At 48.0% G+C, this 142,176-nt stretch overlaps 4 protein-coding genes and 2 long non-coding RNA genes across 21 annotated transcripts in view; 2 read left to right on the plus strand and 4 right to left on the minus strand.

Moving 5' to 3' along the window:
* Positions 1-6,239: 6,239 nt before the first annotated feature.
* On the minus strand, positions 6,240-7,787 carry LOC123599856. The gene is made up of 3 exons (XR_006713322.1): positions 7,700-7,787; positions 7,448-7,516; positions 6,240-6,764 (listed from the first exon to the last, which is right to left on the minus strand). It is a non-coding gene; the product is annotated as an uncharacterized LOC123599856 (long non-coding RNA).
* A 12,129-nt stretch (positions 7,788-19,916) lies between these two features.
* Positions 19,917-36,266, plus strand: PPIE (peptidylprolyl isomerase E). 4 transcript variants are annotated; one of them, XM_045482292.1, is made up of 10 exons: positions 19,917-19,986; positions 20,915-21,013; positions 22,539-22,582; positions 23,033-23,059; positions 24,203-24,284; positions 24,809-24,909; positions 27,444-27,567; positions 31,718-31,903; positions 32,860-33,002; positions 33,184-36,266. In XM_045482292.1, the coding sequence occupies exons 1-10, from the start codon at positions 19,956-19,958 to the stop codon at positions 33,250-33,252; spliced, it is 906 nt and encodes a 301-aa protein (XP_045338248.1). In that variant the 5' UTR covers positions 19,917-19,955; the 3' UTR covers positions 33,253-36,266. The 4 variants fall into 4 exon arrangements, with proteins under 4 accessions (XP_045338248.1, XP_045338249.1, XP_045338250.1 ...); XM_045482293.1 differs by having other exon boundaries at positions 19,923-19,978; XM_045482294.1 differs by lacking the exon at positions 19,917-19,986 and adding an exon at positions 20,679-20,751.
* A 3,065-nt stretch (positions 36,267-39,331) lies between these two features.
* On the minus strand, positions 39,332-68,936 carry BMP8B (bone morphogenetic protein 8b). The gene is made up of 7 exons (XM_045482297.1): positions 68,329-68,936; positions 51,497-51,686; positions 50,926-51,074; positions 44,374-44,568; positions 43,529-43,608; positions 42,860-42,970; positions 39,332-39,572 (listed from the first exon to the last, which is right to left on the minus strand). The coding sequence occupies exons 1-7, from the start codon at positions 68,660-68,662 to the stop codon at positions 39,423-39,425; spliced, it is 1,209 nt and encodes a 402-aa protein (XP_045338253.1). The 5' UTR covers positions 68,663-68,936; the 3' UTR covers positions 39,332-39,422.
* On the plus strand, positions 39,493-45,620 carry LOC123599860. Its single transcript, XR_006713324.1, has 2 exons — positions 39,493-39,598; positions 44,852-45,620. It is a non-coding gene; the product is annotated as an uncharacterized LOC123599860 (long non-coding RNA).
* On the minus strand, positions 46,698-48,362 carry LOC123599857 (succinyl-CoA:3-ketoacid coenzyme A transferase 2, mitochondrial-like). Its single transcript, XM_045482291.1, is given in 2 exon segments — positions 46,698-47,331; positions 47,334-48,362. Coding segments are annotated over 2 exon segments (1,377 nt in total). The 5' UTR covers positions 48,259-48,362; the 3' UTR covers positions 46,698-46,879.
* A 28,548-nt stretch (positions 68,937-97,484) lies between the features above and the next one.
* The window catches only part of TRIT1 (tRNA isopentenyltransferase 1), a 63,266-nt gene continuing 18,574 nt past the window's right edge, over positions 97,485-142,176 (minus strand). For 2 of the 13 annotated variants that reach the window (XM_045482298.1, XM_045482301.1), the window contains exons 2-13: positions 134,853-134,993; positions 130,369-130,467; positions 129,506-129,651; positions 126,736-126,878; positions 126,016-126,150; positions 124,883-124,994; positions 124,401-124,513; positions 124,076-124,153; positions 121,174-121,283; positions 120,720-120,837; positions 118,069-118,265; positions 117,170-117,458 (exon numbers count right to left, since the gene is read on the minus strand). In XM_045482298.1, the coding sequence (XP_045338254.1) occupies positions 118,096-118,265; positions 120,720-120,837; positions 121,174-121,283; positions 124,076-124,153; positions 124,401-124,513; positions 124,883-124,994; positions 126,016-126,150; positions 126,736-126,878; positions 129,506-129,651; positions 130,369-130,467; positions 134,853-134,993 (1,365 nt within the window). In that variant the 3' untranslated portion in view covers positions 117,170-117,458; positions 118,069-118,095. The other 11 variants (XR_006713326.1, XR_006713327.1, XR_006713325.1 and 8 more) reach the window with 11 other exon arrangements.

The raw sequence follows: 142,176 nt of genomic DNA on the forward strand, positions 1-142,176 counted from the left end.
TAAGCACCTTGACCTCCTTCGTTTTTTTTTTTTTAATGTTTATTTTTGAGAGAGAGAGAGAGAGAGAGAGAGAGAGAGGAGAGACAGAGTGCAAGCAGGAGAGGGACAGAGAGAGGGAGACACAGAATCCGAAGCAGGCTCCAGGCTCTGAGCTGTCAGCACAGAGCCGGACGCAGGGCTCGATCTCATAAGCTGTTGGTTGCCCAACTAACTGAGCCACCCAGGCGCCCCAACCTTGATCTCCTTCTATTCCCACATCCCAGAAGTCTCCTACTTATGTCTCCCGTTGGCCAAACCCAACTGGAAGCCAGAGGGCAAAAAAGCCCCACTGATGCAGTCCCCACAGCAGCCTCCTGGAGCGGCACACAGAGGGCAGAGAGTGGAGGCAAGCAGAAAACAAACCTAACAGGAATAGATGATGCCTATACCTATATCTCTCTGTATACACACATTATGTATTTGTATGTAAAGTATCTATATATCTATCCGAGTGCTTAGGCTTTCAAGTTAGACAGCTCTTGGACAAGTCACTTCACCCCTCTGCAGTTCAGTTTCCTAGTCTGTAAGTGGGAATAATAAAAAGAACTACTTGTTGTGTGAGGGTCCAGTGAAGATAGAGTCTTTACTGAAGTGCCTGTCATTCACATAAACATATGAACCATGGCTGTGAAAGTGCTGTATTTGTTGGAGCAAAGGCTAAGCTGCTGTAACAAATACACCCCAACATACAATAACTCAAAGAGAAGTTTATTTCTTGTTTACATAGAGTCTAGGGCCGCTGTCAGGTGGATGGGTGGCTCTCCTTCTTGCAGGGATTTGGGACTGGGGCTCCATCTACCGTGTGGTTCCACCATTCCCTGGGACCTCCAGCCAGTGGAAAGGGAAAGAGAGAGTGGAGGAAGCAGACGGTGAGGGTGCCCAGAGAGTTCTAATTGGAGGAGGCCACTACCCCCACCTAGGCTGGAGGGACAGAAGGGAAAATGAAGTCAGCCAGAGCCCATGCTCACTGCACCTGCTGCTGCCATCACCAGAGCCAACACTGCTGCTGCCCTGAAGGAAGCCAGGAACTCACCCTCTTGGCTGATGCTACAGTCTGGAAGTCTGAAGTCACTTGCTGTTGCTGTTGGACACTGAAAGCACAGCAACCAACGTGTGGTTACTCGTGCAGGGAATGGCGGTTATGACCCACAGGAAGAAGCCTACTCCAACTCACTATGGGCAGTCACATGAGAACCTATTTTTTCCTTTCTCCCTCCACCCGAAAGCCCACACCAGAGAAGCAATCACAAGGAAGGGGGTGAGTGCCTAAGAGCTCCCTAACTGCCTCCGGCCGCTGGAGCCTTAAGTCTGCCCTTCACGGGGTGGGGCTGAGAAAGAGCTTTGAGTCAAATGTGAAACGGAAACTTTAATTGAAATTCAAGAACCAAAAGCGATTGAGATGATGGGCTCAGGATTGGGGTAGGGATGAGTGAGAGGGTGAGAGGAATCAACTCCCTTGGTCCGGTGCTGATCTTCTTAGTGACCTCCTTCTCCTGTCTGCCATTGCCAATCCCTGGCACAGCTCCTTCCTTACCCTGGCTCTGGTTTGCTTAGCCACTGAGCCCAGGGAATGCCTGGTCCTTTGGCAACCTGCATACACACACCCCAGCAGTCCTGGCCAGCTCTTAAGACTTCCAAGGGCCTTTGGGAGTACAGGAGCAGATCACGGCATTCACGGGCCAGCCTGGCCATTAGAGGAGGTAGACCCACCATAGAGGCCCCATAGCCTCCGTCTGTACTCGTGGAAGACATTTGGCTCAAGTTAGACCAGTGAGATGTTGCCCCCCCGGAATCTGGAATTTTAAATGGAGAGGCACAGAAACCTCAGTGTCTTTACAGCAGAAGCACATTGATCGAAGCGCTCTGGGAGAAAAGTCCTCTGGTTTCCTGCGGGGGGCGCTCTGGGTCTGCCCTTCTGTGAATCGCCTTGGTTGTTCAACCCTGTCTTGGAATCCATGCGCTACTCCATGACCCTTCTAATGTTCATCCCATGCTCTCCTCACTCACCCTCCCTCCCCCCCACCCACACATACACCTTTTTAAGTTAGCCAGAGCTGGTTTCTATGGCTTTCAGCCAAATGGCTCAACTAATAAAAGGCAATTTAAGGTCAGAGACGGGAGGTGCAGTGAGAGGCAGATGCCAGCAGAGGGCACTGTGTGCTCACTTAGGCCCCAAAGGTTCTGGAGGCCTTTGAAGGGAAGATGGGTGGAGGAGCCAGGCAGTGGGGGGAAGGCTCTTCCTTGCAGTATTTTATCCTAGCAAGTGTAGGGAGGACACACAAGGAGACGATGATGAGATGGAAAGTCGGGACCTTTGCTGCAATTGTATCTATGTCATTCATCTCACTGTGTGACCTTGGACAAGTCATGTAACTAACCTCTTTGGTTTCCCCATTTGTAAAACTGGGATAAGACTTGAACCTGCTTGATGAGGTTGTTGTGAGGATTAAATAGAACAATCCCTCTTCAGTGCTTAGAACATTGTCTGGCCTATACACTGTTAATACATTTTAGCTATTATTGTTACTCTCATCTCACCGAGCACATAATCAAAGGGCCAGAGATAGAGCCAGAAAATGACAAGGGGCACACAAAAAAAGGCTACTGGACAGTAGCCACAGACTTCAGATGATTCCAGAGAACGGGAATGTTATCAGGAGGTCCTCAGTGCAGAGGAAGAGGAAGAGAAGGGATGGAAGGACAATTCTGAGGGCAAAGGTTGATGGAATGATCTGAAAAAGGGAAATAGGGACACTTACCCCTTTGAGGTGAGAGGAAAGGAAATCAGGAGAAACACTGGAAAAACTGGGGACAGATGTGGAAGTCAAGAGGCTTCCTCCCCTTACACAGGCCTCTAGTCTTTGGGAAGCATGCCATGCACTTAGTTGGGGTGGTGGGGGTGGCTGAGGAGGCTCAGCTTTCTCCACCCTCACAAGCCTGGGCCTTTTTTGTCATGTGAGTCCTACTTTGTCTTCTTTTAGTTTTTACCATTCATCCATTGATCACATATCTATTGGATGCCTATTAAGTACTAAGCTCTGGAAATATAAAAGAGTCTCTATTAGTCTGGGTTCTCAACAGAACCAAAAGAAGATAATAAGTAGATAGATAGATAGATAGATAAGAAGAAGAAATGGCTTATGCAGCTATGAATGCTGAGAAATCCCAAGATCTGCAGTCAGCCAGCTGGGGATTCAGGAGAGCCTATGTTCTACGGTCTGGTCTTTGTCTACATCTGAAGACAGGAGACCAGTGTCCTAACTCAGAGATAGTCAGGCAGAGAGAGCAAATTTTCCCTCAGCTTTTTGTTCTATGTAGGCCTGAATGGATTGGATGCTGCCCACCCACATTGGGGAGGGCAGTCTGCTTTACTGAGGCCACTGATCCAAATGCTAATCTCCCTCAGAAACACCCTCACAGGCACACCCAGAATAATGTCTGGGCACCTCATCGTCCAGTCAAGCTGACGTGTGAAATTAACCATCGTAAAGACCAACATGGCAACTCCTTTCATGCAGTTTATGGTCAGACAGGAGCACCAGACACAACAAGTAAAACAATGACTGAGACAAATGAACAGGGTCTGTGATCAAATAAGCGGGTCCCAAATGGAATGCAGATTGGAGGTTCGGGGGAGCATCTCCAAGAAGATGCCATGTTGAGGATTGGAAGTGGACAGCCAGGGGAAAGAAGAGGAAGAATATTCTGGTGAGGGAGTGAGGCTCAGGGAAGTGTGAGCTCAGAGAAGACCTTTGTGGCAGAAAAAGAAATGAGTTTGCTGAGAGAAGTGAGTTCACTGGATTTTATCCTAAGTACCATCAGACTGTTTTGTAGCTGGGGATGGGCTACACATCCCGAATTCCATTGTTCAGGGTTACTCAGGCTTTTAGCTAGAGACTGGGGCAGGGGCGGGGGGGGGGGGCCTGCAAGTAGATGTGGGAGAACGGGAGTGGTAGAGGGCTGGAATCTGGGCTAGAGAGCCAGCAGCCTGATGGAGAGGGATGACAGGTAAAACTTGGGACAAGGGTCTGCAGACCTGCTCCCATGGCCTTCCATACCAATAACATGGAAGGTAACTGGGAGCTTGACTCCCCGTTCTGGATATTGGGAGCCTCTTGGGTGCTGGGTGGGAAGGTGCCTTTGTATCAGGGTACTTGGTGGGGGCGGGGGGGGGGACCCTAACGGTAGCCAACCCACTGAGAGGGAAGCACTAAATGTATTCCTCTCCTCCTGGCAGACAATGGCTAGCTAGATTGAATTCTGGGGTCAATTCCAGATCTGAGTTCTAGCTTCTGCTCTTGGGTGATTATGTAGGAAGAGAAAGAGCAGGGCTCAAGACAAATCTGATTTGAATCTCAACTCTGCCCTGTACTCCCTGCTGGGACTTCTCCTTCACTGATGCTTGGTGTCCTCCTCTCTGAAGTAGGATTAATAATGGTCCCGGGCTCATAGGATTTGTTGTCAGCATTAAACAGAGGCAATGCATGAAAAAATACATCTCTCAGTGTCAGGCACATAGCAGGGATTCAACAAATGGAAGCTGCTTCCCTGTGCCTTAGAGAAAGCTCCAGTTTCCAGCTGAGATTAGAGGTGCCCCATCTGGGACCAGGTTGTATGACCTGGGAGGCTCTGCAGCCTAATTCACCCCCTATCTGCAGACAGAGCCTGGTTCCATGGGGTGGAGAATCTGGCTCCAGATCTGGAAAATGGGGAGGTAGCAGTGGAGGGTGGGGGAGAGCAGAAAAAGGCAGAGTTCGAAGTGATCCGGAAAATATCACACTGTCTCAAAATTGGAAACTCTGGGGTGACTCATGGGAATCGGCATTTTCTGTACACTGAAGTTCGCGGACTACTGACTTGTCTATCTTATCTATTTTCGGTTCTGAAAGACTCAGGCCAAAGGAGGAGAAGCAAAAAGCAGAAGAGTGTGTGCGCTTGGGTGAGGAGCACTGGATGGGAAAGAAAGGCCCCCTGCAATAAATTAGATGTACAAAGGGTGAGATCCCAGGTTTTGACTGCAATGGGAAATGTTTTTCCCCTTCGTTTAAAAAGAACAAACAAAACACTTTTGTCATTTGAATTCTGAAAGGAAAGTTTGCAAGTGGGGAGAGATTTCTAAGTAAATCGCCCAGTTCTGCCCCACCTACAGCCCCCATGATGGCAGGCACTGTGCTACACAGGGCTGCTGAGCAGGTGTGCACCCTTATAACTGGGACAGCTGATGAAATGTTGCCAACTGAATGCACTAGTTGGCCAAAGGTACACGGTAACTGCACTAAATAGTAAATTATTTATAAACATAAGTTATAATACAGATTCGTTAGTTCATTGGGTACCATCATGAACATCGGTCAATGGTCCTCCTAAAATAGTCACTTCTGAGAAACCCCCGTGGCTCTCTCTGCTACTTCGCCCACGTCTCTGCAGACAGCACACGCTGCGTTGCTCATTCTTTATGAAGCGCTCTGTGCTCTAGAGGAATCATCAGTTTATCTTTATCCTCAAATTACTCACATGTTAGAGCTTCTAAATAGTTTACCCTTTCCGCTGGCTTTCTTGTTGGTGCATTATACTTGTATAACTAGTAAGTGGGCAGGGTTTTAACATTTTCTTAGAAGATCCAGAACTTACAGAAAAAAAAATTTTTTTTTATTTTAATTTTTATTTATTTTGAGAGAGAGACAGCACAAGAAGGGGAGGGGCAGAAAGAGGGAAGGAGAGAGAGAATCTTAAGTAGGCTCTGCACTACCAACACAGAGCGTGATGCAGGACTTGAACTCACAAACTGAGATCATGACCTGAGCCAAAATCAAGAGTCAGGCATTTAACCGACCAAGCCACCCAGGCACCCCACAGAAAAATTTTAAAGATAAACATCCAGAAGAAAGGGACAGTGGTGTTTGGGTAAATGTTTCTTTTATTTATTTATTTTTTAATGCTTATTTACTTATTTTTGAGAGAGAGAGAGAGAGAGAGAGAGCAGGGGAGGCACAGAGAGAGAGAGGGAGACAGAGGATCCAAAGAGGGCTCTGTGCTGACAACAGAAAGCCTGATGTGGAGCTCGAACTCATGAACCATGAGATCATGACCTGAGCTGAAGTCAGATGCTTAACTGACTGAGCCACCCAGGCGCCCCAAGGGTAAATGTTTCTTTTAAATATCAGAAAGAAAAGTCTTCTGAATCTGGGGGAGAAATTTTTTTAAAGATATTAATAATTACTAGTAATATAAATGTTGAATTAAAAAGTACCCCAATTTTATTAGAAGTTAAAGGCGCCCACCTTTTGTGGCACTTGTACCATTCAGAATGGCAAGCATGTTCGGCCAGAGTTCATGGTTTGTATCAGTCAGGGTTGGAACAAATAAGCAGAAACAGTATGAATAATATAGAAAAAGGAATTCATCAAGGGATTAGAGTTCATGCAACTGTAGGGTTTCCTTAAGGTTAAGGGGGGTGGCTTCTCTCTGTTCCTCAATATCTGGGAAAATCTGACACTGAGGGCTAACATCATCTGGAACCATCTTCACACATACATCAGGTGCTTGATCCTGGTGTCAGTGGGGACCTCAGCTGGGGCTGTTGTTGTGTAGACATGAGACTGAGATCTGGCTAATGAAATATGAGTGGAAGTGATACTATCTCTTCTAGGCCTGGCCCATACAAACTTCCTGTATGATCCTTTCTCTTTTCCATCTGTCAGCTGAATGCACAGGACTTCAAAGACCTAGAAGAAGGTAAACCCAAAGGTGAAAGAAGTCTGGGATTCTGAGGGACTGTGTAAAGCAAAACCCTCAAAGCCCTGAACCGGACTGTGACATGAATGAGAGATTACTTCCTATTAAGCCATCTACAGTTAGGAGCTGTGTGTTACAGCAGCTAACATTCATTACCCTGACTAATAACCATCCCTGTTCATTTACTAGTTACAGACAACCAGAGGCTTTCATCTGGTGAATCTGGTGAACTGTAAACATCTCTAGTGGTTGAGGTCGGCATCCCCACTATTTCAAGAGCCCTTGGCACGGTCACCGTGTCAAGGGATGGTCTCGTAACTCCTATCAGCTAGCACGTGTTTGAAGGAATTTTGATGATCTCATATGCCTCTTTCTGACAATGGTCACAACTCATGAGTTTGTTTTGTTGGCGCTTTGTTAGGGAAAAGGGCAATCTCCATTGTCTTCCGTCGCTAAGTTTATAAAAGAGCTGATATCTGGATCCATCCCTTTTGCGCCCATGAACATGGAGAAGTGTTCACCTCCCATCTAAAGGCAGTCCAGGGTACAAATGTCTTCCCCTTTACCGAATCCAACAGTAATTCTATGGTGTTACCCCTCTTAATCCCCTCAATAAGGCAGTTGAACAAACCCCTCCTTGAAACACTTTCTTCATTTGCCTCCTATAACACACCTTTCCTATAACTTGCTGGCTTCACCACGGCTCCTTCTGCAGGCTCTTCAGTGGCATACTAATAGGCATCTGAAATCAAACAAGCCCAATTAGAAACTCTTGATTAACCCCTCCAGATCCAGGGCGCCCACACGCATCCACATGTCAATCCATAGCACCACTCTGCACCTAGTGGTCAGGCTGGTCACCCAGGAATCATGCTTTTTGCCTCCGTCTCACACCCCCAAACTCTAATCAATCAACAAATCCTACCAACTCCAGTTTCAAGAGATATACACCAGGATCAATCGACTTCTCACCGTTTCTGCTTTTACTATTCTACTTCCAACCACCGTCATCTTTTGCCTGGAAGACAGAGAAGCCTTGGAATTGGTTTACCTCCTCCACCCTTCTTTCCACATTGTTTATTCTCCACAAAGAAACCAGAAAGATCTTTAGAAGCAAAAACCATCCTTTCAATTCCTTAAACATACTAAATTCTTTCCTACCTCAGGGCCTTTGCACTTGTGGGTCTCTTTTCCAGGAACATCCTTCTCATTGAATGGCTATTTCTTATGCTTCAGGTCCAAAACTGCATGTCATATCCCCAGAGAGCACTTATCACCCTGTATGAATTAAGTTCTCCCTCTTGCTGTGCTCTGTCACAGCACCCTGTTTATTTTTCTGTAGGACTCGTAACTATATTTCTATTTACATGTTTATACTGCTGAATCGTCAACCTTCATGAGGTGATAATCTCCATAAGGGCATGTGCTATGGACTGAATTGTGTCCCCTCCCACCAAAATTCATAAGTTGCTCTAACCCCCAATGTATTTGGAGATATATAGTCTTTAGGAGGTAATTAAGATTAAATGAAGGATGGGGTGCAAATCTAATAGGATTGATGGCGTTAGAAGGGAAAGATCTCTCTCTGTCAATCTCTGTCTCTCTCAGGACATCTGGATGGCTCAGTGGGCTAAACGTCCGACTTCGGCTCAGGTCATGATCTCATGCCTTGTAAGTTCAAGCTCTGCATTGGGGTCTGTGCTGCCAGCTTTCTCCCCGCTTCCTCCACACCAAGCATACCTACAGAGAAAAGGCCATGGAAGGACATAGTGAGAAGGTGACTGTCTACAAGCCAGGAAGAGGGCCATTGCTGGGAACTGAATCGGCTGGACCTTTAATCTTAGATTTCCAGGCTCCAGAACTGTGAGAAAATACATTTCTGTTGAAGCCACCCAGTCTGTGGTGTTTTGTTATGGCGGCCCCAGCTGAATAGGACAGGAGGGTTAAAGAACCTGTTTGTTTCCATTTTTTTATCGCTTACACTGAGCTTAGTGACTGGTACATGGTAGGCACGGGAAAATTATTTCCTGAATAAATGAATGGACTCCACACAAGCTACTTGTACGACTGCTTCAGCTATATATACCACCCTTGTGCCGATCCTCAAACTCCCTAAATATTAGGCCCATGTTACAGGAATTTAAAGAACAGCTTTTCCTTTCCCCTGCCCCTTTACTGATTACTGGAAACATCACTGATAGCTTACTGCCCACTTCCCCCTCGTTAAGACACTCTACCCAGAACTTAACTAATCAAGACTGGCCCACAAGATGAAACCCGCGTGCCTCCCCTGGACTAACTGTAACCAGCTCTGGTGAGAAAATGAGGCCCGTCCACTTGGCCCTCGCTCAGGGCTGGGTTAATGGGTAACCAGGTTTGGGGTTTTCCAGGCTCGTTCCTGTTTTCTGTGGAAACGGTGATCTGCAGTGTGAGGACCCAGTGCGGAGAACAGCCTGGAAGAGGTGTGGGTATTACCCACCTGACCCGGGTGGGACCGGCGTGGGGAGCTACAGCAGGCTCCAGGACACGGCCCACGGTGAGGTGCTGAGGGGAGCACACAGGCCCGAGTCCCAGGCGGAGCGCTGCCGGCCTCCCTGTGTGGTCGCGGGCCAGGCGGCTCCAAGCCTGAGCCTTGGGCTCAAATGTGCGTCTGAGCCCAAGCCCCCGAAGTCCAGATGTGGACACCCAATGACCAAACCTCTAAGAGGCATCCAAAACTAACATGTCTTAAAACCAAACCTCTGAGTCTCAGCCCCCTCCCTGACACACTCCTCCCCAAATCCTCAGGGTCTCAGGAAAGGACAGCTCTGCCCTTCTAGCTGCTCTGTCTGAAAGCCCCGAGGTTGAGGTTGTCCTTGACACCTAATTCCCTCACAGTCCACACCCAGCAAATCCTGTGAGCTCAGCTCTGCCTTCAAAATACATCCAGGGGCGCCTGGGTGGCTCAGCCGGTTAGGTGTCCAACTCTTGGTTTCCCCTCGGGTCATGATCTCATGGTCCGTGAGTTCGAGCCCCACATCAAGCTCTGGGCTGGCAGCCCGGAGCCTACTTGGGATTCTCTGTCTCTACCCACCCCGTGCCCCTCCCCTACTCACGCTGTCTCTGTCTCTCTCAAATAACTAAACTTAAAACAAACAAACAAACATCCAGAATCTGTCCACTTCTCACCACCAGCGCTTGTGTCATCCAATTCAAGCCATCAGCGTGTCCTGTCTCTCCTCCGCATCCCTGCAGTGGCCTCATCACAGGCCCCCTGTGCCTTTGCCCCACAGCCCATTCTCCTCACAGCAACCCCAGCAGCTTTGAACATGCAAGTCTTTTGCTCAGCACCCTCTGCTGACTTCCTCGCCCACGAAAGCCCACAGCCCTCCCCACGGCCACACGGCCTCACATCGTCAGCTCCCCACCCCACGCCTCACCCCAGGCCCATTGCACAGAACTCTCCCTGTCACCGCCCTCTTGTGCTACCCTGGCCTGCATTGGTCTGATTATTTCAGAGAAACAGAACCAATAGGATGCACATTATGTATTTGGAGAGAGATTCGTTTTAAGGAATTGGCTCCGATCGCATGGGGGCAGGAAGTCTGAAATCTACAGGGCAGGCCAGCAGGATGGAAATTCAGGCAAGAGTTGATGTAGTCTGGAGTCCGAAGGCTGGAGACTCGCGCAGAATTTCTGTGTTACAGTGTGGGGGCAGAACGGCCTTCTCCCTCAGGAGGACCTCAGTCTTTGTTCTTAAGGCCTCCACTGATTGCATGAGGCCCACCCACATCACAGAGGGTAACCTGCTTTACTCAAAGTCCGCCGACTGAACTAGCGATCACAGCCAGAAAGTGCCTTCACAGCAACAGCGAGAAGGTGTTTGACCAAAGAACTGGGCACCACGGCCTAGCCAAGTTGACACATAAAATTAACATCACGGCGACTCTGCTGTTCTTTGAAGGCGGGCACCTTCCTGTCTCGGGACCTTCACCCTCACTCTTCTCTCTGCCCGAATGCTCTGCTCCAGGATATCCACCATGGCTCCTGGATATCCAGAAGTTCCTCCCTCCTTTTCTATGGGTTTTGCTGGATGTCATTTAGTGACACCTCCTCTGACAGCCCAGTGCTCCCAGGCTCCTGTGCTGGCTTCCCTGTATGGAGGTCTCAGGTGAGGCTTGTCTCTAAGGCATAGCTTTCTACTAGCACAATCTCACTGTGAACAATTTTGTTGCTCTGGACTAGAAACTCCTTAATAAAAGGACCTTATCCAACTGACAGTGGCCAGTGCTGTGGCTGTAATCTCTCTGCTTCAAACCCCACCCCTCTTCTATACTGGGCTTTGTGAGTCTGGAGCTGGGACTCTGAGGCCCACGTTCTGCTTTGCTAGCTGGCTCCCTGTTGGGGTCTGCCAACGAGGCCACTACAGACTGCCCTAAGGGGACCTGGGGTTTGTTTAATCAGATGAGGTGGGACGTGCACACACAGAAATGACTGTCATGAAGGAGGATGCTTAGTCACGGTCCCTAGAAACAGGAAGACAAGGCACACCATGCAGGGCCATGTGGGGGAAGCACCAGGGTGGGTCAGGAGGGAGAGGGAGTAAGGGGAAAATGTGGGAGGAGTATTGATTGATTGCAGTTTTCATTGGAAGGGATGGGCAAGGCAGGGTAAGTGGGTCTAGAATTGGCTAGTGTGAATAATTTCAGTGGGCTCTGGGGTATTGGGGCTGTCCTTAGTTGTCTGGTACCTGGCCCTGGGGCAATTAGAGCGGGTAGATAGTGAATAGTGGCCCGGAGTGTGAGAGCCCACTAGAGGACGTGGTTGGCGTTCAAGGCTCCAGACTCATGGTTGGTTTGCATATGAAAGGCATGGTCTAGGGCAAATTGTGTGCTATCTCTAAAGGCCGGTAAGCTAGCCTGGAGAGGGGCAGTCCCTCCAGAGTCAGTAAGGCCCCAAGACACCAAAGCATCAAATAAAAGAAAATAAAAAGGCATGATTAATACAGGCATATCTCATTTTATTGTACTTCACTTTGTTGTGCTTCACAGATATTGTGGGTTTTTGTTTTTGTTTTGTTTGTTTTTTATTTTACAAATGTGGCAATGCTGCATCAACAAAATCTGTTTGCCCCATTTTTCCAACAGCATTTGCTCACTTCGCATCTCTGTGTCATATTTGGGTCATTCTCACAATATCTCAAAATTTTCATTATTATATTTGTGATGTATTTGTGATATATTACTATTATATTTGTGGTGGCGATCTGTGATCAGTGATTATGACTCCCTGAAAGGTAAATGATGGTTAGCATATTTTAGCAATGAGGTTTTTTTTTTTTTTTTTTCAGTTTATTTTGAGAGACAGAGAGAGAGAGCATGCACACACACAAGCAGGGGAGGGGCAGAGAGAGAGGAGAGAGAGTGAGAATCCCAAGCAGGCTCCAAACTGTTAGTGCGGAGTCTGATGTGGAGCTTGAGCCCGTGAACTGTGAGATCATGACCTGAGCCAAAGTCAAGAGCTGGACGCTTAACCCACTGAGTCACCCAGGTGCCCCAGCAATTAAGTAGTTTTTAATTAAGGCATATACTTTGCTTTTAGACTACAGTACAGTGTAAACTAATTGTTTAAAAAAATTTTTTTTAATGTTTATTTATTTTTGATAGAGCAGGAGCAGGGGAGGGGCAGAGAGAAGGGGAGACAGAGGATCTGAAACAGGTTCCACGCTGTCAGTGCAAAGCCCTATGCGGGCCTTGAACCTACAAACTGTGAGATCATGACCTGAGCTGAGGTAGGACACAACCTACTGAGCCACTCTGGTGCCCCTAAACTAACTTTTATATACACTGGGAAGCCAAAATTCCTTTCACTCGTTTTATTATGCTATTTGCTTTATTGCAGTGGTCTGGAACCGAGTCAGCACCGGGTCCAAGGTGTGCCTGTACAGGGAGGGAGTGTGCAAGGATGGGGGTGGAAGAAGAAACTCCCCTGCATTGTTGCCCTGTGAACTTCCCGTGGGCTCTCCTGATGGCTTCCACTCTCTGTATCACTCCAGCAACGCTTTGACTCCCTGGTAACAGCAGGGCCTCCCCGCAGCAGCAGCTGAGTACAGTTTACAATTTCCTGTCACTTGCAGAGCCAGCCCCATTGTGCTGTCTCAGAGATACCAGCACCAGGGAGTCAGTGCCCTGTCCCCAAGAGGTCTGGGTCTCAGCCCCATGGAACCCTCTTCCGGATTCAGAGACACCAGCATCCTCCAAGTAGCGCCCAACCTTTTGAGGCCTGCGTTCCAGCTCTGCTGTGCTTTCCTCCAAACTTCCATGAGGTTCGATTACTCACACCTCTTCTCTGAGCTCCTTCAGCCCTGGGGGTGGTAGCTGCTTCCTGCAATTGCTACCTCTCGGTACCCTGATGGTTTTTTAACTGTTCCTTTAGTGACTTCATTAACAACTTTATACTTAGTTAGCCATGATTTATATTCAGTTCTCTCTGTTCAAATAATTGGTGGGTTCTGTCTCCGGATTGGACTCTGGCTGACTGAGAAAATGTGCCAGGAGGGGACTTTTTTTTTTTTTTTTTTTTTTTGGCATTACTTTGGTTATGTTTTTGGATAGAATTCAGTGCTAACCTTACCCACAGACAATGGCATGATAGCAGTCTGTGGCATGCGAAGACTTCACAATTCAACAAACTATGACCCACAGTCAACTGACTGACTATTGACTATTGACTATAGTCAAATGACTGTTGAAAGTGCCAGTGGGGCACCTGGGTGGCTCCGTTGGTTAAGTGTTTGACTCTGGCTCAGGTCATGATCTCACAGTTCATGAGTTCAAGCCCAGCTTGGGCTCTGCGCTGACAGTGTGGAGCCTGCTTGGGATCCTCTCTCTGCCCCTCCCTCACCCACTCTCTCTCTCTCTCTCTCTCTCTCAATAAACAAACTTTAAAAAAAGAGAAAATACCAGGGGACAAAGTGGCTGTTTCACTTGGTCATTACAGCAGTAATGACAACCACAAGGACCATGGTATAGGAAGAATATTTTTTTTATGTTTATTCTTGAGAGAGAGAGACAGACAGATCATGAGCTGGGGAGGGGCAGAGAGAGAGAGACAGATCATGAGCTGGGGAGGGGAAGAGAGAAAGAGACAGATCATGAGCTGGGGAGGGGCAGAGAGAGAGAGAGACAGATCATGAGCTGGGGAGGGGCAGAGAGAGAGAGACAGATCATGAGCTGGGGAGGGGCAGAGAGAGAGGGAGAGACAGAATCTGAAGCAAGCTCCAGGCTCCAAGCTGTCAGCACAGAGCCTGACACCAGGCTCGAACTCATGAGCTGTGAGGTCATGGCCCAAGCCTAAGTCAGACTCCCAACTAACTGAGTCACCTGGGCGTTGCAGAAGAATTCTTTTGAATGCACCAGAGTGCTTATAGAAAGAAGATGATGAGCTCACATGAATCTTCAGCTGGAATTATGACTGCATTTAAGGAGTAATTAACATATCTTAAAAATGGATGTGTGAATGTCTCAAAAATGGATACAACCATTACTGCAACTTTGCATCTCCTCATTTGGGGGAGAAGATTAGATGTCTCCATTTGTATGAAGGACAGTTTTATTTTGTTAGGTAGAAATTGTTTTCATTGTCTTATGAGAAGCTCAAATACATGAAGATGTGTGTGTAGGGATGCTGAATAGCCAAAGGGAGGGATGGCGCCATTCATTAAGCTGTTGTCTATTAACTCCAACTCACCCTTCCATACTCTGCCCTGCGATGCTGGGGCAGGGACCCTGCCAACCACATCTCTGCTTTGTCGAAAGCAGGCTCCCTATGGGCTTTGTCAGTAGGTGATACGAGGGATAGCAAGGTTGAAGGAAGAAGGAATTGGCTTCTTCTCCTGCGTGGCCCAACCTTTATTATCCAGCAAACTTCTTCACCACAGCCACAGCAGATCCCGTGGGGCTTGTGAATCCAGTTTTTGGTTTTCCCAACATTTGGACACTAGCCTTATTGTGTTTCACTCAGAAACCCCAACCACAGCTGACCAGTACCCCTACTCAGAGATCTGAGTTTCAGCTCTGCCCGGCCTCTCCACTAAGCTTGAGTTTTAAACCTTCCTTTTGCTCTCCTAGCCCCGATGGTGGTATTGCTTCCAATAATTGCTTCCTCCCAGATACCTTCTTCTGTTCGTGTCCTGTCAGCTAAACGGTTAATAACTTCATACCTCGGTGACAGTCCTTTAGATGAAATTCTCTCTGTTCAAAGACTATGGTTTCTGTATCCTGATCAGGCCCTTCCCAATACACATACCTTAGAATGTAGCACTGAAAAAAAATTTGTTGACTAGCAATAACACTTATTGGGTTCTTACGACCCCAGGCTTTGTTCTAAGTGCTCTACAGGCATTATCTCATTTCATCATCAAAGTAATCTTATAGATAGGAACTATTAGCCCTAATAAAAGGAAAAATCAATACTGATACGTAGTGAGTATTAAATGTAATGTACTGCCAGGTAAAGCAGGGAAATTTGATCCAATACGGAAGTTAGGCCATGGGAGGGGCACCTGGGTGGTTCAGTTGGTGAAACGTCCAACTCTTAATTTTGGCTCAGGTCATGGTCTCACAGTTGGTAGGACCCAGCCCTGTGTCGGGCTCTGCACTGACAGTGTGGAGCCTGCTTGGGATTCTCTCTTCCCCTCTCTCTCCGCCCCTCCCCTGCTCGAGTGCTCTCTCTCTCTCTCTCTCTCTCTCAAAACAAACAAACAAACAAACAAACAAACAAACAAACAAACAAAAGAAGTTAGGCCATGTGAGATTGTATCTTCAGATGAAGTGTTAGCAAACAACTCAGGAAGCAGGAAAGGTTTACTTTGAGGTAGACAATGTACAAGGGCTGAACAGGCCCTGTGAAAACTGACTCCATTCAAAGGCAAAGGTGAGCTTCTAAGGGCAACAGCCCCAGTTTCAGAAGGAAAAGTGATTGGTTGGTTCAAGTAAGTCTTTAGCTTGTCAGCACAAGATTGTTTGTTGTGGAATGGACCTGAGCCCCCCTTCCATTTGTGACTTGTTGGAACTTTACTGACCCAAAAAGTCATCGGGTTGAGTCCAAATAGGACAGTTGAGACACAGATCACACGTATGGCAGGCTCATCACCAGGCTCTTCGTTTTGCTGATTCTGATTACGTCTCCCAGAAGCAGTTGCTTTGAGCCCTGACCAATGCCTTCTTGCCTTTTACTAGCAATTTAGTCTCAGAGACATGCAGCAGGTAAGCCTATCTGCAGACGCTCAAGACTTAGCAAACATTTCCTTATCATCTCATTTCTACCACGAGGAACCCGAGCTACAGAGCAGTTAAGTAGCCTCCCCTTGGTCACGCAGCTAGTCAGTGAGAGAGCCAGACATTGGTAGGTAAGTCGGTGGCTTATTTTTCACAGGAATCAATTTCCTGATGCCATTTTCCCCTGCAGGTGCTCATGTGGACCAAGCCTTCCTGGTCAGGCAGGTTGACCTCAGAATTGATACATTTAACCACTTTGTTCTACTGCTTCTAAGGAGGAGAGAGAGGGAAAGAGTGGGAGAGAGGAAGAAAGAAACCAAGAATATAGTATTGTTAAGAGCATGGACTCTAGTGCTAAATAGATCTACGTTAAAATCCCAGATTTGACTTACACCACTTACAACTTTCATGAACTAATTTACTTAGCTTTTTTAAGGCTCGGTTTTCTCATCTATAAAATGGGAAAAACAATACATACCTAAAATGGCACTCAGTTTAATCTCTTTTAGATAATTTTTTTAAGCATACCAATTTATGATCCATGACTGCCCCCTAGAGGTAAAATTAAAAATTTGCACTCTATAATTATGCTAAATACAATTCCTGGAAAGCTCTTTTCTTCCCAAACTGTCCAGCAAAAAAGCCAGTAGTGTCTGCAAATCAAATGGTCCAATAACCACTGGTTTGTGGTGTCTCTGATCTCATTGAATTGCAATATCAGGCTTCTCCAAATGTAATCAGCAAGGCTTGTTGGGGCGCCTGGGGGGCTCAGCCGGTTAAGCGTCTGACTCTAGGTTTAGGCTCAAGTCATGATCTTAGTTTCATGAGTTCAAACCCCGTGTCTGGCTCTGTGCCGGCAGCGTGGAGCCTGCTTGGGATTCTGTTTCTCCCTTCTCTCTGCCCCTCCCCTGCTCACGCTGCCTCTGTCTCTCTCAAAATAAATACATAAACAAAACAAAACGGAAGCACCAAAGCTTGGCCAAGTTGGGTACTGCAGGGCACCAAGGCACCAGAGAAGTGTGACTCCCACGAAAAGTCAGTTACTCACTATCAACAGTGACTACAGCACACACAAGACACGAGGCAAACCCAGATATCTTTACAAATGAGTTTCCCACATTTCAAAGAAAAGGAAATTATCCCCACCATACACAAACTACTTCGAATAACAATAAAAGGAAGGAAGGAAAGGAGGAAAGGAGGGAGGGGGGAAGGGAGGGAGGAAGAAAGGAAAAGATACCTGGATGGCTCATTGTATTAAGTGGCAACTCTTGGTTTTGGCTCAGGTCATCATCAAGTGGTTCGTTAGTTTGAGCCCATCTCATGGTTCGTGAGTTGGTCTCCATCCTAACAGTGCAGAGCCTGCTTGGGATTTTCTCTCTCTCTCTGCCCTTCCCACACATGCTCACTCACACTCTCTTTCAAAATAAATAAACTGAAAAAGAAAGAAAGAAAGAAAGAAAGAAAAGAAAGAAAGAAAGAAAGAAAGAGAAGAAAGCTGACCAATTCATTTTATTAGGTTAAACTAAGTCCACAATCCTTTATCTTAAATTCTTTGGGGCTGGGGAGCTTAGAAAGATAGTGTAATATGTAAGTTGTGTATAACACCCCAGCAAAGTCTGAACCAGCTCCCACAATCAAATATGTTAATATTTTTGCGGTATAACATACTAAGCGGGGTAAATAAATGCTATAAATCGGCTTGCATCAATTCAGATCCGGCTTTGCTGCCAACTGAGTTTGCTGAAAAAGTGCTCTCCCAAAAAAGACACCTATTGTTAGTTCTCAGAACTCTTTGAATTTTAGAATTGCAGGTAAAGATCATGGGCCTACTAAGGAACGGATGCCAAACAAACCTGGGATGCTAGTATGAGGAAAGAAAATTTAGCCCAAACTTGTTAATATATTTGCAAAACTCCTGAAGTAAAATGCTAGCATATAGAATCCAGCAGTGTATAAAACAAACAAGCATATAGCATGAGTCTTTTCTCTCACATTCCTTGACATCTACTTTCAAAATATATCCAGAATCCCACCACTTTTCACCGCCTCCACGGCTATTCCCCCTGGTCCACGCCACCATCTCTCAACTGCATTTCTGTAACAGCCTGCTACCTGACCTCACTCGCCACAGAAGCCAGAACGGTGCCAGTGAAACACATCAGGTCTTGTCACTCCTCCAAGCAAACCGGGGGTGTCTTCCCACTTTATTCAGGATGAAAGTCAAGATTCTTACAATCACCTCCAAAGCGCTACGTGATCTCACCTCCCGGTGGTCTTTCTGGCCTCACCTCCTGCTGCTCTCCCTCAGCTCACACCACTTGAGCCAAAATGGCCTTGGAGTTCCTTGAACGGGAGGGGAGATGTGAGAGCAAGCCCCACGCTAAACACCACGGGTTCCCACTGCTCTTACCTGAAATTCACCAGTTTTTCACAAATAAACACTTCTCAATTTGTTATGTAGCTGAGGCACAGGGGTGCAAGACCAACTGTGCCAGGTATTAGAGACAAAGATCAAATATATACACATATATGTGTGTGTGTGTGTGTGTATGTGTGTATATACATATAGTTTTTTTTTTTACATTTATTTATTTTTTGGGAGACATAGACAGAGCACAAGTTGGGGAGGGGCAGAGAGAGAAGGAGACGCAGAATCCGAAGCAGGCTCCAGGCTCTGAGCTGTCAGCACAGAGCCCGACATGGGGCTCGAACTCACAAACTGCAAGATCATGACCTGAGCCGAAGCCGGATGCTCAACCGACTGAGCCACCCAGGAGCCCCTATATAGGTTTTTTTTTTTTTCTAATTATACCACACCCACTTAAAGGATGCCTGGTCAGATTCTTCTTGAGAGTGACCTTGTTGGTCTGGAATAGTGACAGGTACCTGAGGAGATCCCATAATCAGATCTCACAGCCTCATTCCTACGATCACCTCCCTGGTTTGGCCTGAGACTGGTGAGGCCAATGGGCACTGGCCTTGGTGTCAAAGTGGGAGAGACAGACACACCTGACCACAGTTACAGGGTGTGGTCCAGTTGGCTTCTGGATTTGGCAGCTATGGCTTCTGTCTAAAGGGGCAGGGTGGGTGTGAAGCTTAACAGGGACTGGTGGATGCCTCCAGATGGAGGAAAGACAGAACCAGAAGAGCAGAGGCAGAGGCGGGGGAAAAGGGCATGTAGTAAGGGCCAGAATTGGTATGGAGGTTGGTGTTGACTTACGTCCAAGGCCCCTTGTCAAGGGCTCTAGGAGCCTTGTTAACTATCGGCAGCAGGGTTTAAGAAGGAGCTCTGGAGAGTTTAGATTTATTTTGAAGAAAGATCACCCTAGGAAAAAGCTGGAGGATGGAGTGGAGGTAAAAAGCCACCAACTCTGGGGCACCTGGGTGGTTCAATCGGTTAAGCAGTGGACTTCGGCTCAGGTCATGATCTCACCGTTAGTGAGTTCCAGCCCTGAGAGCCCCCCGCCCCAACTGTGGACTCTGTGCTGGTGGCAGGGAGCCTGCTTGGGATTCTCTCTCTCTCTCTCTCTCTCTCTCTCTCAATAAATAAATAAATAAACAAACAAACAAATAAATAAATAAATATTAAACAAAGATTTTTTAAAAATGGGTTTGTGTCGTGTCTGTAGCAGGTTGTCCAAGGGCACGCAGGCGAGGGTGGCCCATCGTTTACTGGCGGTTTTTTATTCGCGGAGCCGGAGGATTCCGCCCAGCTCGGTTTTCCCCAGTACCTAACACCTACCACGCCGGGGCGCTGCAGCTCACTCACGGCAGGGCACCTCCCACCGCCCCGGACGCCTGACTGACAGCCAGGGGCGAGGTCTGTGAGCGCCTAGAGGCGGGGGCGGGCCCGGAGGGGCGGGGCCTTGCGGAAGGGGGCGGGCTGAACTCCGGCTTCCGGTCGGTGCGCGCGGGAGCAAGATGGCCACCACCAAGCGCGTGCTGTACGTGGGTGAGCAGGTCCAGAGTTAGGTGGAATCGGGGCGAACCCGCAGGGAGTGGGTCCTGGCGTAGGGCAGGATGCGTCTACGAACGCGGAGGGCAGCGAGCAGCTGTCTAGGCGGGATCGATGGCGGTACTGCTTTGCTTCAGGGAGTTAGCCCGAGACGTAACTGTCTTTCCCGCTCCCTTCCGGGATGGCTGAGCTCTAACAGGAACCCCTTCACCCACTGGACCCGGAGGATTGGTAGAGGAATATTATGGGGCTCCAGATCCTCGCGCTCATTCATTTTATAGACACTCACTGCAGCTCTGGCTCAGTCCCGGCCCCTGCCCTAAAGGAAGGGGTTCCCTGACTAACCGGTAGCAGTGAGAATAACCTCAGTAGCAAAGTTTGATGAGCGCTTTGTAGCCCAAGTAGGGGCAGTTGTGTTTACCGAAAGGGAGCAGCAAGAGCAAAACCCCGAAGATGTGAAAGAGACTTATACGTGGGACAAAGGGGTCATCTTGGGAGAAACCCAGGGAATTGAGGAAGCAAAGGGAAAGTTGGCGGGGCTCAGGTTATCAAGAGTCTTTTGTGTACGCTGCTAAGGAGTTTGTGTTTTATCCTGAGGACAGTGGGAAATCTTTGAAGGAGTTTAAGCAGTGAAGTAATGGGTTAAAATCTGAATGATCCCAGGATCGCTCCAGTTGGCTGTGTGGAGGAGAGGGAGGGCAGTTAAGAAGCTATTGCAGTAATCCTGGCGCTAAGATGGGCGTCTGTGAGAAGGGTAAAGAGGTGTGTTTCCTTAAGTATGGATGAGGGAGCAAATGAGAAGGTTGCTTATGTACCCAAAGGACTGGATGGACCCTCTCCTTGGCTGTCGCATGCTAACTGGGCTGCAGGGACTTCTCAAGAGAATGGAAGACAGTGGTTCAGAAGGCACTTGGCTTCTTTGCAGGTGGGCTGGCAGAGGAGGTGGACGACAAAGTTCTTCATGCTGCTTTTATCCCATTTGGAGACATCACAGATATTCAGATTCCTCTGGATTATGAAACAGGTGAGTCCTTTTCATGCCTTTCATGTTCAGAATACTAAGAGGAAAAAATTCTAAATATGGTTGACATGTAGAAAAGTTCAAGAGGGTGCCTCAGTAGGGCAGCATAATAGTGATCTTGATGGAGAAGGAATGTTCTGAGTCTTGTGGTTGTAAGCTGTAACATAACTTGCAGAGTCCCATCTGTTGAGTGTGAGATAACAAAATTTTCAAAATTTTCAATAGCCCAGTAGGAAGATAGATTTTGAGCTGCAGGGTGATCAGACTTCTTTCAAACTACCTGCTGGGTACCCTACCACCCCTGCTCCTTTCTTGACAGCTGACTGTTAATCAGGGCACCAGGGAAGCTCAGCCCCAACTGAGGGACTTTGGCCCCTGCTTCCCTGGGGGAGTTTTCCTTCAATTGCTATCACAGGTACAGTGCAGTTTTTCTACTTTCCCTTTCTTGTCTTTTTTAAGATTGGAGTTTTAGGCCTAGATCAGTCATCGACCCTGCACGATTATTAGCAAGGTCTTTAAACACTCTGGGTCTGGGATCTTTATCTGTAAAAATCAATATGGGCATACTTTGGAGATATTGCAGGTTTGGTTCCAGACCACTACAATCAAACCAGTATCGCAGTAAGATGTGTCAAGTTAATTTTTTGCTTTTCCATATAAAAGTTACATTAATCTATACTATAGTTATTAAGTGTGCAATAACATGTCTAAAAAAGCAATGTACCACCTTAATTAAAACATACTTTATTGCTGAAAAATGCTAGCCATAACATGAACTTTCAGAGAGTTGTAATCACTAATCACAGATCACTATAACAAATATAATAATGATGAAAAAGCTTGAAATACTGTGAGAATTACCAAAATGCGACACAGACACAAAATGAGCAAATACTGTTGGGAAACTGGTGCTGACAGAATTGCTTGGTGCAGGGTTCCCTTCTCAGTTTGTAAAAGATTGTATCTATGAGACACAGCAAAGCAAAGTGTAATAAAACCAGGTATACCTGTAAGGTTATAGTGGTTCTCTAAAGTTAGTTGGTTTAATTAAGTTAGCACTGTTGTGCTTGGCCTTTTAAGTTAGGTCAACATTTTTCTGAGGGTAAAGAGTGAGCATGCTAATCCAGGTTTTAAGATTCATGCTTTATGCACAGTTGGTGCTCAAAATGTGTATTTGGGACCAATAATTGATAAGTTAAATAACTTAATTTTTCTACTTGCCTTGTATGCAGAATTTAAGGCTTTAATTTGGCTTTGGTAAGAATTGAATGCCTTAAAGATTAAAAGCACAGTTCATTCTTTAGCCATGTTTTCTAAAAGACAGAGTTCAGTATTACTGGAAATATTGTTCAAACCGGGAAGAATCAAAGAAGGAGATTCTTTCTTACAAAATAGTGATTGGGTAGAATTTCCAATGTCAGGATATGGCATGTGATTGACTTCCCTGTCCTTGTGACCATATTTCTTCCCATTGCCCCCAGTGCTAATAACTTGTTTTTGTTTTCCCTTTTTTTTTTTTTCCTTTCAGAAAAGCACCGAGGATTTGCTTTTGTTGAATTTGAGTTGGCAGAGGTGAGAAAATTCTGTGTTACTTCTGTTTATTAGTCTTTGTTTTGTGTTAATGTTGTTACTGATTACAAAGGGAACCAGTCTCCATTTGGTTAGGTGTCTAGGCCTCTTGCTGAGGCTTCCATAGAGACATGAAGTGCTGCTTAATGGAAAGCTTCCCATCTGTTAATAATATTTAGAGAGTTAACAACACAGACCTGCCCTTCTTGCTCTGCACAGCTCCTGCAGCCCTGCTCACTGAGCATTCCTGTCTGGCCACACTGGTGATCATTTCTTAGGTCTTCCTCTAGATGGCAAATTGCTGAAGTGCTCTTTGTTAGACACACATACAACCAAGGCAGGAGGTATAAGATGTGACTTTTTCCTATTTTGTTTTAATTTTGTTTTTCTGCTGCCAAGTATGCGTTTAGACACCATAGGAAGCTAAACTTGTACCTTGTCTTTTCTCGGCAGGATGCCGCGGCAGCTATTGACAACATGGTATGGCTGAGAATCTTCATTCCTAACTGAAGTTGCTTTTTGGTGGTACAGAGAGTCCTTATGCCTAGATTGGTTTGCCTAACCTCCAAAGTTACAGGGTTGCACGGGGAAGTAAAAATTGTCATCGTGTGCAAATATTCGCTGTGAACTGATCACTTGTAAGATTGGTCCTTACTCAAACGGCCTTCCCCATTTACCAGTGATATAAATTCTAATCATCCCTATTGGCCAGTCTCTCACTGACTGCCCCATGTCTAGGATAATCGCAAACACTATGTAAGTTGGTTGCACGGTGAAATCACACGTTTTGCAAGAGAGGCAGAATTTCATGAAACATCGGACCAGTGACAAGTAAGAAGAGAAGTTCAGTAAGGGTAATGGCAGGGTGTGTTACTGCTGTGGAAGATTTGAATACTCTGGAGAAGACTTTGGGAATAATGATGAATCTCTAGAGTATTTGTGGCGTTTTTGTGATTTTCATATCAGATATGACGTGCAATGATGTCATATACTGTTGACAGAATTTTGTTGGAAAACCACTGCAAACTCATCAGCACCCGTTACATCTTTGCTCTACAAATTAGTACATAGTTAAACCTGAAATTTATAAGAAATTTATTTCCTTTACTTTTAGTTTCACCACAACAAAGTCCTGGTCCTTTTTTTTTTTTTTTTTTACCCCCCTTCTCTTTTTACTCTGAATTTGTCTTCACTGCTCTAAATGGATTTATGATAAGTGACCTTTCCCAGTACTAGTTATCTTTGGATGATAAAGTTCTCCTTTACTCCTGTTCTGGTACCCATTCACAGAACATATTCCTTAGCCCTCAGAGATCATTTCTCACCATTTCAAAGCAGATCTTGACTTTTGAAGGTGAACCCAAGTACTTGGAAACTGCAATTACCCGTGTAATTCCAGAGCATTCTGGAGTTACTTTCAGGAGCACCCCCGGGGTGGGGTGGGGGAGGGAATTGCAGCCCCTGGGCTGCTGTGTGGTAGGCACACAGCTTGTTGTTAGCGGTCAGGGATTCAGGGAGAATAAAGTATGAGCATGTCTCAGATTATTAGAAGCAAATGCAAAGCTGTCTGACTCTCTTTTAACCTGACAAGAGTTTAAGCAGCTGGATTTTCGATCTTTTCAGAATGAATCTGAGCTCTTTGGACGGACAATTCGTGTCAATTTGGCAAAACCAATGAGGATCAAGGAAGGCTCTTCCAGACCAGGTGAGCGGGGACAACCACAGATTCCACATCACATCCTCCAGTGTGGCCTTAGTCACATTTTTATTCCTGTTTACTTGGAAGTAGGCACTGAATGCCGCTCCAGATGGATAGTAGAGGATGGTTCACGTTGGCAAAGGGCATGCGCCGCCTTTGTGGGGAGTGAAAAGAGTTTGAGCTTCTCAGAGTGATTGTCTGTATTATAAGAGAAACCCTGCCCGATCTCTTCTCTTCCCCAGTTTCTCGGCACTTTGCTCATCAAGGCTGGAACTGGCAAGGCTGTGCCTTCACCCTTGATGTAGTTTTTTTTTTTACTTAATTCTTGTTGTTGTTTTTTTTTACTTAGCCTTGTACGAGCTGGACTTCAGGGCGGACATTATCGTTGGGAACTTTCCTTACCCTTGGGAGTTCCTCAGCAGAAGTGTCTGGCTCAGAGGGCCATGGAGTATGTTCCACTTTGCCGACCAAAACAGCAGTTGGCCGTTAGCTTGAATTTCTTAGCATTTGTTCGATTCTTCTCCTTTCAGTGTGGTCAGATGATGACTGGTTGAAGAAGTTCTCTGGGAAGACTCTCGAGGAGAATAAAGAGGAAGAAGGGTCAGAGCCTCCCAAAGTGGAGACCCAGGAGGTGAGAGTGAAGGCGTGCACTTCTATAGGAAACTTTTTTTTTTTAAGTTTTTATGGAAATTTGCAAATATATACACAAAAGCAGAGAGAATGAAAAGCAGACTCTTAGTGTTGTGATGAAGGTGGTATTGAGTGAGTGAGTGAGAGGCTCTAGTTCTTTTAGCCTTGTGCCCTGTGTCATATTGAGCTGCTCCGGTCTGCCTGGTCCCGTGTTGGGATTGTCTACTGACGAGGAGGAAGCCTGAGGTGAGGAAAGTGAACGAGTGGTCCTCTTCACCCCTCCTGCCCAGTCCCTCCTTCACTGAAGTGCTTTGCAGAGGCTCACTGTCTCCCTGTCGCTGCCCTGATTCAGAGGAGGCAGGCCAGAGTGGTGCCACCTTTCCTCAGTCTGTACACAGGTTCGAGGCTCTCCCTTCCCAGGAGGAGCCTGCCAGCACTCCCTCCTGACTCTGAGCATCCCTCCCTGGCTGGCTCCCCGGGCTTCCCCTTTCTTTCTTGTGACTGTTGTTCTCTGGATTTCATTCTTGGCTCATGGTGTCTGTCTCCCTTTCTCCATCTCCCCTCCTCTCCTTGGTTGAAATTTTTTGTTTTTAATGTTTATTTTTTGAAAGAGAGAGAGAGACAGAGCACAAGCGGGGGAGGAGCAGAGAGAGGGGGAGACACAGAATCCGAAGCAGGCTCCAGGCTCTCAGCTGTCAACACAGAGCCCAACGCAGGGCTCGAACTCATAGATCACGAGATCATGACCTGAGCTAAAGGCAGACGCTAAACTGACTGAGCCCCCCGGGCACCCCAGCAGTCACTGATTTTTTTTTGCAGCCTCTCCCATGCTGTTACCTTTCCTGGCGTCTGTTTCTAGTGTCCAGCTTTCAGATCTTTTGGCTGCAAGTCTCACAGGCAGCTTAGAGTTGCCCAGCACGAGTGCCCTCCTCTCTCTAATCTTGCTCTCCATCTGTGTCAATCCAGCCACACACACACCGACCCAAGCCAGAAATTTGGTTGCAAAGCAGAGCACACACATGGCCTTCACAGTCCAAGGAGTAACCTTAGACCCCCCTCTTTAGAACGGCCAGCACATCATCAAATGCTGCCAAGTGTTCTCAGACTTTCCTGAGTCCCCCTCCTTGGTTTGTCCCATTGCCCCAGTTAGCCTCTCGTGCGGATAATTGCAGAAGCTCCCTAACTAGTCTTCTGGCTGCTGACCTCTCTCTAGTCCTTCATTGAGACAGACGGAATGACCTGTTTAAAGCACAGACTGAGTTGGAATCTGTGACTCCCTCTCTGCCGCTCCCCCGCTCATGCTCTGCCTCTCAAGAAAGAAATAAACATTAAAAAAAAAATTTAAAAAATCAATAAATAAAGCACAGACTGAGCCCCTGATTCCTGCTAAGAATTCTTCAGTGGCTCCCACTGCCTGTCCCGAGGAAGAAAGTTGGGGTGTGCTCCCCAGTTCCTGTCCTCCCACCTCACCATCTGTCTCCCTTCCACTCTCCCGCTCCGGTCCCCACTTCAAGCTCAGGAAAACCAGTCTCTGTTTCGCTGTACATCTTTGCTTTTGTGCAGGCTACTCCGGTGTTTCTTGCCTGTCCCTTTCTAGGCAGTAATTCTGTGAGTGTAGGGGCCTTGTATTAAGTATCTTATTAATCAAAAAGTGAGGTAGGTGAATGTGGTTAAGAGCGCGGGATCGGGGATGGGGTGGGGTGGGATGATTTAGGCCTGAATTCCGGCTTCACCATTTAACCACTTCTCTGACCTTGGGCAAGTTACTGAACTTCATTGTACCTCAGTTTCCCCACCTCTAAAATGGGGATAAATAGCAGTACTGATTGTAAAGACTTGATGAGCTAGTATATGTATCCTTCAGAGAATAGTACCCTGTACTTGGCAAGTGCTGTGTGAATGTTTGCCGCTGTTGTTGCTAGTGGCAAATAATAGTAATAGTATCCTCAGTGCCAGCGGGCGACCTCAGCACACTGCTTGACTTTTCTCTTTGGAACACGTGTGATCCCAGCAAATGGCTCCTTATCCTCTTCTTAGCCTTGTCTCCTTGGGGTGTAAATCAAGGCCCCTGCCTCCCCCATTGTCTTCTGAGCACACCAGAGGGCTGCCCTCCCGGCTTCCATTGTAGCCAGCCTGTGGGTGCGCAGGACTGAGCATAGAAGGGAGGAGGTGGCGTCTTATTTAATTGGAGTGAGGTGGGTTTGAACGTGTTGAGAGCTACCTTCTGTGGGCCAGAAAAGTGTTCCGTGACCGCAGGGCAGGGTGAAGCGAGCTGGCACGTCTGAGGGTAAGTGTGATGAGGGAATGAGCTTGCGAGGTGGGGCTCAGGTTAGCTGGTGCTGAAGTGTCCTGTCACTGGGTGTCCGGCTGGGGGCTGCAGCCGTGGCCTTCCCTTTCACCGCCCAGGGCCTTCCCTGCCAGCATCTTGCTGCAGCCCGCTCGTGGCTGTTGGGTTCTTGGTGCATATTTGGAATACTTGCTCTCCTACTTGGGGGTTAGAGTTCTCCCCAACTTAATGATTTCTCCTGCACCCAGGGAGAGCCTGCTGCGAAAAAGGCCCGATCAAATCCTCAGGTGTACATGGACATCAAGATTGGGAACAAGCCAGCCGGTCGCATCCAGATGCTCCTGCGTTCAGACGTTGTCCCCATGACGGCAGGTGAGTGGGACTTCGGGCAGGATGCCGGTGGCTGAGCAGTGGCCTTCCCAAGGTCCTCACTGCCACAGTTCTTGTGCCCTTGATGCTGTCTCTGACCTGAGTTGACTTGAGGCATCTCAGATCCTGGGATCTAGGAACAAAAGAGTCGAAGCAGGCACTTTTGAAGCTTTATAGGTGCTGGTTTACTATTTTTTAACAATAATTGTTTTGTTTTGTTTTGTTTTTAACACAAGTAAACATGTATCCATGCTCAAAACAAAACAAAAAACAAGTACCATACACACATACTGCAACAATACTGAAGGCAGTAAGTTGAAAACTTAAATCTTTTTCCCTCTCTCCACATCCAGTTTTACTCTCCGGAACTAACTACTGTTAACGAACAGTTTCTTGAGTTTCTCGTGTAAATATTGACTTCTATTTATTCTTTTTTTACATCTAGTTTCATTATGTAGGCGTCAGTTTCACAAAGTTTGTCATGAAAAACCTCACTCCCCTGGTACTATGCCCCTGCCCTGGGCACCTCCCCCCACCCCCCCCAACACCATCTGCTGCTCCCCAGAGGCAGCCAGTTTCAACTCTTAGCTGGTTCTTTTGGTTTTTGTATTAGTAGATGAGAGATTTTTTTTTTTTTAATGTTTTTATTTATTTTTGAGACAGAGAAAGACAGAGCGTGAGCAGGGGAGGGGCAGAGAGAGGAGAGGGAGACACAGAATTTGAAGCAGGCTCCAGGCTCTGAGATGTCCGCACAGAGCCCGACGCGGGGCTTGAACTCACGGACTGGAGATCATGACCTGAGCCAAAGTCGGACGCTTACCCGGCTGAGCTACCCAGGTGTCCCAGTAGATGAGAGATTTATATTGCTGCTCCCTGGTTTTTTCATTTTAGACATCTGTTGGCTCTTCCACTTCAGGAGATAAGGAATCAGCTTTTTAAATCCCTTTCCCTGCCCCGTTATCTTCCTGACATATCTAGTTGCCATAAGCTTGGTTAAGTTGGAGGTTATTTTAACTATTTAACATCATACTATAGTAATTGCCATTCACACACAGCATTTTGTTTTCTTGGGATGTGTAATTGTCTTGTTTTCACACAAGCTCAGTCTATGCATTTATTCCTGATGCTCTCCCAAATTCTGCTGCCTGCGTAAATATCTCCTCATGTTCACACACACCAGATATTCTGTCAGTTTCCCTCTCCTGTAGAAGTCCTCCTTAGAGCCTTCTAACTCTCTTTAGCCTGGACCATTGCTTTCCCAGCCTGCTGCACAGCTAGTGTCACAGGGTCTCCTGTGTTCTCTGCTGTCTTTTTTGGTGTATTCCCTCATTTTAGTGGAAGACATGCTTCTGTAGCATCTGCAGGAAAGAGCTTGGGAGGTAAGTTTTTTGAGACTGAAATCTAAACATAAGTACCTTCTCACTTGATTGATAGGGTACAGAATTCTAGAGGAGTCTAAGGTCATTCTGATTCTTGGTCCTTTATATAAAGCCCTTTCTTTCTCTCTGGTGCTGAGCTTTCCAATACAGTAGCCACTAGGCACATGTCACTGTTTAAATTAAATAAAATTAAAATTAATTTCCTCAGTTACACTAGTCAAGTGCTTTTCTTTTTCTTTTTTCTTTCTTTTTTTTAATATTTGTTTTAATATTTGTTAATTTTTTTAAATATTTGTTAATATTTTTTTAATATTTGTTTATTTCTGAGAGAGAGGGAGACAGTGTGAGCTGAGGAGGTGGGCAGAGAGAGAGGGAGACACAGAATCAGAAGCAGGCTCCAGGCTGTCAGCACAGAGCCTGACGCGGGGCTTGAACCCACAAACCGTGAGATCTGAGCTGAAGTCAGACGCTTAACCAACTGAGCCACCCAGGTGCCCTCCAAGTGCTTTTTTTTTTTTTTTAATTGTTTTTTTAATGTTTATTTGTTCTTGAGAAAGAGAGACAGAGTATGAGCGAGGGAGGAGCAGAGAGAGCGGAGATACAGAATCCAAAGCAGGCTCCAGGTTCTGAGCTGTCAGCACAGAGCCCAACACGGGGCTCGAACTCACAAAACGAGAGATCATGACCTGAGCCAAAGTCAGATGCTTAACCGACTGAGCCACCCGAGTGCCCCTACACTAGCCAAGTGCTTAAGAGCTGTTAGATAGCCCTGGCCTAGAGGCCCTTAGGGTGTCTGTGCTGTGTTCTGAAACCATGTGCCTTTGGATAGATCTTACATCCATCATGCTGGATATTCAGTGGGGGACCTACTATATTAGTTTTCTATTGCTTTTGTCACTGATTACCACAAACTTAGTGGCTTTCAGCAACACAAATTTATTATCTCCCATCTGGAGGCCAGGTCACTCCCTTACTGGAAGCCCTACAGGAGTATGTTTCCAGGGGCATTCAGGTTGTCAGCAGAATTCAGTTTCCTGCATGTGCAGGACTGAGGTATTCCATCCTTGCTGCTGTCAACTGAAAGCTATTCCCAGTTTCTGAAAGCTCGCCACTTCCCTTCCTCTATCTTCAGAGCCAACAGTGGTGATCCAGTCCCTCTCACATTTTGAATCTCTTAGCCAGGAAAAGTTCCCCTGTTACAGGTTCATGATTCTGTTAGGCCCCTCTGGATAATTGGGGCTGCTTTCCCCACTCGAGGTCCATCCATAACCCTAATCACATCTGCAAAGGCTCTGTTGCTATATCATGTTCTCAGGTTCCAGGGACTGGTATGGATGTCTTTAGAGAGATGTTTCTCCTGTGTACCACACCCACAGGACAGTGTTTTATCCTCTGGTTGGGGAAATTTCTTTCAATTACTTCTTCACTTTTGTCCCCTCTGATTTCTCTCTTCTCTCTTTCAGGAACCTTCCTAACTGTCTTTTGTTTTTGTTTTTGTTTTTTAATGGCGTTCTGTGCTTATTTCACAGAGGTGATAATTCATCTTTCTGGGGACATTACTAAAGTTTTGTCTTCCTGTGGCTTATGTTTCAAGTCCCTTTTTCCTGAGTTGTTATGTGTTGCTTTCTTTTTGGTCTGTTTGTTTTGGTCTTTGCTTTTCACGTTAGATGCCTTCCTCATCTTTAAGAATGGGGCCCTAACAATCTGCCCGGAAACTTCCTAGGCATCAGTAAGGCTTGCTGGCTGAGGCTTTTCACCTGTGGGATGAGTCGGTTGGGGTCTTTCTCTGTCAGACCCCGGATGTTTGTTCCCTGACTTCTGTTCTCTTTGACAGCACAGAGTCCTCTGAGAAGAGTCTAGTCTCCTGCTAGAGGCTCTTACATCCAGCTGTTTGCCATCTTGGTCGGGAGAGACGGGGGCAGTATGTAAACTTTCACTTAATCTCCATTTGTCATTACAGTACCTCTGCCCTCGGCTACATGTAGTATAGCCAGTCCAGAGACCCTCTGCCTTAACCTACCAGAGAGAGTAGACCTCCAGCCAGCGACTGGGAAGGAAGTGGTTAGCAACTTTCTTAAACAGGCTTTCAGCCAGCTTTCCTGTTTTCAGAACCACCTTTACCCTGTACCTGAGCTTTTGGCATTTCTGCAACATAAAGCGAGTTGCTTCTTGGCTCTTCTGACTTAAGATCTAGCTTTCCCTTTTTTTTTTTTTTCTTTTTTCCTTTTTTTGAATGTTTCAAATTTTTATTTAAATTCTAGTTAATTAACATATAATATTAGTTTCAGGAGAACTTAGGGATTCATCGCTTAGGGTTTGCCTCACTCTTTTTTTTTTCCCCTTCCCCTGTGTTCATCTGTTTTGTTTATTTTTCTTTTCTTTTTTTTTTGAGAGAGAGAACGTGCAAGCAGGGGAGAGGGGCAGACAGAGAGGGAGAGAGAGAGAATCTTAAGCAGGCCCCATGCTCAGCATCATGGTTTTCCCAATGCCGCCCACCAGCTCCCGACCCCGCATTCCAATCCTGAGACAGGAGAAGGTGGTGCGGAGCTCCCCGGCCACCGTGCCCACTGCACAGCCCATCACAAAGCACATCTTCGTGTGGTCAAAGCAGCTCGGCTGGGACTGTCTATAGGGCTCTATGGCCACCGGCATTTCATTCTTGGCTTCGGTCACTCACTTCTGCGTCTCACGTGGAATGCAAGGCGAGGTGTGCCCAAAGCCTGAGGAACTGCTCTAGTTTTTAACCTCAGCATCTTTTCCTTTCTCCCCACCAGAGAATTTCCGATGCCTGTGCACCCATGAGAAGGGCTTTGGCTTTAAGGGAAGTAGCTTTCACCGCATCATCCCCCAGTTCATGTGCCAGGGCGGCGATTTCACGAACCACAATGGCACTGGGGGCAAGTCCATCTACGGGAAGAAATTCGATGATGAGAACTTTATCCTCAAACACACGGGACCAGGTGGGACCCGATCGGGGCGTGGTGGCGTGTGGGGCCAGGCCAGTGGCTTTGTGGGTGGAGCAGCGGGCTGTGGTTCGGGCGGAGGGCTCAGGTCTGCAGGCGAACTGGTCGATGATCCAGCACCTGCATGTGGCCTGGCTGGTGTCGGGGAAGCGGCTTCCATTCACACACTGCCCATCCTCCCTGTCCGCACTCCCTGGGGCCCACCATGTGAGCTCTCTTAGTCCCTGAGCCCGGCTGCCCCGTCTCTGTTAGGTGTTCCTCTCTCTCTTAGTGGTTGGTCCCCCAGCAACTGGAGAAAAACTACTATACTGAATGGTCATCTTGAAACTTACGACCACACTTCTTCAGGGGCCCTTGGCAGCGTTACTAGAGTCCCCTAGTTACTAATGCTCAGTCCCAGTCAGAGGTGACGGTTCCTCCCTTCGCTCCCGAAACCTCCATGTCACCCTCCAAGCATGACCTCTTGCGTCTCCTGACACGGGCCCGCTCTGCCTTCCCTCAGGGCAGGGCACGAGCTGTGGTCCGGACCCCATCCTTGCTCCCCTACCTGGGAACCTGGCTCCTGTGGTTGTCCCTCTGCTGCCTTGTGTAACCCACACCCTCTGCCCTGCTGGATCAGCCCGTCTGTGTAAAAGCATATGGTATCTGTGTTTCAAAAATTCCTTTGACTTGTGTCCCTGTTAGCTATCTTCCATGCTTCTCAATCCCCTTGAGTAAGACTTCTTGAAAAAGTTGTGTAGACTCCCTGCCTTTTGTTCTATGCCCCTTCAGCCAGACTTCTAGCCCCAGCTTTACTGAAACCACCCTTCCCACGATGCCAAGAGCATCCATCTTGCCAGTAGCCAGCTCGTGCCACCTCCCGGCAGCATTTACACTGCGCCATCTACAGACATCCCTCCGACGGCCAGGAGCCAGGGGAAAAGGAGCTCACGTGCTTGTTCTCTCTCCCCCAGGCCTGCTCTCCATGGCCAACTCCGGCCCAAACACCAACGGCTCCCAGTTCTTCCTGACGTGTGACAAGACGGATTGGCTGGATGGCAAGCACGTGGTGTTCGGGGAGGTCACAGAAGGCCTGGATGTCTTGCGGCAGATTGAGGTGGGTGGCTTCCCCGGGCCCTGGGTGCATAGCCCTGTGGGAGAGCTGGAGAGAGGCCACGGCTGCTCCCAGGGAGGGCTGCTGCTGTTCAGGCAGGGGTGGGCAGATGGGGAGGGTATCCCTAAGCCAGTCCTTACTCTCCACCCTCCCGTGTTTCTCCCCCTCTTCTGTCCCCACAAAGGCCCAGGGCAGCAAGGATGGGAAGCCAAAGCAGAAGGTAATCATTGCCGACTGTGGGGAGTACGTGTGAGTCCACAAAGTCTCGGCACTGCCCCTGCATATCCAGGAGCTGTCAGCCTGGGAACCAGCACCTGAGGGTGTCTGTCCCCTTTGTGGCAAGCAGGGGTTTGTGTCGTGGCCCTTCTTGGACTCAGCTCGGAGCAACTCTTCTGCAGGTACGGCCTGGGCTCCCTCTGGCTCTTTCCCAGGTGTGGCCGTGGGCCTGGGAGCCGGCACAGGGGCCGCCTTCCCCACTGTGGACAGGCTGTGCGTGGTCTTTTCCGGCCTTTGCTGCCACGGCTTCTCCTTGGCCCGCCAGTGTGGCTCCTGGACGTTTCTTGTAGTAAAATAAATCCTAGTTCCTGTACTGCCGAGTCCAGCTAGTTCCTAGCAGTTGTCAGAGATTATGTCTGTGGCTAAGCTGTCCTGCTGAATTAGGCTGGCAAAGGGATGGGGCATAGCTTTTCTCTACTCTCTTGGATAGTTCCCTGAGATGCCAAGTAATAGGTCTTCAAGCCAGGTTCCCTTGTCAGATCATTGTCAGGACGGTGGAAATCAAAGATAGTGGAAAAATTCCTGTCTTCTGCTGCCTGTGCTCCTAAACTCATGCTGGCTAGTCTTGTAGGCAGCAAGCGTAGTTACAGCTCTCAGCGATTCATGTGTTTATTTCTTCATATTCACTCTACAGATACTAAGTAAGCTCTGTGCCCAGCGTAGGGCTTGAACTCACAACCCAGAGGTCAGGAGCCACATGCTCTACTGACTAAGCCAGCCAGGTGCTCCCATTCTACAGAATTTTTCACACAATATTTTATAACTCAAAATGCCTTCTCTGTGCCACGTACTATGCTTATTTGTCTGGAGACAGGATGTCACCCAGCTACCTGGGTCTAACCAACCTGTTGCCTTTTTTGTGAATAAAGTTATTGGAACACAGCCACATCCATCTGGTTACATATTCTCTATGGCTGCTTCCTTATCACAGTGACAGAGCTGAGTAGTTGGCGACAGATACTATATGGTCCCCATGTTAAAGCTCTCCAGAGAAACAGAACCAATAGGATGTGTGTAGACATGTGTATATATAGAGAGAGATTTATTTTAAGGACTTGGCTCCGTGATCGTGGGGCTTGCAAGTCAGAACTCTGCCGGGCAGGCAAGCAGGCTGGGACCCAGGGAAGAGTTGATGTTGCAGGTCAAGTCTGAAGGGCTGTCTAGAGGCAGAATTCTTCCTCCCTCTGGCAAGCTCAGTCTTTTCTCTCTTAAAGGCCTTCGACTGATTGGAGGAGGCCCACCCACATTTTGGAGAGTAATGTGCTCTACTTCCAGCCTGTTGCTTTAAATGTTAATCACATCTGAAAAGTACCTTCACAGCAGCATCTGGACTGGTGTTTGACCAAAAACTGGCCGTGGTGGCCCAGCCAGGTTGACACACAAAACTAACCAACACAGCCTCAAAGCCTAAAATATTTATGACATGAACCTTTGCAGAAAGTTTGCTGATGGCTGAAACAAATGGTCTCACTCCATGCTGAGCTCACAGTCTGGTCCTCCTAATGCAGCCACTGCTTGGAGCTCAAGCTTCTCTCTGCGTGCTCAGCCAGGTGGCTTTCAAGCATCCCTCACCTGCTGAAGGCCTGAGCAGGGACGAGCCCTGTGGCCACTAGGCACCTCTCTGGTTGGGTTGCTAGGACCATTCAGAATCCATGGGGCTGGGCTTTTTGATGTTAAGATCTGGACGAGCCTGGTGCCTCCTGGCCCCGGTGACCCCAGGATAGCTCCTGTAAGGGATGTTGGCTGAGCTCCTACTTGGGGTTTCTGTCTTCCTTGTGGCTAGGATGTACCACATGGTTACCCTTGACCCTACAGAGCTCCCAAGAGAGACCTTCCCTCAAAGCACAGGCCCCCACTCTGAGGGCAGACTATGGCCATCACAGGTCAGCCACCAGGAAAGGATGTGTATAAAAGGGTATAGCACAGCCACCTCCCAAGAGGGGACTGACTCCTATGATGACCTTGTTGCTTTCTCTTGTTCCTTGGTAGCACCCACTGGGTGCCAGTGCCCCTCCCAGTGTGCTACGGACCATCTGCAGGTGTTATCCCTGTATCCACAGCAGAACCCTATACAGAGGTAAACCAAGGCCTGGGTGACATGGCTACAAAGTCCCAGAACATGGTAGAGCAGGATAGGAAGCTCGGCCTGCCTCCCCCTAGTCAAGTGGGGTCCTGGGAGGTTTATTGGGCTCTAGCCTCGGCCTATGGCAGGGGGCCCAAGGCCCTCAGGGAGACGCATAGTCCCTATAGTTGGCCTGGACCCTTTGGGGAGACCTAAGGAAACAGGGTTCTTCCCTGCCAGACAGGAGGTGCCCCAGAGGCTGGGGAGCAGTGGCCTGGCTACCTGATCAGCTCCTCACAGCATACTACCAAACCTGTTACTTGGGAAGGCTCTGGTCCTTCGGAAGTGTACCCAAGGGTGTCTGAGGTAACTTCCTGGTCTGCATGTGCATTGCCTCAGCCCCAGCACCTCAAACAGGGCTGGGTTTTGCCAGTGCACGGACTCCTTCAGGTTGTGGCCCCAGGGTTGGTCCCGTGGCTGCTGGAGTTTCCTCTTTGACAGCACCTCAGCCCTCAGATGTGGCTGGCCGTGATGTCACAGTCCCACAAGCCTGCAGCAACACTCCAGGAAGGGATTTGGGACCTACTTTTTAGTTGTGAACACAGTCTTGTAGGCTGCGGGTGTTAAAAACCAAGAAAGCCATGTTTTCAAAAAATATTAACAGGAAAATTTCTACTACATAATAAAGTGGGAAAAGCATATTTCAAAGCAATTTATATGATATGGTGTGATCCCAATTTTGTAAAAATACCTATCTATAACATGTAAACATCTAAACATGTGTATCCTAAGGAAAAAGCCTAGAAACAAATTCACTAAAATACTGTGTTTATGAATCATACAACTGTGACAATTTCAGATTTTTTTTTCCAATTTGTCCTCCAAAACTGCATTATTTTTGTAATAAATGAAAAACCTGTTTTTTAAAAGGTGGGTTGAGTGCTTTGTACCTTTAAGCAGGCTGGTGGGATCCCCTTGCCCCTGGGAACATGGGAAAAAGGTTCACAGCCTTGGCCGTAACCAGGCACTTTCCTCAGGCCTTGAAAGCAAGTGGGAACACAAAGCCCTCCCTCCAGAGACTGCAGGGTGTAGATTTTCAGGAGAAAGCACAGCTCTGAAACAAGTACACCATCACCTGCAGAACACATTCTGGACAAGCACAGAAAGGGCTCAGCAGATCCTTTTGTAAGGTCAACAGGTACCAGTTGCTAAGTGTTTTTATGGCAGACATTGTCCTAAATGTGTATGTACAAATCTGATCTTTCCAATAGCCTTGGAAGGAAAGAACCAATATCCTACCCTACCATAGAAAAGGACGCAAGATTCACATCCATTTGGCTCCAAAATGCCGTACTCTTGCTATGCTGCCTCTGTTCCTTTGGGAATTTTCCAGGACAGGTTACCTCCCCACCTGAGAAAACCATGAACACAGATGTTGTAATAACTTGGCCTCCAGGCCAGCATTGCACTGCCAAAGCCGAGACTGCTCTGCATGTGTCCTCAGCCTTTTCCCACATGCCCTCCCTTCTGGCAACAGTCCTTGATTCCTCGTTGTCAGTGGGCCTGACCAACCACCCACATGTATCCTTCGGGTCCTGTGCAACCAGATAAACCAGCCATGACCTGAGCAAGAGAAAGGGAAATGGTGGCATCTGTGCTGTGTATCTGCCAGCCTGGGCCACCCCCTGCAGCTGCCATGGTTGGCCCAGCAAACGGATAACTGGAAATCTAACACATGCGATAAATGCATGCAGTATCATGCAATAAACAGGGCATAAAATGCAGGAGCGTTGTGTCCATTCACAATGGTTTCACTGCTCAGGGCTTTCTCCATTTGATCTCATTTGCCTGAATGGCAGAAGTTGCTGGAAGTCTGACCTAGGAAGGCAGGCAGAGGCTTCCTGTTTTTCAGTTGTGCATGAAAAAGGAAGATTACAACCTCCAGTCATTCCTGCTGTGCCCAGCCTGACAGGTGAGGTATATATATCCCTGTCTATAAATCTTTGGGTGATTTGACAGACATTCCTGGTGTACCCCTAATTGTGTTGGGCTATTGGCTGGGCACAAAAGATACGAGGGTGAAGTAAAGAATTGATAAAATAATTGGCTAATTTTAAACTTACATTTGCCTAAAAGGTCATCTTTGATGTTAGGAAGATGGAAGTGTTAGATAAGGACTAGAATGGCAAACAGTTCTATATTTTATACCAGCTCTGATCTGTGACCACCACCTGAGCCCCCAGTTCAAGGTTGTGAGGCAGCATCTGGGCTCAGCGTGAGAAAGGGTTGGCAGACAAGATTTCCAGCAGAAGGCCCTTTGGAGACCAGAAAGCCGAATGCCTTCATGTACACATGGGAAAATGAGACCCAGAGGAGGAAACCATCTACCCGGTCAGCTCTCTTAACATCTAGGCCAGAGTTTAGATCCTTAACTGATGGGGAACTTTCCACCTTGCAGACAGTCTGGACCTGCTCTCTATCCCAGGGTCTCTTTCTCTGTATTTGCTCCACAGTCCTTTCCAGGTCCCCGTGGAGGGGCTGCTGTCCTGCAGCAGGGCCCCTGGCCTCCACACCTGCTGCCAGGCCTGATGTCCGGGGCCCCTCCTCAGGGTGCAGAGTGATGGCAGAGATGCGCGTCTTTGGGCACAGGGGTGGTTCCGCCTCAGCTGGGCTGTGCCTGTGGGTTGGGCGGGCCCAGGATCTGCTTTTAATGACAGTATTTCAGGGCTCGGGCAGCTGGACTCTGTCTGCTCCAGCAGGTAAATTACAGGCTTAGCAAGTCAGAAATCAAATAAACACTCCAACTGCCTGTGGCGGCTGCTCCAAGGAGAACAGTGGTTTCCGGGAACCTTCACCCAGGTCAGCCTAATTACTGCCTGTCACTCCCGTGGGACAGGGACCTTTTCTTTTGTCCACAGGCCTAGAGAGACAGGACGGCACTCCTGGGCACACAGGGTGATGCAGATTATGGTGACCAGCCTGATTTTGACAATTGGACATAAGCAGGTGCTGAGAAAACCCTGCCCTTGCCCCACACCTGGCCCCAGGCTGCCCAGTGTCCCAGATGCACTGCAGTGGGTGAAATGGATTGCTCCTTATGGCAGAAGATGGCAAACAGTGGAGTTCTAATACCAATCGTTTTGAAATTCTATCCAGATTTGGAAGCAAAAAAAAATCAAGATTGATTATTGATGTTTGCCATGCCAAAGGGAAAGGGTAGTCATGTCATCTGTTCTCAGCATCGTCATCCTGAGCCACCCAATTTCTCTACCATGCTAGGCTCAATAAAAAGAGAACTTTTCCATGGAGCTGAGCTCAGCATGGTGACAGACAGATAGGTGAATGAAACGTCCCCAGTTTTTTGTTTCTACAAAGGCCAAAATCCATGCACCGCAGCTCTTCCCTGGGTAGCAGAGGCAGATCAACGCAGTAAGATCGGGAGAGACAAATGCCATTGGCCTGAGCCCTATGTCATGTGGTTCATTCAGCTCTTGAATTGGCACACGTGCCTACCTGTGGCTAGCACAGCTTGATGATTCAGATCCACAACTACACAGCAATGAGGGCAAGTCCACACTCTAACAAAAGTGCCCAGAAATACCTGGGAGGGGCAGGGAACCGGAGGTAGACTAGACTGTCTACACACATCCAAGCCCTGTAATGGATAGTAAAGAGCCCGAGGTAGCCATTTTGGGTTCTAGGTGCCCCTCAGTTCACCCCAAATCACCACAAGCCTGGACCAGCAATGGACATGGATAGGTCCTCAGGACTTTTGTGTCAACCCCCAAATGCTGGTCAGCACGTGCTTCTCGGGGAGGAGGCTGGGAGAGAACCTGCTCAGTGACTCAGACCACCAGGCCTGGAGGCCAAAAGATTTTCACAAACCTCAGGCAGGGAAGGGGCAGAGAGGCCTGGAGAATATCCAGCCCTGGCAGGAAGAAAAGAAGGGCATAGATATGTTGATCTCTGGGGGCCCATCCCTCCATTCCCCCCCACCCCCTGAGGTCGGGCTGGGTGTGAGAGTTTTCTGCATCTGGAGAGGGGCCTGATCCAGGCGGGAGGCTCTGCAGCGGCGGGGCCGGGCCTCAGTGGCAGCCACAGGCCCTGACCACCATGTTGCGGTGCTTGCGCAGGATGACATTGTTGCTGCTGTCATAGTAGAGCACGGAGGTGGCGCTCAGCTTCGTGGGGGCGCAGCACGCCTTGGGGACCGCGTCCGGCTTCATCAGGTGCACCTGGCCAGGGGAGGGATGGCAGTCAGGTGTGAGTACCGCGGCCTTCTCCCACGACTCCCAGGTCCCACTGACCCCAGAGTCTCCAGCTGCTCACCCTCCCCGGCTCCATCCTCCGAAGCCCGGGCTGGCGCTAACCTGTAGATGTTCCCCACCCCACCCCCCTTCACCCCTTCCCCGCGCCAGCTGGCTCCCTCCCTCCACATTCACTCCCCTCAGAGGCCACGACCCGCTCACTGGTCTCCAGCACATGGCGTGCCCGGTGCCCAATCCTCTGCCGCACCACCCCTCTGGGGTCCCCTCCGCTCCTCCCATGTGCTCCTGTAACGTCCCTGATCATATCTTGTCCCCATTAGCTGTTTGCCATCTGTCTCCCCTCCCAGCTGTGAGCCAGTGAACGATCACAGAACAGGAGAGACCTAGAATCCTAGGTCCATCCTCGTGTTCAGTGCTGTTACTCCTCAAGGCACTTGCCACCCCTGATAACAACTTCTAAGGCAACTACTGTTCTGGGCCGACCAAGACGGAGGGCGCAGAGGCCCTGCATGGTGCCCAGAGTTGCATGGCTCTCAGGTGTGGCGGAACTTGGACGGGGCGTGCTGACCTGCTGCCCTCTGAACAGCCTTACTGCCAGGAGAGAGCCTGCCTGAGGAACGGCCCATTTTCAGCTTCCTAAAAATATTTCTCCCAAGCCCTGGCAGGACGAGCCGCAGTTTACACGGAATTCCTGGTCAGGGCCCCCCACTTGCAGGCCCGAAGGCGGCCCGAGGCTGTGGGGAGGCAGGAGAGAAGAGGACACCTGCTCCATCCCTGTGTCGTGCAGCCCAGGGCCCCCCACCCTCTCGGACGCAGCCAAGCAGGACCCGGATGAAGCTGTCTGGTGGGGGAATCTGTCTGGCCCCCACTCCCCTGTGCCCAGCTCTGAGCCAGCCTGCCGGGAGGACACCAGCTGGCTCAGGGCCCAACAGCCTCTCAGGGGCCCAGGGGGAGGCCAAGGCCGCTGTGGGGATGTCCAGCCAGACAGGACCTGGGTGCCACTGCTCCCAACTTCCCCACCTCCAAATGCGGTGGCCCGGCTTGGCCTTCATGGGCCCACGTGAAAAACTAGGCTACACTGCCTGCCTGCCCCAGCCATGGGCTCTGAATGACTGGGAACAGGGGAGGGTCTTGCCCAGGTCGGGGTGCTGGAGAGAAGTTGGGCACCGCAGGGGTACGGCCTTTCTGAGACCTCCCCCACGCCCCGGACGAGAGCTTTGTCAGATGAGTGACAGAAAGAAGGTCTTTTATTCCATCTGGCACCAAACAGGATGACTTGAGGAAGCTAATGTGCCATTCCACCCAGCTCATTTTTGAGCCACCGGGAGACCAAATCCAAGTGTCTGTCACTTACTGGCTGTGCATCTTTGGGTACAAATCGCGCATCTGTGGGCCTCGTTTTCTCCTCTGCCAAATGGGTAGAATGGTACTTTTCTCATTTCCAACACAAGTGTATCTAGGACATGTGCCTTGTGCCAGCTCTGCCAGCATGGGGCACAGAAATGTCCCAGACATGGTCTCTGCTTTCACAGACTCAGTGGGGAGGGAAAGGGAGACGGGGGATATTCCAGCAGACAACCAGGACCCACCGGAGCGGCACAACAAAGCAGGCCTTCAGCACTGGGAGCATGAGTGTGGTGACGACCCCTGGCATGGAAGGGCCACAGACATGAGGCGTGCGAGGGGAGCAGGGGGTGGCTGGGCCCAGGGCAGGGGAGGAGGCCCTGCAAGTGGAGGGCACAGCAGGTGCAAAGGCAGGAAGGTGAGAAACAGCCTATACAGGGAGATGAGGGTACTAGAACATGTGGGGACACTGGCGAGGTCGGCAGGGTGGCTCACGAGGGTTTCTGCGTCCCAGGCCAAGGGTTCAACCTTCCTCCTGGGAATGGTAGGAAGCGAGACCAAGTTTCTCAACTGAGAACGAGGTGCTAGGTTGTGCTTTAGTGGGATCCCCAGCTGCTGTGTGGAGAAGGGCTAAGAGGATGAGCCTAGAGGGAAATGCTTCCTTCTCTTGCCTTCACGACACCCCAAGTCCCCCATCACTGCCCGGCCTCCCCATGGAGGAGGCCAGTCCTCACCTCCACTCCTGCATCTGCCGTCTCCCCAGAGAAGCTCACCTGTTCTCAGGACTGGAGGGACGGCCCCATGCCACTCTGACATCCAGAGCTTCAGCCCGGCCCCTCCTCAGACCTGCAGGTCCCGCTTCCCTCCCGGGCCCACCTCTGACCTCACTTTCCCGGCCCCTCATGCCTCCCTGCAGCCCAAGCCCACCCAGCTATCCTGACTTGGGAGCTGCACACCCTTGTGGGCCAGGAGAACCATGTGTGTCTCATCACAACCAAGCTTTCCCAGGAAAGCAGTCCCTGAGGGCAGCAACTCCCACTTGATGTGAGAAAGGCAGTGTGACCACAGGGTCAAAGCCGCTGTTAGTGATGTTTACTCTCACTCAGGGGCATTACTTAACCTCTTACTAGATTAACATAGGGGCAGGGACACCAGGAAGTAGGCTTCTAGGTAAACGTTCTAGAAAGAAATCTCAATCTTATTATCAACAAACTTTTAAAACGCTTAGCAATAAACAGCAGCAACAATGCTCCTCACAGAAACTATTATTCAGCATTTAAAGGTACCCCAGACAGGATCAAAAGCATTTACTTCCTGTGGGAGACACAAAGAACTAAGGGACCAGGAAAAAGACAATGGGGAGGTGAACAGAAGGGGGGGGCAAAGCCCAGCCCGTCACCCAGGTCACACCTGTAACGCTCTCCTCATACACTGTGCAGCAGGTGGCTGAATGCACATGCCTGTCACTCACCCCACAGGCATCTGTGTGACAGGAGGCCGAGGATGCCAGGGGACACGGTGATGTGTGTTTAGAGCACACAGGTACACAGGTGGGATGCACATGTTATGTGTGTGTTGTGGTGTGATGTGTGACCAGAAGCAAGCATGTCTTGTAAACCTGGGTGCCCACGTATGTACGTGAATGCCTTACACGTGCATGTGCAGGGCACGGATCTGGGTGTGCACAAGCAGTCAGGGTAAGTCAGGTGTGTGTGGGTTCAGATGCCTAGGGGTCTACATGTGAACGTGGCCACATAGGGACCAGTTCCTGTACAGACATGGGAAGTTAACTGCGTGTGCCTACAGTGAAGGGTGGGGAGAGCTCCCTGAGACCCGAGCAGGCGCTTCCATCCACCTGGCTGCACGAGCCCTCTCCCCGTGGGTGGGGACAGGATGGACGTGGTACTGACCAGGGACTGCAGGATGGCGTGGTTGGTGGCGTTCATGCACGAGTCCAGCGGGAAGGAGCACTCCCCCTCACAGTAATAGGCTGAGTAGCCTTGGGGAGCAATGACCCAATCCTGGGGGGGAAAGAGGAGAAAGTGAGTGCCGTCCAGATGCCCCCCCACACTGAGCCCCTGAATCCAGCACACGGCACAAGACGACACAGGGCTGCCCCTTACCCACCTGCAGCCCCAGCCCCATCAGCCAAGCCTAGGGTCCCTGCAGGCAGGCTCCCCCAAGAGGCCTGTCATCCACCGGGAGGCCCTCGGCAGGCAGGGCTGGGCACAGCTCTGTCCCCATCACGTGCACTGGGCATCATCCTCCCCACCCACCCACTGCCTGCATCTTCTAGAGCTGCTGTCCCAGCAGACGTGCACACGCACTGCCCTCCCAGCCTCGGTTTCCCTGTTGCAGCCCTGACATGTTCTGGCTGAGGATTCAGACTATCCCCATTTCCATGGTTTTCACCAAAAAGCACCTTCTCACTATAAAAGAAAGACATATTCCCTTCAGAAAACACTGAAGAACCTAATGCATGAGAAAACTAAAGTCACCCATAATTCTAGCTGTCCCTGGAGATACACCTATCATCTCCGGGTGGGGACCGTCATGTAAGAAGGAGAGTCAGAAATTACCAGCCAGCCGAGGTCCTGGAAGCTGACGTAGAGCTCGTGCCGCCGGCAAACCTGCCGGCCGTCAGTGCCGTGAACGTCATCTGCAGGGACAGAAGCCAGGTCTGTTCTGGGGTTCCTGCTCTGGGCAGCTTCCACAGGGAGCTCCCAGGGCGGGGGACACCCCACCGGGCACACTTGGTGAATAAATGAATGCAGTGAAACAGACGCATTTGATCTCATTAAGCCCATCCTGCAGCTCTGCTGGTGTCACGACCCAGCTCGAGAAACTTCGATGGCTCCAGGTGGGTCCGATAGCTACAGAGGAACCCTGCACTCACCCCAGCCTCCCCTGAGTTCCAACCTGTGGGCCCTCCCGATGCTTCAGTAAACAGCCCAGGGGACCCTGGGCCATCAGTGGCTCCTTTTCTGTAGTGACCTCATCCCACCTCTCCTGCCGCCCCCATTCCACGGGATCGAGTGGCTCACGGAGGCCAAAGGGCGAACTCCCCGTGGAGGAGAGGAGGGCAGGAGGGCAGGAGGGCAGGGCAGGCCCACTCCTGATCCTGAGGGGCTCAGTCTGCGGGGGACACCTCCGCATAAACAGTTGTGCATCCTGCAGGGTCCCCAGGGGCTGTGCTGCCCAGAGGATGGGGCACCTGATTCTGATGGAGACTTCTGGAAAAAGCCCTGGGAGCCAGGGGAGGGCAGAGAAAGCACTTCTGGGTGGCAGGGACGGAGAGGGCAGAGGCTGGTCCACAGAACAGTGCTGGAGGGTGACCCCCGGCCTGAACCTACTGAGGACCCAGAGGGTTCTGTCCCCTCCAGGTGGCTCCCGGGCCCCACCCCAGGCACCTCCCGGACCTCACCAAAGATCCCCGGGAGTTTGTTCGGGTGTGGCAGCTCGTTGGTTTTCTTGGGAGGCCTCCTCTTCAGGGGCCTCGCTGCCCGAGGGGCTCGGACAGGACCAGGGCTCGCCCTGAAAAAAGTGACCAGGAAAGGCTGTTTGGAGCCCGGCGCCCGTCGCCCCAGCAGGCCAGCCAGGCCAGGATCCACGCTGTGCCCTGAGACGGAGAGAGGAGAGAGGGCAATCACTCGCGGGCAGGGGCCGTGCACATGGGACAGCGGGGACCCTCCTGCCAGGGCCTGCTCGGGCCCAGGAGCACGGAGGCAGAGGGCCTCAGTTTGCTCCTCTGGAAACAGGAGTCCCAGGTCCGAGGGAGATGGAGGGAGGGGGGCCTCGCGAACACAGGGTCATTACTTGCGATAACGGTGAACAATGCCATCTGTGAAGCACTTTATAGGTTTCGAGTTAGTTCACACGCGTGACCTTATGTGTCTCCACAGTCCCCCTGGACCTCATGCTTCGCTGAGAAACGTCAGAGCCACTCTCCCGGGGGCTCGCAGAACCACGGTTCCCATGTCCATCTGAGCGCTCCGAGGCCCGAGTTCTCCCTTCCACCCCATACGTTCTGGGGGTGTGGATGGATTTATGACCCAGCAGATTGGAGCAGCCACCAGCACGTAGCCAGGGCTTGCTCTGCCCAGCACTGCCAAGAGCAGGGCACTAACTGTGCCCTGACATCCACAAACGAGACCCCGGGTTCAGTGGGGCAGAGACATCTGGCCAAAGTCCTGGAGCCGCGGTTCAGTCAGATCCCAAGTTCTTACCCACTGAAGGTCTTACTCCCAGGTTTGTGGGTTAAAAAAGAGAGAAAAGGCTGTGGGCTGGACATGATGGGGACCTCCGGCTAGGAAGAGGGACACCTCTGAAAATGGGATTTGACCCCACAGCTGCTTAGAGATGAGGATGCCCTGAGAAACACACTCACGATCCCTGGAAATGTCGACTCCACCAATGAAACCAACTTCCTGTACCTCTTTGTATTTCCAAATGACCTCTTGATTTCTTAACTGTCAAAGTAACACAAGGGCAACTGTAAGGTAACCTCTGGGGAAGAAATACCACTCAGAAACCTCTGCCCACCCCAACACATCGTTTTCATCTTTCTGGAATATTTTCATGTCACCTGAACTTTTACACAATGGTCATCTTAACAAAGAAGTCTGTATGTTTTCCAACTTTTTCACATAAACATGTTCACTGCTGTTAAAATGTCTCCACTATGAACGTTTCAAATGCATAAAATTCCCTTGAGAAAATGTACCATAATATTTAGAGATTAGCTTAACTTTAGACATTTAGGTTATTTCCCGGCTTTCATTAAAAGACGAGAAAGGGGTAGATCTCTTCATTCTCATTTCCTGTAGAATTTTCCTTTTTCTTTGTTTGAATGTTTCTATTTTTCAGAGAGAGAGGAAACATGAGTGGGGGAGGGGCAGAGAGAGAGGGGAACAGAGGCTCTGCAGTGGGCTCTGTGCTGGACAGCAGCGAGCCAGTCGTAGGGCTCGAACTTACAAACTGAAACTGAGATCATGACCGGAGCAGGAGTCGGATGCTCAACCAACTCAGCCACCTAAGAGCCCCTCCCACGGTATTTTCTTAAACTAAACGACAGGAGGTGATTACTGACTTTTATGCTCCTTAGAACACAGTGCCAACTGCTCTACTTCCTGTACATCACCTCAGTGTTGCCACCCTGACACACACACACACACACACACGCACGCACAGGCACATGTACGTACGTACGTATGGAAACACACGTGCACTTCTCATACGGGATACAGACACACACAAACACGATGCTACGTGTCTGTTCCATTAGCGGGTGTCCTGATTCACTGTGAAACCATCCCAGTCCTGCTCAGCTGGCAAAGGTCAGCCCTCAAACAGCCGGGCTCTAGACCTGGGGCCCCAGGCCAAGTGGGTTGCACTAATCAGTCCAGAGACTAAACTTTGATCTATGACATCACCTCCCACAAACAAATGCACCAGACACGTTAGAGGCACCGCTCAGGAACGATCCTGCTGGGACGGGAAGGGGGTCAGCTGCAGGGGCTGACACTGGAAGGAGCCTTGGGGATACGGGGGTGGTTACTCCTCCCTCATCACTTCCCCCCACATTTCGTGGCTCGTTCCCGAAAGAAGGCTCCTCAGTGGAAGCCTTCCTGTGGGATCATCTGAGCTGCAGGAATTTAACGTAAACATCACAGTGAGGAGGGCATCTGAGTGCCCGACGACAGAACCAGACCTCAGGACTCACAGAACATGCAAGAGAAACACCAATGGTCTCCTTTTGTTTTTAACTAAAGCCATATTCCTCTTGAGAGAATAGTCTGTCTGGCGGTAGCCGAGTCTGAGACGCCAGGAGAACCGGTCAGACGAACGGACAGGCGTGATGACACCCCCTCTGGGTGAGAGGCAGCGGCGAAAATGAAACACACCCTCTGACCAGGGCTTCCTTTCCCGGGTCAGGCAGCCACCTGCTGCATGGGTCTGAGGTTCGGTGACACAGCGAAGGGCTGCCCGTGCTCTGTGATGTCGTCCACGGTCAGCCCGTCCCAGAGCTCGATCATCATCAGGCCTTTCTTCTTGTGCACGTCGAACACAGCCTTGTCAGTGATGATCCCGTCCACACAGCGCTTCCCAGTCAGCGGCATGGTACGCTTCTCCGAGATTTTGGGTTCGTTGGCCTTGGTGCAGTGCACCATGGTGACCACCACTCTGGTCTTGGGACTGGACACCAAGTCCACGGCCCCCCCCCCCATGCCTTTCACCTTCTTCCCGGGTATCATCCAGTTAGCCAGGTCACCGTATTTGGAGACCTGCATGGCTCCCAGCATGGTGAGGTCGAGGTGCCCTCCTGGAATCATGGCGAATGAGTCATCGCTGGAGAAGAAACAGCCTCCGGGGAAAATGCTCACGTCTGCTTGCCCGCATTGATGAGATCTGCATCCACCTCATCTTTGGGTGGGAACGGCCCCAAGCCCAGGATGCCATGTTCACTGTAAAGATGAACAGTCATGTCCGGGCTGATGTAGTTGCTGGCCAGGAGCGGGATTCCTATGCCCAGATTGGCATACATGCCATCCTCAAATTCAAGAGCTGCCCGCTTGACAATTCGGGCCCCGGGGTCATCTGCAGACTCGGCTATTTCATCGTGCTCCTTCCTGAGGGCTAGATGCTCAATTCTTTTCTCGTGTTTTTCTCCCTGAATCACGCGGTCGACATAAATGTTAGGAACGTGGATGTCTTCGGGGGCAAAGGTCCCCACATCCACGATTTTTTCCACCTCCACCACGGAGGTTTCTGCAGCTTTGCACATGGGCACGTTGAAATTCCTGGCGCTTTTTCTGAAGATGATGTTCCCGGCGCGATCGGCCTTCCACCCCTTCACCAAAGCAAAATCGGCGGTGATGGCCTGCTCCAGAAGATAGTGGTGCCCGTGGAACTCCCTCACCTCTCGGGGCTGGCTCATGATGGCGATGTGGCCGTCGGGCGCAGACCTGATGGGGGCGCCTCCCTCCTGAACCAGGGTCCCATAGGCCGTGGGAGTGTAGAAGGCGGGGACCCCGGCGCCCCTGGGGCGGATGCGCTTGGCCAAGGTGCCCTGGGGCGTCAGCTCCAGCTCCAGCTCGCCTGCCAGGTACCGGTGGCGCTCACACAGCGTGTTCTCCCCCACGTAGGAGCAGATGAGGCGGGCGATCTGCTTGGTCTCCAGTAACAGGCCCGGCCCGAAGTCGTCCACACCCACGTTGCTGCTGACCACGGTCAAGTCTTTGACATGCTTGCGGAGCAGCACCTGAATCAGGTTCTCTGGAATCCCGCAGAGCCCGAAGCCGCCGACCATGATCTTGGTTGGCCCTGTTGGCGATGTCTTTGATGGCCTCCACGGGATCCGCGTAGAATTTGGCGCGGGCGTGAGCGCTGGTGGCCAGGCCGCGCACACCGCCCTCGGCCTCAGCCAGCGTGGGCCCCCAGCAGCTGGCGGGGACACGGTGCCCGAGCCCCCGCGCGAGCCTCTGGAGGACGGTCATTGTGCGCTCCGGCTCCGGGTCCCGGACTGAGACCGGCGGGGGACAGGCCAACGCCGGCCGCCACCACTTCGTCGCAGAGCAAGGAGGGCATGTGGGGCGGTGACGCTCACACCGGGTGGCCCCGGCACCCCTACCCACAACAAGGGGCCCCTCCCCCAAGGGGATTCTGGACCCTGCGTCCCCCCCTGCGGAGGCAGCAGCGTTCCTGAGGGGAAGACGCGACCCTGAGTCCTCGGGGTTGGCGGGAAGGCCGCCCGTGTCCAGCCCAAAGCCCCGGGGGCAAGGGAGGTCCTTCGCGGGGCCCCTTCCCGGCACACCTCTCCCTGTTGGACACCCCCAACTCTGGGTGGTCCCCTTCCTTCTCCGTCACTACCCCCTTCCCGGGTGACCTGCTCCAGTCCCCTGGCCCTCAGGCCACGCAGATGGCGGCGCTTCCCACACCTGCGCCTCCCGCCCCCGCGCTCACCTGTCCTGGATGACCGGCCATCTGGACTTCTACCAGGGCTCCCAATGACCTCACCGCCAAAGAAAGTGCTCTGGGGTTGCTGCCTCAGACCTGCCCCCTCCTCTTCTTTCACTCAGAAACAAATCTATTAAAAATGGGCCCCTGGCTCACTCCACATTTTCTGTGATTCCTCCACTGCCCACTTTTCTCCATTTCTGCCGCTACCAACAAGCTCCTCCCCATTCCACCTGCACGCTGGGTAGCTCCTGAGCCTCTGTGACGGCGCTCTTGTCCCCCACACACCACCCTCCTTGCTCACGTCAGGGGCGGGCCGTTCTGGATACATACGGAGAAAGGTTTTATTTTATCCTAGTTGAGATTTACAGAAAAATTGCACTGACAGCCCAGAGTCCCCGGATACCAGAGCCGGTTTCCCCTGGGAAATGTTAACATTTACGATAGGGCCTGGATTTGTCACAACTGATGAACCAATATGATAAATTAACACGATATATTCGGATCTCGCTGGTCTTCCCCATGTCCTCCCTCTCTTCCAGGGTCCCCACCCGGATCCCACATGGCCGTCAGCTGCTACAACTGCTCAGGCGCCTCTGAGCTCTCACACGAGCTCAGACTTGCTTTGTAATTATGACCGTTTGGAGAAGGACCTGACGGGCACTCTGCAGTACGTCCTTCAGTTTCCGTTTGTCTGGGTTTTTCTCACGGTTAGACGGGGTGTGGGTTTTGGGGGGAAGACCACGAGATGGAGGGCCCTTCCCATCCCTTCATGTCAAGGGGACACGGGAGGTACGTGACATTCACGTGAACCCTGATCACCTGCCGAGGCAGCACGCTCAGCTTTCTCCTCTGTGAACTTACTTCCCCCACCCCGTCCCGACTGTACTTTGGGAAGCAGGTCGCTAAGCCTTGTCACACTGAGGGGTGGAGTGATGTCCTCCTTGGGGGGGCAGGGGGGTGTTTTCAGGGAGCCCTTTTCAGATCCTGCCATCCTCCACTGCTATGAAATACAGTGAGCTACCCCCCACGCTCCAACACCAGGCCCTGGTTTACCCACAGAGGGCCCAGAGCGCCTGGCGGGCTCAGTTGGTAAAGCATGCGACGCTTAACCTCAGGGTTGTGAGTTCGAGCCCCACGTTGGGTGCAGACATTACTTAAAAATAAAATCTTGGGGGCCCTGGCTGGTTCAGTTGGTTAAGCGTCCGACTCTGGCTCAGGTCATGATCTCTCAGTTCATGAGTCTGAGCCCCACATCAGCTCTCTGTCATCAGTGCAGAGCCTGCTTTGGATCCTCTGTCCCCCTGTGCCCCTCCCTGGCTCACACTCTCTCTCTCAAAAATAAATAAACGTTAAAAAATAAATATAATCTTAAAAAAAAAAGAATGCGCCCTGCCAGCTCTCAGTCTCCTCTCCCATCTGCCCTGGCCCCCCCTGCTCCAGCCACGGCCGCCCCTTCCTGCAGCTCAGATACGCCAATCTTGTGCCCATCTTCGGCCTCTCCATCCCACCTCCTGCCATAACGGAGGCTCTTCCCCAGATACCTATGGAATGAATGAAGGTGTGATCCTCATTCTACAGATGAGGAAACAGAGGCTTAGCAGGTAAGTATCCTGCAAGGTCACCGAGTGACAGCGCTGCATGGCTGGGATTCAAACCCAGGCCTCTCTGATCAAGTCTGAGGGTGTAACCGCTTCCCCTCCTGCCCTGCCCAGTAGGGGACCTCCCAGCCTACACGGTTGCTCCTGGAGAGGGAAAACACAGACTCTCTCTTAGCAGCTCAAGCGTGGGTTCCACACAAGGAGAGGAGGGAGAGCACTGGGGTAGGGGGCCCCTGCTGCGGGAACCTGGCCCCTGCACCCCGCTGACCCCCACGGCAGGGCAGGGATCGTCACCCCAGGTGCAGGGCTGAGAAAGGCCAGGCCTCCAGGGCCCAGGGAGGGGGCTGCAGCCTTCTCGGCTGCCAGCAGCGCCAGAGGAGCCCCCGGGAGAAGGTCTGCCGCCCAACCCTGGGCCTCACCATCATCCGTTTCCACATAGAGGCGGAGCCCCAGGTCCTTGTTCCGGCTCAACAACCAGCGGTCACTGGCTGCTGTCACGTCCAACACCAGCCAGCCCTCGTCCCCAGCTCGGAGCGTCTGAAGATCCAAAAAGAACAAGTCAGACTCCCTGTGGACACGAAAGAACAATTAACCGAGGGCTGGCACAGCTGCCTCTGTGTTTCTAGGGCCCTCCTGTGGACCACGAGTGGGCACCTGCCTGGCTCGGGCCAGGTGCCTCACTCTCCTCATCTCACTGCATCTACCCCACAAAGGTGTTACTGCGCCCACGCAGCGATGTGGAAACTGAGGCCCAGGAGCTCAGTGACCTACCCAAGGTCCTGCCCCAGGACAGCGGGGCACGGACTTGCAGCAGGACTGGTCTGGGTCACTCCCCACAGTGACACGAGGCCTGGGGTCAAGTATCTTTCTGTCTCTGGGGGTGTGCTCTCCAGGGAGCTCCCCTTCTGTCCTCTGGGACATGTCCCCTCCGGGGCTGGGCCCGATACACCGACAGAGGCTCGACCGGGAGGCGGGGCGTGGGGCGGGCACCTGTTGGACTGCTCTCTGACCACCTCGAACATGCTGACGTGCAGGGTCCCGTTGAGCAGGTGGGTGCTGGCCATCTTGTAAATCCGGAACTCAGCGGCTGTGACCATCTCCCCCTCTGGGATCTGGGTCAGGTCAAAGCGGAACTCCTTCCAGTGGGGCTCCTGGTGGCCCAGGGTACGGTCACGCTCCACTGCAAGACAGAGCGGGACCGGCGGTCACTCGTGTTCTGGGCTCGGGCTGGGGGTGGGCGGAGTTGGGTGGGAGCTGGGGGCCGAGGCAGCCTGGGTGGTGATGGCCCCCTCCTCTGCAAAGGGGCTTGCTCCCAGGCTCCGCCCGCTGGGTGCTGAGAAGGCTCAGTGGGGCTACATGGTGAGGCGTCTGCATAGGAGCCAGCATACACCAGCTCAACGAGAGCAGCCTTCACTTCTGGCCCCTGAACCCCAAACCCGGCCTGCCATCCCCATTCCTTGCTGGCGCTGGGACCTGAGGGTGAAGTAGAGGTCAGGTCCCTCCTCTGGGAAGACGGACATCAGAGCCAAGGCAGAAAAGAGCCACATAAGGGAGCAGAGACATAAGTGAGTGCATTTCTGAGGCAGGGGCTGTCCAGAATCTGCCGATGTACATGCATGGAAGCCTGGGGAGGGGGAGCCTTTGCAGCTGACACGGGCTGGGCCTTGAAGGGTGAGAGCGGATATGTCGAGAGAAGGACACTGCACAAGAAAGGGGCCAGCCTGACATAAGGCCTAGGGCTGAGGAACAGATTGTGCCAGCAGGGGAAACAACAGCCATAAAACACAGCAAAGGGTGAAATGATGGCAGGCCCCGTTTGGGGACAAGGGGAAGGAAGAAGGTGTGCCGGAGGGAGGCTCAGAAAGGAACAAGGAGTAGCAAGGTAGGAGTGACAGCTCCTGGAGAGACCTGGTCAGGGCCTGGGGAAGCTGGACAGTCCCATGGTGTGGTGGGATCTGAGCAGGCTTCCCAGAGGAGGGGACATCTGAACTGGCCTTAAAGGATGGGACAGAGTCTTGTCGGGTGGAGAAGGTGGCAGGGAAGGCATCCTAGGCAGAGGGGACCCCAGAGGCACCGGTGTGGGGTGCTGGGGCGTCCACAGAACAGCAGTGTGGGGGACGGGCCCTGAGTGGCTGTGGCCTGTGGAGGGCTGGAATTCTGGCCCAGGAGCGTGGGCTGTGCTTCTGGCCACTGGGGTTCAGGGCTCTGGGCAGCAGGGGCGCAGTGTGGTTTGGGGTGGGGAGGAAGGTATGTGTGGTGGGGCAGGTGAAGCGCAGGCTGGAGGGGGAGCCAGGGCGGCCTGGTGGTGAGGCTGGACTGTCTGGGCAGGAGGCTGTGGGTGGCGAGTCAATCCCACATCTCCCCAGCTGCCCGGAAGTGCCCAGGACAGTATATTTAGTACCGTCTTACTTTAGCCTCTTGTCACTTTCAAACACCACAAATCTGTGTTTCCGGAAAGCAGGGGTGGGAGCCGCCCAGCGCCGTCCTCAAAACCCAACACTGAGATTTTAATTACATGTCTGTGAGTCTTTTAAAAACTCTCTCCCTCTCGCTACTGGGCTCAGGGACCACAAGTCACCGGGCCGGTGGCGGAGACGGATGTGGGGAGCACTTCCCGTCCTCACGATGAGGACCTGATCTGGTGATGGACAAACAGCTGGGCTGGGTGGGGCCTGTGGACGCACATTTGGACAGGAGGAGACGGGCTTCTCATCCCCAGCCGAGGAGGAGAAGAAACAGAACGTCCATCCTCTGACAGCGTGCCGGACAAGCAGCAAATGCCTACCCGTGGCCCAGGCTGTTGCGGAGGCAGCATGACCCAGAGTGGATGCGGGTCCTCCCACACAGGCAGAGAGCGCGGAGGGCAGGGTTCTGGACCCTCACCGAGCGATGCACGCCAAGAATATGGACACTCGGGGCGCCTGGGTGGCGCAGTCGGTTAAGAGTCCGACTTCAGCCAGGTCACGATCTCGCGGTCCGTGAGTTCGAGCCCCGCGTCAGGCTCTGGGCTGATGGCTCAGAGCCTGGAGCCTGTTTCCGATTCTGTGTCTCCCTCTCTCTCTGCCCCTCCCCCGTTCATGCTCTGTCTCTCTCTGTCCCAAAAATAAATAAACGTTGAAAAAAAAATTAAAAAAAAAAAAAAAAAAAGAATATGGACACGCGTGTCCCCTCCCCCCTACAGACACACTCACACTCACATGCACAGCTTTGGTGACAATTTCCATCCATTCGAGGACTGCACAGACCACCCCTGGTATGTGGCTGTGTAATCCCGGTCGTGCAGGATGACATAAGTCTAGGCTGCTGGCTGTCACAGGGTGCGGCACGGAGAGCGAAGGAGGGTGGCTCAGTCACACCCTTCACCTGTGTCCTCTCAGAGCATCATAAATGTATCTGCTCCCAAGGCCCAGTGGCGGCTGACGGGCGGGTCCTGGGGCTACTGGGAATCTCCGTGTGCAGGCCCGACGCTGATTTCATGCTGGATCTGGGGACTCGGGGCACAACCCGTGAGCCCGCCAGCTCCTCAGGAGCACCACACCCTGCGGCCTCCCTCCCATGCTGACCGGGGGGGCCAGGTGAGCTGGGTAGAGAGAGCCTCATGTACCTGCATTGACCCCAGTTCCCAGCTTCCATTGTGGGTTTGTGAAATCGATGAGGCACCCAGTAGTTCGGCACAGGAAATTCCCCACCCTGGCTGTTCCAGGTAAGCACTAGAAGGGACCTTTTTAGGAAAGTAATGCTCTTCATCAGTAATTAGTGGTATTTCCTGAAGTGTGGAACTGGGTAAAGAACACTCCTTCATCTGACAGTTGAGAGGATGCGGAGAGATAACCTATGGATTTGCCTCTTTTTCTGTGGCTGTTGCTTTGAGTCAGTAGAGAGATTGTCCAAAAGCTGGTGCTCTGGGAAAGCATTTTTGGGGACCTCTATGACCCCTTTGTTTTTTTTTTTGTTTTGTTTTTTTTAATTTTTTTTTTTAATGTTTATTTATTTTTGAGACAGAGAGAGACAGAGCATGAACAGGGGAGGGTCAGAGAGAGGGAGACACAGAATCTGAAACAGGCTCCAGGCTCTGAGCTGTCAGCACAGAGCCTGATGCGGGGCTTGAACTCACTGACTGTGAGATCATGACCTGAGCCGAAGTTGGCCGCTTAACCGACTGAGCCACCCAGGCACCCCTATGACCCTTTTGTTAACAGTGCAAACCAAGCCTGCTTTAGCCAAAGAGGCAGCTTAGGGCAGCACAGGGAGCTCTGACCAGTGGTCAGGACATTCACTGCAGGCCTGACCCTGCACCAACCAGGTACATACTTGGCCTCGTCTCCTCTGTGAACTGAGAATAAGGGTACTGCCCAGCTTTCCTCACTTTATAAACAGTCAGACAATGGACTGGGAGGGGTGGCCATTCAACAAGAGTTCTTGAGGAGCCTGACCTGCAATCTCCCTACATTGTGCTAAGATGTGGTACCCTCAGGAGGCCATGTCAGAAATTTCAAAGCTGGGGGGAGGAGAGGGAAGGAAGAAGTGGAATGATCTTTTCCCAAATAAATGTGTTAATCTGCCCATTTAATTTTCCTTAGTTTATCAAGTTCAATTTATAAACAAATTTATTAAGTTCTTACTATATGTAAGATTGTTCTGATAACCCAGTGAAGAATTGGGCAAAAGACATGAACAGACACTTCTCCAAAGAAGACATCCAGATGGCCAACCAACACATGAAAAAATGCTCAAGATCACTCATCATCAGGGAAATACAAATCAAAACTACAATGAGATACCACCTCATACCTGCCAGAATGGCTAACATTAACAACTCAGGCAACAACAGATGTTGGCAAGGATGTAGAGAAAGAGGATCTCTTTTGCACTGCTGGTGGGAATGCAAACTGGTGCAGCCACTTGGGAAAACAGTATGGAGGTTCCTCAAAAAATTAAAACTAGAACCACCCTACGACCCAGCAATTGTACTATAGGTATTTATCCAAGGGATACAGGTGTGCTATTTCAAAGGGATACATGCACCCCAACATTTATAGCTGCACTACCAATAATAGCCAAAGTAAGGAAAGAGCCCAAATGTCCATCAATGATGAATGGCTAAAGAAGATGTGGTATATATATATATATATATATATATATATATATATATATATATATATATATATATACATATATATATATACACATACATACACAATGGAGTATTACTCGGCAATCAAAAAGAATGAAATCTTGCCATTTGCAACTACATGGATGGAACTAGAGGGTATTATGCTAAGTGAAATTAGTCAGGGAAAAAGAAATATCATGACTCCACTCATAAGGACTTTAAGAGACAGAACAGATGAACATAAGGGAAGGGAAGCAAAAATAATACAAAAACAGGGAGGGGGACAAGACATAAGAGACTCTTAAATATGGAGAACAAACAGAGGGTTGCTGGGGGTGTAGTATAAGGGGAGATGGGCTAAATGGGTAAGGGGCTTTAAGGAATCTCCTCCTGAAATCATTGTTGCAATATATACTAACTTGGATATAAATTTAAAAATTAAAAACAAAACAAAGCAAAACCAAAAACAAAAAAACAAAACAAAACCAAAAAAAAACCTAGAAGATGGCCTTCAGCTGGATCCTGAGCATGCTGGCACCCTGATCTCAAACTTGCAGCCTCCAGAACTGTGAGAAATAAATGTTTTTCTGTTTAAGCCAAAAAAAAAAAAAAAAAAAAAAAAAAGACTGTTCTGAGCACTGGAATACAGTGAATAAGACAGGTAAACTGGGTCTCTGTACTGATGGGGTTTACGATCTAAGGGGGAAGACACAATATGAACAACAAAACAAGTAAGATAGGGGATGCTGTTTACATTGTGAGTGAAATATAGAGGGTTATAGGCTCAAAAGTAATGGCAACAGGGAGAGGGTACTTTTCATAGGGTGCTCAGTACAGCCTTTGCGAGGTAGGTGAGAGCAAACATGAATATTCTCACACGTTGCTGGTAGGAAGGCATTGGATAGAGATGCCCGCCTGGGTGGCTCAGTTGGTTAAGCATCCGGCTTTTGATTTCAGCTCAGGTCATGATCTTACGGTTTGTAAGTTTAAGCCCTGCATCAGGCTCTGTGCTGGCTGCTTGGGATTCTCTCTCTGCCCCTCCCTATTGCTCGCTCTACCTCAAAAATAAATACACATTAAAAAAAAAAAAAAAAAGGAATGCATTGGAGAGGAATTTGGCAATGTCCTTTTGCAGGACCATGGCAAAATTACATATGAATTTACCCTTTAACAACACAACCCTTTGTCGCACTGGCAAAAACATGAAAGGCCACGCACCAAGTATTTACTGGGCATAGGGAACACACAGAGCGACACCTGGCACTTCTAAATGTTTATTTTCTACATAATTATAAAAACTGCCAAAAATGATCAAACGTTGGACCAGCTTCTGTCTGGGGAACCGCAAATGAATTTACTTTCTGATTCACCTTAATGTGGCTTCCAGAATAAGAAACAATCATGAATCACCAACATGTGTTGATAGGACTCTCGGCCTTCTCCCTCAGTCTCTGATAAACCAACCTCCAGATCCCATGTTTGGGAAAGGCCCTTTCTGTGGGGAGGTTGTGGCCTCCGCCCTCCATGACTGCCACCCACAATCTGCATCTGAGGCCCTGCACCACTCATGGGCCAGGTCTCCAGATGCCACACCCTGAGTCTACCAGTCCTACACCAACAAAAACTTTGGCTATTTTTGTGCCCTGGACAAAATTTAGAGTCATCCAGAAGACCTAAATCTGTCTTGTTTCTGACCATAAGTAAGCCACCCAGAGTGGCTGTTAAGAAAAGAAAATCTGACCGGTCTGCCCTCAAACCCTTCCCCAGCCCCACAGGGCCCCTGGGAGGAGCCCAAGCTCTGGTTCCAGGACCCCCTGAGCTGACCTGGCCCAACCTCATGGCCTCCTCGGCCTTCTGGCTGCAAACACCCTCCCTGGACACCCTCCCCAAAGCGCTCTCTCCTGAGTTGCCCCCATCCCGCCTGGTCCAAAGGCTACTCTCCTCTCAGTCCAGCTGTCAAGGCCCCCTCGTCCTGCTCCGACCCCACACAGATCAGCCTGCCAGCCTCTCCCTTTCCCCAGTCCCAGGGGTCCCCATCTCTGCTCCATGTGCCCTTTTGGATGGTGCACAATTGAGGGCAGGACTGCACAGTGTGGGGTGGAAACGGGAAGCTCTCAGTGAACTTCCACTGAGCTCCTTGTGTTCTGGGGGCCCAGAGAGGGGATGTGTCTGCTGGTTCTTCCCAAGGTCCCTGGGACAGCGGCTCATCATCCAGCAGCCGCTGCCCCTTGGGTTGGCCATGCTGCCGGTCTGGAGTGGCCTCTGTGTCACAGTGTGCCTCCGTCAGAAGCCACTCATGTTGTCACTTTGCCTTGGGACTGGCACCCCTTTGCATGGCCAGGCTGCTAAGGGGGAGGGCAGGCTCCCCAGGGTCCCAGAGGCAGGTGTGTGGGTCCTGTCTGGCTGGTCCTGCTCGTGACAAGGGCGAGGGCCCCCCACCCCTTCAGACCTAAAACAAGACCCAGGTCTCCATGGCTGGTGCAGGCCCACCAAGGGGCTGCAGAATGGACCACCTACCAAGTCTGCATCTGAAGGGCTTCTTCCTCCCACCCAGAAATCTCGGTGCTTCCCAGAGGAGGCCAAGGCTCCATTTCTAAGGTATTTTTAGTCAGTTTTCATTACCGACTTTTTTCAAGAGCTGTTTCCATAAATGGTTCTGCACTCATGATTGCTGGTCCAGGCCTCCGACGGCTTCAGACCCCAAATTAAAAGGGAACACCCGCACACTCCCCCACATCAAGTCTGTCAAGGCCAAAAATAGATCCGAGGAGATTGAGCAAGGATACGATTCCCCAGTGCAAACCCGGGGGAAGAACTGAACTGTGGGACTTTTCCGGAAAGATGCGGTCACAGTGACACATCCCTCTCTCCCGTAGGGAATGGATTTCCGTAAGGAGATGGATTGGGTGTACCTCCCTGCCCTGGGCCTCACCCCTGGAGGAGCCCCATCAGTGGGCAGGGGTGGGCACATTCTTTGGTCAGAGCTGGAAAGGCCTCCAGGGCAACCCTGCAGACATGGGGAAACTGAGGCCCAGAGGGGCAAAGACTTGCCAGGGGTCGCACGTCAGGTGAGGGCCCTTCATGTGGACTTTCAGACCTGCAGCTGAGGTAAAATGAGTGGCCCTAGCTTCCCTCCAGGTGGTGATACTGCGATGGGGGGGGTCACCTGTCAATGAGGTTCTCCTGTCAATGGGCCCCCCCCTGCCGAGAATGCCTGCTGAAGCCACCTTCTTCCAGGCAGGGCCCTGGGGGCACTGGAGGTCCCAGAAAGCGCCCAGGGAGATGCCGAACCCGCTGTCAGCCTCCACAAAGACAGTGAGGGCGGCCCTGCTCTGCTGCACTGGCCAGGCCCAGGCTCCTGACCCTGCTCTCAGCTCCCTGCCTCCAGCTGTGATCGTCCTCCCTCAACCTTACCAGTCTGCCCTGAGTGCCTGCCATGCAGGGGATGGGGTGCACGGGGTGGGGGTGCCCCAAAGACTCAGATCTGTCCCTGTTCTCAGGTCGTTCATGGTTTCCCAGGGAGTAAAATAGGGGCAAGACATGGCCCTGAATGAGACTGGCAGAAAGTGACTCAAATCCTAGGAGAAATACACACGATGGGGATGAAGGCTCTAATCATGGAGGGTGCCTTGGGGAGCAGGGGTCAGAGAACACTTTTCTAGAAAATGTATTTGAAAGTGGTGGAAGAATTTTGACAAACAGGAATGGAGGAGAGTATTTTAGGCAAAGGCGCAGAGGTGGGAAATAATGTGCCACCTCCCTTTTTTTTTTTTTTTTTAATTTGATAGAGAGAGAAAGAGAGAGCAAGCAAGCACGAGTGGGGGAGTGGGGCAGAGGGAGAGCAAGAGAGAATTCTGAGCAGGCTCCACTCTCAGTGTGGAGCCCCATGCAGGGCTCCATTTCACGACCCTGGGATCCTGACCTGAACCAAAATCAAGAGTTGGACACTCAGCTGACTGAGCCAGGCTTCCCTCAGCTCCCATTTTTTAAGCACTGAACTGTGTCAGGCATCATACTGGGCATGTCACACATGCCATTTCTGTTAATACATAATTGTATTAGCTATCTATTGCTATGTAACACAGTAACCCAAATGTAGCAGCTCAAAACAAGAAACATTTATTATTTCACATATTTCTGAGGGTCAAGAATCTAGGCACTTAGCTGGGTGGGTCCCTCTCAGGGTCCTTTATGGGGTGACAGTCAAGTTGCTGGCTGGGGCTGTGGTCTCAGAAGAACTGACTGGGATGAACACATCACTTCTAAGCTCACTAATGTGGCTGTTGGTGGCAGGGTTCTGTTCCTCACCATGTGGGCCTCTCCGTGGGACTGCTCACGGCATTCCGGGCATGACTTCCCCAGACTCCACAATCTGGGGCGTGGAGGAGTGGTGGGATATAGGACCCAAGATGGAAGGGGCAGTCTTTTATAACCCAATCTCGGAAGTGACACATCATCACTACTGTCATATTCTATTGGTCACACAGACCAGCAATGGCAGAGTGTGAAAGGGGCCTACACAAGAACATGAACACCAGGAGGCGTGATCACTGAGAACCAGACTGGAGGCCAAGACAACTCAGTGAAAGAGATATTATTCACCCCATTTTATAGATGAGGACACTGATGATCAGGGAAGGTAACTGATTTGCATGAGTTCACAACCAGGAGCACCCAAGGTGGGGTGAGAGTCTAGGTCTGTCTGATTCCAAAGTCTGTATTTTCCCTTCATCCACAGCCTCACCAAGTTGGAGACATGTCAAGGGAACACTGTGTGGCTCAGCTGGGCCAGAACACTGGACACTGAGTGGCAGACTCGGGGAACCTGAATTCAATTGTGACACGAAGGAACACACAGAAGGATTCTGAGCAGGGAAAGCTAGGAGTGGATTTTCACTTGAGGAACTGGGGTTCCAAAACACCAAGAGTTTTTTCACCTCCCTGCCTCCCCTCGCACCTTCTCCTCCCACCTCTTTCTAAGTTCTACCCTCCCTCAAGGTCCAGCAAAATGACACTTCCTGCCAAGCCCTCTCTGTCCCCCAGCCAGGACACCGTTCTTCCTCTTTTTTGGGCCTTGTTCGTCTCCCACAAAATGAAACACCGTGTCTCTCTTGTGCTGAACTGAACCTCTATGCTCCTGTTTGTTGAGTAGGTGAATGGCCATTCCTCCCATTTTGCCATAATTTATATGGACTTGTCTCTGGGCCCACCTTTCCCACTCTAATGAGCAGACCTCGGGCTGGCGCTGTACTTTGGAGGAGGCCCCAGGATAACCAGGAAAGGGAACAGCACACGGTAGGTTCATAGTAGTGTTCATTAAGGAATGGCCACAGATTGAACAACCCAACTTTCTCCATCCCCAGGTCTCCCAGCCTTCAACTTCCCCTCAACCCTTACTGTATTCAGAGCCCAAGGCTGCTGGGAATAAATGGCTGCTTGCTCAGGGTATAGAGGCAGCAGTTAAAGGAAATAATTGGGTTTTACTTCTGGTCTTATTACCAACTAGGTGCCCTTGGGCTAAAAGCCAACAGACAAAGCTAACACTTATTGAGCATTTAACAGGCACTGTTTCAACATTTTACACAGATTACCTCATGTGATACAGCAATCCTGTGAGGCAGGAACTATTTATTATGTCTCCCATTTTGAAGATGAGGAAAACTGAGGCACAGAGCATTAACTAACCTACACAAAAATCATATAAACAGTATCAGGCTTCTGGGCAAAAGACTGAGTTAAGACGTTCAGTCGGAGAGTGTTCTCTGTAGGGAACAGAGGGAGCAGCACCAAGCATGGCCAAACAGTGATTTGACCACACAAAGGCTCAGCCCATTCCACCTGCACTGGGAGCCCTGGGGCTGGTTGCTGGTGCCTTCCCGGAGACAAGGAGACTGGACATGTACGCCCCCATACCCCAGCCATTAAATGTGGGGTGCCGCCACGGAGGGTGGCTAACATCGGATAAAAAGCTCCTGGGGGCCTAGCTGATGGGTGCCTACAGAAGGACTCGGTTGCCAGCAGCCCACCCTCCAGGCAGCTGGGCAATGGGTGACTCACTCCTGAAGAGAAGATGTGCGAAACATCACGACACCCACTACAAACTGCAAGTGGTGGAACGGGGATCCAAACCTAGGCAGCCTGAGCTGACCACTGGGCTGCAGGTCCCTAAGTAAATGGTCAGGCTGGGTTTGACGGGGGGGCGAGGTAGGGTGCAGAGAAACATGGCAGGCCCTTCCCCCATAACGCTGGCTGTTAGTACCGAGCACTGCCAGGCACTTGCTAAGTTTTTAAGTGCTTAACCTATTTAAGTGTTGCACTATGGACACAGGTAGATGATCCCAATGTTAAAGGTGAGGAAACTGAGACACAGAGACTCTAAATAACCTGTTCAATGTCTCACAGCTCTCAAGCGGCAGAGCCAGGGTTGAAGCCCCGTGTGTCCTCCTCCAAAGTAACCCACCACTCTGGCCTCCCACCTGCAGGGCTGACCCTCCTCACTGCTGTGATCCACTCTTCACATCCGCCCCTGTGGATCTGGGTACCCAGGAACTGGGCCAGTCACTAATACTCCTTGAGACTCAATTTCCTCCTCTATCAACTGGGGGAGGTAGTAGTCATTTACCTCAGAAGGGTAAGAAAACACTGAGGAGATGGATGTAAGGAGTCAGTTGTCAGGGATCCACAGGGGACACCAGCCTGGTGGACAGACAGGGTTTTAGAGAAAAGGGACCCACCTTCAACTCTTGGAAAGAGAAACCTTTGGAAACCATCAACAAAATGCAAAGGTGACCTGTGAAATGAAAGACAATATTTGCAAACCACATATCTGATAATGAGCTAATATCTAAAATATATAAGGATTTCATACAACTCGAGCAAAAAAAAAATCCAATTTAAAAATGGGCAGAGAAACTGAATAGATATACTTCCAAAGAAGACATACAAATGGCCAATGGGTACTCGAAAAGGTGCTCAGCATCACTCGCATCAGGGAAATGCAAATCAAACCACGAGATACCACCTCACACCTGTTAGAATGACTGTCATCAAGAAGACAAGCGATAACAATCTCTTGTTGAGGATGTGGAGAAAAGAGAACCCTCTGGCACTGTTGCTGGGAATGTAAATTGGTGCAGCCACTATGGAAATTATCACGGAGGTTCCTCCAAAAATTGAAAATAAGACTACCATATGACCCAGCAGTCATACTTCTGAGAATACATCCAAAGGAAATGAAAACAAGACCCCAAAGAGATATCTGCACCCCCGTGTTCACTGCACATTATTCACAACAGCCAACATATGGAAACAACCTAAGCGCCCATCAACAGATGAGTGGACAAAAAAGATGTGGTATGTAGATGTAATGGCATATTATTCAGCCATGAAAAAGGAGATCCCACCATTTGTGACAACACGGGCTGGACTTTGAGGGCATTATGCTAAGTGAAATAAGCCAGACAGAGAAAAACAGATACTACATGTTATCACTTCAAAGTGAAATCTTAAAAGAAAGAAGAAGAAGAAGACGACAACGACAACGACGACGACGTCAAAATCACAGAAATAGTAGAAAAGTGGTTGCCAGGGGCTGGGTGGGGTGGGGCAAATAGGAAGAGATTGGTAAAAGGGTACAAACTTTCAGCTATAAGATGAATAAAGTCTGAGGACCTAATGTAAAACATAGGGACTATAGTTGATAACACAGTATTGGGAAATTGAAATCTGTAAGGTGATGGACGTGTTAATTAACTAGAGAGGAGAATCCATGAACAATGTCTATGTGTATCAAATCACCATGTAGTATACTTTTGATATCTTAGAATTTTATATATCTGGGGCGCCTGGGTGGCTCGGTCGGTTAAGCATCCGACTTCGGCTCAGGTCATGATCTCACGGTCCGTGAGTTCGAGCCCCGCGTTGGGCTCTGTGCTGACCGCTCAGAGCCTAGAGCCTGTTTCAGATTCTGTGTCTCCCTCTCTCTCCGCCCCTCCCCTGTTCATGTTCTGTCTGTGTCTCAAAAATAAATAAATGTTAAAAAAAATTTTTTTTGAAGAATTTTATATATCAATTATATATCAGAAAAACTAGATTAATTACTTTTTAATAAGAGATGCTACCTTTGGGCATATGGTCACATTAATAGCTTTAAAGATGGACAAAGGATTTACTGTTAAATGAAAGACAAAGTAGCAAGACTGGACATTTATGTCATACTTTGTAAAAAAAAATAATAATAAAATGTTAGAATCTGTATTGATAAAATGTCAGGGCAGGTTGGGAACTCTACACCAAAGAATTAGAACGCTGGTTTTCTCTGAGGTGGAGAGAGGATTACTAGGGGCTTCCATATTGTATATTTTTGAACGTATGGTCTAATTTTGTATAATGAAATTCTACAATGAATTTATATGGTATGAATTTTTGCATTATTTCTATAAATCCTAAAACAAGGAAATTTTAAAAATAAGATTCTCAGTTTCCAATATATATTCAATATAGTCCCATTCGGCAACACTTACTGCACCTAATGGTGGGCCAGGCCCAGGTCTGGGCAGAGAGGCAGTGTCTATGTAGGAGAAGAGCAGAGGAGACAGGAAGCTGACCTGCTGGGTGGCCTTGGGAAAACCACCTAACTTCTCTGAGCCTCACTCTCCTCTTTTCAAAACAAAGATGTGACCTTAAGTGTGATGCAAATGAAGAGACAGACTCAGAGGTTCTGAGCACAGGGTCCTCACCAGGGGCCATCTTACACACTCCCCGAACAGCCTGCAGGGTGGGCTATTTTACACGAGTGTCTCCACTTTACAGAGGACGAAACTGAGGCTCTGAGAGGTGGCCTGGAGAGGCCAGATCACACTGAGACTCGGTGGTGGCATCAAGATGCAAATGCTGTCTGCGTCCCAGGTCAGAGCCCCCACCCGGGTCCTGTCTGCCCTCCCACTGTCCATCCGTTCCTGGGCTCCAGAGCCCCCCTGGGGGGAGGGGGTCACTGTCTAGACCAGTGGTCTAGACAACCATCTTTGTGGCTTAAGTATTTATTCCTTGCTCCCCACTAGGAGGCCAGCTCCGCAAGGGGAGGGACTTTGTTTCGCTCACTGTCCTATCCCAGGAACTAGAAAGAACTATGTCTGGCACAGAGCAGGTACCACATGACTAACTGTTGAGTGAATTCGTGAGAAATGAGAGAGTTCCCTAGTAAAGAACCAAAGGAAGTACCTTCAAGGTCACAGGGCTGAGCAGGACGTGGGCCAGGTCCCTCATTCCCACTCAGCCCTGCCTCTCCCAAATCCAGCGCCTCAGGTCAACACCCCCTGTCCTCGGCTGCCTGAGGCACGGGAATAAATTAGTCTGGTCAGAGAAGGGTCTCGACAAAAGTGAAGATGGCTTGATGCATTTCTGGCTAGACCTCTGCCTTTAGGGCTGTTTGTGCCTCAGTTTCTCAACCTGGAACACGGCACCTGCTGGCCCAGCGGCTCGAGGTGGAGAAGGACCAGGACCAACGTGCGGAGTTGGTCTTTCTGGCCTCATTCCTCCCTCCCCGCGGGCTGAGCCAGCCTGAGGCGCCCAGGGAGCAGCCAGTCAGACCCACGCTCCAGCCCAGAGGACGGGGTAGTGCCATGAGGAGGTGCCTCCAACACGGAGCCACGGGGTCAGGGCCGGGAGGCCCCGTGTTTTCTGACACCATCGCTGTGGACTGGATGAGAAAAGAGGCCCAGAGAGGGAAGGGAGGTGACGTGGGACAGGAAGGACTCAGTGGCAAGCCCAGGCGGTACAAGAACCTGGGTGTTGCCTCCCAGCTCAGGCCTCTCCACTCCGTGAGCACAGGGGACACCCAGGACAGGTATCGGCCCCCATTACTGTGTCCTGACCAAGGGCAGCCAAGAGCATACAGGTGGAGACTCACTGACAGGCCAGGCAGGGGCCCCAGCTCTGACTGTAGTCCTGGCCTCCCTACAGAGACACTGTCAGCCATGACACGGGCTTCCTATAGCACCTGCCTGGGCACAGAGGCCTGACCCACGGGCCAGAGGCCTGTGGGAGGCTAGGGGTCTCTGGGTCCCACAGGCTGCCATGGACGGTCAGGGGCCCAGCAGGCAGCAGGTCTGGCTTCTCAGGACCCGGATGAGGCCAACAGGAGGTGGAGCTGGAGGCAACAGGTGTGGGAGCCTGGGCGTGGGTGCTGACACCATAGCGACTCTGCTATTAGTCTCGGTGGTGGTTCAGGGGCCTGGGGCCTGGGCCTCCAAACAAGGAAAGAATCCTGGTAGGTGTCTAATCCCCCCGCCCCCACAGCCCAGGTAATTACCAGTTAAAACTACTCAAATTGAAGGAGTTGTACTAGTGCAATTAGCGCATCAGAATAAAGGAGGCCCTCTGACAGCTGACTGGGCCCGCCCACAGACAGGGCTTCCACTGAACAAAGATCTGCTTGTTAATCCCACAGCGTCAGAGGCCTTCGATCTTCGTGAAACACACAGAGATGGCGTGGGAAGAAGCTGGCATCTGGAATCCACAGCCCCTGGATGATGTCATGGATGCGCTGTGTGGCCCTGGACTGGCCATTTAACCTCTCTGAGCCCATGAAAAGGGCTTGGGGTGGCTCAGTCAGTTAAGCATCAACTCTTGATTTTGGTTCAGGTCACGATCTCATGGTTCGTGAGTTCGAGCCCCGCATCAGGCTCTGTGCTGACAGCTCAGAACCTGCTTGAGATTCTGTCTCCCTCTCTCTCTGCCCCTCCCCCTTCTCCCCCCCCCCCTAAAAACAAATAAATAAAGGTTAAAAAAAGAAGTGTGGGACATTCCCACACATCCAACCAAGGCTGGCCAGCAGCTGGGAGGGACCGGAGTCAGGAGCAACCAGGCCCAGGCTCACCGACCAGAGACATGATTTTCTGTTCCTCCCATCTATCAACTGAACACACAACAACCCTGACGATGCGTTGATCTCTAGGGGCCCCACTTTACAAGGAGGGATCTGTGGCTCCAAGAGGACAAGAGACGTGCCTAAGACCACACAGCAGAGGCACAAGAGGAATCAGATGTGTCTGAACTAAGGGTGATGCTTGATTCACAACAGCAGCTCCCACCAAGGCTGTGTGCGCCTTGACCATGGGATGCTGGGGAAGCAGGACATTGTCCGGGCAGTGACTCACTAACGGATGGCTCCCTTGGGGACATTCTCAGGATAACTGTATCTATAGCCCCTCTTGGTTCTGAGGCCCAGGTCAGCTTGTTCTGAGGACAGGCCTCAGTTTTACACATGGTCTCTGTTATCCCGCGTCCCCCACCCTGCCCTCCAACCAGGAAGGTGGCATTCACTGGCCCAAGTCCTGTACCTGGCACTGGGCTCTCAGCAGAGGTTAACAGCCGCTTCCTGCTGTTCCCTCACCTCAGGCACCCACCAGCTCGGGGCTGGGGGGGACAGAGGCCTCCTTGGCTGTCCCCTCTGCCTGCCCCAGTGCAGGAAGCAAATGGCTAAAGACCCCACAAGACCTGCCGCTGCTCCATCCCCTGGGTTTCTCTGCCTAAACCCCTCTGGAAGCTCTCTACACCCTGAAAGCCTGCCCTCCTGACAGGAGAAAGAAATATCAGCTGCTTCAGGAGGTGGATGTAGGGCTACCTCCTGTCCTGACTGGGCCACAGAGAGGCTGTGCTATCCTGGGCATAACATTGTCTCTCTGAGCCTCAAAGTCCTCATCGGGGAGATGGGGATGAAGATCATGTCTGGTAACAGGGCTGTCGGGAAGGTCAAGAGTGACGCTGTGGGTGAAGGGAGGCTATTGGCCTTGGCAAAGGTCTTCTCCCATCTAAGCCTGAGCTGTAGTCCCTGCACCCCCAGATCCAGTCTGGTGTCTGCTCCAGCCCTGACCCCACAGACAGGAAGCAAAGCGGATAGGGGACAGATAGTCAGGACTGCAGATTAAAGAGCATTTAATAATAGGAAAGACATCTTTGAAAACTAACCATAAACGGCTCCACGACTTGTACAGAGTTTCTGCAGAGAGGAAGGGCTGGGCTTTGTGTGGGAGAAGGAGGGGCGTCCGAGCTGCCCACCATGTCCTTCCACAGCCTGGACCTTCACAGCATGCCAAGCCACGTCCCAGGTGCTGCGCTCAGGGTGACAAGACCGCCAACGGCCCCACTGAGCTCAGAGTCCACTCCTTCCCCACCCGCTGCCCTGACAGCCACACCCTCACCTACAGGGGCTGGGGCTCTGGCCAGGGAACGGGCTGCTGTGGACTCATGACATCTTGGGCTCTCATCTCAGCTCTGGGCACTCTGATGATGTCACCGGGGCTTTCCACGCTGAACTTTGTCCCTTTCTCCAGTACTGCCCTTATCACTGTGGCAGCATCCCGGCCTGTTTACTCATCCGTCTCCCCAGGACCACACTGTCTTCCTGGCACTGCCCGGTCCACCCGACATGAGATGATTCCTACCCTTGGGTGTTTCCAGGGGCGGGACGAACGCGCACATCGATGGGACTCACATCCGCGTCTGTCGGAGTGAGCGGGGGCCCACAGCCCTTGGACTCAGCCGCCCTGAGCTCCGCATTCCCAGCCCTCTATGGGGGCGTGGCCGCGATCAAAGGGGCGCGCACCGGCCAAGGCGGTCCCCTGGACCCGTCCGCACCCGCGCGTCCACCCGGTGGTCTGGTCGTATGGTCACCGCGGCCCCGGACGCCCACCCCGACGGCCTCACTCACCCATGTTGACGAAGCTCATGACCAGGTCGGCGCGGCCCGGGCGCCGCTCGGGGGGGCCGCCGTCCTCGTCGTCGTCGCGGGCCATGGCGTGGTACAGGTCCAGCATGAAGAGCGGCGCCGACGCGGGCAGCCGGGCGGCGGCGGACGGCGCGCGGGGCCGGGGCCGCCCGGGCAGCCCGAGCACCGCCAGGATCTCGCGCTGCATGTCGCGGCGCTCGCGCGGGCCCAGGCGGCGGGCCGGACAGCCGGCCGGGGCGCGCGGGCCGGGGCCGCCGCCGCTCAGCGCGCACAGCGCCAGGCCCACGAGCCACAGCGGCCCGGGGCGCGCGGCCATGGCCGGGCCGGGCCGGGCGGGCGCTCAGCGGGCGCGCATCCGCTCCGCGGCCGGGCGGGGACCGGGGCCGCGGCCGCCCCGACGGCGGACGGCGAACGGCGGGCGGGGCTCGGGGTCGGCCGCACGGGGCGCGCTCGCCTGCGGTTTCCCAGCACCTGCTGGGCTCGGGCGGCGTGGACGCGGCAGGGGCTCCTCCGGGAGCTGGGGGCTGGCAGCCAATCTGTCTGTGGCGGCCGAGCCGCAGGGGCGGCGGGCAAGCTCCGGTCTGCGCTCGAGACGACGCAGATCCGACGGCGCCTCTCCAGCTGGAGCTGCGGTCTGCGCCGCGCGCCCGCCTCCTCCGCCCGTGGGTCCCGCGTGCTGCCGTCGGGCCCCGCCCCCTCCGCTCCCGACCAATGGGGGCTCGGGGCGGGGCCAAGGCCGCCGGAGCTAAACCAGGGGGAAGGGGCGGTGGGGCGTGGGTGGTGCAGCAGGTGTGGTGACGCCCAGATGCCCGCCGCTGTTCGGTGGTGGGCGGGTCCGGCGAGGGGGCGAGGGGTCCCCTGTCCAGCTGCCGGGTCGTCGGGGTCGTGCTGGGCTCCCCTCCCAGCCGGCACCGTCGGGCGGGCGGGGGGCCTCGGCCTGGGGACACGAGGGTAGCGGGGCAGTCGGGAGAAATGAGGCCCTGCGCTCCCGCAGGGCGTGTCCTCCAGCACTCTCGACCGGGCGGGATCCGGGGCCTGCGTCCCACCATTGGAGTGACCCCGCAGTCCCGCCTTAGTGCGCGGAATGTCGCTCCACGCGACACGAAGAAAAGCCTCAGTAGGGTCTAGAGGTAGAGAGGCCCCGAGGTGCCAGTCGTGCCCGGAGAGTGAGACGCGTTCCTTTGCCATCAGCCGCCACCTCAGTTCCTCGCTGGCCACCCGGCTCCTTGCCCGCTGTGCCTTTGCACGCGCTATTGGAGGCTTCTTTCGCGACACCTGCTCAGTCTCTGCTCCCAGCGTGCGTGCCACCCACCTGGTTCCCGCGTGCTCCTGGCTAGCGCCCCAGGCGAGACCCCCATTCCCCCATGTTCCGGCGACCGCACTGTCACCGCCAGCTCTCGCTGTGCGCCCTGGGGACCCCCCAGTGCTGATCCCGCCTCCCGCAGGAGGGAGCCGCGCATCCGCCTCCAACTGGGCCAGGGAGCTCTGGGGCCCTTCCAGAGCGCCCGGGAGCCGCCCTTTACGCGTCTTAATTGTCTTAATTGTCGCGGCTTTCAGAGGCTTGCAAGAGAAAGAAGACTCTACACGGAAACTCGTTATTGACTCAGCCCCTTTCTGCACACTCTGCTCCTCCTGGGCGCCCTCTCACTACATTGATTCATTTATGGCTAAGGCGGTGAGCTGGGAGGAAGTGACACCTAGACCGAGCTCGGAAGGCTGGACAGAATCGGCCTGGGATGACAGGAAAGGGCAGAGGGAGAGCTGGAGAGCAGTTTCCAGGCAGAGGAAACAGCTGGTGTCGAGGCCACAGGACTCCAGGGAGCATAATGCAGGTAACACTTAGCACTTACCATGTGCCAGGCAAGGTCTGTGTCACTTCTTGAATGCTTGCACATATAGAGTAGATGCCGTTTCAACCCCCTCTTTTAACAGATGAGGAAACTGAGGCACACGGAAGTTAAGGGACTTCCCCTGCAGGTGAGCTGTTCAGTGGAGCCTGGAAAGCCTGGGAAACAAATGGCCAGGGTGAGGGTGAGGCTTGATTGGCTGGCAAGATACGGACCCAAAGGACCTTGCGGGGAGACTAGATGAGGGCTCCGGACAACAGCTGGTTATGGTGGCCCCAGTGTGGATTCAATACGAAACTTCAAAAGAAACTAAGAAGTCCACTGAACTTTAAAAATTCCCATCATCACTTCAAATTTTTTTAAAAAATCAAGACTTTTCTCTGACATTCTAAATCGAACCAATCATTTGTTGGTGTTTTAAGCCCATGCCTAGTCTGCCTTTTTTCCAATGGGTAAATTTCCGCACTGCTTATAAGCCCCATAAGGATGTGGCAGCTTCACCACTGAAAGTGCCCAAGGCAGAGTCCGCTGCAGAGGGGAACATGGATTGCAGGGATGAAGATTAGAGTCAGGGCCCACAGATGGAGGCAAGTACAGTAATGGGGTGGGCAATGACCATGATCCTTTCTGGTGACGGGGTAGAGGGCAGAGGAGAAGCTGTTTAGCAGGCTGCATCCCCAGGGCTTGGTGAGCGCATACTGGGGCAGGGGCAGGGTCAAGGGGATATCCCTGTGTCAGGCTAGTTCAGGGTCTCTGAATCTCCTGTCCTCCTCACTGTCCTTCTCTAGCCAGCCCTCTGCACTCCCCTTTGAGTTCACACCACATCCTCCGGGTCCTCAGATCTAGCCTGGAGTCCTCAGGTAGTGTATTGTGCAGCACTGGGCTTCCAGCTAGACTGTAAGCAGCCCAGGGCTGGGCAGATTCTTGTAACAGAAATCACTGATCTCAATTAAGGGTGAGCAGAGATAGCTGTGTTCTTTAAACAACAGGCCTCAAATTCCCATAAACCTAAACATCAGGTTTCAGTCATTCCAAATGGCGTCTCCCTGAAATTCAGTTCAGCGGCAACCGCTGTGGGCTGCTCTGTGCTCTGCTCTGAGCCAGAGATGAAGCCGACGGTTCCCTGCCTCCAAGGGCCCCCCACAACAGGGGCGACAGTCTGATGGATATACAGTCTTAACGGGAGGCAGAAGGAAGGCTGTGCTCCCACCGAGGGCCCGGTAAAGTGCCTGGATGGGCAGAGGACAAGGAGCTGGGAAGTGGGGGTGGGGATGCGAGTGGAATCCTGGAACTCCGGCCCTGGAAGGGAACTGAGCAGGGGAAGATTTCTTGAGAGATGGTGTCAAACAAGGGCTTTCCCAGCTGCCTGGTAACGCTGTGACCTTGGGCACGTTACTGAACCTCTCAGGCTGTTTCTCATCCGTGAATGGGGTCACGATGTTGGGTTTGTGCATAGAGCACTTAGTGCAGTAGCCTATCACAAGCAGTCAATAAACATTAGCTATTGTTATTATTAAAATATTATTACACTATTCAAAGTACTAAAAAATGCCTTTTCCTGATTACTAAAATAACTTGCTTAATTGCAGAAACTTTTGAAAATATAGAAAAGTAAAAAGAAAACAAAAATCACCCAAACTCATATTCTAGAAGTAAACACTGGCAATATTTGGTATTTCTTTTTCTTATATACATGTGTATATTTTCAGTACAAAAAAATAGGATCTTGCTTGCTTTATTGATTTCATAAATGGCCTAAATGATTTCATAAATGGCATTTCACCATGCCATTATTTATGTCACATAGAGTTTTTTACTGGTTTCATGGTATTTTTTTCATCATATGACTATCATAACGTATTTAGCCAGGCCCATGTAATTGAATAATATGTAATTTTTATTTTATTATTTTTTAATGTTTTTTTTTTTTTATTTTGGGAAGAGAAAGAGAGCTAAAGAGAGACAGAGAGAGGGAGAGAATGTGAGCGGGGGAGGGGTAGAGAGAGATGGGGACAGAGAATCCAAAGCGGCTCTGTGCTGACAGCAGAGAGCCCAATGTGGGGCTTGAACTCACAAACCGCGAGACCATGACCTGGGCCAAAGTCAGACGCTTAACTTACTGAGCCACCCAGGTGCCCCAAATATGTTAATTTTAAAAATATTTTATTAAATAATATTTTGAATATTAAATGCAATGCTTGGTAATTTCTTTAGGATTAGTTTCTGGAGGTACAGTACCTGGATCACAGGACATACACAGTCTATAAGGTTTTTGCTACATATTATCTGTTACCCAAATAGTGTGAAGGTGGCCATTCTCTTTCACCCTAGGTATTATTGTTAAACACATGAATAAATAAATCTCTGCTGATCTGACAGGTAAAACCACCTCTCTGTTGTCATAATTTGCATGTAGAGGGATTACTGACTGCTGTCTTGAAACCCTCTCCCCGGGGCGCCTGGGTGGTGCAGTCGGTTAAATGTCCGACTTCAGCCAGGTCACGATCTCGCGGTCCGTGGGTTTGAGCCCCGCGTCAGGCTCTGGGCTGATGGCTCAGAGCCTGGAGCCTGTTTCCGATTCTGTGTCTCCCTCTCTCTCTGACCCTCCCCCGTTCATGCTCTGTCTCTCTCTGTCCCAAAAATAAATAAACGTTGGGAAAAAAAATTAAAAAAAAAAAAAAGAAACCCTCTCCCCTTTTGGCTCCCAGAACACCTGCTCTCCTGTTTCACTCCTTCCTCCCGACTACTCCTTCCCGCCCATTCTTAAACATGATGTTCCCTGCTTCTGTCTGCAGTCCTGTTCTCCCTCTTAGACTTTGAACCTGGTGATGATGAGCTCACTCACCTGAGACGTCATTGCCTTCATACAGTCATTCCTCACGCCAAAGGTATCCCCTGCACGGACCCTCTCCTGAACACCAGAAGTTATATCTAAAGAGTTAGATTAGACATGGTCAAAGCCAGAAGCCAGGGAACTGATGTGTGTTCCTCCCTCCAAAGGCAGCTCAGTCTGTTGATTCCACCTTCCAATGTTTCTCGAATCCCCCCATCTCTCCACGCCCTCCTCCTGTGTGGTTCATGGAGCATCTCCTCCACCCTGGATGGCTGTAACAGGCTTTCTTCCAACTGGTGCCCTTGATTCTCATTCCCCATCCCTCCCACACTCCTCATTCCCCAGAATGAATTTCTAAATGAAAATCTGGTATCTGTAAATGGCTCAAAATCTTTCCATGGGCTTTCACTTCTCAAAGCAGAATTTTCCAAACTGAGGTTCGTGAGGGGGCTCCTACAAAAAGGAATTTGGTAAATACTACACGCTACATTTCCCCCTTCCCTCGGGGGAGCCCTAATGCAATCAGCTTAAATTTAACTCAATATCTTCCAAACACATTTGGCCCCATGTCTTGGGGACCAGGAGGGCACTATGTGTTCACATGAGCAAGTGCCCAGCACTCAGTTGGTCCCTGCTGCTGTCCCCTCTTTACAGTCTTCTCTAGCCACCCATGGTGTATACTTTGCTGCAGTCACATGGGACTACCTGTTGTTCCCTCACCTGTTCTGTTGTTGACATTTCTGTTCACCTGCACATGTGGTTCCCTTTACCAAGAATGTCCAGATCCCCTTTGCCTGTCTGGTCAAGTATTACCCCTGTTTAAGATAAAGCTAAAAAAAAATCACCTCTTCCCAATGCCTTCTCCACCTTCATAGGCAGATGGTCCTCTGCTCCCCCAGCTCACTCATTTTATCAAACTGAATGACATTTATTTGTTCCTACACTTGCTGTCCACTCCCTCCCTCTCCACTGTGAACTTCTCGAAGCGGAGATTGTCATCCCGATTTACCTTCATATCCCAGTGTCAGGCTCATGCGTAGGGTGTCAGGAAATATTTGCTGCGCTTACTAGTCTCTAAGAAAGGAGTGGCCTCCAGCCTTCACAAACCCTTCCATGCAGAATTGTCCATCATTGCATGGGAGGCAATGAACAGAAGCACAAAGCTGTGTTGGAGTGTGGGGGTCGGTGACCAGCAAAGCTCACTCTCTGGTTATGTGAGGGGTTCGCTTGCACACCAGCCACAAATGCAAATCCATGAGTTTCCATTGCTGAAACCACAAGATTGAATTCATGATAACAAGACCTACTCTATATGGAATACGAACAAGAAAGAGCAATTTAAAAGAGCAGAGAGAACAGTTTTCCATAAGAAAGATACCATAGGAATGGAGATTATCCAATGTTCCCACTGACATATTTAACCTTTGCCTTTTGTGATCTGAGGAACTATGTAATTCTGTCACAGGATCCTATCCAGAGCTCCTGTGTCATGATTGTGTCAGACCCAGAGGCTGCCATGGGGTAGGTGCACTATCCTGCCTCATTAAATGACTGCTCAGGGGCCTACAGGGTGTCTCACTCGCCTTCGTGGCTGGCTGCAGCTAGGAGGCTGGGAAAATCCAGCTCGTCATGTTCCCAAGGTATGCTTACATGCCAAGAAGAAACAAACATAATGACACAGTTCCTGTCTTGATGGGGAATCTCCAGCCAATGGGTCAGGTCACCTCCTATTAATGGACTAAATGCTCCAATTATAAGTCAGAGATTGTCAGGTGACTTAAGGAAGAAAAAAAAAAAAAAAGCAAGAGCAAAGGACAAGCTGTCTCTAAGAGATGCACTGTAAATATAACAATACAGGTTGAAAGTAAATGGATGGAAAAACAATATATCATGCAAATAAAAGAGAAGGTGGAGTGGCTTATTAATATCAGGAAAACTAGTCTCAAGATAAGGAATCTTGGGGCAACTGGCTGGCTCAGAGGGTGGAGCGTGTGACTCTTGATCTCAGGGTTGTGAGTTCGAGCCCCGTGTTAGGTGTAGAGATTATTCAAAGAATATTAACAGAGATGGTGATAAAACTGTGCCTTCCTCAGAATCCATTCTGCTGAAACAGGAGGACCTTATGCAGCTCAACCTGCCAGGCTCAGGCTACACTAAATACTGACACGGACAGTTCAAAAGTCGTTCAAAAGTTCTCCCATGGATTTTGGGAGTCATGGGAAATGGGTATGTTTGAAATTTCCACCTGAAATGAAATCCATTTTGTGACCCAAATGAGAGGTGTGACCCAATGGATGAAAGGAGTCAGGATGGAGGGGTGTGGGGGGAGCCTCTCGAGGTGAATTGTACACATCACCAAATCCAAATCAAAGCAATGTTGGCGAATCCTTTGTGACTGATGCAGAATCCCAGCGATACACACGGAGCGAGGAGTGGTCTCTCTGACAAGCAGAGACACAGGCTCTTCTGGACTTCCTTTCTCCCCTGGATGGTGAGTCGGAGCAGGAGGCCTGCTTAGGTGGAGGAACCCAGGGCTCTGCCTCCACGCGGCGCAGCTCCCGCCCCTCACCTTATGGGTGTCCATGAGGTTCATGACCAGGTCGAGGTCCCCGTGCACGGGCTGGTCCTCGGCCAGCTGCGGCTCCACCTTGTACAGCCAGTCGACCAAGGCCTGCAGAGCATCCATGAACTGACCCGAAAACAGCAGGGCCTCCTCCAACTTGTGCTGCCTGAGAGAAGCACACAAACCTCACTGTTTTGGAGGATCCCTTTTCTTTGACTGGCTCACAGTTCTGACTGCTGAAGGGAACACTGCTTGCACTCTACAGAGACAGGGCCCTCCATGCTGGGCTGGTTCGAAATACAGTTAAAAGTTATCGAGGGGCGCCTGGGTGGCGCAGTCGGTTAGGCGTCCGACTTCAGCCAGGTCATGATCTCGCGGTCCGTGAGTTCGAGCCCCGCGTCGGGCTCTGGGCTGATGGCTCGGAGCCTGGAGCCTGCTTCCGATTCTGTGTCTCCCTCTCTCTCTGCCCCTCCCCCGTTCATGCTCTGTCTCTCTCTGTCCCAAAAATAAATAAACGTTGGAAAAAAAATTTAAAAAAAAAAAAAGAAAAAAAAAAAAAAAAGTTATCGAGATCAGGGCATCTGGGGAGCACGGAGCCTGTGTGGCTTCTCTCTCTTCCTCTCTCTCTGCCCCTCCCCTGCTCACGCTCTCTCTCTCAAAATAAATAAATAAAAACTTAAAAAAAAAAAAGCTATCGGGGCACCTGTGTGGCTCAGTCGGTTAAGAGTCCAACTTTGGCTCAGGTCATGATCTCGCAGTTTGTGGGTTCAAGCCCCACGTCAGGCTCTGTGCTGACAGCACAGAGCCTGGAGCCTGCTTCAGATTCTGTGTTTCTCTCTCTCTGCCCCTCCCCCACTTGTGTTTGCTCTCTCTCTTAAAAATAAATAAATAAACATTAAGAAAGAAAAGATGTAAAGGTGGCCAATAAGCACATGAAAAGATGTTCACAGGTGCCTGGCAGGCTCAGTCAATGGAGCCTGTGACTCTTGATCTCGGGGTTGTGAGTTCAAGCCCCCCATTCAGTGTAGAGCTTACTTAAAGATAAATAAATAAATACATACATAAATAAATAAAAAATAAATAAAATGGGTCGTTGAAAAAAAAGATGTTCCATATTACTAATCATTAGGGAAATGCAAATCAACGCCATAAAGAGATACTTTACATCCATTAGGATGTTTAGTATGAAAGCAAAAACAAAACAAAACAAAAGATGGCTATTATGAAACAAACAAAACAAAACAGAAAATAATAAGTGGTGGTGAGAATGTGGAGAAATCGGAGCCCTTGTGCATTGCCCGTGGGAATGTAAACTCGTGCAGCTGATATGGAACAGTATGGTGGTTCCCCAAAGAGTGAAACACAGAATTACCATAAGATCCAGCTGTTCCACCACTGGGCGTTTATCCAAAAGAACTGACAGCAGGGAGTTAAACAGATATTTGTACGATGCTCATAGCCGCGTTATGCACAATAGCCAAAAGATGGAAGCAATCCAAATACCCATTAGCAGATGAATGGATAAACAAAATGTAGGATATACGTACAATGGAATATTATTCAGCTCTAAAAAGGAAGGAAAGTCTGACACAGGCTACAACATGGATGGACCTTGAAGACATTCTGCTCCGTGAAAGAAGCCAGACACAAGAAGACAAGTATTGTATGACTCCCCTTAAATAAGATACCTAACATAGTTAAATTCTGAGACAGAAAGTAGAAGCGTGGTTGCGAGGGGCTGGGAGAGGGGGGCCTGAAGAGTTATTTTTTAATAGGCACAGAGCTCCATTTGGGGGTGATGAGAAAGTTCTGGAGACAGACGGTGGTGATGGTTACACAACAATGTGAATGTACTTGATGCCACTGTATGTACACCTACAAGTAATTAAAATGGTAATTTTGACGTCCTATGTATTTTACCGCAATTTAAAAAGTGACGAAAAGAAATATCTAGACATTTTTATGGATTAAGCAGAGTGCAGTGGGCAGGTACAGAGTATAAGATGCCAGAGTACTTTGGCATCTTATAGTCGGAGGACTGGGCCCAGACACGCCCCAGTGACGAAAAAGCCTGTGCTGACTATACTCTCCCACAGTAGAGGGCAGTGCTTGAGGCCAAGGTAGCAGTTAAGAACACAGGCTCTGGAGTCAGACACACAGGAGTTCCTATCAAAGCTCCGCACCAGCCACGTGACACTCAACCTCTCTTAACCTCTGACTTCTCGTGTGCAAGATGGGACCATTAATGTACCCACCGAGAGCACGGTGGTAATGGCACGACAGCTGTCCCTCGTCCACCTGAGGGCCCGCGACTCACGGGCCGTGGGACTCTCTGAGCCTCACTTCCTCTTCTGGAGAACAGGCTTCAGAGACACCTGCTTCCCTCGGTTGCCCGGCAACTTGCTGTTAATAATAAAAGAGCAACAACAGTAATAGAGCCACCACTCCTGGAGAACTTCCTCTGTGCTGAGTGCTTGGCATGAATCCTCCCAACAGCCCTGGGAGGGAGGCGCTCTCCCCATTTTACAGGGACCTTAGGAATGACTTAGTGGTGATGGGTCTTGCTCAGGAAGCGGCAGCTGCGTCCTCTCTGCGCGCAGGGCAGCGTGGGCGGTGTGGGGCCACGGCGCGTGTGGAGTTCGCAGCTGGGGTCGGAGTCCAGAATCCATGCCCAGCATGTCTCCCCCCAGGTGCTGAGGGTCACCTGAGTCTAGGGCAGGGCTCAGAGCTGCTGGGAGGCTGGAGTCTTGCCACTTCTGCTCCTGATCACGTCTGCCTCCGGGGTCGGTCCCTATCCTTCCACGGCCTCCTTTTATCCTACTGTCGAGTGAGAAATAGGGGTCGGGTCCTTTGATCCCCAAGGTCCCTGACCACAAAGAAAGGCAAAGGGAAGTTCGGGAAAGCAGGGAGCCTGTTGGCTGGATTCCTGGCTTGTCTCTGCCCCCTGGTGGACACCAGCAGCCTGGCACCCAGGGGAAAAACTGGCTTTGTGACCTCTGCCCAGGAGCCCACCTCTCCTAGCCCCGGTGCCCAGCTGTTAAACGGGGATAATAGCACCTACCTCTTTGGACTGCTGTGAGAATGCAAAGAGATAGCACATGAGAAGTTCTTGGGCAGAGGCAAGTACAGCCTAGTCAGTCAACAGAAGCCACATCCTACAGATGAGATGGTAATTCCTATCATCAAGAACATGACTACAAGCTTGTAACACTTGTTCATTATTGGAAACCAAAGTCGTTTACTTAATCTGTAAGTGAATTCACAGTTCCTGTGATCACTAAGCCATCTCTGGATAAATAAACTCACTGGTCTTATATATGGTATTAATTTTTTTTTCAAAATACCAATTTTATTTTTCCTTCTTTTGTTTGTTTGCTTGCTTTGGTTTCTGGTTTTTTTATTGTTTCCTTCCTTCCTGTTTTTTAGAGGTTTGTTTCATTGCTCTTTTTTCACCATCTTTAATTTTCTATTTGAGAGGGAGAGTGGGGGAGAGGGAGAGAGAGAGAGAGAGAGAGAATCCCAAGCAGGCTCCACCCTCAGTGTGGAGCCCGATGCTGGGCTCGATCTCATCGCCCTGGGATCATGACCTAAGCCCAAATCAAGAGTCGGAGGCTCAACCATCTGAGCCACCCAAGCACCCTCTTTTTTTCACTGTCTTAAATTGAATGCTTGCCTTGTTTATTTTTAACACTTGATTGAGGTATAATTTCCACACCATAGAATTCACCTGTTTTAAGTACACACTTGAATGATCTTGAGTATAGTTACGGAGTTGTGCAGCCATCACCACAATACAATTTTAGAATATTTCCATCACCACCAAAAGAAAGAAATATACCTATTTGCAGTTTATGCCAAATTCCATTCCAGCCCTAGGCAAGCAATATCTACTTTCTTTCTTTATAGATTTGCCTTTCTTGGACACTTCGCAAAAATACAATCATATAATGTAGTGTTTGGTGTCTAGTTTTTTCACTCACTTACCATAATGTCTTCGATACTCACCTATGCTGTAGCATGTAGCAGTGCTTTGTGGTTTTTTTTTCATGTTTGTGTGTGTGTTTGTGTTTGTTTGTTTGTTTGTTTATTTTGAGAGAGAGTGAGGAGTGAGAGAGACAGAGAGAGAGGGAGAGTCAGAATCCCAAGCAGGCTCCGAGCTGACAGAGTGGAGTGCAGGGCTCGATCCCTTAAAAGTGACATCATGACCCAAGCCGAAACCAAGAGTCAGACACTTACCTGACTGAGCCACCCAGGCACCCCCGTTCTTTTCTTTTATTGCCAAATAATATTCCCCTGTATGGACATACCACATTTTGTTTATCCATTCACATGTTGATGAGCATTTGTGTAGCCTCCATTTGGGGGCTATTTTAAACAGTTGTTGCTACCAACATTAGCTTACAAGTGTTTGTGTGGATGTATGTTTTCAGCTTTCTTGGGGGCTTGTTTAATTTTATATGCGTACTGTTTCCTAATAAGTGTGTTTAAAGATATAAATTTACTTCTAAGTGATGATTTAGCTGTGTCTCACAAGCTTTGCCATGTGGTTTTGTCATTATTATTCAGCACTAAATATTTCTCACATTTCTTTATGATTTCCTTTTCTACCAAAAGCTGTCAATACGATAGTTTCCAAACCTATAATCCTATTATAATTTGTCATTTCACTGAATCATGGTTGATACTAACCGTGGTTGATACATGTATGATACTAATCCTTTAGAATTTGTTGTGACTTCCTTTATGACCTTATATTACATACTCTATTTTTTTGTAAACGCTCCATTTGTGCTCCATGGTAACTGCTTGAAACAAATAGTTTCTGTAAGAGATTCTTTTTTTTTTTTTTTTAACGTTTATTTATTTTTGAGACAGAGGGAGACAGAGCATGAACGGGGGAGGGTCAGAGAGACAGGGAGACACAGAATCTGAAATAGGCTCCAGGCTCTGAGCGGTCAGCACAGAGCCCGATGCGGGGCTCGAACTCACGGACCGTGAGATCATGACCTGAGCCGAAGTTGGACGCTCAACCAACTGAGCCACCCAGGCGCCCCGTCTGTAAGAGATTCTAACATCAACACAAGGTAAAATCTGTTCTTCTATACACTCCCCACACAGGGGCCACCAGGACTCTCTGAGTAGTTCCCACCTGCAGAGAAAGGGATAGGATCATGGTGCATGACTCTGCTCTCCCTGGCTTCTCGTTCCTTATCTCCTCATCACCAGTGACCTCCTTCTGCACTTCACTGCACCCCTGATGTCTGTGACAACCCTGTGTTCCCTTTCAAAGCCCAATGTCACTGTAGGTCCACCGACTCATGTCTTTCCAACTTGCTTCCTCCACTCGTCAAGCCCCTCCTCTTCTTGGACCTCCTCAAGACCTCCAGTCCACGGAACCCTCCTATTTCTCCCTATCCACCAACTCTCGTCTGTCTTCATTTTGCTCTTCAACCAACTTCAGTGTCATGTTCCGTCATTTCGATGACTTCCTTGCAAACATCCTGAACTCCACTGCCTTCCACTACCCCTCAACGCTTACCTATCAAAACCCCAAATTCTGGATTAGCCTGACTATCCATCTTCTTTATGCTTGCATCCAGGCAGCAAGCATCGCTGAAGAGCAGAGCATAAACTATGGGGTATAAGTAATTCCCGGTCACCCACTGCGATGCTGCTAAACATTTCTATGCTTGGTTGTTTAGATACACTGTTCCCAGACTTCTGTCTTCCCTTTTAGCCCCTCACTCTCAGCAAATGATCTTATGTTCTCCCTGACAGAGAGAAGAGAAACTATCACACAGTTGCCTTATCGTCCGGTCTTCCCCTCCTACCCAAGGACACTCCTGTGCTCTGAATTCTACCCCTGTTGGTTTCCCAGGAGCTTCCACTATTCACTGCAGGGAAGTAAGACAGGGTGGAGGGAGAAAAATCAGAAGGCAGTTGCAGAGGTGTTTGTTTTAAAATGCAAATCTGCGGGGCACCTGGATGGCTCAGGGGGTGGAGCATGCAACTCTAGATCTCAAGGTTGTACGTTTGAACCCCACGGTGGGTGTAGAGATTACTTAAAAATAAAATCTTTAAAATAAATTTAAATAAATAAAAGTACAAATTTAAGTTACACTGAGCTAAATTTTCTCACCTATCAAAAGAGCAAATAATAAAAGAGTGTGACAACACAGACTGATGGTGAGGCTGTGAGGAAACAGGTGCTCATAAATTCCTGATGGGAGCGCAAACATAGTACAGTCTCTATGGAGGGCAATTTGGCAATATCTACCCAAATTTCGAATGCATTTGCACTCTGATCCAGCAATCCCTCTTCTGAGAATTTGTATATATTTTTTAATGTTTATTTATTTCTTTTGAGGAGTGGGGCAGAGACAGAGGGAGAGAGAATCCCAAGCAGAGCCTGACTTGGGGTTCAATCCCACAAACTGGGAGATCATGACCTGAGCCAAAGTCAAGAGTCAGATGCTTAACTGACTGAGAGACCCAGGCATCCCCTGAGAACTTATTGAATTGATATATCTCTGTACTAAGAAATGACATATGTCCAAAGGTGATATTCAAAATACCTAACAAGTGGGGCATCTGGGTGGCTCAGTTGATTGAGCGTCTGACTTTGGCTCAGGTCATGATCTCGTGGTTCATGAGTTGGAGCCCTCCATCAGGCTCTCTGCTTTCAGTGTGGAGCTTGCTTTGGATCCTCTGTCTCCCTCTCTCTCTGCCCCTCCCCTACATATTCTCTCTCTCTCTCTCAAAAATAAACATTAAAAATAAATATATCAAAATACTTAACAAGTAGTATGATCGTTAAAATGTATAGTTATGCATATCAATAATTTTAAATATTCCATTTTATTTTCTAATTTATCTAAGCTATATCTTCTGTGACTGTCTAATAAGTGATGGAAATTGTAGGTGCTAATTTACTCACCAAGTTATTCTAATGATTTCCAAATCTTATGTTGGTTTTTAGAAATTGTTGGCATATCATTTGTATAGTGCAGTCATCGTTAGCTAGATGTTAACCTTGTCTGAGCCATGATTTGACACTAACCTCTTCCAATTCCATGTCCATTAAATCAATTATCCGTATATTACTTGTGCTCTCAATAGAGAATTTTTTATTTTTTTGTCTGCTTTATTCTTTTCTTAAAAATTTTTCTTTTTTTAACGTTTATTTATTTTTCAGAGAGAGACAGATAGAGCACGAGCAGGGGAGGGTCAGAGAGAGAAGGAGACAGAATCTGAAGCAGGCTCCAGGGTCTGAGCTGTCAGCACAGAGCCCAACGCAGGGCTTGAACTCACAGACCACGAGATCATGACCTGAGCCAAAGTCAGATGCTTAACCCACTGAGACACCCAGGCATCCCAGTTGTCTGCTTTATTCTATCCATTACTGAGAAGTATGTCAAAATTTTCCACTGTAATTTTAAATTTGTCTATTTCTTGTTCGTGTTCTGTTGGTTTTTGCTATAAATATTTTGAAGTTATGTTATAAGAGAATATAAATTTAGAATTATCTTTCTGATGAATTGAACTTTTATTATGAAATGTCCCTCTTTATTACTGCTTTTTGCCTTAAATTCTTATTCTGATATTAATTAGCCATAACAGCTTTCTTTGATTGATATTTGAGTGATCTTTCTTCAACCTTTCATTTTTTTGATATTTATTTATTTATTTTGAGAAAGAGAGAGAGCACAAGCCGGGAGATGAAGAGAGAGAGAAAGAGAGAGAATCCCAAGCAGGCTCCATGCTGTTAGCACAGGCTCCACGCCTGACGTGGGGCTCAATCTCACAAACCAAAAGATCATGACCCGAGCCGAAATCAAGAGTCAGATGCTCAACCAACTGAGCCACCTAGGCAGCCTTCATTTAAAAAAAAAATTTAATGTTTATTTATTTTTGAGAGAGAGATACAGAACCTGAGCGGGGAAGGGGCAGAGAGAGAGGGAGACACAGAATCGGAAGCAGGCTCCAGGCTATGAGCTGTCAGCACATAGCCCAACATAGGGCTCGAACCCACAAACTATGAGATCATGACCTGAGCAGAAGTCGGACACTCAACCACTTGAGCCACCCAGGCACCCATCATTTTGTTTTGTATAAACATTTTAGTCTGAAATAATTTCAAAGTCGCAGGAAAGTTGTGAAACTGGGTAATACTTTTCACCCAGATTACCCATTTGCCTTATCATTCCCAGTCTCTCTCTCTCTCTCTCTCTCTCTCTCTCTCTGGAAGATATATATATATATATATATATATATATATATATATATATATCTTTTGTTTTCTGGTTTGCCTTCTTATATATTTATCAGATGGAAGATCAAGGATGTAGGAAGGACTAGGTAGATGGATAATCAAGATTTTGTCTTTAGTTTTCATCTGCTTTACCCTGATGTCCGTAAGTATGCCTTTCCTTTTCTTTTTATAGTGTTTGAAATTTGTTATGGAATGAATTGTATCCTTCCAACAAATCCTTATGTTAAAGCCCTAACCCCCAATGTGACTCTATTTGAAGATAGGGCCTTTAAGGAGGCAATTAAGTTTAAATGAGGTCATAAGGGTGGGGCTCCCATCCAATATGACTGATAACCTTATAAGAGGAGAGTCACTAGGGATGCTCAGACGCGGACAGAAAAGGCGATGCGAGCACATGGCGAGAAGGTGGCCAAGACGAGAGCTCTCAGGAGAAACGAAGCCTGCTAACACCTTTGTCTTGGATTTTCAGCCTCCAGAACTGTGAGAAAATAAATTTCTGTTGTCTAAGTCACCCAGTCTGTGATATTGCTATTATGGCAGCAAAGTAATACAGAGTTTGTAAGGCTTTTTGAATGTGGCTTGATGTTTAACTGCGTCCTGATAGTTTTTAGCAGTTTTGGAAAATTATCGACTGTTCTCTCCAAAATATTGCATCTGCCCCATTCCTGCTCTCCACCCCAGGGGGATACAAGCATGTGTGGGCTACACCTTCTCATAGAATCTCTCTCTGTTGGAAAGGCAGTCTGCCATGGGCCCTCAGCATCTGGATGTCCATGCCAATGGTATCAAACTTCAAGGTTCAGTATTTCCTGACATTGAGCAGTTACTGTAGCTAGTCCTGTAGATGAGTTATGGTGCAACTGCTGGCCGTATAGCTTCTAGAGGGACCCGCTGTGTCACCTCAAGGGACATATGTTTGTGGGGATGGGGAGGACGGGCCATGGAATTTCCATTAGAGATGGGGGATGCTTTCTGGCTTACTATCGTCCTCGGTAATTATTGACAATTATACTGCCCCTTGGGTCATGTTTTTCTTGTTGGGTCCCCAGGTAGAGAGGGTAGTCCAGCCTGGAGCATACACTCACTCCTGCTTCTGTATAGCCTCATAAGTCTTGGTATCTTGCCAACAGAGACTATGCTCCAGACACAAAAATCAGAAACCTTTTACTTTAGCTACCACAGCCAAAGAGGTGGTACAAGTCCCAGATTAGCAGGTCAGCCTAAACTCTCTTGTGTGGTTGTAACAGATAAGGGCCTGACTTTATACTCCATCCTGACCAAACAGGGAAGAGCATGTGAGAGCGTGTCAACACCTCCTGTTATATTTGGACTAATACCAGAGTTCAAGCATAGGAGTCCATCCACACGACAAGAAAGGAAGCTGAAAGGTTATCTGAAATAATACCTGCTAGTGCCCCCTTGGGCCTCATTCACTTGGCTGAGTCAGAGACCGAGGGGCAAGAATGAAGTCAACACTGCCTCAGGCTGCTGCTGGGATTCCATTCATAATAGCCTAATCAAGTGTTACAGGAAGCAAACTGCATGGGGTATGTTCCCCTGGCCCAGTCAGTGTGTCCAATCTGGGTTTCTGATAGGATGGCACGTTCATGAGAAAATTTGAATGCATTTAAAAACATGTAGGACGCAGGCGGATGGTTGGCAAGGCAAGCTGCCATGGGCCCTGAGAGCCCGCTATATCCTCGCTGAGCTAAACTGAACTACCCGATGTTGAACAGTCTCTGTGGCTTATCAACAAAGGTGGCTAAGGAGACCGCAGGTGACAGCATGCACCTGTCCACTCTCTAGGTGAGGGGCCTGGTTTGCCGCTTCCTACAAAAAGCACTAGGCCCTTGGTTCTGGGTTCCTCAGCTGTGGTTGGGGCACAGCCTGTTTCGTGTGCTGCTTCCATCGGGTCACACCCATGGGACTCGGAGGCAAGGGGACAGACACCACCGTGCTGATATTCCTGAGTAATAACCCGTCTTGCTCGCATCTACCAGGCTCTGTTGTCTGTGTTCAGCATCTATGGAGTTGTGAAGGTTGACGGCCTGCCATCTCCTATGAGGTTAGAGTTCTTCCCTGACCTCTGTTTTGTGTTCTCCAACCATTTGTCTCTCCAGGCTTCAGTCTGGGTACTTTTTTCCAGCCAATCTTCTAGATCACTGACTCTTATCCACTGAGTCGTTGCTTCCGGTTATTGTGTCTTTCAACTCCGTGCTCTCTGGATTCATTTCTCAGGGCTGCAGGCCCAGGGTGTCACAAAGTGGGTGGCTTAAAACAACAGAAATGTACTCACAGTTCTGGAGGCTCGAATCCGAAATCAAGTTGTCAGCAAGGCTGGCTCCTTCTGGAGGCTCTGAGAGAGAGCCTCGCTTCTGGTTGTTGTGGGCAAACCTTCGTGTGCCTTGTCTTGTGGATGCATCCCCCCATCTCTGCCTCTGTCATCCCATGGCATTCGTTTCACATCATCTTTTTTTTTTTTTTGAAAAATTTTTAGTTTATGTATTTTGAGAGACAATGCATGTGCCCAAGAGAGAGTGGGGAAGGGGCAGAGAGAGAGGGAGAGAGAGAGAATCTTAAGCAAGCTCCACACTGCCAGCACAGAGCCTGATGCGGGGCTCAATCTCACAAACCGTGAGATCATGACCTGAGCCAAAACCGAGAGTCAGACGTTTAACTGAATGAGCCACCCAGTGTCCCTCACATCATCTTTTTTAAGGATGCCAGTCACGCTGGATTAGGGGCACACGCTACTCCGATATGACCTCACCTGAACTTAACTAATTATATCTACAATGACCCTATTGCCAAATAAGTTCTCATTCTGGGGTACTGGGGGCTTAGGGCTTCAACATATCTTTTTGGAGGACACAACTCAACCCATACCACTTTCCTTTTGATTCTTTTTAGAGTTTTCAGTTCTCCGCTGAAGTTCAAGCTTGCCTTATATATATATATTTTAATGTTTATTTATTTTTGAGAGAGAGAGACAGCGACAGAGACAGAGCGCAAGTGGAGGAACGGCAGAGAGAGAGGGAGACACAGAATCTGAAGCAGGTTCCAGGCTCTGAGTTGTCAGCACAGAGCCCGACGTGGGGCTCAAACTCACGAACTGCGAGATCATGACCTGGGCCGAAGTCAGACTCTTAATCAACTGAGCCACCCAGGCACCCCTTCTTTTATATTTTTTAGTGTAGAAAGTTATTTAAAGGTCTGTGTCTATAACTCCAATATCTAAAGCCTCTGAAGGTCCATTTTTCTTGTCTCTTGATTCTCTTGGTTTTGTTCATGTTAACTCTTCATGTGCTTGTTTCGTGAATGTGCTGGGCACTGTGTTTGCAAAATTCCTTGTAGAAACAATTTCAGGCTGAGGGTGGTATTATCTTCCTCCAGAAAGTAAGTCCAGAGAGGGATCACTTTAGCCTCTGCCCAGCACCGCAGGGACTTGGAGTCTGGGACCTCCTTGATACAATTACAAGGATTGTACTGGTACAGAGCTGAGGAGCATTCTTTGCGAAGGTCTATCTACTCCCCATTCATCCTTACTTGCTCCTACAGTTTAGCCTCTCAGGGTCCTAACTCAAAACCAAGAGAGTTCACAAGGAACCCTCCTTGATGGTCCTTCACTCTAAATTCTGTCCCACTTGTGCCACTACTGAGCCTCTCAGCTGCCCGCTCTCACCCCAAACGTAAGGCTCACCTCCCTGAGCCTTTGCACTCCCAAGGGTCTTGGCCCACTTGGTAATTCTTCGCCAACTTGTGAGCACTCCACTGCCTTTATGTTAGTTATCTATTGCTGAATAACAAATACTACAACCATTCATTATCTTACACAGTTTCTGAGAGTCAGGATTCAGGAGTGGTTTCGCTGGGTAGTTCTGGCTCAGAGTTTCTCACAAGGTTGCAGTAAAGCTGTCAGCTGGAACTGCACTCATCTGAAAGCCTGAATGGGGCTGGAGGACCCACTTCCAAGATGGTGCACTCATACCTGGCAAGATAGCGCTGCTTGTTGGCAGAAGCTCTCAGCTTCTTCACCTTGTTGACGTGTCCATATGGATGCTTGAGTGTCCTCATGATGTGACAGTTGGCTTCTCCCAGAGTGAGTAATCCAGGAGAGAGAGAGCAAGGGTGGAAACCATGATCTCTTTAATGATCCAGCCACTCCCTGTCATTTTCACCTTGTTCTATTCATCAGAAACGAGTCATGAGGTCCAATCCACATGCAAGGGAATGGGAATTGGGCTCTACCTCTTGAAAAGGAGTATTGACAGGCACGTGGGTGGCTCAGTTGGTTAAGCATCTGACTACGCTCAGGTCATGATCTCATAGTTCATGAATTCCAGCCCCCTTCAGGTGAGTTTGAGCCCCACATCAGGCTCCACGCTAACAGTGAGGGATTGTGTCTCTCCCTCTCTATCTCCCTCTTTCTCTGCCCCTTGTGGGATTTTCTCTCTCTCCTTCTCTCTCCTTCTCTCTCTGCCTCTTGCTCACTCGTTCTCTTTCTCTCTCTCTCTCATAAATAAATAAATAAATAAATAAATAAATAAAGTATTGATGAATAAATGGACACATTCAAAAACTGTCAAAGCTGTTAAATAGGATTTTTAAATGATTTTGTTCTGGTTTCCTAGTTGTCCTTGGGAATATGGTTAATTAAAATTACCCAGTTCAGGGTGCCTTTGTGCCTCAGTTGGTTGAGCATCCGACTCTTGATTTTGGCTCAGATCATGATGTCAGGGTCATGGGATTGAGCCCCATGTCAGTGTGGAGCCTACTTAAGATTCTCTCTCTCTCCCTCTGTCCCCCTCCCCAGCTTGCACACTCTCTGTCTCTCTCTCTCTCTAAAAAAAAAGAGTCATTATTTTAAAAAATTTAAAATAAAATGAAATTACCCAGTTTATCATAACCTGAAGTACAAGTCTATAAATTTGTTTTTTATTCTAGAAATATGAATTATTTGTCTAATTTTTACTCATTCTTACATGCTAGTAAATATTCTACTGTCTTCAGGCTTTCATTCAGTAATAAAAGAATATTCAAGGCTGTGATTATTATTGTTGTTTTTTCTTTCTTCTTCCTCCAGAAAAGGAAGATTCATGTTTAAGATAGTTAAAAGAGGGGCACCTGGGTGGCTCAGTCAGTTGAGCATCCGACTTCAGCTCAGGTCATGATCTCACAGTCTGTGAGTTTGAGCCCCACATCAGGCTCTGTGCTGACAGCTCAGAGCCTGGAGCCTGCTTCGGATCTGTGTCTCCCTCTCTCTCTGCCCCTCCCCTGCTTGTGGTCTGTCTCTCTCTGTCTCGAAAATAAATAAAAATATTTTTAAAAAAATTTTAAATGATAGTTAAAAGAAACCTTAAGAACATCCATGGGGCGCCTGGGTGGCGCAGTCGGTTAGGCGTCCGACTTCAGCCAGGTCACGATCTAGCGGTCTGTGAGTTCGAGCCCCGCGTCAGGCTCTGGGCTGACGGCTCAGAGCCTGGAGCCTGTTTCCGATTCTGTGTCTCCCTCTCTCTCTGCCCCTCCCCCGTTCATGCTCTGTCTCTCTCTGTCCCAAAAATAAATAAACATTGAAAAAAAAAATTAAAAAAAAAAACAAAACCTTAAGAACATCCAAAATGTTCTCATCTCTGTTTGTTTCTAATATTTTACTATAAATCTTAAATTTTCAAATAGGAAAGCACTGCATTTATCCTACTTAACAAGAATGAAAATGAGCCAATAAACAGCCCAGTGGAAACTAAAATATTTATGGGCAGCAGTAATTAGATAAGTAGAGGACAGTGATAAACCAGTGATTCTTCTAAGATACAGAGTGTTCTGTAAAGAATGCTCAGTATGGTCACATGGTCATATGGCTCATCTAGCTTAGGCTGAAGTCCCAGCTGCCCTCATGTTTCTAACAGTCCAGATGCGTGTAGCTATGGCAGGAGGCCCACTGAACAAGTCCTGATATCCCAAAGCTACAGCTTGACTCAAAAGCTTATAGAACTCATATCATTAATTAAGTTTATTGATTGTTACAGTTGTAATTGTACTATTTCAATATTTTAACAACTGATACAGCCATTGGCCTTGATACTCTTGTCTAATCATTGGCTCGGAGAAGGCAAGATTATTCATTACATATTGCTGGTGATAGCAAAAGTCTGGCAACAACCCAAGTGCTCCTTAACCAGGAAGGAAGTGGCTAAATAAGTAAACAATGATACGTCCCCACTATGGAATACTACACAGCTGGGGAAAAAAGGAACAAGGAAGCTCTCGATGGATTGATTAAGCTGCAGAACACATTGTTAAGTACAAAAGGTAAGATGCGAAACCCTGCATGCCCTCCTTTGAGTAAAAAGGGGGTGTGAATGAGTAAGAATGTATATCCATATTTGGTTATATTTAGTCACATGAAAAGAGTAAGAAACTAATAAAATTGAATACTTATCATTCCACATATGGTTTCTTGGATGTTGTGACTATATTACTTAGCCAAAATATTAAATAGAATAGAAATGTGTCGGGGCACCTGGGTGGCTCAGTCGGTTAAGCATTCAACTCTTGATCTCATCTCAGGGCTTGATCTCAGGGTAGTGAGTTCAGGCCCCAGGTTGGGCTCCACGCTGGGCATGAAGGCTACTTTAAAACAAAAAGGGAAAAAAAATGTATTGAATTCTTGAATGCTCAGTAGAACCCTCAGGAATTAATTTTCCCTAATCCCAATCTCAGTTTCCCCAAGTGGCCTGGAGGACTGCTGAGGACCTGCCCCCCATGGGCTCCCTGGCTTTCCATACAGACTCCTGGACCCTGGTCCACCACTCCCGCTCCAGCTCTGACAGCCGGATCTGCCTCATCTCAGGTGCCTCCCTCCTCTTTCTCAGTCCCAATGCTGCTGGCTGGAGCCACCGAGCCAGAGGGCCTGTTCTGCACCTGGTCCCTGCAGCGGGATGGGGGGAAGCAGGGTCGAGCCGAGGGGCCACCCAAGCTCTACTCTACCCAGAGGTCTGCGCTCACGGCTCAGCCTGCGCCCCTATGGGATCTTGGAAGTGTGGTGGGACCTTGGAGTGCCTCCCCTCCAAACAGATGTGACTGCCTGGCACTGGTGACAGAAGCCTCCTTCCCTACTGTAGATACCTGACTTCCGCCCAGTGGCTACTGCGGGCCACATCCTTTGCTATTTTCTCTCTTTCAACCTCATAACAGTCCGATTTGGAGATGAAGCTGAGACCTAGAAAGGGCTTGGGGCTACAGCAGAGGTGGGGGACGGGGAAGCAAAGACAGCTGAAATAACCTTTCAGTGAACTCACCTGGGAGGCAGGACCTCTGGGTATGAGCAGAGGGACGCAGGGAGCTGGGTGGTCACAATACGGGGAGTAGAAAGGCACAGGGTAATTGGGGCTGCACAGGAGGCCGGGATCTCTGAGGGCTTGTCTGAGGGTCTCGAACAGCTGTCCTAGATGGGGCAGGCACAGGTCTGGCATTGAGGCGGGGGCCGACACGGTACTGGAGGCCTGGAGGGTGGGTGGGGAGGAATCTAGGAGAGAGATGGTGAGGCCTGGTCTGGGGGTGACAGGGAGCGAGAGAGGCAAGAATCAGCAAGTCCTGGTGACTGCATGAGGAAGTGGAGCAGGAGGGAGAAGATAATGATTACATGTATTGGGCACATTCTGGGTATGCAGCTCAGTAGCGAGTGTTTCATACTTGCTGTTACACTTAATCGTTACAACATCCTGATGATGTAGGTGCTATTATTATCCCCAACAGCTGGGCACCGGGGCTAGGAGAGGTGGGCTCCTGGGCAGAGGTCACAAAGCCAGTTTTTCCCCTGGGTGCCAGGCTGCTGGTGTCCACCAGGGGGCAGAGACAAGCCAGGAATCCAGCCAACAGGCTCCCTGCTTTCCCGAACTTCCCTTTGCCTTTCTTTGTGGTCAGGGGCCTTGGGGATCAAAGGACCCGACCCCTATTTCTCACTCGACAGTAGGATAAACGGAGGCCGTGGAAGGATAGGGACCGACCCCGGAGGCAGACGTGATCAGGAGCAGAAGTGGCAACAGAGCCCAAGACTCCAGCCTCCCAGCAGCTCTGAGCCCTGCCCTAGACTCAGGTGACCCTCAGCACCTGGGGGGAGACATGCTGGGCATGGATTCTGGACTCCGACCCCAGCTGCGAACTCCACACGCGCCGTGGCCCCACACCGCCCACGCTGCCCTGCGCGCAGAGAGGACGCAGCTGCCGCTTCCTGAGCAAGACCCATCACCACTAAGTCATTCCTAAGGTCCCTGTAAAATGGGGAGAGCGCCTCCCTCCCAGGGCTGTTGGGAGGATTCATGCCAAGCACTCAGCACAGAGGAAGTTCTCCAGGAGTGGTGGCTCTATTACTGTTGTTGCTCTTTTATTATTAATAGCAAGTTGCCGGGCAACCGAGGGAAGCAGGTGTCTCTGAAGCCTGTTCTCCAGAAGAGGAAGTGAGGCTCAGAGAGTCCCACGGCCTGTGAGTGGTGAAGCTGGGGATCCTGGGCCTCCAGGCCTGGTGCCCACACTTGCCTCAGGAGGGCCTCTTCCTTTGGACTATTCTTTTACTTAGTCATCTATTTGTGTAGGATGCACTCTGAGCCTGGTCCTGTAGTGGGCCCGGGGTGCCATGCCCTGGGCTCCCGGGGTCTGGGCACTGAGTGTGGGCCCTGGGGACAGAAAGCCAGGCTCAGAGTGCATCCAGAATCGCACGCTGGGGGTCAGACCATGAGCTGGACAGCATTCAGGGCTATACCCACGGCTCCCTCATCCGGGGACTACTCCCAGGCTAGAGGCTGTGCCTGGGAGGACAACTCCTGCCGATGGTTGTTGAGAGCTGCTTCTAGGAAACCCCTCCTGAGTCCTTGCCCTGTTGTCTGAAGTTAGTTTGTGCCAGTGAAGAGAAGCCACCTCTGGAATGACCTCCTGTTGTCCAGCCCAAGGAAGATCCAGGCCAGGGGGATAGGATTTAGCCTGGGAATCAGGGGCCCAGGGTCATGGTTTGGGGATTATCCTAAAAGGCACTGCCCCTGCGTATGACAGCACAGGTTGGGTCTACACCAGCTCATAGCATTGCCAGGCAAGTGGGGCTGAAGTCCAGCTCCAATTAGCACTGCTGGGGGCCCTGGAGGAGGGTGGTGTCCACCTACAGGAAACAGCCTCTTTTTCTGAAACATCATAAGGCACCATATGGGCCGGCAGTGGCCCTGATGACAGCAGTCACGAAAGGCTAGGCTTCAGGGGAGGTTTAAAGCTGGCCTGGGGCTCCCGGGCCTGTCCCTCTTTGAACAAAAGAGCTGAAGTGAGGTGGTCTCTTGTCCAGAGCCACACCCCTCTGGTCTTGCCCATGAGAAGCGGGGAAGGAAGAAGATGGAGCTGGTCATAGGCTGGCCACCCCTTTGAGAGGCTGGCCCTCGACTCTGAGGGGCTTCTAGTGCTTTGCTCAAGAGGTGTCAACAGAGCTGGGGAGGAGGGTGCCCGGCTGGTTCCGTCGGTAGAGCATGGGACTCTAGATCTCAGGGTTGTGAGTCTGAGCCCTAAGTCGGGTGTAGAGTTTACCTAAGAAAAAAAAGAGGGGCGCCTGGGTGGCTCAGGGTGTTGATCATCCAACTCTTGGTTTTGGCTCAGGTCATGATCTTGCAGATCGTGGGCTCGAACCCCACATAGGGCTCCTCACTGATAGCGCAGAGCCTTCTTGGGATTCTCTTTCTCCTTCTCTCCCTTTGCCCCTCCCCCCACTCATGCTCTGTCTCCCTCTCACTCTCTCTCAAAATAAATAATAAACATTAAAAAAAAAAAAAAAAAAAAGAAGTATCCAGGGAGAACCACACCACTACCCTCTGGGGTCTCCGTTTTCACTTTTCATTCTCCCAGACCTCTCCCAGGTCCAGATTTATCCCCCCAGATGCCCGCTGTCGATTATGCCCAAATTCCCTCTCAGGGCCATTGGTTCACTAGATACACATCTGCCGGTCCGCACCTGGCAAGCCATTGCTGAGACTGACCTCTGGCTGGTGGCGGGGGGAGGTGGGGGGTGGGGGGGTGATTCCAGGCCCTAGTGCTATGAAGTCACCTGCCCTGGACACCAAGGGGGAAGGCGGCAGGAAGGAGAAGTTCAGGCAGCCCAGCAGAGCCCCTGGGTGGATATCAGACTGGAACCTTCTGGGACGCCCACTTCCCAACGCCGGGGCAGCCAGGGTTGGGCACTGAGGCCTCTCCACAGCCACCTGAGGCCGTGTAAGGACCTGACCTGGCCTGGCCTGGCCCGGAGGTCAGATTCCTCGCTGAGGAGCTGCAGGCGCAAGGAGAGGCGGCCAGTCGCGGCGGGAGGACTCCTTTGTTCCAGGCATTTTCTCAACGGTGGGGCTGGGCTGCCTGCCAGGTGCCAGGGCGCGGCTCTGGCCTCCCGCCCCGCCGGCAGCTTTGCCGCCAAGCCCTGTACCTGGCTCAGAGGCTCCTTCCCGCGCTTCCTCTGCCAGGCCCGGCAAGTGAGAGGCCTCGCGGCCCACCCAGCCTCGCTGCAGGAGAAGGGACTGGCCCAGGCCTCCTCGTGTGCTTGGAATTTAGAACTACGTTCTTCCAGGACAACAGGTTCAAAACATAAAGATACAAACTTTCGCTCAACAGAATAAGACAAAACCACACGGCTGCACATAGGCCCTGTCTGGGTTTGAATCCCAGCCCCGTCACTCACTAGCTCTGTGAACTAAGTTGCTGAACCTCTCTGTGCCTGTTTCTTCATCCGAAAACTAAGGACGATGGTTGTACCTACCTCATAGGAATGTTATGAGGATTTAACAAGTGATTACACGTTAGGCTCTCAGAATAGAGTCCGGGCCATTGTAAGCACTGTTCACGTATGTGCTGTGATCGCGGCAGTGACATCGATGAGCATAATGTTAGTCAAGGCTCTTGGCTGCACAGAACAGAAACCACTCAGGCAAGCTTAAGCAAGAAAAGAGTTGAATACGAGTCTTCAGAGGCATCACCTGGAACCAAACGGTAGGGGGCAACCAGGCCTCAACGGCAATGAGAACCAAAGATCTTAAAAGTCATTGAGCAACCAGAAGCTTCTCTGCCTCTCTTAGCCTCACCATGGCCCACTTCTCCGAACACATGGCCAAACATGGCTAGGAGTCAGTCTCCAGGTCAGGTGATCAACAGCAAGGGACTGGCATCTCTGATCCCGTTGCTCTCTTTGGGTCATGTACCAAGAGTCCATCAGCTATGGCTGAGGGCAATGTCAGGGACCCAGTCCTATGGGCATTCCAGTGCCCAGAGACAGCAGCATGGGCCAGACAGAGCATCTGTCTACTCCAAAGGCGCTCTGGAGTGGGGGTGAGAGTCACAACACGTGTGCACCAGGCCTGCCGTTGCCTCAGAAAATCATCTACATCTCTGTACCTTTTCTCTCTTCTGTTCACCCAGTGCTTCCTACAGGCCTGCATCACAGCACTGAGGATGTTATGATTATTTGTTTATGAATCTGTCTCCTTTTACTAGATTATGATTTTCATTCATTCTTTCGGTGTAATAGATATCTACCAAGCACCAGCCACGTGTTAGGGACACAGAGACAAATCCAACAATGTTTGCTGCCCTCCCAGAGGCTCGTCTATGCCCCAGAGACCTATAGTCCCATGAAACAGGTCAGCCTCATTGTCCAGTTCCTCCCAAGTTCAGGTTCTGGGGACTTTCTTTCCCACACTATGGATACTCAGTGTCAAGATCCTACCCTTCAGGGCGCCCGGCTGGCTCAGTGGGTAGACTTTGCAACTCTAAATCTTGCAGTTGTGAGTTTGAGGCTCACGTTGGACCTAGAGCTTACTAAAAAGAGAGAGAGAGAGAGAGAGATTCTGCTTTTCATTGTACAAGGCTTGCAAGGTTCCCGAGCTCTTATGAAAAGCAGGTGTCCCCAGGAAATGGCTCGTTTGGAACGTGGCACGGGTGGGCACCATTTCTGCTGGGTGATTCAGGGGCGACAACAGGCAGCTGACACAGAAAGGACTTCACCAGCAAGTGAGGAGCGGAACAGTGACTGTGACCCCTCAGCACAGGTGATGGCTATGCTGACGTGGGGGGGGGGGGGGGGCATGGATGGACACTGACTCTGCTCCTCTTTTGCCTCCAAGTTCAACTCCTGTCTCCGCTCCCTCCGTAGGCAACCCCTAACCAGCCTTCCCATGAGCTGGATGGGCCAGACACCCCTCTTCACTCTTTTAGTCCATTGCCAAGGCATGCATTTTACACCTGCTCCCTTTAGGACCACCTCTTCGGGCTTCTCAAACTCGCTTCTCTCCATCAAGCCCAACGCTCGGCTTTCACAACTATTCATGTGCGGGGCACCTGGGTGGCTCAGTCAGTGAAGCATACGGCTCTTGATTTCAGCTCAGGCCATGATCTCACGGTTCGTGAGTTTGAGCCCCTCACTGGGCTCTTCACTGACAGCAAGGAGCCTGCTTGGGATCCTGTCTCCCTCTCTCTCTCTGCCCCTCCTCCTCCACTCGTTCTCTCTCTCTCTCAAAAATAAATAAATAAATATTTTTAAAAAATACATAAAAAAAACTACTCGTGTGGGTATCCACATTGAAGCCTACTTTGGAAGTTGAAAAATGAAACATAGTCTTTTCCTTTCTCCTTGCATTCGTGTTATAATCCTTTTTTTTTTTTTTTAATGTTTATTTATTTACTTTTGAAAGAGACGGAAGCAGAGAGAGAGGGAGACAAAGAACCCCAAGCAGGCTCTGCACTGTCAGCGCAGAGCCCGATGTGGGGCTTGAACTCACGCACCATGAGATCATGACCTGAGCTGAAATCAAGTCAGCTGCTTAACTGACTGAGCCACCAGGTGCCCCTATAAGGACTAATACTTAAGGCCATGTGAATGCCTCTGCCTCACTAGGGGGAGGGTCACATACCAGGAAGTGTGGAAAAGAAAAACATAAATATTAGTATTTCAGGATGTTTCCTTCTACACACATCATGAAATGATTGTAAATATGTGATAGGGCCTCTTGTTCAGGTCACAGAGTTCCCAGAATCCCAGCATGAAGTGGGAGGAGACAGCAGGGAGGCCTGTGCACAGGAGGTGATACTGAGGTGAACCTTGAAGAGATGGGGAAGAAGTTCCAGGGAAACAGTGTTGTGGGGAGAGTGTTCCATGAGCATCGATAGGACTGAGAACATAGAACGGTGGAGGACTCGCTTTGTGCCAAGCACTGTTCTAATAAGTACTTTATTTATCTATTTTTAAACATTTTGTCTTTAACCAATCTCTACACCCAACATGGGGCTCAAACTCATGACCCCCAGATCAAGAGTCACATGCTCTACTGACTGAACCAGTCAGGTGCTCTCTAGTAAGTACTTTAAGTACTTTAATTAATTTAATCAATGCGATCATCACAACAATCTTTGAGGGCCAAAGTTTTTTTGTTTTGGTTTTTTTATGTTTTTATTTAATGTTTTATTTTCGAGAGAGAAGGGAGGAGGAAGGGCGGAGAGAGGGGGACAGAGGATCCGGGCTCTGTGCTGACAGTAGACAGCCTGATGCGGGGCTCCAACTCACGAACCATGAGATCGTGACCTGAGCTGAAGTCGGACGCTTAACTGACTGAGTCCCCCAGGTGTCCCTTTGAGGGCCAAAGTTTCAAAAAAGATAAAACTGAGGCACGGAACAGTTAAGTTACTGGCCCAAGAATCCATATTTGGCAACGGGTAGGGCTGGGATTCAAGGTTGAGAAGTATGGCTTCAGAAGGTCTATAACCCACTTTGTTCTGTCTTGAGAAATTCACAGTTGCTTTGTCATGGCTCAGTGGGAGATTTGGCTGAAAGCGTGGGCAGACGAAAGACCACAGAAGACTTTGTATCCATCTCAGGAGCTGAGACTTTATCCTGAGAGTAACAGGGGAGTCTGTAGAAACTTTTAACCAGGAAGGGACAAAGAAAATGCAGTTAGAAGCATCATGGATTGGAAGGGGGCAGGACCAGAGGCAGAGAACCCACTGCCCCCAATCTGGGTCATGCACCAAGAGCAAATCAACTCAGAGGTCATTTTAACAGCCCCGTTGGCTGAGAGACAAAGTGATCTGAAGAGTGGCAATTAGAACAGTTGGGTCCCAGGAATGTTGGGTGCTTAGGATGGTGTGTAAGACATCCACAGGCTAATGACTGGAGTCTGTGAATATCACCTTATTTGGACGATCTTGGGTTATCTGGGCGGGCCCTATGTAGATCACAAGGGTCCTTTTTAGAGGAGGGTAGATCAAGGTCACAGGAGGAAAGCAAGGTGAGAGGAAAGCGTTGTGCACCGAAATGGTGCAGCTATGCACCGAGGAATGAGATCGGCCTCTGGAGGCTGAGACGGGACAGATTTTCCCTTAGAACTTCCAGAAGGAACCAGCCCTGCTGACATCTTGATTTTAGCCTCACAAAACTCAAGGTGCCCGGGTGGTTCAGTCTACATTAAGCGTTTGACTCTTGGTTTCGGCTCAGGTCATGATCTCAGGGTTTTGAGTTTGAGCCCCACGATGGGTTCTGCCCTGCCCGCACAGAGCCTGCTTGGGATTTTCTCTTTCCCTCCCCCTCTTTCCCCCTCCCTCTCAAAATAAATAAATAAACTTTAAAGAAAAAAACTCATTTCAAACTTCCGACCTCCACAATTGTCAGATGGTAAATGTGTGTTGTGTTAAGCCACTAAATGTGTAGTTATTTATTATATCAGCAGTAGGAAATAAATACAGATGATAAAACCTGGTGACCAGGTGATTACTGTGGGGTGTCCCAATCGGATGGGGAGGCCACCAAATGTGGGGCGCCCTGATCGGGTGGAGGCCAGGGCCTACATGCTTTAAGAATTCACCCAAGGCAAGGGGGCCTTGGGTAGCGCAGTCAGTTAAGGGTCTGACTTCAGCTCAGGTCATGATCTCAGGGCTCGTGAGTTCGAGCCCTGCATAGGGCTCTGTGCCGACAGCTCTGAGCCCAGAGCTTGCTTCGGATTCTGTGTCTCCCTCTCTCTCTGCCCCCCCTCTGCTTGTGCTTTCTCTCTCTCTTGAAAATAAATAAACATTAAAAAAAAAAAAAAAAAAAAAAAGAATTCACCCAAGGCAGAACAAAAGAGATAAAAGTTTAGTGAATATACCACAAGGAAGCAGCGGGCAGGACAGCAAAGGAGAGACGGTCTACAATGAGGTGGTGTTGAAAGGCCACAGTTATAGGGCCGAGTGAAGCACTATGGGATTTTCTCTTTTTCCAGTAATCTTAGGAACTGTGCCTGGTTATAACTGATTAGTTAGGGCCTATGGCTATTTCTAGTCGGGTCACTTAATGAGACTCTGCATTCAGCCTGGTGGCTGTGGGCCCTTTTGCCTCGCTCTACAGTTTGAAAAGAAGGAAAGGGAAGGGTCACAGAAAGGGTGGAGGATGTTGGCCAGGATCTTGGCTTGGGGAATGGGGCTGGTGGCGAGACTGTTACAATCAGCACCGAGAACAGAGAGGAAAGGGCACTTTGGGGAGTGGCGGGAGAAGGAAGAAGGAAGAAGGTTAGTTCAGCCTCGCACGTGCTGAGTTTTAAAGTGCCCATGGGACACCCTGGTGCGACGTGCAGGGGGAAGGCCCAGAGCCTCGGACAGAGCGGAGAGCCATCTGTGTGCACACGCTCTGGTCTGAGACGTGGGCTTATTTTCCCAGCTCATCGTCTGTGGGGGAGGGGGGAGGAGGGGGATGAAAGTCCTTCCTGCTCCTGTCCTCACATCCTCCTCACACCCCAATTTGGACTGGGTGGCAGACTTACTCCAGATGGGAGAAGCCAAATCGACTCTTCCAGGGAGTGCCTGACGTGCCCTGAGTTGCTTCTGGGTGAGTTCTGTTGGCTCCTGATGGGCCCCCCACCCCCGTCCCACTGTCCATTTGAAGATGCAGTGTAGTGTCTCAGCCAGTTTCACTCGAGGTACACCTGTGGACAGCCCCAATGTGTTTCTGACAGTGACAGAAATATCTCAGTGGCGTTTCCCATGGGTCAAACTAAACATTCAAACCCCGAGCACAAAGTACACGGGGTAGAAATCACATATCCGTTAAAAAAAAAAAAAAAAGCCTGTTCATCCTGCAGAACAGGCGTCAGCTAAGGCCTCTGAGCAGGTGAGATCATTCAGGGAGGGCTTGTGGCCCGAGAGAGGAGGGTCAGGGGCACCAACTTCCAGAGAATGGACTGGAGAAGGGCAGGGGGAACCCTGACGTACTTACCTTATACGCCCCCAGAGCGGCAACTCAGAGGATGCTTGATGAATGGGTTACTTTGGATTTTATCCTCTACAGGCTATACAAAAGGAAAGAAAGAACGTGGGAAAATGTGTATACCAAAACAAACAGCCAGATACATGTTTAGTATCTGAATAACTGAGTTAAGTGGAAAACTAGAGTCCAGTCAGAAGCATATATTGTAAACAATGTATGAAGTTATCTCAGGAAAATGTTGGATCTTACCAGTGAATAAAATAAAAGGGGCGCCTGGGTGGCGCAGTCGGTTAAGCGTCCGACTTCAGCCAGGTCACGATCTCGCGGTCCGTGGGTTCGAGCCCCGCGTCGGGCTCTGGGCTGATGGCTCGGAGCCTGGAGCCTGTTTCCGATTCTGTGTCTCCCTCTCTCTCTGCCCCTCCCCCGTTCATGCTCTGTCTCTCTCTGTCCCAAAAATAAATGTTGAAAAAAAAAAAAATAAATAAAAAATAAAAAAAAATTAAAAAAATAAATAAATAAATAAATAAATAAAAGCAAATTCAGTTACCTTAAGATAACGTTATAGGCCCAAAACACTAGAAAAAACAGAAGCGGGCAAAAAAAAAAAAAAAAAAAAGCCCTGAGCTGGTGAGGCAGTGAGACGCTAGGGCGCCCCAAGCCACAAATAGAGTAAAAGACGGGCAGTTTTATGATCGCGCTCACCCTGGAACGGAGGGTCCTTGAGTTGCACATAAAAGAAATCCACGCAAGCAAAAATAAAACCCCTGTGTTATGAAGGCGACGGAGATCCCCAGGAACCCCAGCAGGCACCTTAGGCCTCGGGAGGATCAGAAAACCAGGAACCAAGCCAGGAACCGGCAAGTCAGCAGGAACATTCTTTCTCTTTCTCCGGCTGGGTTTCCCTCCTGCACCTGCACCTTTTCTGCTTCTCGTGCACATCTTCCTGGTCATGCACCCAATCATACGACAAATATTTATTTTGTGGACGTGCCCAAACATTGCATTTTCGTGTTCAAGGGTACCCAGCAAAGACTTGAGTTGCTGTTTGCAATTCTCGGGAGGAGTCTGATTGGCCCAGCCTCGGATCCCCCCACTGGGCTCTTTCTTACCACGAAGGGTGTTGGAGTCTCTGATCTTTTTTTTTCCCACAAGAGGATCCTTCCTCTCCATGTAGATTAGCGAATGTGATTAGATAAACTGGGGAAGGGATGCCCCTGTGTAGAGAGACAGCTCGCATTAACCATTAACCTACCCCAAACTTCGGAGCTCCGGGCCTTGCTTGCAGCCAGAACATCCGTTTAAACTTTTTCCTGCTTCCTCATTCCACATCCTTATCACCTGACAGTCTATTCTCTGCATAGCAGCCGTACTTTTCTTTTAGCATGTAGATCCCACTATATTCTTACCCTGCTAAAAACAGGCACACACACACACACACACAACACAAAGCCTAAAACACCACCACCACCACCACAAAACCCTCTTCAATTCCTTCCAGTTGCAATTAGAATAAAATCCCAATTCCTTGGGACGCCTGGGTGGCTCAGTCGGTTGAGCATCGGACTTTGGCTCAGGTCATGATCTCACGGCTTGTGAGTTCGAGCCCCAAGTCGGGCTCTGGGCTGACGGCTTGGAGCCTGGAGCCTGTCAGATTCTGGGTCTCCCTCTCTCTGCCCCTCCCCTGTTCACACTCTGCTTCTGTGTCTCTCAAAAATAAATAAACATTAAAAAAAATATTTTTTTTTTTAAACTCCCAATTCCTTATTCTGGCCTACCAGGCCTTACCTGATCTAACCCCTGGCTAATTCTCTATCTTTTACACATGTCTCCCTCATTCACTCTGCTATAGCTACAATGGCCTTCTTGCTAGTCTTCCAATATGCCAAATTCGTTCCCACCCCAGGACCTTTGCACTTGTTGTTCCCTCTGTCCCATATTTTTCCAAAGCTAACTCCACAACATTCTAGACTCAGGTGATGTCATCTCTTTAGAGAGTCTTCCCCAATCGTCCCACCTAGAGTAGCAATGCCTACATCAACACACACATAACTAGTGACTCCGTACCTTCTTTTCCGTTTTTGCTTCGTAGGACTTCACACTTGTGGAAACTCTCTTAGTTGTTTGCTTACTGGCAGGCACATTTTCTTCTCTCTGTAGTAGAACATAAGCTCTGGGTGAGCAGGGCTCGACTCTGTCTTGCTCTTTGATATTTTCCCAGCAGCAGAACTGGCCCTGGCACTCAAGAGATGCCCCAAAAAAAGTGAATCATTTGGTTTCAACGTTCTGCCTCAGAGAACCTGCGGCTCAGCATTTCAGAGCAAAGGCCTTGAAGCTGGACCACCTGGGTTCACCAGCTCCCTCACCTCCTACCTGCATAAACTTGCACAAGTGGTTGAACTTACTTGTGCACCAGTGTCCCTGTGTGCAAATGGGGAGGATCACAGCACCCACAGTATTGAGGAGTAGATGAGCTCACACGTGTAAAGGGCTTACAGAATGCTTGCCACAGAATAAGCACCCGACGCGTTTTCATTTATTTTACTCATTATTAATCGTTAGTTTGAATTCTTAAAACTCATCTTTCATTGCTCCCCCCTCCGTATCTCCTCTTCTATTTTCATACCTTTCTCAATTTCCCCTGTGCTCTGGGAGATCATCTGAAGTCTGTTTTCTGTATTTAGTAAACCCACTGTGTTCCTCCTGACATTCAGTTTTTAGTTCAAGAGACACACTTTTTTTATGTCTATTTATTTATTTTGAGAGAGAGGGGGGGGAGAGGGGAAAGAGAGAAAGCACATACTGCGGAGGGGCAGGGAGAGAGGGAGAGAGAGAATCCCAACTGGCTCCTTGCTGTCAGCACAGAGCTCAATGCGGGACTCGTTCCTATGACCTTGAGATCAGGACCTGGGCTGAAATCACAAGTCCCACGCTTAACCCACTGAGCCATCCAGGCGCCTGGAGCCACACTTTCAATCTCTCCCTCATCCTTCCTTATCTCAGATTACTCCATTTGCAGGTTCACTGTTTCAAAGTTAATGATGTACTCTCTCTTTGAAGCTTACTGAAATATCCATCAGGTATGCCTACGTTTTCTTCTGTTCCTTGAGTAGGTCTTTTTCTAAGGTAGGTAGCTCCTCTAAATCTTCAGAGAAATGATAGATCACACTCTCTGCAACTGCAGAATATTTCTTATTTGTCCTTATGGAGCATCCTGGTTTGCCCAGAGTGAGGGGTTTCCCAGGACATGGGCTTTCGGTGGTAACACCACAAAAGTTCCAAACAAACTGGCCGAGTGGGTCACCCTACCTCCAGCTGTGGAAAGCATCAAGAAGGCTGCTCTGTCGTATTGGTACAGACATTCCTTCAACTCTTTCTTTTTTATTTATTTTCATGTCTTATCTTTTTAAGTAACCTCTAGACCCAACATGGGGCTCAAACTCATGACCTCGAGATCAAGTCTCACACTCTACCAACTGAGCCAGTCAGGCACCCCACCTCCAAATCTTTCACAAAGGGAGGAAACCATTTTCTAGTACTTGCAACTGCTAATCCCTTCCAAGTAGCATTTAAGTCTGGGAAAGTCTGTCAGCAATAAAGGAAAAGAACCTCATTCAACCCTAAACTTCCTCCAGCAGCCACCCCGTCTCCTTCCTTCCATTCATTACTTGAGGAGAACACCCTCACTATGGCCACTCTCCTCTTACTCCTCAAACCACTTAGATATGGCTTCCATTTTCCAACCATCAGCTGAGCCCTCTCTTACCAACATTAACACGATGACAGCCTCATCACTAAAATCCACTGAATGCTTCTCATTCATTATCAGACATGGCTTCTCTACACATTCTTCCCTACTGACTCCTCCCCTCTCAAAGCTCTTTCCACGGCCTCCGTGATCCCAGCCTCCTGGTTTCTCCCTGCTCTCTCACTATGCCTCCGTTTCTGATACAAGCTCTCTTCCACAGTTGTCGATGTTCCACAAACTCTGTTCTAGACTTTTCTCTTCTCCCTACACACCCAATGACTTCATCTTCCACAGCTTCAAAGTACCATCAATGCTGATGACTTAGAGATCTTTATCTCCAGCCCAGAATTCTCACTGGGCTCAACCTGAATATCCAGTTCCTTGCTACTTTCCATTAGGCTTCTCCGCAGACACTTCAATCTCAACAAGTCCCAAAGTGAACTCATCCTCTGCCCCGAGGCCCAATCCTGCCCTACCTCCGGTGCCCTCCATCTTGGCCAAAGGAACCACCATCAATCAACTGCTTGGGTGAGAAACCCGAGCGGGCCTTATTCCTGACCCCTAACCTCTCCCTCACCACCAATATTTAACCAATCATCAAGTCTCATAAATTCTACCTGCTATACTTTACCATCTGTCTGCCTCTTGGCTGTCTCCAGCCAATTCATTCTCTGAATGGCCCCAGACTCACCTCTCCAGTAAACACATCTGATGTTGTTATCTCAGGGTTAAGGGTTTACAGGGCCCTCTATGACCTGGTTCCTACAGAACTCTCCAGCCTTTTTCCCCTAACACTCCCCTGCCTGGCTCACTCCCATTACTTTTTCTGCTGTTTTCTTAGATGCCATTTCCCCAGAAAGCCTTCCTAGGCCTCTGACCGGGCTCAGGTACAATCACGTGTGTTTCCTGAACATTGCTCTAATAGTATTTGTCACACCCATGGAAATGGCATGGAAGACTAGAACTCTCTGAAGACAGGAACTGTCTTGTTTGCTGATACATCTCTAGCACCTAGAATGGTGAACAGCAAGCAATCGTTGTCTGTTGAATAAATCAACAAACAGATGTTCCTGATTCTGAAGCTCTTATTTATTAGATGAGGCTCCCAATGACCCTTACTTGCCTTCCTGTTAGTTCAGCTCGTCCGCCTGAAGAAAGTATTGTGCACCTACTGTGAAGAAAAACACAACTACTTTGTTGGAGTGCTCCTTCAAAACAGCCAGAAGCGGCCTGATTCAAGAAAGGGCACGACCCCTAAGCCAGAGACCGGGGTTCCAGTCAGCTCTGCTACTGTTGGTGCTCCTGTGGGTGACCCGCTTAACTCCCTGGGCCTTGATTTCCCCATCTGCGAAATCAAATGGCTAATCTAGATCAGTGGTTTTCAAAAGTGTGTTCTACAGAGGAAAAGACTTGAGTCAGAGGGTCCAGAGGTCCCTGTGACCCGCCAAGACCCCAAGCCACTCTGCTTCGATCTATGTTAGGTATTAGGAGATTGGGTAAGGTTGCTACTTGGTTGGGATGGTGGGGGGAGGATCCATGGCCAAAGCAAGTTTGAAAACAATAGAACCAGATGATCCCTGAATTCCATGCACCCTTTACATGCTGACATTTAAAACAACAGAAAGCCAGGAGTGTTATTATCAAGAAGGTAGTTCATATGAAGATTCCGTGAAAGTTTGGGGAACGTGGGCTGGCCTTTCCATCTGCTGTCAGGAGACCACTGGTTTTCATGCAGCTCTACCTCATTAGACACATCGAGTAGGACACAGAGGCATCTGCGAAGCCACCAATAACAGTTATACAAAGGTCTTTATCCCTCAATCCCCAAACATTAACCAGGAAGCTCAGGCAGAAGGCATAGGGCCTAAATGATTTCCTTTAAATCTCGCTTCAGATGGCTCATCACCCCACGTCTGGTGACTCAGGGGCTGGTCCAGCCTCATACCCGAGAATGCACTGTCCCCGGGCCTTGCAGAGACTGGGCCTTCCTTTTGTGTGGCAAGTACTCAGCCATCAGCATGTGCCACTGAGGGCTAGACTAGAATCATGGTGTTCCCTAATATGCCACTTGTTGGCTCTGGGTCTCAGTGATGGACACCTGTTGTTGGGTCCACTCAGCATCAATCTCCCACCCCCCCCCCTTCTTAAAAACTGTCTTTCCTGCAGCCCCATTCTTTCTAGTCACATAGTTTTTTCTGCTTTTGTTTTTTTTTTTTTTTAATTTTTTTTTTTTCAACGTTTATTTATTTTTGGGACAGAGAGAGAGCATGAACGGGGGAGGGGCAGAGAGAGAGGGAGACACAGAATTGGAAACAGGCTCCAGGCTCTGAGCCATCGCCCAGAGCCCGACGCGGGGCTCGAACTCCCGGACTGCGAGATCGTGACCTGGCTGAAGTCGGACGCTTAACTGACTGCGCCACCCAGGCGCCCCTGCTTTTGTTTTTTTTAAAGAATTTATTTCATTTTTTTAAGTTTGTTTATGTATTTTGAGAGAGAGAGGATCCAGGCAAGGCTCCGCACTGCCAGCACAGAGCCTGATGCAGGGCTCGAACTCATGAACTGTGAGATCATGACCCGAGCTGAAACCAAGAGTCAGATGCTTACCTGAGCCCCCCAGGCGCCCCAAGATTTTAAGTGATCTCTACATACAACATGGGGCTCAAAGTTACAACCCTGAGATCAAGAGTCACACGCTCTGCCGACTGAACCAGCCAGGCGCCACACTAGTCATAGCGTTCTACAGGGAGTTGCCACGTTCTTAGGTGACCGGCTCTCCTGCTGAAATCTGGGGGAACAGCAGAATTCAGTTCTGCTGGGAGTCTTCCCTTGGGATTTTTTTTTTTAATGTTTATTTCTTTATTTTATTTTATCTTTTTTTAATGTTTATTTATTTTTGACAGAGAGAGACAGACAGACAGAGCATGAGCGGGGGAGGGACAGAGAGAGGGAGACACAGAATCCGAAGCGGGCTCCAGGCTCCCGAGCTGTCAGCGCAGAGCCTGACGCAGGGCTTGAACTCATGGACAGCGAGATCATGACCTGAGCCGAAGTCGGACGCTCAACCGACTAAGTCACCCAGGCGCCCCTAATGTTTATTTCTTTTTGAGAGAGAGAGAGAGAGAGAGAGAGAGAGTGGGGGCAGGGCAGAGAGAGAGGGAGACACAGAATCTGAAGCAGGCTGTGAGATCATGACCTGAGCTGAAGTCAGACCGAGCCACCCAGGTGCCCTCTCCCTTGGAATTTTAAGCTTGAGAGTCAGCTCCACTTCTTTGCTGGGGGGAAAAGCTTTAAGATGCGACGTGTGGCAGCTTCCAGTGACCATCTGAAGAAAACTTGTTTGCATGGAGAAAAAAATGAAGTCAACACGCAGAGAAGAGAAAGGGGTAGAGACAGGGCTGACGGTGTGGGGTCCCTGACGGCAGCGGCTCCTGATGCCCGGCTGTATCTGAGGTGCACTTCAAAGGGGGCTCCTTGTTCGACTTGTCCTTCCATGCGCCAATAAATCTTCCTCTATATCTAAATTAATTCAAATTGGCTTTTAGTCCCTTATGACTGAACTGACCCCAATTCTACATTAAGTCACTTAAATAGCATGAGTCTGTTACCTCCTTGCAGAACTTACTTCAAAGATTTTTAGCAAGGACTAACTAAGGAGGTATGTAACTTTGGTAAAACCTGGGGCGCCTGGGTGGCTCAGTCGGCTGAGCGTTTGAGTTCGGCTCAGGCCATGATCTCACTGCTCGCGAGTTCGAGCCCCATGTGGGGCTCTGTGCTGACAGCTTGGAACCTGGAACCTGCTTCGGATTCTGTCTTCGTCTCTCTGCCCCTCCCCTGCTCGCGCTCTGTCTCTCTCTCTCTCTCAAATATTAAAAAAGAAAAACATACATAACACCGTACTGAGCTATGAATCTGTAAGAAGTGACTAGGACATGTCTGATGATAATCACCCCTGCTGCTAGGAAAAACGTGTCTGCCTGACTAGACTAGAAGGCAATAACTCAGTAGTGGATACTCACTGCTTGTCTCTCTAGTTGCGCTCCCCTCCCACCCCACACACCCTGCTTCTTGGAATCACTCCACCACCACTCCATCCATTCGGTTTCCATGGGAACTGCCCTATTCTTTCAAAACTGCATCCCTAGCCTAGTTGATGGACCTCAGGATAAGCACCAGACCCAATCTAGGCTAATGAATCCCTTTCCTGGGACTCTTAAAAAAAAAAAAAAAAGACATTTATTTGGGGTGCTTGAGTGTCTTAGTTCGCTAGGCATCTGACTCTTGATTTTGGCTCAGGTCATGATCTCATGGTTCATGGGTTCAAGCCCTGCATTGGGCTCTATGCTGATAGCAGGGAGCCTGCTTAGGATTCTCTCTTTCTCTCTGACCCTCCCCCTCTTGGGCTCTCCCTGTCAAAATAAATATCTTTAAAAATGGGTATTTATTGATTTAAGTAATCTCCACATCCAACATGGGGCTCGAACTCACAACCCCAAGATCAAGAGTTGCACGCTCAGTTCCGACTGAGGCACCCTTCTTTTTTTAATTGTGGTAACATAAAATCTATGATCTTAAACCATTTTCTTCTTTTTTTTTTTAATGTTTACTTATTCTCGAAAGAGAGAGTGTGAGCAGGGAAGGGACAGAAAGAGACAGAGAATCCGAAGCAGGCTATGTGTTGTCAGCGTAGAGCCTGATGAGGGGCTCAAACTCACAAACTGTGAGATCATGACCTAAGCTGAAGCCGGACACTTAACTGACTGAGCCACCCAGGCGCCCTTGATTGTAAGCCATTTTCCAACATTCAGTTCAGCAGTGCTGAGCATGTCACACTCTTGCACAACCAATTTCTAGAACTTTCCCATCTTACAAACTTGCAACCCTGTACCCATTAAACAACTCCACATTTCCTCCTCTCTCCAGGCCCTGACAACCACCATTCTCCTCTCTACTTCTGTGAATTTGACTACTTTAGATACCTCAGATAAGTGGAATCATATACTGTTTGTTCCTTTTTTGGGGCACCTGGGTGGCTCAGCTGGTTGATCGACTCTTGATTTCAGCTCAGGTCCTGATCTCACAGTTCGTGAGATCGAGTCCTGGGTTGGGTTCTCTGCTGACAGGGAGGAGTCTGCTTAGGATTCTCTCTCTCTCTCTCTCTCTCTCTGTCCCACCACCCCCACCCCCCCCAAATAAATAAATGAATGAATAAATTAGAAGCCATCCTAATGGGTGTAAGATGTCCTGGCAATTTTGAACTTAGAGAAAGAGTGGGCACAATCTCTGATGTAAAAGCCCTAAGCGGTAAAGCTCAGGTGCTCCTGGCAACCTTGATTTCTCTCCCGCCATGTAGAGAAGGCCTGTGTGCAGGGAGACAGGAGTCTCCACAGCATCAGATTAGGTAGCACTGGTAACGCCTGGGGCTTTTCTGTCTTCGAATCTGAGAAGACACCTAAGTAAATTTATCACCGAGTCACCTTTTTTGCTTCAGTTAGAGTCTGGCTGATTTCATTTGTGACCATGAGTCTTAACTAAAATAAGCAGCTTAGCAGAAGAGTTGCTTCTGCAGGAATCCTGTCTGCTTTTTCTTTTCTTGATTCCTTCTTAGAACTCGTTGGGATATAAATAATTTGTGCATTTAAAAAGCCCTAGGGATGCCTGGCTGGCTCAGTCAGGGGAGCATGTGACTCTTGATCTCGGGGTTGTGAGTTCAAGCCCCACGTTGGGTGTAGAGATTACTTAAAAAAATAATAATAGGGGCGCCTGGGTGGCGCAGTCGGTTAAGCGTCCGACTTCAGCCAGGTCACGATCTCGCGGTCCGTGAGTTCGAGCCCCGCGTCGGGCTCTGGGCTGATGGCTCAGAGCCTGGAGCCTGTTTCCGATTCTGTGTCTCCCTCTCTCTCTGCCCCTCCCCCATTCATGCTCTGTCTCTCTCTGTCCCAAAAATAAATAAAAATAAATAATAAATAAATAAATAAATAAATAATAAAATCTTAAAATAAATAGCCCTAAAGGAATACCCTTAGAGAAGGAGCGCAGTGGTTAGAGCACGGGTTTGGAGTCAGCCCAAACTGGCTTCAAATCCTGGCCTGACAAATGTTGCCAGCAGCAGTCCCTCTTCTAAATGCCAGGGATAAGGCAGTGAACAATGGACAAAACCCCCGCCTTCACAGAGTTTTCTTTCTAGAACTCAGCAGATAACCGTGTGTCCACTATGTGCCAGCCACCAGTGAGCACAATTAATACATATGCCTGTTTATAAAATGGGGATAATTACCTTGTCCATCTTTAATTGTATTAAAAAAATGTTTTCTTAATGTTTATTTATTTATTGAGAGAGAGTGTGAGAGGGCACATGTGGGGGAAGAGCAGAGGGAGAGGGAGAGACAGAGAATCCCAAGCAGGCTCTGCACTGTCAGCACAGTGCCTGACGTGGGACTCGATCCCACGAATAGTGAGATCATGACCTGAGCCAAAGTCAAGCGTCAGGAGCTCAGCTGACCAAGCCACCCAGGCGCCCTGCTTGTCCATTTGTTTTAAGGACTCACGATAAGGTATGCGTGTGCTTAACACACATGCCTGACACACAGCAAGAACGCAATGAAAAGCAGCCATGTTTACGATTGGACACGAAGTCATGCCTTGCAGGAACTAGCCTCAATATCCACCGGGAACCCAATGTATGTCCCACATCTGTCTCAAAATAGGACTGACATCTTGCCAGAATTGACTCTCCAATCGGAGCCAGAGATGGAATGTGCTGTGGCAGAGTAAGGTGGTGAAAGAATGTGGTGGGTATAGAGGCGCCTGGGTGGCCTCCGGTGAAGCATCCGATTCGTGATTTAGGCCCAGGCCTTCATCTCACGGTTCATGGGTTCCAGCCCCACATCAGCTCCACACTATTAGCGTGGAGCCTGCTTGGGATACTCTCTCTCCCCTCTCCCCCGACCCCTCCCCCACTCATTCTCTCTCTCTCTCTCTCAAAAATAAACTTAAAAAATAAAAATAAATTTAAAAAAGACTGTGGTGGGTAAGAATACAGACTTTGGAGCCACCCACCTAGTTTCAAACCCCAGCCGGCCCTCAGGAAAATCACTTAACTCTTTCATTCAGTTTCCTCAATTGCAAAATAGGGCTAATAACAACAGTGACCCTATTCCGTCATAGAGCTGCTGTGAGGGCTAAATGAGTTCTTTGTAAAGTACTTAAAGCCTGTCTGGCCCTTGGGGTCATGAGTTTGAGGCCTACATTGGCCAGAGATGAAAGAGAGAAAGAAAGAAAGAAAGAAAGAAAGAAAGAAAGAAAGAAAGAAAGAAAGAAAGAAAGAAAGAAAGAAAGAAAGAAAGAAAGAAAGAAAGAAAGAAGAAAGAAAGAAGAAAGAAAGAAAGAAAGAAAGAAAGAAAGAAAGAAAGAAAGAAAGAAAGAAAGACAAACCTGCTATGAAAACCCAGAAGAAGGAAAAACTAAGCCTCCTGAGAGTTGCCAGTGAATCTTTGTCTAAGGAGAGGATATCGTATTTGGGTCTTCAAAGATGTATAGGAGCTCATTTTCCCAAGATCACAGAGACAATATGCCAGATAGGAAAGTGTTCAGCTGCAAGTAAAAAGCAGCAGAAAAGAGCATTTCAGATGAAGAACACAGTTCAAGTAAATGAGCTAACCCATGAAGAAATCATATGCGTTAAAAAACAATAGGGGCACCTGGCTGGCTCAGTCCACACAGCGTTTGACTCTTGATCTCGAGGTCGTGAGATTGAGCCCCACATTGGCTGTAGAATTTACTGAAAACAATTTTTTTTTAATTGAAAAAACAAGCAAACAACAACAACTAATCGCTGGTTGGGTGACAGATAATGCCTGAGGCACTGTTTTTGGCCATTAGCACCATGGGCCACTAAACTAATCAGTTTTGTGTTTTTTTTTTAATTTTTTTTTTAACGTTTATTTATTTTTGAGACAGAGAGAGACAGAGCATGAATGGGGGAGGGTCAGAGAGAGAGGGAGACACAGAATCTGAAGCAGGCTCCAGGCTCCGAGCCATCAGCCCAGAGCCTGACGCGGGGCTCGAACTCACGGACCGCGAGATCGTGACCTGAGTCGAAGTCGGACGCTCAACCTACTGAGCCACCCAGGCGCCCCTAAACTAATCAGTTTTAAGTCAGAGCTTGACCTGACAACTTCCGGGAACCAACACTTGAGTAGCATTAACAATTTTTCCACAGTGAAGCAAATAAATCCAATTTATACCTACCATTTACTGGACACTGTATTGCCCAGGAAATGGCAACAACTATGCTGTTTTCAAAAGGACTTCATTTAAACCTCACGATGTCTTCTGGAATGGAGCTAATAACTCCATTTTATATATGAGGAAACCCAGGCTGCTTGAGCCATTTTCCAAAGGTCACAGAGACAATCTATTAGATAGCAAAGAGCTCAGCTGCAGGTACAAATAGCAGTTTCTTTTTTTCCACATAAAAAGAAGTCTAGAAGTAGCGACAGCCCGTAGTTGACTTATTTCACAATGCCACCCAAACCCTATCATTCCTCCCACCATCTTTAGTGTTGGCCATTGGCCCTCCACGGCTCAGTCTCTTTCCTTACACTTTTTTTCAACCTGTCTTTAAAAATCTCACCAGCCAAGATTTTTGTCAAGCTTTACTTTTTTTGAAATAGTTCAGCAGTCAGCTCATACAGCTCATTGATCTCACAGATGGGGAAATAGAGAGATTTGCCCCCAGCAAGATATCAGAGCTAATTAGTTACACCAGCCTGGAGTCCGGTGCTCTTTCCACGATAACAAGTATGTGTTTAGTGGAGACTGCAACTTGCCCACCCAAATCTGCTCTCCCATTTTTTTCTTGGCACACGGCTTGACTACATGTCTCAGCGGCCTTTGCAGGTAGTGTAGACGGCCATATGACTAAGTTCTTGCCAGCGAAAAGTGTGAAGCCTGCGTGCCACTGCAGGGTGTAGGCCTTAGGGTTTCGGGTGTCTCCTCTACGCTTTTTTTCCCCTTCTCACTGCCTGCAACCAGTGATGACCCAGTTTCAATCACGCAGGTGATGACAATGGCCCCCCTGAGGATGGAAAAGCAACACGATATAAGGAACCCGTGTCCTTGAATGACTGCTGGGAGCACGGCTGCCCCACTGACCTGGATGGTGCACTTCAGAAATGTTACGTGAGAGTTGTTCATGTGAAAAAGAAACAAACTTCTCTGTTCTTTAAGCCGCCGCATTGTTGAGTCTCTTTGTTAGAGCAGCTTAGCCTTTTATTCTAACCAGTACAATCATGCAGCTTCCTTTGTACGTATTCACGGTAGTTTTACAAGTGACCAGTTAGCCATCTTTTTAGAAAAGAGCCCTAACCGCCCAAGCAGGTGATAATCAAATGATGAAAATTCTTTCCTGTGGCTACCAACTCAAGTTTTCTTCATCCTGGTTAAAGGCTATTTAATGATTAAAGCAGATCATTTATGTAGAGAACCACTTAGCTTTTATCCGTTCATGCACTTAAGTCAACCAATACTTGACTTTTTAGATGTTGGGAATATATAGACAGGTTACTACATTCATAAAAGCTTGCCTTCTAGTGTTTTTTGTTTTTTTCTAATGTCGTATTGTGTTTTAAGCGGAAAAATCCTCTTTGTGGGAACTGAGGCTAAGAATACAAAGAGTTACTGAGGGTTACAAAGGATCAAACCATGAAGACGGAACTGTTTCCTTGCTTAGTCCTGAAAACCAAGCAAAATATTTTAAATCTTTTTTAATGTTTATTTTTGAGAGAGAGAGTGTGAAGGAGGGAGGGGCAGAGAGGGAGACACAGAATCCGAAGCAGGCCCTGGGCTCTGAGCTGTCAGCACAGAGACCGACGTGGGGCTTGAACTCACGAACCACAAGATCATGACCTGAGCCGAAGTCAGACGCTTAACGGACCGAGCCACCCAGGCGCCCCATCAAGCAAAATATTGTAGACTAAGAATCCAGCTCCCTTTTCAGAGTATTTCCTACCGCTTCAAAGCAGCATTGCCTAAACTACAAGAAGTGTGAATCCTTGCCAAGATTTTTACTTTATGCGTCAATTTTATCTCAATAAAACCAGGGAAAAACTTTTTACCAACAGAGGTAGATGGACCTAATAGCTTGCTGAGTGTTGGAATTAATTATCAAAGCCATTTAGATGGCACTGCTGTGGACTGGGGACTCTTGAGCACCTGAACTAAATGGCTCTGCTTGTCTGGGGATCAGCGGAGGCCAGATGGTACAAAATGGCATTCCTCATCCTCCCTCCAGGCTGAACAAATAGCCCAAGGCTAGTCTCCATGGTTCCTTCCAGCTCTCAAATGAGATCTGGAATGAGACTTGGTAGTAGTGAGAGAGGAGAGGGAAGCTGAAGTTTGTCCTGCTGTGACAATGGAACATCCATGTTTGGGGTCTGTTTCCCCATGTGCACAAGAAGGTGCCAAGGATCCTTTCATCTGTACACTTAGGACAATCACTAGGAGGAACTACTTTCCTTCCCTACACCCAACAGCAAAGTCATTCAGACGGTAGCAGGCGAAGAAGGGGAAATCTACCCGAGTGCAGTGCCTCAGACCAGGGCACCAGGCTGATTTCCCGTGAGTGTTCCTCTTCCCTAAGCTCTCTCCTGATGGGGAAGGAGTTCCGTCCGGGTGAATTTATAGTTTCTAAGAATAGGGACAGTGGGCACAACCTCAGCGCCTTAAACGTCGTAGGTACTTCATAAATATTAGGCACTTGGATGTTTTCTTTCAAGAAATTCCTTATTTCCGATTGCCATAGAGATAGCAATGAGTTCCTCCAGGTACTTCATTCAGATGAAAGGATTAAAGGCTTTTTGAGGTAGGATTATGAAAACTAGTTTTTCCTGCTTCTCCACTGAAACTTTTTTAAAGCTTTAAAATATATTTATCGACTTGAGTGAAGTGCATTTCAGTGACTAAGGCTCCTCCTAAAAACAGCTAGCTTAACAGTGCTGAGAAGGCCTCACCTGGATTCCAGCTCCGGGGCTGGCTAGCTGTGCTCCTGTGCTGAGCCCCTTCCGCCACGGGTAATGGGAAGAGAAATAGCATCCCCCACCCCACCCCACCCCAGGGCTGTGTGAGAAGAGAAAGTATATAAAGCTTGGTCTTGCTTGACCCACAGTCAAGTATTCATCACCACTTCCAGTGGGGACATGTGGCTTCCTGCCTTGTTAGCTCCTGAAGTAGCTAAAAAAAAAACTGGTTGGGAAAATTATACTATGTTAATTTAATGTAAAGAACAACATGGGGTGGGGCGCTGGGGTGGCTCAGGTCATGATCTTGCAGGCTGTGAGTTCGAGCCCCGCGTCGGGCTCTGTGCTAACAGCCTGGAGCCTCTTCGGATTCTGTGTCTCCCTCTCTCTCTGCCCCTCCCCCGCTTGCGCTCTGTCTCTCCCAAAACCATTTTTAAAAATTCAAAAAAAAAAAAAAAGCATGGGGTGGATACAAAGATAATTTCTTTGACTATAAAAAACTATTGAAATTCAAAGCAGCTAAAAATGGGTAAAGCTCCATAAAACTCAAGGGGCCCAAGGATATCCCACAGAGTGGGCAAGGAGGGAGAAGAGAAGCTGCCCAAGTCACGTGGAGAACCCCGGCTTTTCCAGGTCACGTGCTACCCTATCTGCAGGCCTGGGCTGACTCCTGCCCTAGTGTCCTGCTGTGCCACACCACGTGCCTCGGCACGTGCCTTCCCCCAACACAGGCACACACTCCCCCGCACCAAGGCAGGGGCCGGCGGGGAGGTCCTCAGATTAGATTACTTGCTCTTCAGCAAGTGTCCTTTCTGTACACCCGCTGCAATTCTGTAATTATTTAATCAGGGTGGACCTGGATCACCCCTGTACCTTCTGAGTCTAGCAAAGCACCAAGCACATAGTTAAGTCCCAGGGAACCTGCTGGCTGAAGGAATGGGCTGGCCATACCTCAAGAATTCCTCAGAGGCTGGTCTGGGCCTAAACACTGGCATCTGAATGAAGTGCAGTATACAAGGTAGGTGAACCCTGCTGGGGGTTAACTGGGGAACTCTAGGGTAGGTGGTTACAGCCCCAAACAAGAGACCTGCCAGCAGCAGCAGGAGAAATCCACGCACACCCAGATATTGCCAACAGGTAAGGTGACACATGAAGACAGTATGTGCTAAATGCTATCTTTTTGGGTAAGGGGAGGAAGAAAAGAATATATATTTGTATTTATTTATTTTTGCATTAAAAAAACTCGAGAGCTATAAGAAACTAATAAAGTAATTATGGATTGGGGGAGAAGGGGATAGAGATGGGAGTGAGATTTCTCAATGAATGTTTTTTTATACCATTTTAATTTTGGAACTATGTAAGCAAAATTAGTGAAAAAGTTAAAATTTTAAAAATTGTTAGAAGGGGGGGAAAAGGTAGGTGAGGCTATGGAGTTCAGCACTGTTTAAAAAAGTCAATCAAGTTCAATAGTTCTTTATCTTCTCCTCCTGTGCATGGCTAACCAAGAATTGCTTTTTTTTTTTTTTTTAAGTTTATTTATGTTGGGGGGGGGGGTGCGGTGGGGGAGAGAGGGAAGGGCAGAGAGAGGGAGAGAGAGAATCCCAAGCAGGCTCCACACTGTCAGTGCAGAGCCAGACACGGGGCTCAAAACTCACGAACTATGAGATCATGACCTGAGCTGAGATTGAGAGTTGGACACTTAACCAACTGAGCCACACAGCCACCCCAAGAACTGCTTTTAAGGTTCCAGCAGAAATGCTCCTTCTTACACCACGCCTTCCCCTCCTAAGTGCAATTCTACACACCTCTTATGGCCTTTAGATATTCTCTTCCCTAGACTCGCTGTTTGTACAGTATGAAAGCAAGAATGACGTCTCATTTTATCTCTGTATTCCTTCTAGCCTCACATATGGTAGATTCTTAACAAATAAAATATTACTTGAGGGGAGTTACTGCTTAATGGATACGCCTTGTTTGGGGTGATGAAAAAGTTTTAGAAACAGAGGTGACTGTTTTATAGCATTGTGAACATAATCAATGTTGCTGAACTGTAAACACAAAAATACTTAATTTTATACTAAATACATACATAGACTCAACGTTGCTGGAAATCACAAATCTTCAATAAAAGACCCTCTCCAGAGGTCTTCCAGGAATATACTAAGTGCTCAATAAACATTTGCTAAATAATGAATAGACAGCACGAACATATGAAGAATGTCAAGACTGAGAAAAGGCTATCGTGTTGATAACACAGCCTACTGTGTATAAACTAGACACGGAATATACATTTTTTAAGCACTAAAGAGACTCTTGGGAACTTTTTCTTTATTTAACTTTCAAAAAATATATAGACTCCTAAGCCAATAGAAAGACAGTAGTGACAGTAATTATCACACAGGAAGAGTGCAACAAATGTTGAAGTCTTTAGTTTTCAAGCACCACATCACGACCACCTCCTTCTCTCCTTCTCTGTGGAATTCCAAGAACTGGTCAAGTTCACTTAATCTTCTCACTGGGGCTGGTCCTTTCCTCCCATTCACTCAAATCCAGAACTCCTGATCTGTGGCTCACAAGAATTCCGTCATCTATAAAAGTATCTGGAAAGGAGATATTTTTAGCCAGAGTCAGGGACATAAAAACTTCTTTCTAAAGGGATATAGGGAATTCAGTGTTCATTACCAGAAAGATCCTCAAGTATAAAAAAGTACAATCTGCACCTCTTTTAAAAATAGAACCTTTAAGGTTAAAAGGGGAAAAAAATCCCTTCCCCAAATCATCATTACCAGACACACCAGCCAAACAAGAAGCTAACAAGACCTGCTGTTTCCATAACAGAGAACGTGAGACTTTAAAACTACACCACAGGGGCGCCTGGGTGGCTCAGTCGGTTGAGCCAACGACTTCAGCTCAGGTCACGATCTAGCGGTCCGTGAGTTTGAGCCCTGCGTCGGGCTCTGTGCTGACAGCTCAGAGCCTGGAGCCTGTTTCAGATTCTGTGTCTCCCTCTCTCTGACCCTCCCCCATTCATGCTCTGTTTCTCTCTGTCTCAAAAATAAATAAACGTTAAAAAAAAAAATTAAAAACAACAACAACAACAACAAAAAACTACACCACAGAAGAAAAAAAATGGTGGGGGCTTTCTGCATAGCACTCCTCAGCCCAGACGGGGACACAGACATAACCCTCCCTCCTGAACTGGATCCCTACCTGTGCAAAGGCTCCGGGACATGTCTCTTAAACACTGGATTTCAGCTCTTTCTCATTCTGCTCTGGGGATCCTTTCTCTTTAAGCTCTTTGTCACAGTCTGGAGAAATACTCTGATTTTCTATTGCAGTGACAGCATCTGAGTCCAATCTTCTTCTTTTCTTCAGCTGGTGCAAGTGGGATTTGGATTTTATATGTGCTGAGACAAAACAACAACAACAACAAAAAAACAATTCATTAGAACTTTCTAAATTTTTTTTTAAGGCTTATTTATTTTTGGGAGACAGAGCAGGCATGGGGGAGGGGCAGAGAGCGAGGGAGACAACAGAATCTGAAGCAGGCTCCAGGCTCTGAGCTGTCAGCACAGAGCCCAATATGGGGCTCGAACTTGTGAAGCCCAAGATCATGACCTCATGACCGGAGCCGAAGTTGGATGCTTAACCAACTGAGCCACCCAGGTGCCCCTCCTTAGAACTTTCTAGAATCAATCCTAGAAGCATAAGAATTAACTATACAATCCTTTTCTTTAACAATAACAGGATCAACACATGTGCTGGTATAGCTGCTTAGCATTTTTAAGGGAAGCATCAAGCATACCCTGCTGGGTGCTTTATTTACATCACTAATCCTCACAGCAATCTTGCAGGACGGTATTATTCAGCTCATTTGATACAGGACGAAACTGATGTTCACAGAGGACTTACACTTTGTCCAAGGACACATAGCAGGTAAGTTCTTCGGCTCATCTATAGCTCACAAAGAGCCCCAATTTTCCAGAATCGGGGCTGTAGATGCACTTTTCCAGCATGGGGCTTCCTGTTACAGATACATTACCTTTCCACTCACTCGGCTAAAAATGCCAAATCCAGGTCCTTGTCTGCATCAGCCCCCGAGCACCCAGAGCTGTCCTTTCCACTTCTTCCCTGCTCACACACGTTGCCCTCCTGGTCTGACATCCCCATGCCTGGGTCAGATAAGCCATTCGAATGACTAACTCACAAGCCTCACATTCTCCAAGCACACAATGCTCCAGAGAGATAACGGGAAGCATTCTTCTCTGACGATCCCTTTGGAGAGTCCACAGAAGCAGTAAAGCTGAAAGGCCACTGCTTCCTGGTATCAATTTCTGACCTCTCACCCCAAAGACTGTTCCCACCCTCTAACACATACAACCTTCTTTTTATTTTTTCTTTTTCAAGGAAATCTTATTTGGAAGCATTTGAAAAGAAGATGACTAGATTAAATGCTCTTTGATATATATTAAAAACATCATTTTAAAGGTTTTGGAGCAAAAAAAAAAAAAAAGTAAAGGAGAGGTTAGAAGTCAAAGAAAAGTTTATGTGGGGGAAAAAGTCAGCTTTATTCTCCAGCTAGAGCCTAAGGCAAAAAAAAGTGGGGGGAGGCGGGCTTCTGGCCTGGCTCTCCACGGCAGCAGGGGATGGGAGCAAGGACTTGACAGATGGCACTATAGAAGGGCTCACACAAGCTAAGCTCACAAAAGGCTCACAAATGTTGCTTCTTTAAGGCTATCCCTGAAGGACATTCGACAAATCGAACCACTAAGTTTCCTTTAGAAAAAACAATCAGACACTCTCTTTCTCTTCCCCTTTCATCATTATAAACCAACGACAATCGAGGCTTCTTCTGCTGCTTGAGCAAATCACAGCCATCCCCAGTCTCTGACAATGGCGTTCATTTTGCCAGCGTTACCAGTTAATAGAAGTAATCATTCTATTGGTTGGAATGAGGAGAAAACCCCATTTCTATGAGAATCCCATGCAAGGCAGTACTCGGAAGAGAAGGATTCCAGCCACTGGGTATAGTACAAGCCCTACTGTGCTCAAAAGGAGTGAGCTTTAAACCAGTTTCCAAATACAGTGTGAGCTGAAGGCTTGGAGGCCCCGGGCCTTTGTGGGCTCTGACGAGAGGACCAGAGGAATCGGACAGGGGAGTGCGGGTGTGAATCTGTGGCAGAGGTGGATCCAGGCTCCAAGAGGGAAAGAGAGCTTTAGGGCAGGGCCGCTGCTGGGTGGTCATGAGTGCCTTGAAAGAAGACAGCACCCTTTGATCACCGATCACCATCTTTATCCGTGTGGGACAGTCAGCTGCCACCGCTCCTCTCAACACTCTCCATCACAGTCTCAGCATCACCACAACCTCAACACAATACCCTAACAGTTACCAAAGAGACCCTGCTTGCAAAGGGTGTACTCAGGAGGAGCACGTCCTCCCGCCTCCCCACAGCTGGCTCTGCGTCTGGGTCTCCTGGGTGAGTTGGCTGGCTTCCCTTATACTCCTACCTCACCCGCACTGAGGTCTAAACATGAAGGGCCCAGAAACTCCTAGGAGGTAGGATCAGGAAAGTCAAAGGAGCTCTGGAAAGTTAACTGCAGTCCTCTCAGTATAAAATATCTACTCTAGCTGAAGTTGGAGGGCATACGACCTTCCTTTAAAATTCAGAATACACAGATAACTCTCCCACAGATATGGGAAAGTGTCCATGAAATTTGAGTACTTAGGCTCTTAGAGGAATCTGCCCGTCCCTTTATTAATAAGCAGACCCCAGCATTCAACCTACCAAAGACCTTAAATTGCATGAAGTCACTGTGAACCACCCTTAACAGATGTCTCCATGCCCTTCCCCAGACTCTACCTGCCCATTCACGGTCCCCAATGATGATTCGATCACAGAGGTCACACATGTGGTAACTTCTCTTGTTCTCCATTTCATTGCACGGCATCTTTACTGGAGCAGCTACAGGCTTGTGGCCCTGAAAGAACGGGGTTGGGGGAGTGGGGGAGATGGGGGGAAAAGCAACTGAATCAAAGAGATTTGGATGTTATTCTCTGATATTAAGGGGAGTGGGATTTTCCCAAGATTCCTTTTTCTCATTCCAGAGAGCAGGTAGATATGATGGACAGATTTTAGCAACAACCTTTCTAAATGTGAAAGCAGAAACACAGCCTCCAGGGATCTAAAAGCAGCTAGCGCTTCTGCTCTATTCCATGGAAAAGAAAACTTGGTTCCCTGACATACTAACAAAGGTGCCAGCTGAGGAAAGCCCTCTGAAAGCCAGACAAAAGGCAGTACTGTGATTAATAATCACCTGGATGAAACTCTGCACGATTTCAAGAGCAGGTTCAAGAACAGATTCCTCCCACTTCGAGACATCAGATACTTCTAAGCCATAGACTGGGGGGACACTGGGACCAGGTCCTAATAATGACAAAGAGAAGACGTGACAGGTCAGCCTCTGACACCCAATCCATTCTGCGCCCAGGACTCCAGAATCCTCAAGAGACATATATGGAGCCAAAGGAATAAACATGCTGACCATGCCATTCATTCTAACCAGAAATATGAACAAACAACTACATGCAATTCAAAAATGACCTAGAAGGCTCACTGATCTATAGTTAACAAGCCTAGCTGTATAATTCAGACTTACAGAGACAGGATCTTCCAGATCAGTCAGAAAAACAGAATGGAGTAATAGCTCCAGTGATATAAAGACAGCACATCACAGGAGTAAATAAACTAACAGCTTGAAGTAAATGCCTGTTCTAAGTTCCCTATCATCTTACAGTGATGTTGCTCTTGTGGCAAGAGAGTTCAAAGCTTTCTTGAGGAACAGGCACTAGTCTCGGGTTTGTATATATTCCCTCAGCAGTATGGCATTCATGAAACTCATTGACACCATACCGATAATCGGGGACTGGGAACAGAAGAATTATCAGCCAATGAGCCACTAAATCTGAGAACTAGAAAGCCTTGAAATTGAACTAGTTGAGCCCCTTTCTTTTAGGAAACAGATCTACAGGAGTATTCAAGAAAACACCCTTTGGTAAACACTTCTGAATGGAGAGGAGACTGGAGACCGCCTAGGGTACAGCTACAGGCATTTCATCCACTGGAGCCAACCATGTTAGGTCTCCGCTGGTAGCCTACCCCATCTATAGACACACTACATTGCCTTCCACCGCTAGGTTAAGTCAGTTGCCTAAAGGCAAAGAGCATCTCCCCATGGACAAAAACATCAAAGTCCTTAGGATGCCAACGGCTGGCAGGTGCTGGCCTTTTGATTGTGCCAACCACAAATAAGATTCTTCATAAAATGGCCTGGGCTGCACCTGCCACCACACGGAAAGGTGAGACCAGGAGGGTGCAGGCAGCATCCACAGCACACCTGGCCTTGGCTAAGCTCTGCACCTGTTTTCAGGCCACTCTATATTTTCCTTTCCCCTCTGAGTCCTTTGTTGGGCTTCTGTGCCCTGTCTAAGCACCTTTCAACAAGTTCTCGGCTCCCAGCTGCTATTTCTGGCTTGGGTCCAAGGCCAAGTTGGGGCGGGGAAGTCCCTCTGGCTTCTTGCCAGAACCATATCCCCGCAGATTAGCCCCGGCCAATCACACTCAGCTCCTGGTTTACAAGGCAGCTGCGCCTTTCACTCTAGCACCAGGACTGTGCCGACATACACATGAATGAGGAATGGGCAGATGATGCTCTGGGCCATCAATCCCTCCGGACTCAGAGATGGGGGAGTTACTGTGGCTTTACCACAGGAGGAAGTTTCAAATCATTACAAAAAAAAACATCTTTTGTTACAGATTAATTGTTAGCCCTGGGGAGAAGAGAAGCTGCATTAGAAATCTGTAGTAGTGAGTTTCCGTTGGCGCAATTCAATTTCAATTTTAGCTGAAGCAAAGAATTCACCTATCTAAAAGGGCATGCAGAGAAAACAGGGTAAGGAGAAGGAAGTATATAGAGCTTGATGGTGCCAGAACTATGCTAGAGAGGTCTGGCAGAGAGCAAGAGCAGGAGAAAAAACTGTAGCTATCGGTGGTCAACAACATGGACCAAGGTGCTTGTGTTCAGAGACACTAAAGAGCAGAGCGGAGGCCTCAGCTGTTCTTATCTATAACTGAAAGCAGAAGTCTAATGGCAAAAGGTAAACGGGATGATTTAGAAGCATATTTAAAAAGTGCCTATAAGATAGAGTTGGTGTTTCACTGGTATTCAATCTCTTTTAAATCAATCTCCATTTGGCTCATAACCACACCATTTCTTACCTGAGGCCCAATACCAACGCTGTCTAGCTAAAGTTATAGCTACAGGAAACAAGAAGAGTGCTATGAAGTACAGTGTGTGTGTGTGTGGGGGGGGGGGGGGGGTTAGGCCTGCATTCAATACAGCTTATTCAGCTGGCAGGTTTTTGGCAAGATATTTAACTTCTCGAAGCCTCCATTTCCTTATCTGCAAAAATAAAAGAATAACACCTATCCCGCAGGCTCAGGAATATATGTATAGCACCAAATTTAGCATCAAGGACACAGAATAGGGTCAAATAAACAAGAATTTCCTTCCCTGTTCCTTAAAAGTGCTGTTCAACTGAAGCTAAGGCTGCAGCATTCTAAAGCACCACATACCTGAAAATGAAGGCGATGCAGGGAGAGCTGGTGACGGTCTGACTCTACACTGCTTGTCTGGCCTAAGAACCATTTTCTTTTTCTTTTTTTTAAAGTTTATTTATTTCTTGTAATCTCTACACCCAACATGGGGCCCAAACTCACGACCCCGAGATCAAGAGTCACATGCTCTTCTGACTGAGCCAGCTGGGTGCCCCAGAACCATTTTAATTAGGAGAGTGTTCCTATAGAAAGCTGACTGCACTTCAGGTACAAAATGTGAAGCTAAAATCAACCCTGAGCACTGACTCTGCTAAGATGTTGCTATTATGCTCTTGCCTGTTTTGCAGGCAACACCCATGTGTTCAAGGTGTAAGGCGGAACACATGGGAAACACATCTTTCCTCACTGGAAAGATTTAATTTGTTCTCTGAGACATTACAAAAAAGTATCCCTAGACAGTCATTTATGCAGTGGACCCTCCCCCAGATCAGGTCCCCAAGTCTTAGAACAGGTCCAGAAACTAAAGTTCCTTTCTTTTCCGGGCGAGGTGAGGACATCCATTGGAAACAGACCCAGGGGATAAGGAAAAACATGAGACTTACTATTCAAAAAGCGATTTTTAACCCATCGGTTTTGCTTCCGGGCATATCTCTTGGTCACCTGTTTCAGAGACTCAATACCTGAAAGGCAAAGTAGGTCTAAGAACCTGTAAGTTCTCACCCAGATGAAAGGCAAGCCCTCCCAGCCCAGAAGAAGAGAAAATTAACCATAGCAGCACACTGGAAGACACCTGGTAGACAAGAATCTCAATTCTGAGCTGAAGGCCATTTGGGACTCTTCTGGCCTCAGCTCTTTCTCAGACCATACCAGCAGGATACTGTGGCACCCAAGGATGTCCAAGGCTAGGTTTAATGGAGGAATTCACACCTTTCTTTAGGAGCTGGTTACTGGTCTCTGGTGTGCATTTTCCCTCAGTGACCAGGTACTCATGAAATTCCTTGAAGCCAATGGATTGGAAGATACCATGTTGATAGTCCTGGCTGGGAATAGGAGAGCATCAGCAGATGAGCCATTGCATCTGAGAGCTAGCAGGGGCCTTGGAGAGGATCTAGCCATTTCATCTCATAGATGAGAAACCGAGATCCTGCCTCTCTAACCACCTTCCTCCACCCCACCCCGACCCGCACCAGCTCCCTGGCTAATTCCCTTGAAAATTAACTCCCAAGAATGTCTGACAGATTAGAAAGTGCAACTGGTAACAAGTACACCAAACCTCCTTCCAACAAACCTTGCCAATGCCAAGGACAAAGGCTAATAATAAACAAGTAGATCCAAAGCCAGTACACTTATGGTCTTTTGACCATAAGCAAGGGATGGAGAGTAGGTCAAAGTAATAGCCAAATCCTCACCTATCTTCTGCAACTTTCTTCTGATTATAGCGCCTGTGAAAGTCTCTTAGTTCATCCAAGAGCCCAGCAGCAAGCATATCATCCACTCTCTTGTCCAAGCGCTCATCTAGAACTTCAATCAAATTAGCCCATCAACCAGCAAGTCTGTCACAGGTGCCCACTAGACACTTACACGATGAATGGACGGGCTGCCACGAAGAAGAACATTTGTTCAAGTGGAAGAAAGGGTTCACACTCCAAAGATTATAGAATAATTCATATTATTTTTATCATACTTAAGACTCTGCACTTCAATAAAACAGCCAGAATGAAGCACGTGTCTTATTATATAAAGAGAAGCATACAATTATAGCTATTAGGAAGGACAAATATTTTATTATGGGATGTGTATTCATTGTTTACTTTAGAGGCAGCTGTGAGACCCCTGGTTTACTCTTCTTACTTTTTTCCATTATATTTGTTACTCTAACTTGGTGTTATTTCACATTTAAGAACTTTCAGATAACACCTTGGATAGGAACAAAAACTTTAATCCAAGCCCATCCGAGGTACACTGTGAACTACTGAGCCAGACAAAGGAGCAAAGGGTAAGGGGTCATATTCATTCAGATGTGGAGGTCAAAGAGAGCTTCACTATGAGTCAGATTCCATTATTTTATGCTGAACTGCAATACATGTTTTAATTTTTAAAAATCCGTTAAATATTATCTTTTTCTATAAACTTGCACCTGAGATTAATTGAACCACAAATTTTCATCATTTCCATCATGCTCTACATTATCTGCCATTGCTACTTCTCAGCCTGCAGTAACAGTAACCTTTTTTCCTATCTTCCTAAAAAGTTTGCATTTATTAAGGACTTATCGCATGTTAAGCACATTCTGAGCACTTTGTGTGTATTATTTCATCTAATCTTCAATGAAGATGTATGTATTACTACTATTATTTTATTATCATTATTTCTACTTTACAGAATAGAAAACTGAGGCACAGGAAGGTACACTAACTTGCCTTAAAATTCACATAGCCAGAAGACGGTGGAGCAGGGATCTGAATCCAGTCTGGCTCACAGACTGTGCTTTTAATCGCTACACTATACTGTTCACATATACTAGACCTAGCTCATAGGTTACCTTTAAAAATGGGTCCCTGGATGCCCCCAGAAGAGTGCTCATCATCCCTTGTCTGTGGCCTCACAGCACTTTCTAGCCCAGCATTTATCACAATGTAGGATCTATCTTGTTTGCACCCCGCTGGACTGGGAGCTCCTAAAAAACAGGCACTGTTTCATATTCATCTCTGAAATCCAAGTACTCTGTAGTGTACTTGGCATTTCATTGAAAGCTTACTGAATGCTAGCTGGATGAAGTTAGTACTATCACAGGGCATGATCATCTTTAGCAAAAGAAAACAAAACAAAACAAAAGAAACCCCATAATCAGGCTAGCTAACTGACTATCATACCCATTTCTCAGGCCTGCTGCTTCTAGAATAATCAGTGATACAACCTCCATCCAGCCAATCCAGGGAGTCAGACCTCCTACTACAGAGCCTTCCTTCTCTTTCTCTTTAGACCTTCCCTGGATGGCAGTCTCGTACTCACGCCACCATCTCATCTTATCCAGCCTCGCTATCTTAGCCTACTGCCAGCGCTATCCTTCTTTCCATTCCAGACAGACACCCAGGGGAAGGGAACAAAGTACCTCATTAAGTCAATGAATAATGGTAATTAAATTAATAGCTAACTCTTGTTTAGTGCTTATTACGAGCCACTCATGGTTCTAAGTATTTTATACATAGTAATATAATAAGCTCTATCTCAGATGGACTCTAAGGCATCAAAGGGCTTTTACCTGTCTGGTCAGCATGAAGCCAGAGGATGCAAAGGTTAGGGAACTTCAGAGGGCCTCCAAGGGGACCACCACCTTCCTCCGAGTGTTGACGATGAAGAAATTCACTATGAGAGATTCCCATTTCTTCAAACACTTGCAAGCTCCTAAGTCATTTAAAAGGGGGGAGGGCATACCCATAAAAACCATTAGAAAATACTGATTCTCAAGTGAAACAAGGAAAGAGGCTATTTATTATAGAACACTTTCATTGCATAAGCTCCCAAAGCCATGCAGGAATCCTGGGACTCCTGGGTGGCTCAGTCGGTTAAGCGTCCAACTTCGGCTCAGGTCATGATCCTGCGGTTGATGAGTCTGAGCCCCGAGTCTGGCTCTGTGCTGACAGCTCAGAGCCTGGAGCCTGCTTCAGATTCTGCGTTTCCCTCTTTCTGCCCCTCCTCCCACTCATGTTCTGTCTCTCTCTCTCAAAAATAAACATTAAAAATATTTAAAAAAAAAAAAGAAACAATGCTAAAGAAAACTTAGGATAAAGTAAGAATAATACTATTCTTCTAAACATACTAAATTAACTTTTCTGAAATCAGTTAGGTTCAGAAACAACAGGCTTCTTCTACACAGACAGAATGGGACTCACTCACCCTCAGGTAAGCAGTAAAAGAGCTTATTTGGGAGACTGTTACAAGCCAACAAGCCCAGTCTCGCTGGGATGCCTTTCCCACAGTTACAAAAGTATGTTGTATATCCAGCTCATCAACTTTCTTTTTAAATATGTCTAAAGTTAATGAAGAACACGTCTAACTAATTTAGTACTCTACTAGCACAAAGATCATTGAAGAAAGAACTCACATGCGTATTCTTAAGCTACCATCCAGCCTGTCCGTATCTATTATGTTATGAAGCACTAAGTAATTTAACTCTCAAATTTATACTCTACCACTCTGGGTGATTGCAACATATTAGCTTGAAAGTGATCCTTCCCTCCCTGACCCAATTCTACTTGTGTGAAATTCTAACACAGGAATAGAGACCCCTTGCCTTTCCATACCATGGTCACTCAAAGACGACTTATGAGGGAAAATATGTAGTAACAGATAATCTCACTTAGCTGGAGGTTAGAATATAGTCTCAAACTAAAAGATGAAAAGTCTTCCAGTCCTCTCTAAAGAAGAGACTCTAGAGCTCTTGATTAGAACCTATTGACTCTTACTAAGACACAATTCTCAACTCATTACTAGTTTAGAAGTAGCAAAATGAGGAGACGTGTTAAGAAAACTGATTAATAAAAGGAGAGGATAATAAAGACCAAGCTCTAGGATTATGTCATAAAATAATATAAAAATGAATGTTCATCATAATATTTCCGTTTTCCAAAAATGTTTGAAAGATTTCTATTAAAATGCTTTAAAATAAAATGTTTGGATACTGAAAGTATAAACTTCATTTATCTAGAATGTGCATTGCCAAGGGAGCAAAAAACCTTAGATATTACAATGAGGTGTGACACTTCAAGGGGTACCATACCTTAAGAAATATTATTCTTTAGTATTGAATTTCATGGAGGGCAGGGAGGCACAGTTAGAAAAAAATTTCTAAAAAAGCTCTGGATGTGTTGGGAGTGGTGGGAGATAATGAAAAAAGGATTAACACTGATCTAGGGGTGCCTGGGTGGCTCAGCCGGTTAAGCATCTGACTCTTGATTTCGGCTCAGGTAAAGACCTCAGTTTGTGAGATCAAGCCCCATGTTGGGCTCTATGCTGACAGTGCAAAGCCTGCTTGGGATTCTCTCTCTCCCTCTCCCTCTCTCTCTGCCGCTCCCCTGCTTGAGCGTGCACACGTGTGCAGGCACGCTCTCTCCAATTAAATTAAAAAACATTTTTGGGGCACCTGGGTGGCTTAGTCGGTTAAGCGTCCGACTTCGGCTCAGGTCATGATCTCGCAGTTTGTGAGTTCGAGTCCTGCATCGGGCTCTGTGCTGACAGCTCAGAGCCTGGAGCCTGCTTCAGATTCTGTGTCTCCCTCTCTCTCTGCCCCTTCCCACTCACGCTCTATCTCTGTCTCTTAGAAATAAATAAACGTAAAAAAAAAATTTTTTTTTAATTAAAAAACATTTTAAAAAAATCCCTATCAATACCATATGTTGTTATATTTAATCTGTATAACCAATCATCCATACAGTAGGTCCTTCGTTAGATCCTCTACCCTGTCAGATATGGCATCATTTCCAACACTGCAAAAAAAATAAACCTAACACACGAAGCTGCAATTTCAAAACAACCTAAGAAAACATGACCTTATGAGTTCATTCACCACCTCTCTCTTTCCTTCAAGAAAGCCTCCATATGTAAAGGTGAGCTGGTCCAGGAGATGGTTTATAAAATCCACCTCCCACTGGGAAAGCTGCTGGGGCAAAACTCAGCATTGCACAATTAATTATGAAACTCAAATCACAATGTAAACCAATTGCATGCCAGAAAAAATTTACAGGAAAACTGCTATACAAGGGGAGATCAAATAGAAAATGAAGCACGATTACACAGGCCCTAGGGAAAACTCTATTGTACTATACATTTTAAATTAACAACAAAGTTGGGTGCAATTATTTATTGAGGGAGGGGAACTGAGGCAGTAACTGGGGGCCTCACAAACTGTGAGCTGGAACACACCAATCTCCACTAACTGCTGTTGCCAAAGCCCTCTCATTACCCAGGCACAAGGAACGACTCACTGCCCAACTCCAGAGGGACTCAAAGTCAGTGGGCCCAGGCTTTCTTACCGGGCCACTTTGCGCTTGTCATGTGGGTGCAGCTTGGCAGCCATTTCTGGGTCCACCTGGCTTAAGCGTTTGTGGAGTGCATGGCCATCCTCCTTTTCAAGCTCTACTTTCCGGTCAGTCACTTTCTCAGTGTCCATCTCCTGGGGCTATTAAAAGAAGATCTACAAGTAAATTTAATTTAACAGTTCAACAAGCACTGAGACAGTGTGTGTGTCAGGCACCTTGCTGGGAGTTGAGAATACAGAATAGAGAGAAATCAGAAGGTCCTGGCATATAGTGAGACAAAGACCATATAACAGAAAATTCCAATACACTGTGGTAGTGTTGTGAGGCTACAGCAAACAAAAGAGGACTTACTGCCTAGGGAAGTATTCAGGTACCTGCTTCCTCGTCAGAAGTATAAACAGGAACCAGGGCTAACGCATCTGTATTAACATATCCATGAGTCTAGTCTTCTCAGCAAATGACCAGAGTGGACCAGAATTGCCCGCACACTACAGTTTGCAAAGTCCCACCCTATGCAATAGCATCTCCATTAGAAAGGTTAGTGTTGGACATCTCTCTGACATATAGATTGTTACAGCCAAGAAATGCTGAGTCAGACTGATGTACTGTTAACTTACATGGAGATGCTAATTAATCCACAGAGAAGCATTTTTCCCACACACAGCCCTTACCCTCAGGCCACACCCCGGAGGAGCACACTTCACATATGGAGGTTGCACTTGCTTCAGAATATTAAGTAAGAAAATTAAGTTGCTGAGTATAAGAAATAAGCAAAAGTCAACCTTCCTCCCACTAAAATTAGCTGGCAAGAAAGAGGAACCCATTTCCTCAGTGACTTACAAGTGAACTAAACATACCTTAGTACTGACAAGAACTTTCCAGAGCAGAGCCTCAATGTAATAATTCGTTCCTCCCACGACAATAGGAATTTTGTCTCGGGCAAATATATCTTCAATGTGAACGTTAAGAAAGATTATCACAATATTTAATATCAAGAAGAGCATCCTGACTCACCTGAGAAGGAGGGTATTAGCAAGAAACCACACTCATTTATTCGTCTGGAGAACAGAGGGGAAAGGGTGGAAACCAAGATGAATGGATATCAGTCTTCACTGTTTCCCATGAGTTCTCAGAAGCATTTCCTATTAGTTCTGGAGGGTCTTGCATAAACCAGAGACAAATGCATGATGGTAATTCCTTCCAGTGCTAAAAATGTTTAGGCCTTGCTGCTAAAATTCAAGGCTTGCTTGGTATTCCAAATCAGTTTAATGAACACAAGCCCAAGGGCTCTCAGAGAACCAAGTGTCAGCTGCTCAGGAAGCCACCAAGGTGACGCCCGTGGTGTGACTTTACCTTCTAAGGCAAAATACAAGCTGGTTTCTCTAAGCCATGGTTCTTGGACTCAGTCCCCACCATTATGTGGTAGTAATGCACATTTTGGCCACTTGAGATTCCACCAGATAAACTGAAAAGCATGGGTTCCACAGATAAATAGATTTCAATGACCAGCTCCAACTCTCTGGCAAGTGACTCAGTTTTCTCACCTGTAAAATTCTCCAGAATTCTTCAGAGCATTAAATGTGACAAGGCATATAAATCCCCTACCACAATGCCTGAAATATTTGCTTTCAATTGAGTAAGTACTGAATTTACTTGAGCCTCTATTGTTTTTATATCCCTGATACTTTGAATTCTTCTTTAGAATCTCTGTTGAGCAGATAATTATCTGCTTTATGAAGGGCTTTGCTTCTAAGGATAATTGATAAAGAGACTTTCAACCTAGACAAAGACTCATTTACATGCTTCTTCCCCCTGCCAGCCTGTCTGTGGGCACAGAGATAGATGACCTCTTTTCTATCAGAGGCCCACTAACCCCGAAGAGGCTGGGGTGGGGTGGGAAGAAAGCTGTTACCGATCAAGGATCATAAAGAAGAAACACTGTCTATTTGTTTTTTAAAAGAGAAATTCTATATTCCCCCTTTAAGCATAGGGAGCACACAATTACATAGTAACTGTAATAAAAATTCAAATATATAACATGATTAACAAAGGGAAAGGGAGCAAGGAAAGTAAAAAGTGAAGGGTAAAATGGTGAGATGCCAAAAAAAGAGTGGAAAAGAGGGAGGGACATGGGATAGGTGACATTTGGTGGGAAAAGGTTTGACTTGTTTGCCCAAGCCATGAAACAATTGTGATTCTGGGCAAAACCCTTCTCCTCTCTGGGCCTCAGTATCTAATATCTTCACCTGCCCAATCAAGAAAGCTAACTAAGGGGGCACCTGGGTGGTTCAGTACATTGGGCATCCGACTTCAGCTCAGGTACTGATCTCATGGTTTGTGGGTTCGAGCCCTGCGTCTGGCTTTGGGCCGACAGGTCAGAGTCTGGAGCCTGCTTCAGATTCTGTGTCTCCCTCTCTCTCTGCCCCCACCCCTCCACTTATGCTTAGTCTCTCTCTCTCTCTCTCTCAAAAATAAATAAATAAAAACATTAAAAAAAAAAAAGAAAGCTAACTAAGAATACTTCTTAAAGTACTTTCAGTTCTGACATTCTGCTTCTAAGTTCTTACCTTAACTCAGAAATCTCCATTCCTGTAAGTGATGTGATTAAGTCATCCCATGCTGCCCTATGAAAACTCCATTTTCTATCAGTTCTTTCTGAACAACCAAACTGTCTTAAAGCAACAATGGACATTTGGTGATATGTTTTAATTTGCCAAGGGCTTTCATACACATTATCTCATCTGATACAATTGCCTTGTAAAGCAGGTAGAGCAAGAATTATTATCTGCATTTTAATCTCTGCCTATTTGATAGGCAAAAAAATATTTCATTATTTTGATTTGCATGGCCTTAACAGCAAGGGCAAGCCCTTTTTCATGTTTACCATTATTTATGTTTCTTCCTTTGTGAATTACTACTAAGGCCCTTTAAGTATTTTTTGTATTGATCCATAGGCGTTTTTTTTTTTTTTTTTAATTTTTTTTTTTCAACGTTTATTTATTTTTGGGACAGAGAGAGACAGAGCATGAACGGGGGAGGGGCAGAGAGAGAGGGAGACACAGAATCGGAAACAGGCTCCAGGCTCTGAGCCATCAGCCCAGAGCCTGACGCGGGGCTCGAACCCACGGACCGCGAGATCGTGACCTGGCTGAAGTCGGACGCTTAACCGACTGCGCCACCCAGGCGCCCCAGGCGTTCTTTATAGGGGCGTCTGGGTGGCTCAGTCAGTTGAGCGTCCAACTCTTGGTTTCTTGGCTCAGGTCATGATCTCATGTGTCGGGCTCTGTGCTGACAATGCAGAACCTGCTGGGGATCCTCTCTCCCTCTCTCTGCTTGGGATTCTGTCTCTCTCAAAAAATAAACTTAAGGGGCGCCTGGGGGGCGCAGTCGGTTAAGCGTCCGACTTCAGCCAGGTCACGATCTCGCGGTCCGTGAGTTCCAGCCCCGCGTCGGGCTCTGGGCTGATGGCTCAGAGCCTGGAGCCTGTTTCCGATTCTGTGTCTCCCTCTCTCTCTGCCCCTCCCCCGTTCATGCTCTGTCTCTCTCTGTCCCAAAAATAAAAAAAATAAACTTAAATAAATAAATAAATAAATAAAAATAAACTTAAAAAAAATGGCTAAGTGGTAAGTTTTGTGTGTACTTTAACACAACAAGGAAAAAAATTAAGTTAAAAAGTCCATTAGGGGCACCTGGGTGGCTCAGTTGGTTAAGCAGCCGACTTCGGCTTGGGTCATGATCTCACAGTTTTGAGCCCCACAACAGGATCTGCACCATCAGTACCTGCTTGGGATTGTCTCTTTCTCCTTCTTCCCAACTTGTACTCTCTCTCTCTCTCTCTCAAAATAAATAAACTTTTTAAAAAATCCATTAAAAAAATGTTTTTTAAAAACTAGATATCTACAAAGTCCTTCTCTACTGTGTGTAGTTAAAATCACATAAGTACTCAATTATATATTACCCCATTTGTTTTAAAGTTTCATTAAGAATACACATTTTTAACTCTGAAATCCATCTGCAATTTATGTCATATATAATGAGGTTGTGATTTTATTTTTTTCCAAAATAATTAGCTGTCCTAGAAATAATTATTTTTTTGATGTTTATTTTTGAGAGAGAGAGAGAGTGCATATGCACAAGCAGGGGAAGGGCAGAGAGAGAGGGGGACAGAGGATCTGAACAGCAGAGAACCGGATGCGGGGCTCCAACTCAAGAACTGTGAGATCATGACCTAAGCCAAAGTCAGACGCTTAACCAACTAGGTCACCTAGGCACCCCAAGTCCCGGGAATAATTATTAACTGCTGCTTTATTTTTCCACTGTTCTAAAATACCACCTTGATCATAAGCTAAGTATGTACATTGATTTGAATTTGTATTCTGAGTTTTCTCTACTCTGTGCCATAAGTCTGTCTAGTGTAAGTTCCATGCTATTATAATTATTATAAATTTTCATTATGTTTTAATATCTAGCAGTCCAAATATATTTTTTAAAGTAATCTCTATGCCCAGCATAGGGCTTGATTGAACTTGTGACCCCTGAGATCAAGAGTCTCATGCTCTACCAGCTGAGCCTGCCAGGAGCCCCATCTGGCAGTCCAAATATTAAAGGCAGTCTAAACAGTTAAAATACAAGGGCAGTTCCCTTATACTAGTCTTTTCAAAAATGTATTGGTGTTAAAACTAATGTAACACTGTTACTAATGTTAACTAATGTTAACTATATTGGAATTAAAATTAAAAAAGTAAAAGATCACTGATCACAGAAAAAAAATTATTTTTAGAAAAAAATAATTTATTGGTGTTTTGCAGTCCTCCCTCACCCAACAATCCCTATTAAATTCTAACTGTAACTCCATTATATTTATAAACTGATTTTGTAACCTCATTTAAAGGGTGGGAAACTGAACCTCCGTGGGGTAAATGCTCTCTACCCAATAAAATCCACTTGGTCCAAAGAGGTAGTTCTGGGACTAGAACACAGATTTTCTGGTTCCTAAATCAGTGTTCTTGCCACTAAAACAGCTTCTCAAATTTTAACATGCCTATGAATCACCTGGGATTCTCGTTAAATGCAGATTCTGATTCAACAGGTCTGGAGTGAGGACCAAATTCAGCATTTCTAATAAGTGCCCAAGGGATGCTAAATGTGGCAGTCTGAAGACAAGGTTCTGAGTAGCAAGGGCATTGTATCTTTCAATCCATATAGTTCAGATGGGGATGCTACCTATGGGTTGTTAGGTCTTGGGTGCCCCTGCTTAGAAGAAACTGTCACTGAAAAGAAAACTTTCTGGCTTGGGCTGCCTTGCACCCACAAGCCTAGCTGCTGTCTTTCCTAAGGATATCAGAGCAGTTGCCTTGTTCCTGAAGTCCACAACTGTGTAATTTGTCACAAGAGGATCCACAAAGCTGATCATGTGGTGCTGGCACATTCTCTGCTCTTGGGCAGAAACCTTGTTGGTGATGATGTCTAAGCCTTCATAAACCTAGGGGAAAGAAAATTAGCATGAGACAGTCACCTGCTTCCATAAAAGGCACATTTGAGGTAGGAATGGTGATCCGTACCTCCCTCCAGCCAAACACGTGACTGATGCAAAGCACCGGAATAGAGGTGCTCTAAGCAGTTGTGTTCAGGGCATAGGGGACCCACCCAAGAAACCCAGGACAAAGGTAGCAGGAGAAAACAAAACACTGGCTTTCTTATCAAATAGTGGCAATTAGTTTAAACTTAAAGATAAAAAGTGTATGTAAATCAGTGCTCAAGTGAGAACTAATTCTGCAAGATTAACTGGGAGTTCTTTAGGCCTGAACTTTAAGCATTTAAAAATGGGCAGGTTGTTTTATTTATTTTACTTATCATAAGTGTCCAGAAAGGTAACATTTTGCATTGCTCATAGTTCTACTTCAAATGCTTAGATATTTCTTGAATTAAAATGCTCTGAAACATTTTTAGGATTTGTATAGCATTGGCTCCACTTGTGAAGAAGTGGCCTATTTACAAAGATACATATAAAACACACACATACACACTTTGAAGTCAGAACCCCTAATACTGCTACACTCTAGTGGAAACATTGTGATCTAACCAAATTACTGCTTCAGGGGACCAGCATATACAGTCTAAATACTCAAAGGCAATATCCTGTCTGTAAGCTCTTGATCTGCCAATTCAACTAAAAAGTTCAAATGTACTTTTTCTAAATGCAAGGTCTCGGAGAGCAGATCTGAAAATACTAGTTTGAAAATAGGGATGAATGCTTTGAGATTAAATGTTCTCTCTGTAATCACTGATTCTACAGGGAGCATTGAATGAACAAATAATAAGTTCCATAGAGCCCACAAAGATGTTAAAAGCATTTTTTATCTCACATTTCCCTTTACTTACATGGGTGTCGATTAAGTACAGCACAGTATAATGGTTAGGAGGAAGGACGCTGGCGCCAGGCTGCCTCAGATCAATTCCTAGCTCTGCCACTTACCAGCTATTTGTACCAGTGGAGTAGTCAGTTACTAACTTCTCTGTGCCTCAATCCCTCATCAGTAAAATGAGGATAATAATGTCTATCTCGTGGGGTTGTTGCATGGATTAAGTGAGTTAATACATGCAAAGCACTTAGTTTTTGCCTAACACTGCAGATGCTATGAAGGGTTATTATATTACTACCTGTATTACAACAACTACTATCACAACAGAAGGATAATGGGAAATAAATTTAGTGTTATCATTTATCACTCTGAAGCCTCTTTGCTGGTAGCTACTGAGGTTTTTTACCCAACAGGGACAGAAGCTATCTTCAGGTAAAATAAAATTGTTAATTAGTAAAATAGTGCACATAAGACATATAAAGAGCCACCAGGAAAGAATCAGCTCTGCCTTTAACTCATTTAATCTGTGCCCGACAACAAACTTGCATTCTTACACCTGAGTACTGGTGGAATCTTAGATCACAGGGTGTTCTCTCTGTGTATCTTGAGCAAGACTTCCTTCTGATGTTACAAAGTGCTATAGGATATACCCTACACCGCAGTCTTCTGCACAAATTAAGAAGACTACAGGAGAAAAGGAGTTAACAATTGCGTGTTCCTCTTCCTCTTTTCCCACAAACTTTAGCTGGCTCTGTTGCATTCCAAATGACCCAATCAACGTGAAAGAACTCAAACAGCAACAACTTGATTTTGCCAGTGGAAGATTTCTGAACCCTGTAAGTGGATTCTCATTTTTAACATTGAGATTAATGTTAAGAAAATTACCGCTGCAAATGCAAAATTACCATCCCCAACTTACAAAAAAACCAAAATGTAAATATCCCTACCAGTATGTTTTATCCGACATATAGATAAATTTGTAGATAAATTTTCATCCCCACCCCCCCCCACTTTTCTTTAAATTTTAAAGAGAAACCGAGCACAAGAGGGAGAGGGGCAGAGGGAGAGAGAATCTTTAAGCAGGCTCCACGCTCAGCGCAGAGCCTGACATGGGGCTCAATCCCACAACCCTGGGATCGTCACCTGAGACAAAATCAAGAGGCAGCCACTCAACTGACTGAGCCACCTAGACACCTGGTAAATTGTCATTTTGAGTCTCGTCTTTAAGTGTATCTTCTAGAACTCCTTAAAATAGTAAGCTTAAACAAATAAACACATCAACATAAATCAAACAGAAGGTAACCCCAGAATGAGGCTCACCTTATTTTAAAGGAAGTAGACTACGACACTATTTATGGTATATGCAAATGCCAACAAATATCAGAAAGAAGTACTCATGGTTTAAGGAAAGACTTCTTGCTCACAGAGTTAACAAACTAAAAACTGTAACGCATACAAAAGCACTACATCTTGGTTACCAATGTGAATTGTCATCTTTGAGTGATTTGTCAACTTTTGTTTCCCATACCATCAGACTAAAAGAAACTGGGCATAAAGATATGGGTGGTACTAAACAGGTATCTGATAATAAAAGGATTGTTAATGTTTAGGTATCATATGGCTTTATGGTTTTGTTTTTTGTTTTGTTTTGTTTTGTTTTGTTTTGTTAAAAAGGAGAAAATAAAAAAGGAGTCACTGGGGCGCCTGGGTGGCTCAGTTGGTTAAGTGTCCGACTCTCAGTTTTGGCTCAGATCATAATCTCGCAGTTTGTGGGTTTGAGCCCACATCAGGAAAGAACAGAGCCGGTTTGGGATTCTCTATCTCTCCTGTCTCTCGGCCCCTCCCCAGCTTACTCCCTCTCTCAAAAAAATAAATAAATAAACTTAAAAAAAAAAAGGAATCTTTAACTTTGAGGTATACAGTATACTGAAGTACTTATGAATGGAAATATATATATATTTTAAAGACATGAGAGCTGATCCAAGGTTATATCTATAATGATGTTGCTTCACTCTTCCATTCTAATATGACTTCTTTTGACAGTTAGCGATGTGCTGTTAAAGTTGAGCTTACAAATGACTGTGCAACTTGTGATCACAGCTACTGTGTATTTTTTTCATTTTACCCCTGAATAAATTTTTAATAAGCAAGAAGGCAAGGGTAGATGAAGGGCATATGTAAAGTACATCTATAGCTGCACTGCATGAGAGCAAGAATGACGCTGAAAAGACATTTGTTAATAATGACACAAGAATTACGATCACTGGGGTGCCTGGCTGGCTCAGTCATTAGAGCATCTGATTCTTGATCTCGGGGTCGTGAGTTTGAGCCCCACATTGGGTAGAGATTACTTTAGAAAAGAATTATGATCACTAAATGAAAGGGAGAACAATGATGCAAGTAAAATTTGCAGTAACATTCATAACATTAAAATTTTATCTTTATTTTCTGTTTTTAACCATAGGACAAAAAAAAGAAAGTATATGACAACTGGGATCTACATTCCAATAATGGTGGAAGAGGGATAGACTAAATGAAACAAGATTGGCCAAGTGTTCCTAACTTACTGAAGCTAGGTGACAGACACACAGAAGTTCAACTGGTACTCATTCTATTTTTTTTTTATATGTTGGAAAACTTCCATAACAAAAAGTTCCTATAAAAAAATCTGGATGCACTTCATACACAGAGATAGCTATTATCAAAAAACAAAAAATAACAAATGTTGGTGAAGATGTAGAGATATTAGAACCCCTGTGTACTGTTGGTGGGAATGTAAAATGGCATAGCTATGGATGGAAAACAGTACGGTGATTCATCAAAACATAAAAAATAGAGGGACACTGGCTGACTCAGTCTGTAGAGCATGTGACACTTGATCTCAAGGTTGTGAGTTCAAGCCCCACAGTGAGTGTAGATTACTTAAAAATAAAATCTTAAAAACAACACATAAAAAAATAGAATTACCATATTATCTAGCAACTCCACTTCTGGGTATGTACCCCAAAGAACTGAAAAGCAGGGAGCTGAACAGGTATTTATACACCCATGTCTATAATAGCAGCATCACTCACTGAGGCCAAAAGGTAGAAGCAACCCAACAGTCCACCATGAATGAATGGATAAATAAAATGTGTTATTCCATTATTATTCAGCCCTAAAAGGGAAGGAAATTCTGACACATACTATAACACGGATGAACCTTAAAGATATTATGATAAGTAAAAAAACTCAGTAACAAAAAGCCGAATATTGTATGATTCTACTTACATGATGTAACTAAACTAGTAAAAATTCAGAGGCAAAAAGTAGAATGGTGGTTGCCAGGTGCTGGGGCAGAGAAGAATGAAGAGTCCATATAAAACGGGTACAGGGGCGCCTGGGTGGCTCAGTCAGTTGAGTGTCTCAGGGTTCACGGGTTCGAGCCTTGCATCGGGCTCTGTGCTGACAGCTCAGAGCCTGGAGCTTGCTTCCGATTCTGTGTCTCTCTCTCTCTCTCTCTCTCTCTGTCCCTCCCCCACTCATGCTTGCTCGCTCTCTCTCTCTCTCTCAAAAATAAATAAATGTTTTTTAAAAAATTATTTTACTTAAAAAAAATGGGTACAGAATTTCAGTTGAGAAGATGAAAAAGATCTGGAGATAGAGTGTGAAGGTTGCAGAACAATGTGAATGTGCTTAATGCATGGTAAAATGGTACATTTTATGTCATGTATACTTTACCACAATAACAACGAAAGACTTGGATGACAGATTTTCAGCACAATGAGAAAACAGTGAATATCTGCAATGAAATGAAATTTTCAAACATTTGCTGAATTTTTCAATTCTTTTAAATATACACCCAGAAGTGGAATTGCTGGATCAAATCCCAATTTTCAAAACTATTGAGAGGACTGGTAACGTTCTATTTCTTGAACTGAGTTGTGGTTACACAGGTATTTTCACTTTTTAAATTTTTTTATGTTTCATTTTTTTGAGAGAGAGAGAGAGAGAAAGAGAGAGCAAGCTGGGACAACAGACAGCAAGGCAGCAAACTCACAAACTGTGAGATCGTGACCTGAGCTGAAACCAAGAGTCGACGCTTAACTGACTGAGCCACCCAGGTGCCCCTACACAGGTATTTTCACTTTTTGTACACTTACGAATTATGCATTTAAGATTTTACTTTTAAGTAATCTCTACACCCAACAGCGGGCTTGAACGCATAATCCTGAGATAAAGAGTCACATGCTCCACCAACTGAGCCAGCCAGGTGCCCCATGAATGATGCATTTTAGGGCAGACATTGCTTATCAATTAAAATCATACCACCCAGCCAAAAAGCAAAAACACAGCAACATTTTACACATTTGCACTAAGGATAAATATCTAAACAAATTTAGAAACCAAGTTTTGTAAACGTCACATTTGGTCCATACAGATATTTAGATTGCAAATGCCCCAACTGGGCTTATTTTATTACCTGCCCACAAAACAACATTCTACCAGGGTAAGTTAGGTTTGTAGCTGATTGTTTTACATTCCACCTATTTTCCAGCTTCAATTATAGTTTCAGTGTGACTTCGCCTATAGAACAGGCAGCCCTGGGTGCTAAGAAGAGCTTAAAGGGTTTGTGTTATCTTTTAAAGGCAGTATGCCACTCCGTTCCATCTCCTACTCTCCCAGAAGACACCTGTGATCTGTGTACACAGAAATGACTGGATAAAATGCTTCTCTCTGCACAAATCAGATTCTGTCAATACTAAGGAGGCTCTGGCCTCTTTGTGAGGTCTGATAGCTGAAATATTCTGAAAAATCCCAGGTTTAACCTACTTAGCCAATTATCAACATAACTGACTTATCTCTGCAAACATTTACTGAGTCTATTATGTGCCAGGTAATCTGCAAGATGTTAGGCATGCAAAGAAGATTAAGAAAGGGTCCCTGTCCTCAAGGAGTCCAGGCTAGCAGAAACAGAGATACAAATAACTGTACTATAAAGACATACGTGATTTAAAGTTTCTAAGAGACATTAAAGTGTGACTGTACCATCTTCTTTAAATATCATAACCACCAAACATTTAATGTTCTAGGTATTTAACTGGATACTACAAGGAAATATGAGCTCACACAGCAAAAAATTATCCCAACCCAAAATGTCAACAGTCCTGAAGTTGAGAAACCCTGGTCCAAAGAAATTTCACCATGGAGAAACTCCCCAAAATCCCTGGGTGGTTTTGGTTTAGGTCAGGATATCACGGTTTCATGGGTTTGAGCCCCTCATCAGGCTCTGTGCTGACAGCGTGGAGTCTGCTTGGGATTCTCTCTCTCCGTCTCTCTCTCTGCCCCTCCCACCCTTGTGTTATCTTTGTCTCTCTCAAAATAAATAATAAATATAAAAAAAAAAAATCCAGGGGCGCCTGGGTGGCGCAGTCGGTTAAGCGTCCGACTTCAGCCAGGTCACGATCTCGCGGTCCGTGAGTTTGAGCCCCGCGTCGGGCTCTGGGCTGATGGCTCAGAGCCTGGAGCCTGTTTCCGATTCTGTGTCTCCCTCTCTCTCTGCACCTCCCCCATTCATGCTCTGTCTCTCTCTGTCCCAAAAATAAATAAAACGTTGAAAAAAAAATTAAAAAAAAAAAATCTGAAGCACAGAGAGGTTGCATAGCTAGTAAGTAGTGGGGCTAGGACTTAAAATCCAGGCAACTTGGCTCCAACCCTTTAGGGTTTTTATGCTGTAGGGTGGCCCTAATAAGTGTGTTAATCAGCAAGATCCTGGACACTGGTCAGATTGTGGAGCTCTGTCTGAGTTCAGGTTGGCTATGATGCCCCAACATAGCTGTTTATAAGCAAAATGAAAAGCTGCCCTCCTTGTTTGGTTTCTTCCTCATAAGTTATCTTCCCCCTTTTAATTTCATTTCCTTCCCAATCCAAATTAGATCCTGAAATCCTTCAATCGCTTTCCTGCCTCTAACACCAAAAGTTGATTTTCCTTTTTGATTAAAAGAATTTGAATTTGGGGCACCTGGGTGGCTCAGTCGGTTGAGCATCTGACTTCAGCTTAGGTCATGATCTCGCGGTTTGTGAGTTCGAGCCCCGCGTTGGGCTCTGTGCTGACCGCTCAGAGCCTGGAGCCTGCTTCAGATTCTGTGTCTCGCTCTCTCTCTGCCCCTCCCCTGCTCATGCTCTGCCTCTTTCTGTCTCAAAAATAAAGAAAACATTTAAAAAAAATTTTTTTTAAAGATTTTGAATTTGATTATTCAAATGAAGAGATGTGGAAAAGTAGAGAAAAGGTCAAATCTCTTGCCTAACTTCCTTCCCTCCCTC

The sequence above is a fragment of the Leopardus geoffroyi genome, chromosome C1 (genome assembly GCF_018350155.1).
Source record: "Leopardus geoffroyi isolate Oge1 chromosome C1, O.geoffroyi_Oge1_pat1.0, whole genome shotgun sequence".
NCBI lineage: Eukaryota > Metazoa > Chordata > Mammalia > Carnivora > Felidae > Leopardus > Leopardus geoffroyi.

Coding starts and splice junctions, on each gene's coding strand:
- BMP8B (XM_045482297.1), bottom strand. CDS start 68,662: ATGGCCGCGCGCCCCGGGCCGCTGTGGCTCGTGGGCCTGGCGCTGTGC. Junction 43,609..44,373: donor CAAACTCCCGGGGATCTTTG/GTGAGGTCCGGG, acceptor CTGTCCCTGCAG/ATGACGTTCACGGCACTGAC. Junction 39,573..42,859: donor ACGCCATCCTGCAGTCCCTG/GTCAGTACCACG, acceptor TCCCCTGGCCAG/GTGCACCTGATGAAGCCGGA.
- PPIE (XM_045482292.1), top strand. CDS start 19,956: ATGGCCACCACCAAGCGCGTGCTGTACGTGG. Junction 24,910..27,443: donor CCAAAGTGGAGACCCAGGAG/GTGAGAGTGAAG, acceptor TCCTGCACCCAG/GGAGAGCCTGCTGCGAAAAA. Junction 33,003..33,183: donor ATGTCTTGCGGCAGATTGAG/GTGGGTGGCTTC, acceptor GTCCCCACAAAG/GCCCAGGGCAGCAAGGATGG.